At 39.5% G+C, this 144,179-nt stretch overlaps 1 protein-coding gene across 2 annotated transcripts; it reads right to left on the bottom strand.

Annotated features, from left to right (window-relative positions):
- Positions 1-34,478: 34,478 nt before the first annotated feature.
- LOC124799688 (protein PTHB1) lies at positions 34,479-136,151 on the bottom strand. 2 transcript variants are annotated; one of them, XM_047262939.1, is made up of 15 exons: positions 136,081-136,151; positions 130,287-130,423; positions 123,330-123,398; positions 107,620-107,908; positions 96,847-96,935; positions 96,205-96,469; positions 95,576-95,823; positions 88,937-89,067; positions 84,091-84,271; positions 67,625-67,858; positions 52,357-52,599; positions 51,972-52,270; positions 39,143-39,451; positions 38,536-38,923; positions 34,479-34,998 (listed from the first exon to the last, which is right to left on the bottom strand). In XM_047262939.1, the coding sequence occupies exons 4-15, from the start codon at positions 107,883-107,885 to the stop codon at positions 34,841-34,843; spliced, it is 2,811 nt and encodes a 936-aa protein (XP_047118895.1). In that variant the 5' UTR covers positions 107,886-107,908; positions 123,330-123,398; positions 130,287-130,423; positions 136,081-136,151; the 3' UTR covers positions 34,479-34,840. The 2 variants fall into 2 exon arrangements, with proteins under 2 accessions (XP_047118895.1, XP_047118896.1); XM_047262940.1 differs by lacking the exon at positions 123,330-123,398.
- Positions 136,152-144,179: the final 8,028 nt, after the last annotated feature.

Raw genomic sequence — 144,179 nt, 5'->3', positions numbered from 1 at the left:
TCAGTTGAGAAAAATAGTATGCGAGACATGATTGCTAGATTTTTGTATGTGTCTGTCGGCAGTACTAGACATTTCGCCACCTGAAGGTAAAGCACTTCTGTCTTAAAGTCATTGCTGTTTTTAGATATTTATACATTTAATTGGTATGGGATCAATCATAGATAACAGCAAGCTTTCAAAGAATTATTTCAAATAAATATATGTCCAAGAAAATAGTGCCTCACTCGGAGAGAAGAATCTGGAATGGGAATAGGTCCAGGAACCACATACATATGATACCAGAAATATACTGAGTGTTTGTGTAACAAAATTATTGATGGTATATGTAAGGCACATGCAATGACTGCAAGTGCACCAGACAAGAGAAAAAGTTTCAATGATGATAACACTATTATCTCATTAATACATGTGTATTGTGAACTTATTTAATGAAAACAAACATAGAGTAACAACCTTTTTTTGTTGACATCCAAAAATAATAATGCTGTTTTGCGAACATTATCATGAGTAACATTTTCAAATATAGGGAGATATCTGTCATGTTCCCACAGACATGTAATGACTGCATGAACACCAGACGTGAAAAGAGTTTCGATGATAGTAACACTACTGTCTCATTAACACGTGTATTGTGAACTTACTGTTTCTTTTACATGCCTCACTCTCCAGACATGTCCATTCATACATACTCTGAGTGCTATCACCATTCCACTGAAAATAAATTATTTCATTTTCAGAAGAGCACTGACAGCAAATTTCTGCATACATAGACTTACATGACTGGCTCTGTCACATTTACTGAGTGGGGTGGCATTGTGGTAAGACACTGAATTCATATTTGGAAGAATTGAGATCAAATCCCCATCTGACGCTCCAGATGTAGCTTTCAAATGATTTCTCTGAATCACTGAAACGGAATAGTGGGATGGTTCCTTTGGAAGACTTCGGCTGTTTCCTTTCCATCACTGACCTGTGCTCTAACTCTAATGCCCTTGTCATCAACATGATAGTAAACCCAAATCTTCCTTCTTTCTGTTACATTTTAGGTGTTCGACTACATTTTATTATAATTTTTACACACTGCATTGTACTGCAAATCTGTACAGCTCATCATCTGTCTTTGTGAGGTAAAAATGGATAATTTGGTACATGATATTCACAGAAATGAAATCTACTTGATATTACCTGCAAAGACTTAACGAGTAATGTGCAACAAAAGTATTACACTCATCTGAGTGGGGAAATTGCTTTGTAATACAAAAAATATTTATTGTATTGAGACATTTATTTTGTAAATAATTAAATAAGTGTGTTAATATAAAATGAGGCTGTTAATATAAAATGAGGCTGTATAATTGCATTTACGCCAGTCCTGTCCTCTCCTGTGTGTGTTGTGGAATCTATGTTTTTGCAAGCTGATGTTTTGTCATCCTTTGTTCAGGCATATGTTGGCTGTCACCTTTCTTCTTCTTTTAGCTTAGTTGGTTTGCAGCAGAGTGCCATTTCTGTCTTCTGTCTGCCTTCCTTTTCATTTCCACATACATGTTACATCCAACATCATTCATGATCTATGGCATGTATGATATCCTTGATCAACCCCACCAATTCGTTCCTTCAGTAGCTCCTGCTGCTATTGTTCCAGTGATGTTGTCGTGTCTTAGGGGGTGCCTTACAAGTTTGTCTATTCTTTTTTGGATGTGCCTTCACAGAAATCTGGTTTCCTGTACTCTTCTAAGCACCTCTCCATTTGTTACTTGTCTTTCCAGCTGATCTTCATAATCCTTCTATAGCACCGCATCTCCAGGCCTCTAGCTGTCTTCTCTCTTCTCTTCCCATTGTCCAAGTTTCACATCCGAATAGGAGCACACTCCTAACAAAAGCTTTCATGGTACATTTCCTTATTTTCAGATTGATGTTCTTACTGGAGATAAGTTTCTCCTCAGATGAAACGCAATTTTGGCCTGTTGTATTCTGCTTACAATTTCTTTCCAGCTTCTAACATCCCTTGTGATTTGGCTCCTTTCTTCCAATTCTCATTCTCAGAGGTTCATATTCTGCTTCTGTACTGCATACCATCACTTACATCTTTTTCTTGTTTGTTCTCATTCCATACTGATTGCATAGAATCCTTTCATTTGTTCTGAGGAATTCCTCTAGATACTCTTTTACTCTGTGACTATAGCAATATCAACTGCATAATGTAGCATGTCTGTTTTCTGCCCATTAATTTTGATCCCCACCTCAGTTGTTTCTCAAACTTGGTCTATAGCTTCCTGGATGTTAAGAGTTGAATATAAGAGGAGAAAGAGTGCATCCTTGTCTTACCCCTGTGGTAATATTTGCTTCTTGTTTCAAGTGACAGTTCCTAATCACTGCCACCTCATTCTCATAGAAACTGAATATCACACGAATGTCTTTGTATTTCATTCCACATTTCCTCAGCACTCTGAACATCTCTTGCCAGATAACGTTATCAAACACCTTTTCAAGACCTACAAAGGCAATTTAAGTTGGTATATTTTTCTGTAATTACTTTCTGATAAGAAGTCTCAGTGCCAGAATTGCTTCTCCTGTTCCCAATCCCCTTCTGAAACCAAACTGATCTTCACTTAGTGTATCCTCCACCTTCTTCTTTTCAGTTCTTTTCAGAAATATTTTTATGAGAATTTTTGATGCATGTGATATTAGGCTTAAAGTTCAGTACTGTTCACATTTTTTAGCTGCTGCCTTCTTTGTTAAAGGCAACGGCCTTGCCGCTGTGGATACACCGGTTCCCGTGAGATCACCAAAGTTAAGCACTGTCGGGCGTGGCCGGCACTTGGATGGGTGACCATCCAGCCGCCATGCGCTATTGCCATTTTTCGGGGTGCACTCAGCCTCATGATGCCAATTGAGGAGCTACTCGACCAAATAGTAGCGGCTCCGGTCAAAGAAAACCATCATAACGACCAGGAGAGCGGTGTGCTTACCACACGCCCCTCCTATCCGCATCCTCACCTGAGGATGACACAGCGGTCGGATGGTCCCGGTGGGCCTCTTGTGGCCTGAAGACAGAGTGCTAGTGTGCTTCTTTGTTAAAGGAACAATGATGCATTTCTGGAAGTCTGTCAGTATCTCTCCTGTGTTATAGATGGACCTAATAAGTTTAAGCAGCATTATTTTCATGCTGTCACCAGCATTTTTACTAGTTATGCTGGGATGTCATCAATACCTCTTGCTTTGTTGACCCGTAGTTCTTTTAGAGCCTTGTCAAATTCTTCTTGCAGAATGTCATCTCCCTTGTGATCTTCATCTATTTGCTCTTCTCTTCCTATTACTTCTTCTGAAAAAGGTGCTCCAGCATACAACTCCTCACTGTATATTTTACACCTCTTCACCATGTCTTTACCACACAGCATTTTCCCCTCTTTATTTTCTATTGTGCCTGAGAGTGTTGTTTTGCGTTTGTTTAAAAATTTATGTGTTGTTCTGTAGGCTAAATCAGTTCTTCCATGTTGCATATTTTCTTCCACTTCCCTGCACATTTCCTCAAGAAAATTTTCTTTTGCTTGCCTAGCTTCTCTACTGTCTACATTCCTTAGTCTTCTGTATTCAGCTTTTCCTTGTTCATCAGTTGCATTTTTGTATAATCTCCTGTTTTCTGTAAGCTCAATAACATCTGCTGTAATCCATTTCCTCTTGTTTTTGGGTTTAGCTTTTCCAACTATCTTTCCTGCTGCTTTGTATACACCAGATTTAATTTGATCCCAGGCTTCATTTACTTCACCATGCTGAAAATTCGTAGCTAGGTTGTCTGTTTCATGAGCATAGTGCTTTGCCAGTCCCCCAGTTTTCAGTTTTTTTTAGTTCCCATTGAAGTTTTACTGTCTTCTTTCTCAGAAATTTGAATCTTAGTGAACTTTTCATCAGGACCAGGTCATGGTCACTGCCTATGTCTGCAGATGGATAGCTCTAGCAATCGTTTACCTGGTTCCTAAAACATGCTTTCACTAGAATATAGTCAATCTGCTGTCTCTTCAGGACTCCAGGAGCCTTCCATGTGTATCTTCTTCATTTGTGATATTGAAAAAGTGCGTTTGCAACAACTAACTGGTGCCTTGAGCAGAACTCAATTAGTTGATCTCCTCTTTCATTTCTTCTTCCAAGTCCATATTTGCCAACAATTCTGTCCTCCAGTTCTTCGCCCACAATCGCATTCCAGTCCCCCATGATCATCAGGTTTTCATCTTCTTTAACATTTCTCATTGCATTACACATTTCTTCATATATTTCATCAATGACTGCATCTTCTTCTTTGGAAGTTAGCGTGTACACTTGTATTATCACAGTCTCCTTTGGTTTAGTTTCAAGTTTAACTAGTATTATTTGAGAGCTATATTGCACATATCCCTTGACACGTAAGCCATAATTTTTCCTCAAAATTATTCCAACTCCTCCCATTCCTGGTCCATCTCGGTCAGTTCTGATGTGAATGACTCTGTAGTCTTCAGACCAGAAATCACCTGGTTGGGGCCATCTCATCTCCGATATGCCTTGGATATCAATTTCCAGTCATTCTATTTCAAGTTTTAGGTTTCCTAGTTTGCTATACTGAAGCAGTGTTCTCACATTCCAACTTGCTATATTAAAATTTGGATCCTTTTCCTTCACCTTGTCTGCATCTTTTGCAGATAATTGTCACTTGGTAAGTATAATTTTTTAAGCTAACAAGAAAAAAAAACCATTTAAGTATTATTATTCTGTGTATTGTGTGTTCAGAGGGGGCATGGGGGGGGGGGGGGGATTTGAAGGAAGAGCAAATACTCAAAAGTTAATACAATTATCTGTGTGCCTATATATGACTCACTGTTCATGCGCAGATGAACGTGCGATGTTGCAATACATTTCAAGTGGAATATAAGCACATAATGAGATGAAAGCTGAGCATCAACGTTTGAATCTCAGCTGGAACAGGGTATTCATCCATCCATCCATCCATCCATCTGTCATGCATTGTGTTCTGTTGATGTCATCAAGAAGGACATTTAGGATATAGGAAGGAGCCAAGGAGAAAAGGTACATTACCAAAGGCAAGCAACTCATATAAACTTTATCCATTTAATGTATTAACGATAAACTGTAACTATATTGCCCAGTGATATTTGTCCTTACAGGAGGTACCCAAAAAACAAAATAAATAAATAACACTTCAATGGGATGAGCTTGTGTAGTATGCACCTCTGCCGCTAGGCATTTACAGCGCAACTCATTGCCAGTTCAGTGTTGCCTTTGTTGTCGACCTGGCTTGTTCTGTACATCTGCAGTGACTATTTTTGCTAGCGCTGTTTTGTTCCTGTTTTGTTTTTTGTGATGGCAAGTTTAAGTGGACAGTACTCAGAAAAAATACTGCTGAAACTGTTTTAATGTTGAAAACAGCTTACCAAGATGACACCACGGGAAAAATTCAAGTGTACGAGAGGTTTGCTCAATTTAAAAATGGCGATATGTCGATTGATGACAATCCTTGTTCTGGATGTCCATCAACTGCACGAACCAGTGGAAATATTGAAAAAACTTGAGAGCTTGTGCTCACAGACCGTCAACAGACAATTGATCGACGATCAGAGAAGTTGTAAGAAGATTGCGCAATGGTGTTTGTCAAAAAAGACCTGATTTGTGGCAGACAGGAGACTGGTTCTTCCACCACGACACTACACCTGCACACACAGCTATCTCTGTTAGACATTAAAAAATGGCATGGTCCCTCTGCCCCACGCATCTTACTTGCCCGACCTGTCTCTGTGCGACTTTTTCTTATTTCCACACATGATAAGAGGCATGAAAGGTCACTGATTTGAAAACACTGAAGAAGTAAAGAAAAAAATGAGGGAAGAACTGTCAGCAGTTTCTAAAGATGACTACAAAAAATGTTTCGAACAGTGGAAGCACCAGCGGGACAAATGTATGAGTTGTAATGGAGAGTATTTTGAAGGGGTAAGTTTGTTTTTTAAACCGTTTGAAAATATATAGTTTTTAAAAAATAATTCTATTTTTTGGGGGGGTACCCCCTCATACACCACTTAAATTTACCCTAGCAAATACAAAGGAGAACCACTACTCTGAAAACTGTTGCTGGCTCTTCAGTTATATTAAATAGCAGCTATTTATCTTTAATTGGTAGCTAAATATTTGGTATTTTTAAAAATAATCATATTAATAAGAGAGGCCTATTTACAATACCGGTACACTACTACAAGTCACGGAGCTTTACAGTGAACACTGCCACTTGCCATTTAGCTGATAGGAATTTTCAAGCTTTGAATCTAGGTAATCAGATAATTTATAGTTGGACTGGTGGAAATATTGATCCTATCGATACTGCTCATCAAAAATGCTTGTCAAAATGGTGACTTAAAGCTCCCAATGAAATCCAATATACATAAAATGCATACCATAATAAAAATTATAGTTATTCTCATGACATCACATTTATTGGGCTTTGCCAAATCACAGCCAAACTTCAGAACAACATTTCCGAAATGTATTTGGTGAGGAAAGTCTGCATGATGAAACAAGTAATAACGGTATGAGGGTTGCCCAATTTGCTTCTGTGAACAAGCCAAAAGCAGTAACTATTTGTTTCCCAAGAAAAAGTAAATGCAAAGGGGCATGAAAGATATCAGAACAAATGAAGCAAACCAAGTGAACCATACATGGGTATCAAACAGGTGGGCATCTGATATGGAAAATGTGCATACTTTCCAAGCAGCTAGTTCCAATTCTGACCATTATGTAGTATCAGTCAAAATGAAGCATTAACATGCTATGGCTGTCAGAGGAAGTACTGTAGTACCAGAGTAAAGAAATGGAATATAGAACAACTGAAAGACGTATCTACTGTTCAAGAGCATCAAAAAGATTGAGGCAGAAGTACATACAAAAGATGATCTAGACCATATAGGCAAAGAATGGAACTCTGTTGAAAATGCCATTTTGTCAACAGCATGTGAAATACGGGGGGAAACAAGGAGACCTATAAATGAAGAATGATATGATGAAGGATGTAGATGGCACTGGAACAGGAAAAGGAAGCAAATCTGAAGTGGTTACTGTGAAACACAAGATCAGCAAGCACTATATAATGAAAAGAGAAGAGAAGCAGTAAGAGTATGTAGGAGGAAAAGAAGGGAAGTCATAAGGAGAAAGATAGGGGAGACAGAAGAGCCCTGTGGAAGGAGTGAGAGCAGAAAGGCGTGAGACAAGGATATACTCTCTCTGCTGTTATACTCAGTACTTATATCCAGGAAGCTATGGACCAAGTTCAGGAGATTGAGTTGAGGATCAAAATTAATTGACAGAAGATAGACATACTGCATTATGCAGATGATATTGCTGTTGTCTTGGAGAGAAAAGAAGATCCAGAGAAGGTTCTCAAGATGCAGAGTGACTGCCAAACACAGCAGATGCATTTGCAAAATGTGTTAACCATCATACTGCTGCCTTAGGGCTCTCCCTTGGGGGTTACCATATCATATTTGGCAAAATTGTTGTGTTTCATGATCATCCCAGAGCAAAGTTGTCATGCGTAAGCCTGAAAGATTTACATTTTGTGAATGTAGCATTGCCACTTGCCAGTATACTGACAAATGTGGAGGCTGCAGGTGGGAATTATGAAGTTGAGGTGGTCAATTTGGAGTCACTGTTTCACACCCTTTTCTTTCCTTGCCTCCATGGGGAATCCTCCCTACACCTCGCAAGGTATAGGGTATTTGCAGGCAAGTGCATCTGCTGAGGCTTTAGGTACTGGCTCTGATGTGAATACCTACCATATAGAGGTGAGAACCAAGCATCACCCAGTGCACTCGGATGGCACTGCAAAACTTGTGACAGATAATATGGATTTGTCATGTTTATCATGGGAATCCACAAGCGAAGTCCATTTCAGAACTCGCAAGAGTGCACACAACTTGAATAGGGTGACAAAGACAATGGAAAACTCTGACAAGGAGGGTAGGCATCAGTACAAGAGGAAGCAGACAGTTTGAAGGATGGAGGTAGACTCATGATTGATGAGAGTGTGAAGGATATATATTGTGGCGTAACAAGCTAGTTACGCCACACTGAGAAGGGAGCCGAAAGGCACATGTACACACACGCCGACTGGCGTCAAGTCTGGAACAGGATACGTTATGACTGCTATAAAGAAAATACGTAGCTTTGGAATATACTTATCTTTTAATCACTCCTTGTGATACATCTCTCTTGACTATACAAATGAGACTCGTAAGATACATGCACTGTTACAATTGGCGCCTTGCTAGGTCGTAGCCATGGACTTAGCAGAAGGCTATTCTAACTGTCTCTCGGCAAATGAGAGGAAGGCTTCGTCCGTATTGTCGCTAGCAATGTCGTCCGTACAACTGGGGCGAGTGCTCGTCTGTATCTCGAGACCTGCCTTGTGGTGGCGCTCGGTCTGCGATCACACAGTGGCGACACGCGGGTCCGACATGTACTAAATGGACCGCGGCCGATTTAAGCTACCACCTAGCAAGTGTGGTGTCTGGCGGTGACACCACAATATACAGGAAAAAAAAAAAAAACAGGATAGTAAGGGGAACATAGTAGTCAACATGCCAAATACAAACTCATTTTCTGCCCTGGAAAATGTGGAAGCAGGTGGAGAAGGAGAGATGCAGGTAGTGAGATGAAAAAAGTAGTGAGTATTGATTATAATATGAGGGTCGTTTGAAAAGTTCTCGGAATCACCATGAGAAGTCAGCATTAGCACAACGGGTTGTTCACGTGATATTCATTGGACTGTTGCCTGTAAACACATGCCACATCAATGCTCTTGGAAGAGGGCTGTGGCAGTGAGGTGGCTCTGTTGTTGTTCCTGCGTAGTGATTTTTGAAGATGGAAAAAAAATCGAGATTCGGGTACTTTGTAAAGAAAGGTATGAAAGCAAAGGACATTCATGCCAATTTTTAGAATACACTGGGGGACTCTGCTCCTTCATATTAAACTGTTGCCAAGAGGAGAAATGAATTTAAATTTGGTCAGGGGAGCTTAGATGATGATCCACACAGTGGTCGGCCAAGATGTGCCACTACTCCAGAAATCATTGCAAAAGTTCACAAAATGGTCATGGAGGATTGCTGATTGAAAGTGCGTGAAATTGCTCATGCTTGCCAGATGTCATCTGAAAGGGTATATCACATTTTAACTGAAGAACAAGAAATTAAAAAATTATCTTCAAGATGGGTGCCACTACTCCTAATGCACGCCTACACACATTAAACGAACTAAGGTATGAATTGTTGCCACTCTTCCCAAAACTGAAAATTTTTCTTGGTGGATAAAGATTCCCTTCAAACAAAGAATTGATAGCCGGACCTGGAGGAAACTCATTTTTGAGATGGGGTCAAGGCACTGGAACATCGTTGGACCAACTGCATTAATCTACAAGGAAACAACACTGAAAAATAAGAAAAGTTTCAGTGATACAAGTACTTTTTTTTCTATTCCATTCTGAGAACTTTTCAAACCACCCTCGTAGTCTACCTGACCTGGGGGATCACTGTTCTAGTCAAAGAATTGCAGGGATTTTGAAATGGTGGCTTACAGCAGTCTACCATCCTGGAACAATGAAGTTTCAGGAGGAGACAATAGAAGACTGCGACAAAGGCAAAGAGGAGCTTAAAATGCAGGAGACCAAGTTCTACTTATACACAGTGGAACCAAAGCAGGCATTACAATTGGTTATAAAGGATCTACCAATCAACATGGATCCCAGCAGAATATAGGCTTCACTAGTGTTGGAAGGGTTTGAGGTCACAAATGTGCACCAATTCTCCAAACCAACTCTGCAAGAGGAAAAGGGAGACTGGCATAGATAAGAACCAAACTTTCATCCTGTGCCCTTAGACAATGATGAATTGAAGAGAGTTTTCAGTGTCAGGTTTATTTTAGCTTCTGGGTCAGGATAGGAAAATAAAACAAGTCTTAGGATCTTGGATGGTGCCACTGCTGTCCACGTTTGAATCACACCAGCCAGAATTGTACTTTGAAACCAAAGTGTATAAAGTGCACAGATCCACATTTGACTAAGCTATGCAAGAAGAAAAAGATGACAGTTTCTATTTGTGCAAACTGTGAAGGCAAATATCTGGCAAATTACAGAGGCTGCCAAGCATACCGAAGATTGGTACATTACCAGAGGCAACAGGAAACAGCCTCCATTCCTAATGCTGCATCTGACCAGCAAACTGCAGAAAGGTACAGTTTCTGCTCATTGCAGCCAGGGCAATTCTCAGCACTTCTGCCCAGACAGAATCCATGGGCCTCCCCTTCATGCTACAACTATGGCACCCCCTCCAGCAGCACCAAAGATGGGCTCACTCCCACCACTGATACCCCCACCTTCCTGTGCTACCACTCCTGATGGCAGCACAGCCAGTGTCATTCCTGAACCCATAGCGACAACAACGCAGCAGCCTCCAAGCACAGGAAGCAAACTCACAAGCCTGATGTGGGAATTTAAAGAAATTAGAGAAGTATTTGCTGGGTTTAATCTCAGCAAGGTAGTCAAGAAACTTAAAGAAACATGGTGACTGGGGCTGCCATAGTGCAGAAACGAAGGTGGGAGGAGATTGAGGTGGTTTGTCAAAAGTGGTCCCTCACTAAGAGTAATCACTCCTGAGGAACCTACTTGTGTCCCCTTCTATGCACTGTACAGATCAGATATCTTCCTTTCTAAGGAGCTGCAGTGACGGAGTGCAATCACATCCACTATGAGCTGGACTTAGACCACAGCTGAGTTGTCCTGCAATATGCCAATGTCCAAAAAAGAGACATTTAAGAAATCACTCATGCAGGAGAAGCATAAAAACATACCCTTGTTTGACCATCATGACCATCACACAGACTCTCGCATGGAGGACATAGTAAAAAGCATCCCTGGCTTGAGAAATAACTGAAAACATTGAAAGCAAATAAGACACCAGGTCCTGGTTTTATAAATAGTACTCTGCAACATTGAGCCCTTACTTAGCTTGCATTTATCGAAGTCTCTCAACCACTACAAAGTTCCAAGCGACTGGAAAAAGCACAGGTGAGTCCTGTATATGAGAAGGGTAAAATAACGGACCTGCAAAATTACAGACCAATATCCTTGACATTGATTTGCTGCAGAGTTCTTGAACATATTCTCAGTTTGAGCATAATAAATTTCCTTGAGAGGGAATAGCTTCTGTCCACAGATCAGCACAGTTTTAGAAAGCATTGCTTGTGCGATACTCAGCTTGGCCTACACTCAATATGGGTGGAGGGCAACAGGAGAATTCCATATTCCTAGATTTCCATAAAGCATTTGGCATGGTGCCACACTGTGAACTGTTAATGAAGGTACAGGCATATGGAATAGGTTCACAGATACACTATGTGATCAAAAGTATTCGGACACCCACAAAAATATACGTTTTTCATATAAAGTGCATTTTGCTGCCACCTACTGGCAGGTACTTTATATCAGTGGCATCAGTATTCATTAGACATTGTGAGTGAGCAGGATGGGGCACTCTGCAGAACTCACGGACTTTGAACGTGGTCAGGTGATTGGGTGTCACTTGTGTCATACACCTGTATGCGAGATTTTCACACTCCTAAACATTCCTAGGTCCATTGTTTCCAATGTGATAGTGAAGTGGAAATGTGAAGGGATACATACAGCACAAAAGTGTACAGGCTGACCATGTCTGTTGACTGACAGAGACCGCCGACAGTTGAAGAGAGTCGTTGTGTGTAGTAGGCAGACATCTATCCAGACCATCACACAGAAATTCCAAACTGCATCAGGATTCACTGCAAGTACTATGACAGTTAGACAGGAGGTGAGAAAACTTGGATTTCATGGTCGAGCAGCTGCTCATAAGCCACACATCACACTGGTAAATGCCAAACGACACCTCGTTTGGTGTAAGGAGCATAGACATTGAACAGTTGAACAATGGAAAAATGTTATGTGGTGTGATGAATCATGGTACACAATGTGGCGATCTGATGGCAGGGTGTGGGTATGGTGAATGCTTGGTGAACGTCATCTGCCAGCATGCGTAGTGCCAACAGTAAAATTCGGAGGCGATGGTGTTATGGTGTGGTTGTGTTTCATGGAGGGGGCTTGCACCCCTTGTTGTTTTGTATGGCACTATCACAGCACAGGTCTACATTGATGTTTTAAGCACCTTCTTGCTTCCCACTGTTGAAGAGCACTTTAGGGATGGTGGGGGCATCTTTCAACACGATTGAGCACCAGCTCATAATGCACAACAATAAAATCCCTGTAATGGACTGGCCTGCACAGAGTCCTGACCTAAATCACATAGAATATCTTTGGGATTTTTTGGAATGCTGACTTCATGCCAAGCCTCATTGACTGACATCGATACCTCTCCTCAGTGTAGCACTCCGTGAAGAATGAGCTGCCATTCCCCAAGAAACCTTCCAGCACCTGAGTTAATGTATGCCTGTGAGAGTGGAAGCTGTCATCAAGGCTAGATATGGGCCAACACCATATTGAATTCCAGCATTACTGATAGAGGGCGCCACAAACTTTTAAGTGATTTTCAGCCAGGTGTCCAGATACTTTTGATCACATAGTGTCTGTGAATAGCTTGAAGACTTTTTAAGAAACATAATCCTGGATGGTGAGTGTTCATCAGAGACAAGGGTATCATCAGGAGTGCCCCAGGGAAGTGTGATAGGACAACTGGTATTTTCTGTCTATGTATAAATGAGCTGGTGTACAGGGTAAACAGCAGCCTGTGGCTGTTTTCTGGTTATGCTGTGGTGTACAGGAAGGTGTCATTGGTGAGTGACTGTAGGAGGATACAAGATGACATAGAGAAAATTTATAGTTGGTGTGATAAATGGCAGCTAGGTCTAAATGTAGAAAATGTAAAGTAATGCAGATGACTAGGAAAAAACAAACACATAATATTCGAATACAACATTTGTAGTGTGCTGCTTGACACAGTCACATAGTCACATCGATGAAAAATCTGGGAGCAATGTTGCAAAGCAATATGAAATGGAATAAGCATGTAAGGATTGTTTTAGGGAACATGAATGATTGACTGGCTTATTAGGGAATTTTAGGATACTGTGGTTCATCTCTAAAGACAACCACAAATAGGATGCTAGCATAATTCATTGTTGAGTACTGTGCATGTATTTAGGATCGCACCAGGTTGGATTAAAGGAAGACACTGAAGCAGTTCAGAGACAGGCTGCTAGATTTATTATTGGTAGGTTCAAACAACAAACAAATTACAGCAATGCATTGGGAACTCAAATGGGGATCACTGGAGGGAAGGCAACATTCTTTTCGATGAGCACTATTGATAAAATTTAGAGAACCGACATTTGAGGCTGACTGCAGAATAATTCTACTGACATCAATGTACATTTTATGTAAGGACAAAGAAGATAAGATTAGAAAGATTATGGTTCATATGGAGGTGTATACACAAATGTTTTTCGCTCTGTTCATGTAGAACGGGAAACAAAGTAATTAGTCATAGCACAGGATAACCATCACTACACACTGTATGGTGGCTGGCAGAGTATGTGTGTAGATGTAGACTGGATGATGGCAAGAATGGCTACATTACTAACTGGGAGCAACACAATACCCTGGTAGGACACCACCTGGAGGTCATAACACAAATGTGAGACAAAAGAGAGGTAGACTCAGCAGTTAAGTACTTTACAAACATCCTTCAGAACTTGCTTGAGAGATAAGCCCAGGGCAACCAACAAACCTAGTGGAAAGGGACCCACCCCCTGATATCTGGGATGTGATAGCAGCAAAGCTGTGCATGAGAAAGGACTACCAGTGTTACCATTACCCCACCGATCATTGCGTGCTTAGACAATTGGAAGGTCAGGTAAAGCAAAAGCTACAGAGCACAGAGGCCTCTAGTGGGAAGAGAGCTTCATAAATGCAGAACAAGTCACAAACCAAGTATGGAGGATTATGAAACTGCCAAAGGCTACTCCCATGCCCTCCTGAGGAGAAAATGGACTAGTGTACAAAGGAGAGGAGAAAGCAGAAGTAATGGCGATACCACTAGAGTCACAGTCAAAGATGAAGAGAGTGACAGGCAGGACAGAATAACAGTCAGGTGAGTGGTTCAGTTGAGAGAGAATAGGCCGGAAACAGAGTTCACAGCTGTTTCTGAGTGCTTTGTGTGATCATACATCAGACAATTAGGATACAACAAATCCTCCAGTCCTGACAAGGCTTGTGTCCCAAACCTGAAGCATCTATCCCCTCCTGCAATCACCTACCTTACCATAATCTATAACCTGTGATTTTTCTTAACCTTCTTCCTACCTGCATGGAAAACTACTCAGATTATAACCATACCCAAACCTAACAAAAAACCCATCCTTTCCCAAAGCTACAGAACCATTCCAATCTTTTCCTGTCTTGGTAAATTATTGGATTGTCTTATCCTCAGAGCCCCTGTTCAGTTCCTTAAAGACAGTAACATCACCACCTCTGAGCAGTTTGGCTTCTATGCAGAATGTAGCACTACCCACCAATCTCTGCATCTGGTGGAAACACATAAGCAGAGCAAGAGATAGGAAACACAGCACAGGAACAGTCTTTCTCACCATCAAGAAAGTGTTTGATAAAGTCTGGCATGATGGCTTAATTTACAAACTATCCCAGTTAGACATTCCTAGACACATGATCAGCATGACTGCCTCATTCCTGGCAGGGAGGCAGTATTACATCAGGTATGGCAAACATATTAGCACAGTGAGGAAGGCTGTGTTTGGGGTCCTGCAGAGCTCAGTTCTGGGCCCCATATCCTATATTGTACATGCTCTGCACCAACAATGTGCCATAATTGGCAGGTGGAGAAATTGCGCAGTATATAAGAGCAGAATCATGTAAATTTAATTGCAGGAAAACTGCAGCAACACCCAGATGAGATCACCAACTGATGTAATGTCTGGAAGATCAAAATAAATGCAAATAAAATAACCCTAACAGAGTGTCAGATTTCTATGGGCGGCAGAAACATAACGTGGAGAAACTCGGCAACCTATCTCACCCTTTTTCTGGAAAGGTAGCTCACCTTTGCTAAACACATTAATGGGGCCAGAAATAGAGGTTCTGCTGCTTTCAGTCACTTGTATCTACTTCTCAAGAACCGAGGGCTAACAATTACGATGATCTATGGCTTTACAGGTGCATCATCCTTCCAACGATTCTCTATAGATCAGAGGTGTGGCCCATGGCAGCTGATTCTTACCTCAAGAAGCTGCAGTCACTGCACACTAGAATCCTCTGTACCTTAGGTGACGCTGACCAGTTCATGAGAAATGCTCATATTTGGGACTACTTTGGGTGAATTGTGAATCTGTTACTACATTAAAAAGAAGTTAGAATCTCTCTATGAGAAGGCTTCCACTTTGACCAACCATCTCATTTAGCAGTTTGGTACTGACACTTCAGATAAGAGATCCTTTTCCAAACTTGACAAACAATTTAGGCAATAACATTATACAGACAACAATCATAAATACAAAATGTAATCCAGATTTATAACAATCACCATTTTCTATTATTATTTAATATATTCTAGAAGTTAGACAGGGACAGCCCTGTGGCACTTCAGCTCTCCCAGCAGCTAAAGTAGTAAGGTAAAGATATAAAGATGACACGAGTGAATAATGCGTTTCAATGCTAAGCAAGTGGGTTGTAAATGTTGGGCCTTCTATGCTGATTTAGACTTTCACTAATTGGCTGTCTGTTGACACAAATACCAGAATCCTTTCCTTTGTCCATCACTGTCTATTAGCACAATGCTTATCACAATTCTATTATAGTGAGATTTTAAACGTACAAAAAATGTGAATAGTAGGAAAAGCATATAAAGGGAGAAAGGTAGGGATAAGAGAAAATAAGTATGAAAAGGATTTGATTGCACATAAATGAATTAATGAACACAAAGATAATTGGAACATTTTGCAGAAGAAGCTGAGTAGCACAGTCACCGTAGTGTATTGGTTATGAGACTAGACTGGTGCATGGAGGATCGTGAGTTCAAAACTCACCTGAACTTAAAAATGTTAATTTCTGTATTCGGTTTGAGTACATTCTAGAAGTATCCACAAATGGCAAGACTCATTGTATTGCAATGTTCTGTAGCTGTATATATACCGTATGTGTTCTGGCTAGAGGCTCTTGTATGTGCAAGTGCTGAATAAATCTTTGTTAAGTGAAGTTACTGTTTGTCATTCATCTACTTACACCCTCTTCTACATGACATTATTCCAGTGGAGCCACTATGTATTGGAATTTGTGATACTGCACATTATTGATGACACAGTGGCTCCCATCAGGCCATGACAGAGCCACTGTTTTAGGCCATGACAGAGCCACTGTTTACGTGGCGAGAAATCTGAGTCTGAGCCATATTCAACAGATCGCAATTTATCAGAGACAGAAGAAGAAGAAGAGAACATTACAATGACAGCAAGTGTGTGCCACCACATAAGACATCCTTCCGGGTTCTCTGGTGATGATGGCCAAGATCCAAACAAGTGGATGAAAGTATATGAGTGTGTAGCCAAATTTAACAAATGGGATGACACTGTGTGTTTGGCTAACGTATCTTTCTACTTGGAGGGCACTGCCAAGCACCGGTATGAGAACAACGAGGAGAAGATCACAAGCTGGAAAGTATTCTAGGCAGAACTGCACAAGTATTTCAGCAACACACAACGATAAGGGCACAGCGTCCAGAAGTAACTACAGCATCCTACATTCAAGACATCTTGGAGCTGTATAAAATAGTGGATCCTAGAATGAAGGAAGAAGATAAGGTTGGACATCTCATGAAGGGTGTTTCTGAGGACATATATGAAGCCCTACTCATTAAGGAGGTTTCGACAGCAGATGACTTCATAAAATGGTGCCGGTATATCGAGACAATGCTTGAAAAAAGAATTACACTCAAGAAGTTTGAACAGCTTACAAATGTCGTATTGATGTCTGTGATGGAGGAAGAAACTGGTTTTACAAGTGTTCTTTGTCAGGTAGTGAGAGAGGAGGCACTTGGATTGCACGGCGAGCACCAGTGATTCCTAAACACATGTGCTTAGAATGTTCTACAGAAATTTTGTGACACACCTGATGCTGGACATTTAGGATTTGTTAAGACATATGATAGGACCCGCAAGAGATTTTTCTGGCCAGGTTTATTTAGGAGTGTCTGTAACTACGTGTCGCACTGTCGAGAGTGCCAGAGGAGAAAGGCAGTTCCTCAGAAACCACCTGGCTGACTCATACCAATTCCACTACCCTAAACACCTTTCCAGCGTGTTGGTATTGACCTCCTCAGATGATTTCCAATGTGTGCTAGTGGAAATAGGTGGATTATTGTTTGCAATGATTATCTGACATGCTATGCCATTACAAAAGCCGTCAAAACATCCGAAGCATTCAAGGTAGCCATATTCATCGTAGAAGACATCATATTAAAACACAGTGCCCCAAGGTCATTAATTACGGATCAAGGGAAAGTTTTCAATCAAATTTTGTGACAGAGATAAACCATCAGTGCAACATTACTCATCACATGACAACTGCCTACCACCCTCAAACTAACGGGCTTACTGAACGCCTTAATAAGACCTTGGCCGACATGCTATCAATGTTCATCAATGGTGAGCAGAGCAACTGGGATGAGGTGCTACCTTTTGTGACATTTGCCTACAACATCGCCAAACAAGACACCACAGGATTTACGCTGTTTTTCCTGGTACATGGGTGTGAGGTGTTGACGACAATGGACACTGTGTTTCTGTTACATCCTGATGACACAGACAATGACTACTTTGGCCAGGTGTTAACCAGAGCTGAGGAAGCTCAGCAGTTAGCTTGACTCCTCAAGCTGCAGGCTCAAGAAAACAACCGCCGAAGGTATGACGCGAGTCAGCGCCCTGTTGTCTACCAGTCTGGTGACCTCGTCTGGACCTACACTTCTGTTCAGAAGGTTGGTTTCTCTGAGAAGCTCCTTGGGTGCTTCTTTGGACCTTATAAGTTTGTAAGACAGTTGTCCAATGTTACTTATGAAGCTGAAGATTTCGACCCCCGACACAAGACAACGAAAGATCAGAGATTGGTCCATGTCCTTTGAATGAACTCCTAAAAGGATCCTGCAACCCGGGTTAAATTCAAAGCTCCAGCAACAGGCAACAAGTGGAAAGGTGACGAAGACTGTAGCGGCAAGGGAAGTTCTAAGAAGATCACTGCCAGGGCGAATGTCAGTCATCGGGAGTCAGAGTATGCAGGACTGATGACTCGTTCCTGGACTAGGAGGATGTAACACCAAGACACTGTTCTCTTAACGAGGGCGCAATGTTGCAGGAGAAGCTGAGTAGCACAATCGCTGTAGTGTAGTGATTATGAAACTAGACTGTTGCATGGAGGGTTGTGAGCTCAAAACTCACCTGAATTGAAAAATTTTAATTTCTATATTTGGTTCAAGTACATGCTACACGGTGAGTCATAAATAAGGAAAAATATGTCATACAAATTGTCACACACTGAGCTACAAATATAAATTCGTTCTCCGCATGTTCCTATGTCAATAAATGACAATGCAATTGAATGGTAAAAATCCGGGAAAATGAAGTGGACTTTTGGGTGCTAATGTGTGCCGACATTGGCCAAGGTGACAGATCAGCAATAGGGCACAACATGCAAGTGTCCATCCCCCTTCCCCCATGAACCATGGACCTTGCCGTTGGTGGGGAGGCTTGCGTGCCTCAGCGATACAGATAGCCATACCACAGGTGCAACCACAATGGAGGGGTATCTGTTGAGAGGCCAGACAAATGTGTAGTTCCTGAAGAGGGGCAGCAACCTTTTCAGTAGTTGCAGGGGCAACAGTCTGGATGATTGACTGATCTGGCCTTGTAACAATAACCAAAACGGCCTTGCTGTGCTGGTACTGTGAACGGCTGAAAGCAAGGGGAAACTACAGCCGTAATTTTTCCCGAGGGCATGCAGCTTTACTGATGGTTAATGACGATGGTGCCCTCTTGGGTAAAATATTCCAGAGGTAAAATAGTCCCCCATTTGGGTCTCCTGGTGGGGACCACTCAGGAGGACGTTGTTATCAGGGGAAAGAAAACTGGCGTTCTACGGATCGGAGCATGGAATGTCAGATGTCTTAATCGGGCAGGTACGTTAGAAAATTTAAAAAGGGAAATGGATGGGTTAAAATTGGATATAGTGGGAATTAGTGAAGATCGGTGGCAGGAAGAACAAGACTTCTGGTCAGGTGAATATAGGGTTATAAATACAAAATCAAATATGGGTAATGCAGGAGTAGCTTTAACAATGAGTAGGAAAATAGGAATGCAGGTAAGCTACTACAAACAGCATAGTGAACGCATTACTGTGGCCAAGATAGACATGAAGCCCACACCTACCACAGTAGTACAAGTATATATGCCAACTAGCTCTGCATATGACGAAGAGATTGATGAACTGTATGATGAGATAAAAGAAATTATTCAGATAGTGAAGGGAGACAAAAATTTAATAGTCATGGGTGGCTGGAACTTGCTGGTAGGAAAAGGGAGAGAAGGAAACATAGTAGGTGAATATGGATTGGGGGGAAGAAATGAAAGAGGAAGCTGTCTGGTAGAATTTTGCACAGAGCATAACTTAATCATAGCTAACACTTGGTTCAAGAATCATGAAAGAAGGTTGTATACATGGAAGAACCCTGGAGATACTAGAAGGTATCAGATAGATTATATAATGATAAGGCAGAGATTCAGGAACCAGGTTTTAAATTGTAAGACATTTCCAGGGGAAGATGTGGACTCTGACCACAATCTATTGGTTATGAACCGTAGATTAAAACTGAAGAAACTGCAAAAAGGTGGGAATTTGAGGAAATGGGACCTAGATAAACTGAAGGAACCAGAGGTTGTAGAGAGGTTCAGGGAGAGCATTAGGGAACGATTGACAAGAATGGGGGAAAGAAATACAGTAGAAGAAGAATGGGTAGCTTTGACAGATGAAATAGTGAAGGTAGCACAGAATCAAGTAGGTAAAAAGACAAGGGCTAATAGAAATCCTTGGGTAACAGAAGAGATGTTGAATTTAGTTGATGAAAGGAGAAAATACAAAACTGCAGTAAATGAAGCAGGCAAAAAGGAATACAAACGTCTCAAAAATGAGATCGACAGAAAGTGCAAAATTGCTAAGCAGGGATGGCTACAGGACAGATGTAAGGATGTAGAGGCGCATATCACTAGGGGTAAGATAGATACTGCCTACAGGAAAATTAAAGAGACCTTTGGAGAAAAGAGAACCACTTGCATGAATATAAAGAGCTCAGATAGAAACCCAGTTCTGAGCAAAGAAGGGAAAGCAGAAAGGTGGAAGGAGTATATAGAGGGTCTGTACAAGGGTGATGTTCTTGACGATAATATTATAGAAATGGAAGAGAATGTAGATGAAGATGAAATAAAAGATATGATACTGTGTGAAGAGTTTGACAGAGCACTGAAAGACCTAAGTTGAAACAAGGCCCCAGGAGTAGACAACATTCATTAGAACTACTGACAGCCTTGGGAGAGCCAGGCCTAACAAAACTCTACCATCTAGTGAGCAAGATGTATGAGACAGGCGAAATACTCTCAGACTTCAAGAAGAATATAATAATTCCAGTCCCAAAGAAAGCAGGTGTTGACAGATGCAAAAATTACCGAACTATCAGTTTAATAAGCCACGGCTGCAAAATACTAACGCAAATTCTTTACAGACGAATGGAAAAACTGGTAGAAGCTGACCTCGGGGAAGATCAGTTTTGATTCCGTAGAAATGTTGGAACATGTGAGGCAATACTGACCCTACGACTTATCTTAGAAAATAGATTAAGAAAAGGCAAACCTATGTTTCTAGCATTTGTAGACTTAGAGAAAGCTTTTGACAATGTTGACTGGAATACCCTCTTTCAAATACTGAAGATGTCAGGGGTAAAATACAGGGAGCGAAAGGCTGTTTACAATTTGTACAGAAACCAGATGGCAGTTATAAGAGTCGAGGGACATGAAAGGGAAGCAGTGGTTGGGAAGAGAGTGAGACAGGGTTGTAGCCTATCCCCGATGTTATTCAATCTGTATAATGAGGAAGCAGTAAAGGAAACAATAGAAAAATTTGGAGTAGGTATTAAAATACATGGAGAAGAAATAAAAACTTTGAGGTTCACCGACGACACTGTAATTGTGTCAGAGACAGCAAAGGACCTTGGAGAGCAGCTGATTGGAATGGACAGTGTCTTGAAAGGAGGATATAAGATGAACATCAACAAAAGCAAAATGAGGATGATGGAATGTGGTCAAATGACATCGGGTGATGCTGCGGGAATTAGAATAGGAAATGAGACGCTTAAAGTAGTAAATGAGTTTTGCTATTTGGGGAGCAAAGTAACAGATGCTGGTCGAAGTAGAGAGGATATAAAATGTAGACTGTCAATGGCAAAGAAAGCGTTTCTGAAGAAGAGAAATTTGTTAACATCGAGTATAGATTTAAGTGTCAGGAAGTTGTTTCTGAAAGTATTTGTATGGAGTGCAGCCATGTATGGAAGTGAAACATGGATGATAAATAGTTTGGACAAGAAGAGAATAGAAGATTTCAAAATGTGGTGCTATAGAAGAATGCTGAAGATTAGATGGGTAGAACACATAACTAATGAGGAGGTATTGAATAGAATTGGGGAGAAGAGAAATTTGGGGCACAACTTGCAAGAAGAAGGGATCGGTTGGTAGGGCATATTATGAGGCATCAAGGGATCACCAGTTTAGTATTGGAGGGCAGCGTGAAGGGTAAAAATCATAGAGGGAGACCAAGAGATCAATACACTAAACAGATTCAGAACGATGTAGGTTGCAATAGGTAATGGGAGATGAAGAAGCTTGCACAGGATAGAGTGGGATGGAGAGCTGCATCAAACCACTCTCAGGACTGAAGACCACAACAACAACAATGCAAGTGTTGTAGATAGTCTAGCTGCTCACGAGAAGGTGAGGCATGCGGCGTCTAACGACGGTCTGCATGACACTGCGAGCAATGACAGCGCCCACATCTATCTCATACCGATTACGCTGGCCAGTGTTATGTATCGTGGCTAGTTAGCATAGGGAAAGGAACATGAGGAGGGGCTGCACTACTGTACATGTTTATTTTATAATTTGATCTTTGTGTCCCAGACTTAGTTTTAAGAAATGAGTACATAGATGCAGAATACAAAATACAACTACACAGGTATGTGGCAGTTAATACAAACGAATACAACATAGCTGTACAAGTCAAAACTAACACAGAAACACATGACCAGAAGCTGCAGTGGCAGTTTATAAGTACTCTTCGAAATGACGCCCATGATGTGTGTGGCAAAGTTGAACTCTTCGCAGGAAGGATTGCTGAACATGATCCAACATGTCTATATCTCTTTGCATAATATCACAGATATGTTGTAATCTGCATTGAAGGGTGTTGACATCAACAATCTCTCCTTCATAAATCACAGATTTTAGATGGCCCCACAAAAAGAAATCCAGTGAATTCAGGTCTGGCAATCTTACTGGCCATGCTACAGGGCCTCCACGACTGATCCATTTTGAAGGGAGGGCATTGTCCAGGTCGCATCACACTGTGTCACTGAAGTGAGCAGGGGCGCCATCATGCATGTACCACATGTTCATAGAGAGGCCAAACTAACGTCTTCCAACAATTCCGGTAATGTAGCATCCAGGAAATGCAGGTACCGCTCTCCTGTAAGCCTTTGCGGTAGCACATGTGGCCCTATGAGATGGTGATCTATAATACCACACCAGATATTGACACCACATCGTTGTTGGTACCCTCATATCACTGTGCTGTGGGAGTTTTCTCCTGCCCACTTGTGCCAATTATGTGAATTCACTATACCCTCCTTCGTGAAATAGGCTTCGTTGGTGAATAGTATTGTTTGTGAAAAATGCTGGTTGTGGGTCTGACGCTGTAGGATAAAGTTGAAGAAGTCCAGCCTCCTCTGGTAGTCTTCTGGCAACAATGCTGGTACCTTCTGCATGTGAAAGGGATGGTAATGGTTTCTATGGAGTACTCGCATAACAGTAGATTGTGACATTCTGACCACAGTGGTGAGAGAACTGGTGCTTGTTGTTTGGTCCTCCACAACAGTTTATAACACTTTTTCTTTGTCATCCACACTGTATGTCAACGGTCGACCATGACCACTAAATCCTGGAGGCACTACACATGCACCATACTCCCCCAAGCACCTGTCGACAGAGTAAAACGTTTTTGCGGATGTTAAGGCACCGGCTGGGAAACCTCTCGTGATACAGTTGCCTTGCAACATCAGCTCTTCCATCTGCAAGCCTGTAGGTGAGGTGGATGTCAGCATACTCCTCGTTTGTGAAACTTGCCATGGTTCTGTAGTAACACTGTGACATGGCCGTTACCAGCTGTCAACACAGCGAGTATCAGGCAGCATGAGCAGCGCAGATGTGTTGTAAAAACTTCATACATGCCGCGGTTTTACTTCCGCCATTGACCACTCTTCCCACTTACAGGACACACATTCCCTAACATGGGACTGTACACTCCTTTACCACCGGCAACATGAGATTCACAAGTTCTGATACAATTTCACATACATTATGATGGAATTTGTTCTATCTTGTATCTTTCAAACACTGGCAGATACACATCAGCTCATTGGTGTGTCATGTGTTGTATCTATGGGTGAATGGCATGTTGTGATTGTGAGGCTCGTTGGTATCTCATCCAATGGTTAACAGGTGTTTTTGTTTTATGTACACAGTACACCGAGGAGAACAAAATTAACAATGGTGTGTCACGTGTTACGCATAGCACCGAGCGGTCTTCAACATATTTTTCCTCATTTATGACTCACCCTGGAGAAGTATCAAAAAATGGCAAGACTCATTGTACTGGAATGTTGTGTAGTTGTATATATACCGTATGTGTTCTGGCCGGAGGCAGTTCACTCCGCACTCTTGTATGTGCAAGTGCTGAATAAAACTTTGTTATGTGAAGTTAGTGTTCGTCATTCATCTACTTACACCTTCTTCTACATGACAATTTCATTGACAGAGTTGTCCATACTGATGACGATAACTGTTATAAATGACAACCATTCACTTCACCGCTTGTATCAAATTTCACATGTGACTCATCATGCTCCAAAAGCTCACAAACAAGTTGGTAGCTAGTATTTTGGCAAGCCTATCCTGTTCTGAATAAAATTGGGATTTGGACACAAATGACTTGACATACACCTCCAGTAAGAAAAGGAAAAAAAGTGAGTTGTAACAATTATGCTGATCACTGGATGTGTCTGCCTTACCAATCAAGTAATTACAAAAAGTCTTGTCCAGGTAATGGAGGGCTTGAGCAGTGATGGATTACATGTCCACATTGTCCCAGGGGCAGCAAATCATGAAAGCATACCAACACTCTTAATGTAGAGCAACATAATACAATGTTCTTATTTCTGATTATATTTAGACTAGCAAACAAATAAAAAATGAGGATGAGCACTGGCTCCTGTGTAGATGAGTAGTGGGAGTAGGACTGTTGAATATATTTAAAAATATCAGGAATCCAATACATCAATATTTAAAAAAATATCATTGTCAGCTGTCAGTATATTGAAAAAAAATTATCAATATATTGATGGAAGAAATATCAACGTACCAGCCTATAAAAATACCAGCTGCACATTGTAAACATACTGCCAGTTTTAGAGTTGTATATTTAAATAGTGATTTATTATTAGATATTCTATGCATCAACAAGCTATCAACCTGCTTATCTCCCTCTGACCAAGAACTGAAAGGAAGACGATGCACTTCACACTTCGTGATAATCACTTTGCCAGCAATGGTAACTGCATGTAAGTGCCACAATAGAAAGTGTCCAGTGGGTCCGTTGTTTGATTTTGTCAGATATCGGACTTGTCTGGAACATTTCATGTTGACTTCCTTGTTTCTTTCCTTTTTGCAAACACCAGCAACCTAGTAGATTGCATGGTGAACTTAAACATTGCAGTTTCTGTTGGTAATGTCAAGCACCGACTACACCAGCATTTTCCCTCACATGTCTCCGCTTACCGCAAAGATAAATCTTGTCATTTAGATTTTCGTTCATCAGTTTCAGCAACTTTTTTGAAGGATGCCGATGATAAGAAATAGCACACTACTTGCATTAAAAATTGTTTTTTAATGCAAATGGTGTGCTATTTCTTCACATCATATATCTTGTTATTCCATTCACACCGCCATGTACTCCCCTCCAATAATCCTCAATTTTGCTTGATACACCATACAATTATACCTTCAGCAATAAGTGTAGAAATGCTACTGAGCAAAAGCTTTTTCCATATCAGTAAATACTGTAGCTACCTGACTGTCTTGATCCATGGCTTTCAGGATGCCACTAAGAAACATGAGGGTTTGGTTTCACATGGTCAATGTTTTTGGAAATCACACTGGCTGGCATGGAGGTGGTCATTCTGTTCAAGATACCTCATTAAGTTTGCACTCAGAATATGTTTTAAGATTCTACAACTAGATGTCAAGGATATCTTGTGGATCACTTCTGCTACTCTTCTTGCAGATGGGTGTGATCTATGCTTTCTTCCAACTACATGGCACAGTTTTTTGCTCAAGAGATCTACAACAGATTGTTGTTAAAAAAAGGGAGGGACCCTCCATCGTATACGGTCATTGTAAAGAAACTTCTAAAGAAACAGAGATTACTGCATAATAGGTGTAAAACAAAACTGAGAGCTATAGATAGAGAGATGCTGAATGAAATGTGTTTCACTGTTAAGAGAGCTGTGTGTGATGCCTTCAGTTACTAACATAGCAATCAAATGATACTTCACAAAACCTAAAGAAATTCTGGTCATATGTAAAGGCTGTTAGTGGCACCAAAGTTAGTGTCCAGTCCCTAGCGAATGAGACAAGAACTGAAATTGAGAGTAGAAAAGCAAAAGGTGAAATGCTGAACTTCATTTACACATGTTCCTTTACACAGGAGAACCCAGGAGAGCTTCCCCAGTTTTAACCCTCATGTCACTGAAAAGATAAATGAAGTAAATATTAGTGTCAGTGGTGTTGAGAAACAGCTGAAATCTTTAAAATTAAACAAAGCTCCAGGGCCTGATGGAATCCCTGTCAGATTCTGTCTTGAATTTGCAGCTGAGTTAGTCCCTCTTCTAATCATAATCTATTGTAGAGCCCTCAAACAAAAAACCATGCCCAGTTCTCGGAAAAAAAGCACTGTTCACATCTGTCTACAAGAAGAGTAGTAGATGTGATCTGCGAAACTACCTTCCAATATCACTGGCATCTTAGAACATGTTCTGAGCTCAAACATAATGAGGTATCTTGAACAGAATGAGCTCCTCAATGCCAATCATCAAGGATTCCAAAAACATTGATCATGTGAAACCCAGCTCGTGCTTTCCTCACAAGACATACTGAAAGCTTTGGATCAAGACAGTCAGATAAATGCAGTATTTCTTGATTTCTAAAAAGCATTTGACTCAGTACCACACCTATACTTATTGTCAAAAGTACAATCATATCAAGTGAAATTTGTGACTGGACTGAGGACTTTTTGGTAGGGAGGACACAGCATGTTACTTGGGTGGAGACTACTTGCCAGATGTAGAAGTAACTTCAGGTATGCCCCAGAGAAGTGTGTTGGGACCCTTGCTATTCATGTTGTATATTAATAACCTTGCAGACAACATTACCATTAATCTCAGACTTTTTGCAGATGAAGTACTATCTGAAAGAAACTGCATAAAATTCATTCAGATCTTCATAAGACTTCAAAGTGGTGCGAAGATTGGCAACTTGCTGTAAATGTTCAGAAGTGTAAAACTGTGCACTTCAAAAAATGAAAAAAATGTGTAATCCTAAGACTATGATATCAGTGAATCACTGTTGGAATCAGCCTACTCGTACGAATACCCGGGTGTAGTACTTTGTAGGGTTATGAATGGGAATGATCACATAGGCTCAGTCATGGGTATAGCAGGTGGTAGACTTTGTTTTACTGACAGAATGCTGGGGAAGTGCAATTAGTCTACAAAGAAGATTGCTTACAAATCACTCGAGTGAAAATTTCTAGAATATTGCTCAAGTGTGTTGGACCTGTACCAAATAGGACTAACAGGGGACACTGAATGTATACAGAGAAGTGCGGCACAAATGGTCACAGATTTGATCCACAGGAGAGTGTCAAAGAGATACTGAATGAAATGAACTGGAAGACTCTTGAGATAGACATAAGCCATCTCAAGAAAGTCTATTAACAAAGTTTCCAGAACTGGCTGTAAATATAACTCTAGGAATGTACTACAATCCCCTATGTATTACTCACATAGGGATTGTGAAGATAAGATAAGAACAATTACTGCATACTGAAGGCATTCAAACAATTATTCTTCCCACACTCCATATGTGAATGGAACAGGAAGAAACTCTTATAACTGGTACATACCCTCTGCCATGCACCTCACAGTGGTTTGCAGAGTATAGATGTAGATGTAGATGCAGATTTCATTTGTTTCTCTTCATCACTGACACTAATATCTATATTACTAATCTTTACATGAGTGCAAGAATTAAATTGGCACAATACCTTTGGATTTTCCTTTGTAAAAGAACTTTTGAAAATGGAGTTCAGTATTTATGCTTTTGCTTTGCAGCTCCTAGTTTCAGTTCCTTACTTGTCCTTAAGTATCTGGACACTAACTTCAGAACTCCTAACAACCTTTACATGTGACCAGAATTTCTTTGGCTTTTGTGAGAGATCTGTTGATAATATTCTACTATGGTAATCATTGAAGGTTCCATGCATCGCACTCTTGACACCCAAATTTATTTCATTCAGCACCTCTCTATCCACAGCCTATATGCTTTGTTTTATGCCTTTCATGTACTAGTCTCTGTTTCTTTGGAAGTTGCTTTACAGTGACTGTACACCATGGAGGGTCCCTCCCATCATGAACAGTTCTACAGGGTACATATCCATCCAGTGCATTGTTAACTATTCTTTTAAACGCGAGCCACAGTTCTTCCACATGATCCTCTCCAGAGATGAATGTTTCTAATTCTTTCTTGAGCTGTGGGACTAATCTCTTTTTATCTCGTTTTCTGTACATATAAATCCTTCTACTTGTTTTAGTTGCTCTTTGCACTTTGCTAATCATCATTGCCAAAACTGTGTCATGATCGCTGACACTAGTTTCAATGTGGACATCCTCAAAGAGGTCATGTTTCTTTGTTGCCATTATACCAATATATTTTTATCATAAGTGGGCTTCTGAACAACCTGCTCTGAGAGAAGACATTTAGTAATGTTTCGTAGGGTGTCTTGTTGCACCCTATACTTACAAAACTGTAATTTTCCCAGTTGATTGTTGTATGATTAAAGTTTCCTCCAATGGTGACAGTAATATAAGTAAAATTGTTTACTAGCAAACTGAGGTTTTCTTTAAAGGTTTTGGTTACGTCTAGAGATGAGTTTGGTGGTCAATAGAAGGACCCAATTATAAGTTTATGTCCATCCTTGAAAATTAGTCTTGCCCAAACAATCTCCCATGCAGCTTCAATTTCCATCTCTGTGAATTGAGTGTCTTGTCTACTGTGACAAATGCAACACACCTTCTTGCCATTTGCCTATCCTTTTCATACACACTTAAATTTTGTCTAAAAATCTCACTAGTATTGATTTTGTGTTCTAAGTAGGTCTCTGTGCCTTGTATTATGTAAGCTCCATTGCTTTTCAGGAGTGCTTCGAACTCGGGCATATCATTGCCAATGCTTTAGCAGTTAATCACAAGGATTTTAATACTTTCAGCTATAAAGGGTATTTCTTTGGGTCTTACACTAACATTTCCAGATCTCCTACAGCGATCGTTACCTGGACTGGATGAGAGTTGCCTAATCTAAAAAAAAAAAAAAAAAAAAAAAACCTTGTGTGCACTCATCACTCAGCCACCTGTGTAGCAGCCTCTGATGTATAGTGCACACCTGATCCACTTGGGGGTACCCTACAGTTCTCAACATTATGTCATAAGTCTAGGTAGTTGCAGCCTAACTTGTCACAGAAAGGCTCTGGTTGAATCCTTCTACCTGACTCAGAACCAGGGGCCCACAATGCATTCTGTGGGCAGTGCTGCAAATTGTGAGTTTCACTGAAACTCCTTCAGCAAGGCTGGTCTTCTCAAATTGTACCTGCCAGTCACTGAAATGATCTAAGTAAGACCTAGAGCCCAGATGACAGGCATGATTTGTTCCAACATGCACCACAATCTGCAGAGTGCACCTAGCGTTTCTTCATCCCTTGCTGACGTTTAACTGAAAGGTACCAGTATTCACTCCACATCTGAACTGCTGACAATTAACAGACCTCTATCCTTTGGATTTACTTCCTCTGGACACCTGTCACAGTAGGTACCAGAGGCCAGTAATGAACTACTGTGAGGTATAAACACAAATCTGAGGAACTCAAGCACGAGAATGTAGAGAAAACAGGCAGAAAGGAGAATAGAATAATGAGATGGGGTGAAACATGTTGAAAAATGTTAAGAGAGGAAAGATGAGGGCAAGGGAGTGGAACATTGGCTTAAACCAGAACAAATACAATACTATGTACCAGAAGGTTATAAATATGGAAACAGTTTTTGCAGATCTCAGTACCGTAATGGTGGTACTGTTAGCTATGTTTCAAATGAAATAGAGTTTAGAGAACTAGATCTTGGTTGGGCATGTGTAGAGAAACACTTTGAAATTACCGGGATCATATGTGATATAATGAAACTTATCATAGTATGTATCTACCATTCCCCTGACTCAGATGATAAAACTTTTTTAGATAATTTAGACAGTGTACTCTGCTACATAACGAAATGGAAACAGTATGTAACTGTAATTGGGGGAGACTTTAATTCAAGCTTTGATGTAACATGTAACAAACCCAGTGTAAATAAGTTACTGAATATGCTGAGGCAGCACAACTTCCATCATGTAAATTCAGAACCAACAAGACTACAAGTGTGCTTGGATAATGCTTTTGTCAACTGTGCTCGTGATATGTACTCCACCAAGGTAAAGGAGTTTGTTTTCTCAGACCACTCCATGTTACCAGTAAAGTTAAGACATTTTATAAAAGGAGATGAGAGCAAGGCTGGACAAAAGTTAACAAAATCTAATACCTTAATATTAACAAAATACAATCTCATAAAACTAACACACCAGTTGAGCATAACAAACTGGGACAAATTATTTCAAAACTGTGATTCCAGTGCCCAAACAGTTTATGAAACATTCCACAATTACTTAACAGGTATTTTAAAAGCCCATCTTGTTCAAAAGAAATACCATAAAACAAGAAAAGGTAAATTTTGGTACACCAAAGAACTGGAGAATCTAAAAAATAAGCTACTGCTGTTGAAGCGCCTTGCCAAAGTAAACAATTCTAATGAAATTAAGGATCTTGAAAAAATCACTAAGAAACTGTATAAGAAAGAGTTGCAATTAGCGAAACTAAGATACAACACAAATTACATAAAAAATAGTAAAAACCAATGCAAAACAGCCTGGTCAGTAATTAATACTGTTAAAGGCGAAGTCAGAAACTTCGACAAGACAGTCCCAATACCAGCAGATACATTCAATAAATATTTTGTAAGCTGTGCTGATGATATCAAAAAGCTGATCAGTAAACCCAATGTAACATAAATAGATTATCTGAAGAGAGCAAACCTAAATCATAATAGGGCCAGATCATCATTGAAACACTTCAGAGAGGTATGCCAACATGAAGTTCTTAAAATAGTCAAAGAAATGAAAAATTCATACAGTACAGATATTTTTAATATGTCAAACAATCTATTGAAAGAAATCATACATTACATTGCAGCACCATTAACGTATTCTATAAACCTGTGTCTCATAGAAGGGTTTTTTCCTGATCCTCTCAAACTATCCAAGGTAACTCCAGTCTTTAAGAAGGGTGTCAAATCAGATCCTGCAAACTACAGACCAATTTCACTAATTCCAGTACTAGGAAAAGTCTTTGAAGGCATAATATATAAGCAGATGTATGAGTACCTAGAACTAAATGGTATGTTAAGTGCATCACAGTTTGGTTACAGAAAAGGAAGGTCAGCTATACATGCCATAGAGCTCTTAGTCAGAGACATTCTAGCAGCATTTGAGGACCATGCGCACGCACAGGTAACCTTATGTGATCTGAGCAAAGCTTTTGACTGTGTTGACCACTCACTTCTGCTTTCTAAACTTGAGTACTATGGAATATGTGATAAAAGTTTAAAACTCATCAAATCATACCTCAATAAAAGGAACCAGGTGGTGAGTTCAGGAAGTCATCTGTCAAACATACTCGAGGTTCAACATGGAGTGCCACAGGGATCTAAATTGGGACCACTTCTTTTCCTTGTACACATAAATGACTTACCAGGAAATATAGATGTAAAGACATATATGTATGCAGATGACACAACTTTTCTATCTGTAAACCATGTACTTGATAACCTTGTAAGTGATATGAAATTGGCAAAAGAAAATGCAACATCATGGTTTAATGCCAATGGTCTGCTATTAAATGAGGAAAAGACCCAGAATATGTGGTTCAGTCTATCAAAGTCTACAAAAATAGAAAAACAAAAGGCAAAGTTTTTAGGTATTGTACTTGACAACAGTCTAACATGGAACTCTCATGTTGATCACATAGTGGTTAGGTTGTCAAGAGTTATATATTTGTTGAAGAGACTGATGTGTTGTGTGACATTTGAGTACGTAAGGACAGCGTACTTTGCCTTTTTTCAATCTGTTTTAAGGTATGGGTTAATACTCTGGGGAAACAGCAGAAAAATAAATGAAATTATGGTGATCCAGAAGAAAGCAATCAGAGTAATGGCTAAGGTAGATAATAGAACACATTGTAAACCATTGTTCACTAAATATAGAATTTTAACAGTAATTAATTTATATATTCTTGACAGTGTTAACTACATACTTGCTGAACTACCTAATTTAAGTGTAACAAATGAAAGACATGGCTACTATACAAGAACGTGTACTTCTCTGCTGTTGCCACAAAATAGATTAGCCAAAACTAACAATAGTCATAAGTATATGGCAATTAAAATATATAACAAATTGTCTAAAAATGGGTCAATCAAGCCTGACAAATTATTTAAAGACAATGTTCATAACTTCTTGTTAACCAATCCATTCTATTCATTAGAAGAATTTTTAGAAATGCCTAATATCAACTTAAATGTGTAAAAAATTTTTTTTTGTAAAATTAATAAGTTAAGTGAACTGACGAAGTCTATTGCATGTAACAATGCTGAATGACTAATAAAGAATCTGAATCTGAATCTGAATCTGAATCTGAATCTGAAGAGAGCAAGGGAGACAGAAGAGAGCAAGGGAATGGGAAGGAGATGGCCAAAAGTGGAAATGACATGGCTTGTGAGAACAGAAGATGTGCTGAAGGGACAGTTTCCACTTGCACAGTTCAGAGGAGCTGCTCTAGGATAGGAAGATCCAAACAGCATGGATGTCAAGCAGCTTTCGAAGTATTTGATAAATGGTTGTGCAAAATTTTCAGCAGGTGTGTGATAAATTGTGGTTAGCCAAAACTTGGTATTGGCAAGTTTGTGGACAGATGTTTGGTTATCATACCCACATAGAAAACTGGACATTAATTTCAATACAAATTTTAGATGACATGGCAGCTTTTACACATGGTCTTACCTTTGATTGGGTAGGAAATTCCTGTGACAATTGCAATAGTAGGTGTTAAATTGGTTATGGGACAAGCCCAGCACTTAAGTTGTCCACAGGAGAATGACATTAGTGGTTTAGGATTGGGAACAAGAGTGGCACTGGGATGGACCAAGAAGTTGTGTAGTTTGGGTGGGCAACAGAACACCACTTTGGAAAATGAGGGTAGGAATTTTGAGTAGGATGTCCACCACAAACATTAAGACCTTAGATACCAAACTGCTTTAGCACTTTTTATTTAGGGACAATACATTGAAGAACTTTTGGTTGTAAATATAGGCTTGCAGAGCCACAAGAGTAGTAATAATAATAATTTCATGTTGTCTTTCAATTGGATGCCACTTCAGCAACCTGCGTGTCACCAACCTACCCCATTATCCCTATTGGGGAAAGGGGGAATACAGTTTAAAGTGAAATTCAAACTATGCGTCATTCCTGTCAACTCTTCACATGGTTCAGAAGTGAAGGCTAAAAAGTAAAGGCAGACTGAAAAAAACCATGGACGAAATGGCCTTCAGCCCCATGACCTTTTGGTTTCCAGGCATGTGCTACACCATTTGGGCAATTATGCCTGATAAAAAAGGAATTAAATACATTCAAATAGCTTGTGGTAGGGTCAACAGAAATATGAGGAAAAAAATTAAAATACTAAGAAAAATTAAAATCTTGAGATATATTATATTACAGAAGAATAGACCAAGGAGGAACTTCAGGTGCAGGATTAATTGTAAACAAGAAAAGTAAAATATTGAAGAAATATGACAAAACTGTAAGGGCTGTTTTAAAAGTAAACAGAAGATATTCCATGGAAGACATTCAAGTCTATTTTGATGGTGATGTATAAGATCTCCACAAAGATTAAGAGTGATAAATGAATGTACTTTCTACCACAAAATAGCTTAAAGCACTTAAAAACAAAGGTAAAATTAAATAATGACTTTCCATTGTGTAACTGTATGTATTATAGCAGATATTATAAACATCATACATCAGTAGAATTTGCCCCAACATGGAAACATTGTTCCAGAAGAGAACAAATAGCAGATGGGCATGGCAAGACCTAAATAGAACTAAAAATTAAACTGACTATATATTTTTTTTTTAAAGAACAAAGAACTTAAGCAGGACCTGATGGCCCTAAAATATTTTCAAAATTTTAAGTAATCATAGACCAATAAAGTGAGGAGTAAAAATGAATACAAAGCTGTAAATAACTGGATCAGGTAAGAAAACAGAAACATATATTATGATAAGTTATAAAGAATAGGGAGGTATACTAGATTAAATTAGACAAGTTCAACATCTTAAAATTATATATAGATAGTGGGAAAAAGAGTAATGGAAATATGGAGATGGGCACAAGGGAGAACTAGGACATAATTCAACTTATAGAAGAGAATATCACCAAATGTTTATTAGGTCTTGTTGTATAAATTAAACTACTGTATTACAGTACAAGTTCTTTATTGTGTAAACTGATGGTTTCATACCTAATTCACCAACATTATCTGAAATTATTTGTTGAAAAGTCCTGGTGACGTATTCATATTTTCCTTCATTAATAAGGATGAACATATAAATCTCAGAAAATATAACCACAATATGCTGAAAAACTGTAGTAAACAATGAATAATAATTTTCTTGGTAGTTATGTTATGACCTTTACAGGAACATTTTGTAGTTTGTGTAATACAAATTTTGTACAGATACATATTGAATAAATTTATGACAGTGCATTCTAATAATGAATGTGCAAAAACTCATCAAATGTACAACACAGACATAATGAGTTCTGCTAATAAAAGCCCTCATATATGCATGTTTTCCCATTTTTGTCAAGCTTGATGCCATTTAGATTCTAAGTAAAGATGTTCAGTCATTTGTTGTCAATATATGGTTACCAGATATCATCATCTTCTTCAGGAGATTCTGCTGTGTGTGTTACTTTTATATTCTCTAGAGGTTCAGGTGGAAATTCGGGTGGCTTGTCTTTCTCCAGAGAAGACACCTGAAGAGTGGCAGGTTTCTTGAAGTCAGTCTTATACTGACTTCCATCTGGAAGGAACAAAAGTATGGGTGTTCAGTCTCAGAATATTATAATTGTTATTTTTTTCTACAGACCAGTTCATTTTTAAATAATAAAAATTTCACAGTCAAAGATGGAGCATTATTTGTTTCTTCCACCCCAAAAATATAATTACTTGGTATAATTAACACTTTAAAAATTAATCACTCAAAATCCAGTATGGAATAATATATATTAATTGTGATCCTCTCTGCTGGAGTATTACTACACAGTATGGGATTCTTATCAGATAGGACTGACAGAGAACATTGAAAAAGCTAGAAGAAGGGCAGCTCATTTTGTATTACCACAAAATAAGGGAGACAGTGTTCTTTTATTTAAGTGAGTTGAGTTGACAATCGTTAAATCAACAGTGTTTTTGGTTGTGGCAAAATCTTTTTATGAAAGCTCAATTACCTACTGTCTCCTCCAAATGCCAAAATATTTTCTTGCTACCTCTTACATAGCATAATAAAATAAGAGAAATCAGAGGTTACACGGAAAAATATGGGTTTTCATTTTCCCTATGTGCTAATCAAGAGTAGAATGGTCAAGAAATAGTTCAAATGTTCTTTGAACCACTCCCCCCAAATCAAAAACAAAAGTAGTTCTCTGAACCCCCCACCAAACATTTAAGTGTGAATTGCAGAGCGATCATGTAGATGTAAGACTCATGCATGATTGGGATTGCTTTCACTGCAGTTTGCCTTCTCTGGCAGTTTTGCAGCTCAAAATTGATGATACATGTACCATGGAATTAGTGTGAGAAATCCAAGGTTGTATGACTAAAAACACTATCAATACAAAGCTGCTAATGCCATGAATAGTGGGAGCATAGATGCTGCAGGATTGCCGAAACTACAATGAAGTTGGAATACTTTATTTATTATGATAATTTCATAACAATTTATTAATATGACAATATTAAGAAGCAGCACAGTTTGTTTTCATTTCTGTTGGTCTGTTCTGGTTATTTTTTTTGTTTGCCGTGGTACTGATCCAAAACTGCTACTAAAGTACTCAGTAAAATCTTCTATTAAGTAAAGCTTTCAGTGTTTCCAAAGGCATTGCTAACCACAAATGATGTCACATTTTCTGTTAGTAGTTTTTCTGAATCTCTGAATATTGAAAATACATTTTTTTCCCTTCAAGGAAGGCATCTCACAGCATATTATGAATGCAGCAGGCACTGATTATTAAACATTCTGTCACTTATGAGTTAATCAACTCTGAAGCAAAAAATATTTGCAAAACTTAACTTTGGGGCACAAAGTAGACCCTCCATGATTGTGAGAGCCTATAATTTAAAATGGATTTTTAGTTCTTTGCGCAAGTCTCATTACCGACTATGGTTTCATCACATGAGTTGACGGTGTGTGTGTGTGTGTGTGTGTGTGTGTGTGTGTGTGTGTGTGTGTGTGTCCTCACCAGACTGAAAATGCAGGGAAATACTGATCACTAGCAGCTGACACTGCTTGTGAATCAGTTCCATGTTATGGAATTTATGACAATGTGGTATGGCACAGCTGACAAATGTGATTACAAATTATATTGAATTATGAAGTGTATTGTTTCATTTGCAATGAACTGATAAACCAAACAGAACTATAAAAGCATCATTTTTTGATTTTTGGTGCTATCTTGAAAGATTAATGATAAGTATACATCAATAACATGTATGTTGAATTTTTAACATAATATTTGACCAAATAATGTCTGACTGTCTTCAGATTTAATGTGCAATCCCTATTGAAACTCATACTAAATTTTTACAAATCCACTTTTTTATAAAACTGTTCAGCTTCTATATAATACTGTCATCAATAGGAAAGGACACAATTTTGTAGGCAAATGGACCTAACTATATGATCAGCTACATTGATTGATGTTTCTATTTCTTTTCTCAGTAGTCTATATTTATTCATTAATCCAAATGCACATCCAAAAAGTTTTCTTGCTCTTAGATGTAATTTTACACACTTCTCCCATTGTCCAAACATCTGTGATGGAAGGGTTTCCTCGAGGTCTCTAACATGGAGCTTTATCTCCCAAAATGTCTGTTATCTATCCTTGAAATATTATAGGTGAAGTGGTAAGAGTTCCCTGTTAGTAAGTTTTCTTTACAATGCCTCCAAATTTGTAATTGGCATTGGGCATCAGTAATAGGTTTCAATACAATCATATAATTTTAGAACATGCTGCTAGAGGTTTTTTAAAAAAACAACAACAACAACAACAACAACAACAACAACAACAACCACATCTCCACGGATTTCAGTGACAATTTCAAACAATTGGCACTGTCAAATGAATTGAATCAAGTGGTTCCTATATAGATGCTAAGACTGTCTACTCTGCAAGTGCATGGTAGAACATATATATCATTTGATTTATTACTTAAACATTAAATCATCAACAGCTTTTCTAGTTTTGTAGTTTTGTTAGTCCAAAGACTTTCACTTACTGCAGGTGCACTGCAACACACACACACACACACAAAGAGGAAGCAACCAGAAAGACATGGTCAAATGTCAATGTAACTTTGTACAAATACACGCCATCAGCATGTATGTAAATCATCAGAGTTACAATTCTCTGTAACATTTAGAATGGATGCCATAATGCATTAGTTTAATAAAATGGAACACCTACAGCCATCCTTACAATGTTATTTGTTATATGGCTACCAGTTTTGGTGCTTCAGTGGACCATCTTGAGGCATTAACTGAAACTGACGGGGTTAACTCCAGTCGTATACATGTTTCATCAGTGGCCAACATCGGCGAACTGATTTTTGCAGGCTACCTGGAACAATGATGTTTTGTCTCCAACCATCAAGACCCAACAATGTCTTTCCTTCTCCTGACCTCAGGTTCTGGGTGACCTTTCTGAATTGTACCTCTTTTCCTGAACCTCACCAGTCCTTTTCCTTCACCCCTCTTCTTTCCCTTCAACCTTTCTGCCAGAAGGAGCCAGTGACTTTGAAAGCTAATGAACTTTAATACCTTTTACATGTGTGCTCTCCTGCCACTGCTTGGTGAGTAGATTTTTTTATCTATCCAATTACATTATATATTCAAAAATTGATTAGTTTTGTTGATTTAAGTATATATCCTGTTTGGTAAGTATATATATATATATATATATATATATATATATATATATTAAAAAAGATGCTGTGACTTACCAAACAGGAAAGCGCTGGTAGATAGACACAATAAAAAACACACAAACAAACACACAAATATCAAGCTTTCACAACCCACGGTTGCTTCATCAGGAAAGAGGGAAGGAGAGGGAAAGATGAAAGGATGTGGGTTTTAAGGGAGAGGGTAAGGAGTCATTCCAATCCCGGGAGTGGAAAGACTAACCTTAGGGGGGGGGGGGGGGGGGGGGGGGAAAGGACAGGTATACACTCGCGCGCGCGCCCACACACACACACACACACACACACACACACACACACACACATCCATCCGCAGCTGCCACCTCCTTAAAAAAAGATTGTTCCTAAGATCAAAGCATACCTGGAATGGCTGGCAGTTGTAATTTGGCTCGTCTTGTTGTCAGGAGGCCAGCAGGTGTCCCTGGTACTAAATTAGATTGCTTCTTCTCTGCAAGTTGAGAACCTCTTGGTATTGTTCCTTCATCATCTTCATTTATTTCAGTAGCCTCTGGTATAGGGCTAATTCCCACATGGAGAGTGTTTGATTCAACATTATGTTCTTTCTTCCCTGGAAGTTGACTACCTCTACAGGTTCTCTCAAAAGCCATTGAAATATGTTTTTTAACCCTTGCTATATCCTGCAATGCATCTAGAGAAATTGGTGCTGATCGCTGTTGGTCTTTCACAGATTTTGCCAGTGATGTTCGAAGTAAGTATGACACTGCTGCATCAGTTATTTCATCCCAGCCCTATAAAAAATGAAGAAGGTAACTCTTGACTGATTATTCTGAATGGGAGTTAGCATACAAATTTATATCCCAGCCATGTCAGTGATTGGAGGATCCATCAGTATAACACAAACAATTAATTATTTGCTACACAGTACACTATTGGACATAATCTTTTAAAAATGGCCATTCCAGCATTTACAACAAAGGAACAAAAGTAAAACATGTATACATACATACCTGATCATCTGAATCATTTACTGAACAGCTGAGTGCTGATTCAAGATCGGCTACATTGTTCTGTGAAGAAGGATTTTGTAACTTCAGCAGGAAAAGTAGTAGTCGTACACAACAACTAACTTGAATACTCAAATACTTCATCTTTTTTTGGTTTTCTTCCAGAAGGTCAGTAGATATTAAAATTTTTGTATATGTGTCTTTCAGAAGATTTTCCAAGTTATTCATTGGTGTCAGAATTTTATCTTTAAACTTAGTAAGAAGTCTTCGTTGAACAATTCTAAACTGAGCAGCTTTTCGTGCAAGATCTTCCTGTAATGCATAATTTTTACTATAAAGAAGGAAAGTGTCAGGAAAAAACACCACTCCTATTAAATGTAGCTATTTTACTTATTTGAATGAATAATTTTGAAAGAAACATTCACACTGGAGAGGCTACAAGCGTATGTAATAGCAGCTAATGAGAAACACAGAGTTCAAATGCAGTAAAATAATTAAAAGAAATGTAGGTCAAGCATTCTACTTTCAGTTTATACCCTGTATGTAGCTGTCAGAATAAAATACAGCCTTTATTACAATCATTTCTGTTGTAAACTCACTCTGATGTCACAGCATCACTTTAGTTTGCCATGGTAATAACAATAGTATATTTTACCTATTTGTGAACCTTATAACATATTACATTTTGTGTATTCTGTCCCTGCCGGTTGTGTGAACTAGAATCATCACCACCATCTACATTTATATGCTACAAGCCATATTATGGTGTGTGGTTGAGGCTATGTCGTGTACATTCCACTATCATTCTCCCATTTCCTCTTCTATTTAGAATTGATGAAAGGTGAGAATATTTGTCAATAAGCCTCTCCACCCCCCCATGAACCATGGACCTTGCCGTTGGTGGGGAGGCTTGCGTGCCTCAGCGATACAGATGGCCGTACCGTAGGTGCAACCACAACGGAGGGGTATCTGTTGAGAGGCCAGACAAACATGTGGTTCCTGAAGAGGGGCAGCAGCCTTTTCAGTAGTTGCAGGGGCAACAGTCTGGATGATTGACTGATCTGGCCTTGTAACATTAACCAAAACGGCCTTGCTGTGCTGGTACTGCGAACGGCTGAAAGCAAGGGGAAACTACAGCCGTAATTTTTCCCGAGGACATGCAGCTTTACTGTATAATTAAATGATGATGGCGTCCTCTTGGGTAAAATATTCCGGAGGTAAAATAGTCCCCCATTTGGATCTCCGGGCGGGGACTACTCAAGAGGACGTCGTTATCAGGAGAAAGAAAACTGGCGTTCTACGGATCGGAGCGTGGAATGTCAGATCCCTTAATCGGGCAGGTAGGTTAGAAAATTTAAAAAGGGAAATGGATAAGTTAAAGTTAGATATAGTGGGAATTAGTGAAGTTCAGTGGCAGGAGGAACAAGACTTTTGGTCAGGTGATTACAGGGTTATAAATACAAAATCAAATACGGGTAATGCAGGAGTAGGTTTAATAATGAATAAAAAAATAGGAGTGCGGGTTAGCTACTACAAACAGCATTGTGAACGCATTATTGTGGCCAAGATAGACACAAAGCCCATGCCTACTACAGTAGTACAAGTTTATATGCCAACTAGCTCTGCAGATGATGAAGAAATAGATGAAATGTATGACGAGATAAAAGAAATTATTCAGGTAGTGAAGGAAGACGAAAATTTAATAGTCATGGGTGACTGGAATTCGTCAGTAGGAAAAGGGAGAGAAGGAAACATAGTAGGTGAATATGGGTTTGGGGGAAGAAATGAAAGAGGAAGCCGCCTTGTAGAATTTTGCACAGAGCATAACTTAATCATAGCTAACACTTGGTTCAAGAATCATAAAAGAAGGTTGTATACCTGGAAGAATCCTGGAGATACTAAAAGGTATCAGATAGATTATATAATGGTAAGACAGAGATTTAGGAACCAGGTTTTAAATTGTAAGACATTTCCAGGGGCAGATGTGGATTCTGACCACAATCTATTGGTTATGAACTGCAGATTGAAACTGAAGAAACTGCAAAAAGGTGGGAATCTAAGGAGATGGGACCTGAATAAACTGAAAGAACCAGAGGTTGTAGAGAGTTTCAGGGAGAGCATAAGGGAACAATTGACAGTAATGGGGGAAAGAAATACAGTAGAAGAAGAATGGGTAGCTCTGAGAGATGAAGTAGTGAAGGCAGCAGACGATCAAGTAGGTAAAAAGGCGAGGGCTAGTAGAAATCCTTGGGTAACAGAAGAAATATTGAATTTAATTGATGAAAGGAGAAAATATAAAAATGCAGTAAATGAAGCAGGCAAAAAGGAATACAAACGTCTCAAAAATGAGATCGACAGGAAGTGCAAAATGGCTAAGCAGGGATGGTTAGAGGACAAATGTAAGGATGTAGAGGCTTGTCTCACTAGGGGTAAGATAGATACTGCCTACAGGAAAATTAAAGAGACCTTTGGAGAGAGGAGAACGACTTGTATGAATATCAAGAGCTCAGATGGCAACCCAGTTCTAAGCAAAGATGGGAAGGCAGAAAGGTGGAAGGAGTATATAGAGGGTTTATACAAGAGCGATGTGTTTAAGGACAATATTATGGAAATGGAAGAGCATGTAGATGAAGACGAAATGGGAGATAAGATACTGTGTGAAGAGTTTGACAGAGCACTGAAAGACCTGAGTCGAAACAAGGCCCCGGGAGTAGACAACATTCCATTAGAACTACTGATGGCCTTGGGAGAGCCAGTCATGACAGAACTCTACCATCTGGTGAGCAAGATGTATGAGACAGGTGAAATACCCTCAGACTTCAACAAGAATATAATAATTCCAATCCCAAAGAAAGCAGGTGTTGACAGATGTGAAAATTACCAAACTATCAGTTTAATAAGTCACAGCTGCAAAATACTAACGCAAATTCTTTACAGACGAATGGAAAAACTGATAGAAGCAGACCTCGGGGAAGATCAGTTTGGATTCCGTAGAAATGTTGGAACACGTGAGGCAATACTAACCTTACGACTTATCTTAGAAGAAAGATTAAGAAAAGGCAAACCTACGTTTCTAGCATTTGTAGACTTAGAGAAAGCTTTTCACAATGTTAACTGGAATACTCTCTTTCAAATTCTGAAGGTGGCAGGTATAAAATACAGGGAGCGAAAGGCTATTTACAATTTGTACAGAAATCAGATGGCAGTTATAAGAGTCGAGGGGCATGAAAGGGAAGCAGTGGTTTGGAAAGGAGTGAGACAAGGTTGTAGCCTCTCCCCGATGTTATTCAATCTGTATATTGAGCAAGCAGTAAAGGAAACAAAAGAAAAATTCGGAGTAGGTATTAAAATTCATGGAGAAGAAGTAAAAACTTTGAGGTTCGCCGATGACATTGAAATTCTGTCAGAGACAGCAAAGGACTTGGAAGAGCAGTTGAACGGAATGGATAGTGTCTTGAAAGGAGGATATAAGATGAACATCAACAAAAGCAAAATGAGGATAATGGAATGTAGTCAAATTAAATCGGGTGATGCTGAGGGAATTAGATTAGGAAATGAGACACTGAAAGTAGTAAAGGAGTTTTGCTATTTGGGGAGTAAAATCACTGATGATGGTCGAAGTAGAGAGGATATAAAATGTAGACTGGCAATGGCAAGGAAATCGTTTCTGAAGAAGAGAAATTTGTTAACATTGAGTATAGATTTAAGTGTCAGGAAGTCGTTTCTGAAAGTATTTGTATGGAGTGTAGCCATGTATGGAAGTGAAACATGGACGATAACTAGTTTGGACAAGAAGAGAATAGAAGCTTTCAAAATGTGGTGCTACAGAAGAATGCTGAAGATAAGGTGGGTAGATCACGTAACTAATGAGGAGGTATTGAATAGGATTGGGGAGAAGAGAAGTTTGTGGCACAACTTGACTAGAAGAAGGGATCGATTGGTAGGACATGTTCTGAGGCATCAAGGGATCACCAATTTAGCATTGGAGGGCAGCGTGGAGGGTAAAAATTGTGGTGTCACAGCCAGACACCACACTTGCTAGGTGGTAGCTTAAATCGACCGCGGTCCATTTAGTACATGTTGGACCCGCGTGTCGCCACTGCGTGATCGCAGACCTAGCGCCACCACAAGGCAGGTCTCGAGATACGGACGAGCACTCACCCCAGTTGTACGGACGACATTGCTAGCGACTATACGGACGAAGCCTTTTCTCTCATTTGCCAAGAGACAGTTAGAATAGCCTTCTGCTAAGTCCATGGCTACGACCTAGCAAGGCACCATTAGCCTTACATAGTTTGATAGTTATCGTATGAAATGTCTCATCAAGAACATTGTAAACCAACAAAGAATAAAAGTTAAGTATTCGAGGAGCTGCATACTTTTCTTATTAGAATCAATACTTATCCTGTTCCAGACTTCACGCCAGTCGGCGTGTGTGTACGCGTGCCTTTCTTTCGGCTACCCGTCACTGTGGACTGGCTGCCTTGTCCGTCCACATCATTGGCGACGAAGCAAACGTGTTCTTTCTAATTGCTTACATTTACTTGCGTCATGGCTTCGCCAGATGTACTGTCCGAATTTTATCGCTTGCAGAATCAGCAGACGCAGGCGTTATTGGATGCCCTTGGACAGCTCGTCCAGGGTCAACGTGCCATTCAAACCGATGCGGCAGCCGCCGCTTCATCGCTGCCGCCGCCACAACATGCAGTTGCACCGCAGACTATTGTTTCCGACAATGGCCCACAATTCATGTCCGCCGAATTTCAGTCATTCTGCCAGGCCAATGGTATTCAACATCTGACATCCGCGCCGTTTTTGCCTCAGTCATACGGTGCCGCTGAATGATTGGTCCGGACTTTCAAGTCACAGATGTTGAAGTTGAAAGAGTCGCATTCTCGGGAGGATGCGTTGTTGCTCTTTTTGTCTTCGTATCGCTCTCAGCCCCGAGATGGTCGCTCGCCGGCTGAGTTGCTCCACGGTCGTCCTCATCGAACCTTGATGTCTTTGCTGCATCCGCCACATCAGGTTCCTATGCAGCGGCAGACTTCTGCTTTTGCTCCAGGCGACGTTGTATTCTTTCGCAATTATCGAGGTTTACGGCGTTGGCTCGCAGGGCGCATTCTTCGCTGCCTCAGCCGCGCGATGTATTTGGTTTTGGGGGCCTCTGGTGAGGTACGTCGGCATCTCAATCAGCTGCGCCTCTGTCGTCGCACGGGTTCTGCCGCTCCCCGTCTGCTTTCAGCGACGGTGCCGTCCAGTCAGCGCCCTGGGGATCCATCTACTGGCTAGCCTCATCCCCAGGTGTTACCGACAATGCCTTCCAATTTGCCCCATGGTGACGCGCCTGTTCTCCAGCCGGCGCCGCCCGCAGTGGACGCTTCGCTGCAGCCGCCAAGCGCCTCCCTGGGTCCTGCGCCGCCGATCGCTTCCCGTGACCAGCTGTCCTCCGCCATGGAACTCTTGCCCGCTCTGGACCACATGACGTCATCGCGCGTCGGGTACCCCGATGCAATGGAGGTTGACCCTTCGGCCCCTCCTGTCTCTTTACGGGCGCATACACCGCATGTTGCCGTGCACCCTGGACTAGGTTTTCAGGCGTTTCCTCGCTCCCCTCGGACCGAATGGCCGGGTGCAGGTGGCACGGCCTCGCCTGTTGTTAAGCTCCCCACCTCATCGCATACGTCAACATGGGGTCCTCCCCACGGCGGACGGAAGCCTTATAACACGACCGTTCGCCGATTTGCGGGGGAGGAATGTGGTGTCACAGCCAGACACCACACTTGCTAGGTGGTAGCTTAAATCGGCCGCGGTCCATTTAGTACATGTCGGACCCGCGTGTCGCCACTGCGTGATCGCACACCTAGCGCCACCACAAGGCAGGTCTCGAGATACGGACGAGCACTCGCCCCAGTTGTACGGACGACATTGCTAGCGACTATACGGACGAAGCCTTTTCTCTCATTTGCCAAGAAACAGTTAGAATAGCCTTCTGCTAAGTCCATGGCTACGACCTAGCAAGGCACCATTAGCCTTACATAGTTTGATAGTTATCGTATGAAATGTCTCATCAAGAACGTTGTAAACCAACAAAGAATAAAAGTTAAGTATTCGAGGAGCTGCATACTTTTCTTATTAGAATCAATACTTAGCCTGTTCCAGACTTCACGCCAGTCGGCGTGTGTGTACGCGTGCCTTTCTTTCGGCTACCCGTCACTGTGGACTGGCTGCCTTGTCCGTCCACATCAAAACTCGTAGAGGGAGACCGAGAGATGAATACACTAAACAGATTCAGAAGGATGTAGGTTGCAGTAGGTACTGGGAGATGAAGAAGCTTGCACAGGATAGAGTAGCATGGCGAGCTGCATCAAACCAGTCTCAGGACTAAAGACCACAACAACAACAACAACAAGCCTCTTCAAGAGTTCAAACTTCTCTGATTTTACAGATGTGTTCATTTTTCAAGAGGTATATGGAAGGACGTTATGAGCTGCTTGTCTCTTCTTGGAAAGTGTGCTTTTAAACTGTCAAGAATAAATCTCTGAGTGATGAACACTGCTTATCTTGTAATATGTCACCTAGAACTGGATGAGCATTGCCATGAATATGATATTGAGTTGCCTAAAATATACTTTCCAAGTTTATGATTCCCAGACTGATGTTTGCTAATTTAGGATACAAAGCAAAATATGGATAAAAATATTAGAATAGAAGCTTTTGAGATGTGTTGCTACAGAAAAATACTGAAAACTAGACAGGTAGATCAAACAACTAATCAGGAAGTACTGAACTTAAATGGAGAAGAAAAAATTGTGGCATAAGGTGATTAAAAGAAGAGATTAGGAGGTAGAACACTTCCTGAGGCATCAAGAAATATGGCAATGGAAAAAAACTGTGGGGGTAAAAAAGATAGAGGGAGACTAAGGCATGAGAATGGTAAGCAGGTTAAAGAATATGGGTTCCATTAATTATGCAAATATGATGAGACTTGCACAGGATAGACTAGTGTGGAGATCTATATCAAACCAGTCTTCACACTGAAGATGACAATGATGACATCAACAACAAGGTTGAGTCTAGATCTGGCATACTTCCTGTCTCATAAGTTAATACTTAATACAACCCAATATCCAAGTTTTTGCACCTAAAATCGTGAACAGTGTGAAACAAAATGTAACTGTGATTGTATGTAACCAGTTGAAATTGTGTACTGGATTAGGATTCAGATCTATTCCACGAGCTGAATGCTAGCAACCACTATGCCATTCAAGTTCACATCACAAACTGACTCAATGCTTTAGTTGTCATCACAAGTTCCTCCCCAGATTACAGCAGAAAAGTGGAAACAGGTCTGAAAAGTTGAAGCTTTCAGTTGGTCTGTCAAGTGTGCTTGGATAGCATATTGGTTGACAGAACACGGCCCATGAAAGATGGGGCCTGAGTTTGAATACCAGTCTGGCATACAGTTTTAGCTTGTCATGTACAATAATCACAGCAAATACTCCACTTAGAATAAAAGAATTGCTTCTCAAACTGTAGCTATATTGGAATTCCACAAACACAATGTGACATTATGAAACAATAGCCTAAAACAGGTTTATTTGGACACATATACTCTTAACTAAGTGCCAAACAAATACTCCAAATTTCACAGAACGTCCCAGTGGTTAAAACTATAGCATCATCAGTAAATATCTGAACCTCCACGTTAGAGAATATTGCTTCATTTACTGCCATAAAGATACAGGTTATATGCTGTGGTATTGATGGTAGTCCAAAATTCATTGTTGTTTCTTGAGAATATGAAGGTGTTCATACAATGTCCACATGAATGCTACCAATCATTGTGCTGCAGTGATTAAGGCACTGGGTTCACATTCAGGAAGATTGGGATTCAAATCCCCATCCAGCCAATCAAGTTTAGGTTTCACGTGGTTTCTCTAAATTTTATTTCCCCAGTCTGAGATTGTGAACGTGTCTACTGACCACATCAATAGTAGGATGTCAAACTTTACTCTTACTTCCTTTTTCCACATAAATTACGTGTGGGGACAGCCAATGTAATCAGAATGAGCAAAGAAATCTCTGAGGATCTTGTAATCTCCATCTGTGCTCTCTGAGCCATTATCAGATGTGAAGCCAGGATACTTTTTATTATGGTAACTACACTCCTGGAAATTGAAATAAGAACACCGTGAATTCATTGTCCCAGGAAGGGGAAACTTTATTGACACATTCCTGGGGTCAGATACATCACATGATCACACTGACAGAACCACAGGCACATAGACACAGGCAACAGAGCATGCACAATGTCGGCACTAGTACAGTGTATATCCACCTTTCGCAGCAATGCAGGCTGCTATTCTCTCATGGAGACGATCGTAGAGATGCTGGATGTAGTCCTGTGGAACGGCTTGCCATGCCATTTCCACCTGGCGCCTCAGTTGGACAAGCGTTCGTGCTGGACGTGCAGACCGCGTGAGACGACGCTTCATCCAGTCCCAAACATGCTCAATGGGGGACAGATCCGGAGATCTTGCTGGCCAGGGTAGTTGACTTACACCTTCTAGAGCACGTTGGGTGGCACGGGATACATGCGGACGTGCATTGTCCTGTTGGAACAGCAAGTTCCCTTGCCGGTCTAGGAATGGTAGAACGATGGGTTCGATGACGGTTTGGATGTACCGTGCACTATTCAGTGTCCCCTCGACGATCACCAGTGGTGTACGGCCAGTGTAGGAGATCGCTCCCCACACCATGATGCCGGGTGTTGGCCCTGTGTGCCTCGGTCGTATGCAGTCCTGATTGTGGCGCTCACCTGCACGGCGCCAAACACGCATACGACCATCATTGGCACCAAGGCAGAAGCGACTCTCATCGCTGAAGACGACACATCTCCATTCGTCTCTCCATTCACGCCTGTCGCGACGCCACTGGAGGCGGGCTGCACGATGTTGGGGCGTGAGCGGAAGACGGCCTAACGGTGTGCGGGACCGTAGCCCAGCTTCATGGAGACGGTTGCGAATGGTCCTCGCCGATACCCCAGGAGCAACAGTGTCCCTAATTTGCTGGGAAGTGGCGGTGCGGTCCCCTACGGCACTGCGTAGGATCCTACGGTCTTGGCGTGCATCCGTGCGTCGCTGCAGTCCGGTCCCAGGTCGACGGGCACGTGCACCTTCCACCGACCACTGGCGACAACATCGATGTACTGTGGAGACCTCACGCCCCACGTGTTGAGCAATTCGGCGGTACGTCCACCCGGCCTCCCGCATGCCCACTATACGCCCTCGCTCAAAGTCCGTCAACTGCACATACGGTTCACGTCCACGCTGTCGCGGCATGCTACCAGTGTTAAAGACTGCGATGGAGCTCCGTATGCCACGGCAAACTGGCTGACACTGACGGCGGCGGTGCACAAATGCTGCGCAGCTAGCGCCATTCGACGGCCAACACCGCGGTTCCTGGTGTGTCCGCTGTGCCGTGCGTGTGATCATTGCTTGTACAGCCCTCTCGCAGTGTCCGGAGCAAGTATGGTGGGTCTGACACACCGGTGTCAATGTGTTCTTTTTTCCATTTCCAGGAGTGTATTAAAGTACTTTCCATTCCATTTTATTCAAGAATGGAGCATGAAATGTCTGCCTGTGTGCAAGGCATTATTACTTTTATCTTCACAATGTCTATGAGACATACACAGAGGACTCAAGAATACTTATAATTTCTGCCCAGAAATTTTCTAAGTAACTCATTAGATATCCACACAGTGCCTGTCTTCACATGTGTCTCACCACTTTATTTTTAGAACCCTGGGCTGTAATGAGCTCCAGGTAACTGGCCACCCTAATCCTTATCTCATCTGAGCTTGTGCTACATTATTAACAACCTCATCATTGAAGAAACAGTAAGTCCTAATCTTCCCTTTTCTCAAAAATGTTGTCCCTTATTAATTTCAAATATTTCAATGGCACTGAGGTTTTACCTCAGTGAGGGGCAAGGGAGGGCAGCCATCAGCCATCCCCCATTCCTCATTCCTCACCCCACATCTGCAAAATGGATAATGACTGTTAGGAAGCACACCCAGAACTATTTATCATGAACTCTCAAACCTGTTTCATCATTCACCATCAAATGTAACATTAGTTAACCTTCTTTCTCTGCCTGCCCCATATATCTGCATTTATCTGTTTAGGTCACTTTTGTATCATGCCATAGAAATGACTTTCAATGTATCCAGCAGCTTCATTGTTTTAATTTTTATCTGCATTGTATATTTTGTGCCATTGTGAAACTATGTCATCATCATCATAATCCTCTCATTTATGTACTTCACACTTTTCTCAAAAGATGTTGAAATATTTACCTCTGTACTCTCAAATGTCTGGTACAGACCACAAGCATCCATTTTTCCCTAAATCATTTTCTTTACTCCTCAATTTTCTAAAATAGAGAAATAATTGTGACTGAAGCTGATGACAATGAAGAACCATGACACTTATAGTGTGCACAGATTTAGTACAGTAAGTGCTTGTGAAGGGTTGAAAGTGCAGTGCCATTGTGGATGAAGATGGAATTAAAGGAATGGATATTGTGATATAAAAAAGTTTCCTTCTCTCAAAATGGCCAATAGAATCAAGTGACTGTTAGAGAATCATCAACATTATCCTGTGTATTACTTCATAGGGCTCTGTGAAAACACCTGAAATATAATCAGGGACTTTGTGTCACAGTATGGTAATCAGGATCTACATAGTGCCATATCTTAGGATCTGCATGGTGCCACTTCCTTTCTAATCAGATTTTAGCATGAAAATTTCTCCTACCATCAATAATAAGAGTAGTTATCTCATGGATAAGCAAGGCCACAATCTAGTGGATCTGACTGTAGAGTTGGAGCTCATATCCTTACAATTAATTAAAATGAAATTTGTCTTCTATTGTAAATAAAAGTGTATTTATAACTAAATATCTTATAAGCAATCATTCTTCCCATTCTCCATATGTGAATGGAATTGGAAAAAGCCCTAAGAACTAGTACAGTTGGAAGTAACCCCTGCCATGCAATTCTCTATGGTTTCCAGACTGTGGGTGTAGATGTAAATAACTTGGTGATACTACTATATAAATACAAAAATGAGGACCAATATGTGGGTTTCTCTCACTCTAAGGTCTGAGTGGCCTGCAATTCCTCTATGACCTTTAGCTCTTTCCTTCCAAACAAAGAAACTAATAGTGCCAAAATCCAAGCTAGTTTCGTGTACTTTTATATGCATATATTGCCAGTAATAGAAAGTCACTTAATGAAAATAGGTGAAGCAAAAAACAAAGCTCCACATTTTGGCCAGATGGGCCAATAGGTACCAACTAACTACCAATCATCCTCTACCAATGGTGTCATTTGGATGTGGCACAGAGGGGCATGGGATCAGCACAATGCACTCCCAGGCATCAGCCTTCTAGACCTTGGAGCCATTACTTCTCATTCAAGTAACTCCTGAAATGGCATCACAAAGCTGAGTGCACCCCATTCCAGCCCTATCACCAAGAAAAAATCCACGGCAATACCAGAAGTTGAACCTGGGTCTTCCACATAGCAGCCAAACATGCTGACCACTGAGCTACAGAATATAAGTACCAGTTAGCAATGCCATCTCATAATTTTATGATTTTCTCAAGTGAATTTTTCCTTTTGATATAATTAACTATGTCCCTTTATGTACTGTAAGTGATACTTTGTAACACTGCTTACGAAATGCATGTATGATTTGCTGACAGTATAAGTAACTGACATAGAAGCCTTTTATCTTTAATTACAAGATGCTACCTGAAGGTTAAATAAAATCATATCATATGAGATTTTTATTTTCCACAGTCACCTTCAAAGTAGTCCCTTTAGGAGCTCAGACACCAATCCCAGTGCTTCCGCCATGAACAGAATGCATCCTGAAAATCTTTTTTACTCAGAGTGTTCAGCATCACTTGCAATTCCACTTCGACCTCCTCTATCGTGCCAAATTTTAATCCCTTCAACTTCATTTCTGACTATGGAAACAGAAAGAAATAGCACAGAACCAAGACAGGGGAATAAAATGGATGAGGAAGAACTACCGTGTTGTTTTTTTACCAAAAAACTGCTGCATGATGAAAGTTGTATGTGGCCTCGCATTGTCATGATGAAGGATCCAATCATTCATGCACCATTTCTCTGGATGTTTCCTTCTCACATCCTCCCTTGGCCATCATAGGACAGCACCAGATATTGTGGATGATCCACCTATGATCTTTCACAGTCATATTCTGAACAGCACTGACATTTTCTGGTATGATGCCAGTAGATGGTCTTCCTGAACATTCATTATCAACAACAGATATTCAGCCATTTTTAAAATGTTTAAACCAGTCATATATTTGGCCCTGGCCCAAACTGTCATTACTAACATTTTGTTTGTTTCTCAGAATGTGTTACAGAGTTTAAAATAGAACTTGATACAGCAAGGTTGTTTTCTCAAGTCAGTCATTGCAAAATCGCAAACAGAAACAAACGTCACAGTGAAAAACTGTCCCCCAACAATAAACACATCCACTTAGATCAAAGCTGCTAGGCATACTGACACATGAAACATGTATTACAATGCTCTTAGTGGCATTTGATTGTAGTATGATTTATAAGAGCGAGTCATACAAATTTCGGGAACAATTGGATAGGACTCATATTCTGATTTTCTCTAGACATTATTTATTGGTAACAAATATACAATATAACTTATTCTTATTGAAAGTATAAAAATAGTAATAGTAAATTAAAAATGAGCACAACATTTTCCTAAGAAATACTTGCCTCTAATTTAAATGATTCCTTTCTACATCTGAACCGAGCTTCTATGGCCTCGAACAGCTCCTGCAGAGGTAATGATGAAGTGTAGCCACATGAGAACTGCTTGTTTTTAGCAAAATGCTTATTAAGTCTGTGCACCAATTGGTATACAAAAAGGCACAGAGATGAAAATGTATTGCACTGAAGATGATATTGTTGCGAAGATTTTACAGTAGAGATTGTGACTATATTTTTTTCCAAAAAACATGGTGCAAATCCAACACTAGAAACAGTTTCAGGTCCTGAATCTTCAAATGAAAATTCTGAAATTAGAAATGTAAACCTCCTTGAGTTATCTTTGAATTGCTTGTAACTTTATAAGACAAACAAGATAATTTCTCAGTCTTACCTGGGAAAAGTACCAGTGGTTCAACAATAGGCAGATTTGAATTAATTGCTATTTTGAATTCAGCATTTTTTTCTGGGGCACATGGCTTTGCTACAAGCTTTAGTGGAAGTTGTGCAAAATGTTGCAAGATGCGTGGAATGCTCCTGCTGTTTGTAACATATGAAGTAACAACTCTCATCTCCAGAGAAGGGACATCACCCGGCTGAGATAAATATATATATGTTGTCCAATGAAATTCTCCACCTGAAACAAAAATAATCTTGTGTGAGGCCTAAGTGCATATGACTGTAATAATCTGTCAGAGAAAAAGTGACATAAAGGATGTTCTTGAAATATAGTGTCCCATGGTTACAGTAATATGAGGCTCTGTTATTTGGCCACAAGAAACAGTCATGTCCAATTTCACAAGCAGAGAGCATATAACAAAAAAGTGTTTCTCAGAAATGGTGATTATAATTATGAAGGTATCCTTAAATAATTCAGCATTCTTAGATTTTTCCCATTTTGTGTTTATATGCTGTGCATGGCTTTCAAGAAACTGAAGCAGTAGCCAATTATGATTGCAACTTTTCAATGGAAAGAGAGTTTCACTTAAACAAATATTAATAATGCTGACAAGGATAAAAGAAGAAAGACTTTAAGCTCAACAAGTGTATGAATTCACAGGCAAAAGACATCAGCTATTTTAAGCTTTAAATGGTCCCTATACCAAAGCTAAATATTTTACAAGTGAAAATTTTCACCAGTACCGGTAGTATCAATATGAAATGCCACAGATTTCCTCAGCAGACCATAACCGTGTGTAATATACACGTCTATTATTTGTTCTTTCAGTCTTTAAATAACCAGTATTGCTTTTTACAGAAGAATGCAGCATTATATGAAGACAGTTTACTACTCATCAAAAGAAAAGTTGCTGTGCTGTTACTCTATAACTACTACTGATCTGAATATCTTTTGTAATTGAACAACTCCAATTATCATTGTGGAAAAGGCATGACAGCAGACTGCAGTGAAAGAAATATTAGTAATTCATTTGTCATGAATTTCTCCACTTGACAGCATGTCAAGCCTGTATAAATGCATTACAAATGCACTGCAGTGTCACACATGAATATTGGGTGAAGTGAAACAGGACAATATAAAATGTACCTACTTAGAGTAGAATGAAAGTTACCTGTCCTTTTTTCCCAGTACCCATCTTACCTTTTCCTCACATTGTTGTCTTTTGTTTTCACTTCAAGCTAGTTGATATGAGCTACAATTTCCCATATTACTGTTTCCATGTTGCTGGTTCCTACTATCATGTTTACATCTACATCTAAATAATGTATTTTATGGACTACAAGATGCACTTTTTTCTTCAAAAAAATTTTTCTCCAAAATTCAGATGCATCTTATACTCAAAATCAATGAAAAATATCCAGTGTTTGATTTTAAATTCCCACCAGTCTTAAAAAGATCCATATATTCAATGTCATGGGAAACCTATTCTATCTGGCAACATTGGATTCATTCAGCAGCAGCAGTGCACCAATGTGACAAACATGAGTAGCAGGGATTAAGAAGCTTTATTGAGGAAGAGTTCTCTTCTTGTGCTAGATCAGTTCAGTAGCCATTTGAAAAATTCTGTGAAAGAAACTGAGACAGGAAAATACAGAGCTTGCTGTTATTCCAGGAGGACTTACTCCACAATTGCAACCTCACTATGTCTCAATAAATATACCATTTAAAGTGCATGTGAGAGAGAAACGAAACAAATGGATGATGGATGAAACCTAACATGAATTCATGCCGAAGGGAGCTTTAAAATGACCAACGATCAAATAAGTGTGTCAAGGGTAAAAGAGTCATGGTCTAGAGTGAGAGAAAACATTACTGTTAAATCTTTCAAGAAGTGCGGCATAAGTAATGCTCTTGATGGCAGTGAAGACCACCTTATATATGAAGAGCACAACAATGATGACAAAGAGGAAGAAGAAAGTGTAGATGATGATTTTCAGGGATTTTAAATGACAGTTCAGTTTTATAAGCTGACAACTTTTTTTCAGGCTTTGCAGTCTAATAATAAAAATGGTAAAAATGTTATTTTTTAAAAAAATTGCTTAAAAATTAAAGTCCATCTTATAGTCCACTTGCAAATAGAGCAAGGGAAAAATGACTATCTATATGCCTCCATACGAGCCCTAATATCTCATATCGAAATTTATGTTGGCAGCAGCAGAATTTTTCTGCAGTCAGCTTCGAATGTTGATTCTCTAAATATTCTCAATAGTGTTCCTCAAAAAGAATGTCACTTTTGCTGTGTCTTGCTACTAGTGCACCAAGTATAGTGTCACTGCATATGTTTATTTGAATCAGCTGCCAACTGTATCAGAGCAAGCTGGCTGCTGGAGGCCACCTATGGGAGGCATGCACACAGCGCAGTCTCTGCCACACCATCTGCAGGCAACTCACACATATATCTGTGCAGAGCAGTGCTGACAGATATCTCTATGTTGATCTAGTTTGTACCATGCACATCAGTTGGTCTGTGTCTTGTGGAGTCTCAAGAGTCTTTACCATTATTGTGCAGATGTTATTAATAAAGCCCTATTTGTGTGACTTGGATCAGTTTTGTGTATTACTTGGTTTCTACACAACTGGTGATGGTTTTGGAACAGTTTCTGCAATTGCAGTCTTCAAGTGCAATTTCATCAAGTTTACCCAGTATGAACACATTGCTACCTTATTGAACAGCTTACTTTGGCTGTGACCACTTTGTTGGCTTCTATTAACAGACAGGATACTGTTCCACTGGTCCATCCACCCACTTTTCCTCTGTATGATGATTCAGCCAGAGAATTGGAAAACTTACAAAATAAATAAATAAATCACACAGCATTTTTTGGCTTTTGGTGTGACTCGAGTTTTTGCAAAGCCTTCTTTCTCTCATAGATTCCACGTATGGTGCAGCAATTATTGTGTCACCTTGCCCCTTTACAAGAACTGGCAGTTCTTACTTTTGATCACATGTGCAGCGTATTGTCCAGCTATTATTGCAAACGAATGCATGTCATAGCAGCGCAAGATGAATTCTATTGGCGCTGCAAGAAACCAAACCAGCCATACAGGGCCTGGGCAGTTGAACTTCACAGTCTAAGCTGTAAGAGTCAATTTGTTACTGATGCCCATAATGACTCTTATGCAGACTCTATGGTGCATTACAAAATTATCTGTTTAGCTTCAGACAAGAAAGTGCGCTAGAAGGCTTTACTCTGTGAAAAACCCATGTTGGCAGAAGTTTTGCAAATAGCACAATCCTTTGAAGTTACTCTGCAGTGAATGACCAAATTGAAGCATGGGGTGATGTGGCAGTAGTGTCACAAGGACAACACTAGGACAACAGACAGCTTGCATGTGGAAGTGGCTGTGGTAGCAGTAAGCATGCAGGCCCAGTGCCAAACTGACCAAGACTGAACCAAACAGCTGCGACTGCCACAGCACCAGCATCAATGTTCCCTTTTCCGTCTTGTCCTTTTTGTTTTTTCCAGCATGAATGTTAGGTGTTCCCTAAGCACTGTGCTACTTGTAATGCTTGCCAGAAGAAAGACCACATTCCCTTCATGTGTTGTTCACCAAAGGTTGCTCAGGATATGGAAATGGATGCAAACTGTGCAACTCCAATGCTTGTGACTTCTCCCAAAAGTTGTTCATCGAGTTAAGTGTTTTTTGCCAAGTGGTCCGGCTACAGGTCGAGACAGGTGCTGCAGTGATGCTATTGAATTCACAAACCTAATTGAGTTAAGGTTCACTGCCATTGACACTGACTGCACAAAAGCTGGTCATTTACAACAAGCAGAACATTGTACTGTTGGAACAATTTATGGCATCTGCCTCTTACAAGTCATTGGCTCATTTTTGGTTGTTGCTGAGACCGGAATTGAGAGCTTGTTTGGGATTGACGCATTTCAGGCATTTTGATCTACTATCACTGATCCAGTTCACCTTCTTTCTGATCAGGTACTATATTGGATAGGCTTCAATCTCTAGAGGGGTTCAACCTGTTATGGCTAGTGAATGGTCATCTCTGTTGGTCATAGTTTGGAAGCCATTTGGGGAAACTTTGCCTATGTGATGACTTCAATACTACTGTCAATGTGCTGTTCATCATGGACACGTATCCTCTCTGATGCTAGGAGCAACTGTTGGCAAAGACATCAGGTGGCCAGTACTTTTCTAAACCTGATTTGTCTAAAGTTCCTGTGAATGAAGAGTCTTAGGGAGTTCTAGTTTTGAATACTCCTTTTGGTCTCTACCATTTGCACCTTCCTTTTGGTGTGACTAGCGCCCCTGCTATTTTCCAACTATTTTTAGAGAAAGTGACTATGCCTGTCCTGAATTGCATTAATTATCTGGATGATATTTTTGTCATGGGCTCCTCCATGGTCAATCATTTGAAAAATTTGTGCACTTTGTTTTCTGTTAACAGTCCACAGGCTTACAGTGTAACCTCATGAATCTCAGTTTTTTCAACCTTCTATTGTTTATTTGGGATTAAAGGTCTCGCGTGCTGAGGTTTGCCCTCCACCAGACCACATCTCCGCTGTTACATCTATGCCTCACCCCTTGTCCACAAAGGAACTTGAGGCCTCCCTAGGGAAGATAGCCTACAGCAATAAATTCCTACCAGAGGCACCCACAGTGGTGCATTCATTGCATGCCTTGTTATGCAAGAATGTACCTTTTTGCTGGTGCCTGGCTTGTAAATATGCTTTTCAAAAGTTGAAATCCAAACTCCTCTCAGTCTCTTGTTTAGCTTCATTCTGTCCATACCGGCACATAGTTTTAGCAACTGACACCTCACAGGATTGCCTCAGCACAGTCCTAGAGCACCAATATGCTGATGGCTCTAAATGACCTGTTGCTTTCGCCTCTAAATATCTCACTGTGGCCCAGCAGCATTACTCTCAGTTGGAAAAAGAGGCTCTCGAGAAATTTCATGTTTTATGTATGGGTTCAAGTTTCAGCTCATTACTGACCATAAACTTTTGGTTTCCTTGTTTAACCCGCACATTTCCTCGCCTGACAAGACAGTACACTACCTAAACTGTTGGGTGCTGCATTTATGTTGCTACAATTATAAATCCATTTTCGATCTATGTGTAAACATGCCAGTGTTCCTGTGGGTCCTGACCCTGACTTTGATCATGAAGTATTTCTTTGCTTCCATATTAATACTGAAGCACAGGCCATAGTCGAGGGTTTTCCAACTAAGAGCTCACGTGTAACAACTGCCTTTGTTGCTGACCTGTTTCTCCACCTGGTGGTTCAGATTGTTGAACAGGGCTGGCCAGATAAACCACCAGGTAAGCTTTGGACTCACTGCATGACTATTTTGCCTTATGGTATTGCCTCACCATTTTTGATGTGTATTGTTGTTGTCCATGGAAGACCACTCTCCCAGAGTAGCCATTCCCACTGTGTTATGATGAGAGGTTCTATGCCTTCTTCACCAGGGGCACTAGGAAGTTTTGCACACTAAAATGTTGTCTAGGAGACACATTTTTTGCCCGGGATTGATGGCGAAGTTGTCTGTTTTGTTGCAGCTTGTGAGCAATGTGCCCAACAGCATGCAGCTCCCAGGGGATCCCTGGCCCGCTGCCCACCAGCCATGTGAAAGCATGCATGTAGACTTTGTGGGTTCCTTCTTGAATTTCTATTGGCTCTTGGTTGTAGATACATTTTCCCAGTTCCCTTACATCCTGTGGTGTGTGCCGACATCAGTGGAGATCACAATATGTACATGCTTGAGGGTTTTTGCTATTGAGGGGTTGCCTTGTAGCTTAGTTTCCAATAATGGACCCCAGTTAGTTTCTAACATTTTCCAACTCTTTAGTTCCAGTCAGGGCATTCATCAGTTATGGCTCCACCATTCCACCCTCAATCAGATGGGGAGGCAGAATGACTAGTGTGCACATTCAAGTCCCAAATTAAAATTCTGTTGTTGATTCTTCATCAAACAATGCCCTTCCCTATTTTCTGAGCTGCTATCATTTCATGCCTATGGGGCAGTGGAGACTGAATTGCTTCACAGCTGACAGCTGTGTACACACCTCCACCTTCTGTGGTCTGCATCACACCTGCCACAGTTGGGTTCATCTGGCCACTTTATGCTGGGATTGCCGGTGTGAACATGTGGATTTGGTCACCAGCCCAAGTGGATACCAGCTGCTGTTGTCCTCCACTGGGGATGCCATCTTTGTGATGTCTGTATGGCCAATGGGCTGGTCAGTTGTACCCCCACTCACTGCTGGAAGCTACCAGTTCCTGATTGCGGCCGCTGTCACCACAGCCCATTCCGCCACCCTCTGCCTCGAACCCATCATTGCCTGCTGTGGAGGTGCGCCTGTCCCATTGGCTGCCTCCTCCACATGTGGTGCCCTGGGGTTCCAACTTCCCGGTGACAGGCTCCAGTCCTCCTTCAGCCTCAGATCCATTGCCCCAGCCTGCTGTTCTGGTTGGGCCACCTGCACCAGCTCCCTCACCCATCATCACCAGTGGGTCCAGCACTGTGTCCTTTGCACTGGGACCTGCCTGCTGATCACAACACAGAGATGGCAATGGCGCGCTCCTCTCCAATGCTGTTGTCCAGCATCATGTGGGCCCACCACCCTCAGGCAGTCCTGCATTTCTGCGCATTCCGGCCCTGTGCTCTGGTGGCTGCCCAGCACTTGTCCTTCTCCTCCATCAGCACTGGCTGCTGCTGCTTTGGAGCCAAAGTATGTGTTCTCTCATTGTGCCACTGGCATCTCCTGTCACCTGGGCACCCACTTTTCACAAGAGAAAGATGTGCTGTGTCCTGATACTAATGCATGTGAGTGTGCTGTGTGTGGTGTCGATGCGTATGTGTTTGAATTGGCCACTAACTGCATCAGTGAGGGCCTGCAGCCAGAGCCTGCCTGTGGGAGGCGCCCATGCGGTGCAATCTCTGTTGCACCATCTGCAGGTGACTCGCATATATGTAGGCACAAAATAGCACTGACTGATTTCTCTGTGCTATTCTAGTTTTTATCATGCACATTTGTTGTTCTGTATCTTGTGGAGTCCTGGGAGGCTTTTTCGTTACTGTGCACAGGTTATGAATAATGATCTATTTGTGCGACTTGGATCGGTTTTGTGTATTACTTGATTACTACACTCTTCCGTCCAGTGATCCCCAGTTGAGTTCCCAAAGCATCTCTGTAACACTTTCATGTCTTTTGAACCTACCAGTAACAAATCTATTACTGCAGAGGAAATCTCATGAAATCCTTAGATTCTAGTGTTCACTCTACCAATTAGCTTTATAGCTTCCTATAGGCACGGAGAATAGTTGTCAGCTATTGCAAGAAACTCCTGCACAGGAAAAGGGGGAGCCACAAGAAAATCTTTCAACTTACGATTTAAAAATTTGGGGTTTAGCAACCATTTTTTCAGTTCTGCTGGAAGCATATTGAAAATGAAACCATTTTGAATAGTGCACACCTTTCTGAACAGTACTTGACGGAGTGTTAGCTAAGTGCAAATTGTTTGTGGTCTAATGTTCACTGAATGATTGCTGCAGTTTCTTCTGAATGAGTCAATACTATCAATAGCTATTTCCATAGTGAACTGTATGTACAGGCTTGGCAAAGTTAAAATTCCAAAACGTCTGAACAATGGCCTACACAAAGTTCATGAGCTCACAAGCAGGTCTGCCTGACCAACCTTTATTGAGCTAAGAATATTCTTGATGAGTTCATACAGCTTTCCCAAAACTATGATACCAAACATGATAATACAGTGACAGTAAGCAAACTGAATAAGTCTTAGCATTTCATTGTCAGAAACAACTGAGTTCATTCTTATGGTGAAGTTAGCAGCATTCAGTTTTCGCACAAGATCTTGAATGTGATATTCCCAAGAAACGTTGTGCTGGATGAACACACAATCCTGAGAATGCAGCTCAGCAAGTACACTGGGGGGAGAGGTTGAGTTGCTTGGGATGTGTAGAGGGAGAAAAGAGTCAGGAAATTGGAGGGAGAGTTGGGAAGTGTGGCCAATGGCTCATAGGAACACAGCAGGTATGTGGAATAAGAGTGGGGAAGGGGAGAGAGCAGATGCATGGAAGGAAGGGAGAGAGAGCAGATACATGAAATAGGAATGTGACAGATGAGTATGGGAGCGGGTGATTTTTGCGGCGAATGATGACAGTAATATGGAGGAGTAGATCAGGAGGGGGTGCAGGATGAAGGAAGGGGAGACTGGAAACTTATGGGTAGAGGGTGAAGTAGGTTAGTAAAGATTGAGGCCAGGAGGATTGCGGGAACGAAGGATGTGCTGTAAGGAAACTCCCATCTTGGTAGTTCAGAAAAGCTGGTTCTGCAGGGAAGGATCCATTTGGTATGGGTTATGAATCATCGATTCAACTCGATCATGTTGTGTTCAGCAGTGTGTTCCATCACTGGATGTCCAGCTCTGCTCATGGCCACAGTTTGGACATGGCCATTCATTCTGGTGGACAGCTGGTTGGCAGTCACAGCAACATAAAATGCTGTGCAGAAATTGCAGCAGAACTGGCATATGATATGGTTGCTTTCATCAGCGTCCTCGCATTTGATGGGATAGGATAAACCTGTTACAGAATGTGCTGGGAGAAGAAATCAGGCATGGCTTACAACTGGGTCATCCACAGGGACATGACTACTGTGGCAAGGGGTTGGGAGGGAGAGTGGCATAGGGATGGTACAGGATGCTGTGTGCAGCGGAATAACACTTTATGAGGTGTGGGAAGGATTGTGTGTAGGATGTCCCTGATTCCCAGATATGATGATAGACCTGGTGAAGAACAGGGTTCAGTTGCTGCAGTCTGGGATGATATTGGTTGATGAGAGGGGTGATCTTTGCAGCTGCTTCTTGGGACTGATGGGAGTATTACAGGTGTTTAAGGAATGTCTAGGCTAGGAGCAATTTTTCAGAGTGGCAAAGATGACTCTGTCAAAATGCAGGTACTGCTGATGGTTAGTGGGCTTGATGCAGACAATAGTATGGATGGAATCATCAGAGAAGTGGAGGTTAGTTCCATGAAAGTGGTACATTGGACTGAGGAGGAGCATGTGAAGACAATGGGAGAGAAGGTTTTGAGGCTGTGGAGGAATGAGGATAGGATTTCTTAGTCCTGGGTCCAGATCACGAAGATATCACCAATGAACCTGAACCAGACAAGAGGTTTGGAGTTTTGGGACACTAGGAAGGATTCCTCTAGATGGCGCACAGAAAGACTGGCATATGAGGATCTCATGAAGGTTCCCATGGATGTGTCATGTATTTATTTATATATCTTCCTCTCAAATGAAAAGTAGTTATGTGTGAGGATGTAACTGGTTAGATGTACAAGAAACGAGGCAGACAGTTTTGAGTCAAAAGGATTTTGGAAAAGATAGTATTTGATAGCAGCAAGGCCATGGGCATGGGGAATCTACATCTACATCTACATGGTTACTCTGCAATTCACACTTGCATACTACTTCTCTACCATTCCACTCGCGAATGGTGCATGGGAAAAGGAACACCTAAATCTTTCCGTTCAAGCTCTGATTTCTCTTATTTTATTATGATGATCATTTCTCACTACATGGGCAGGTGTCAACAAAATATTTTTGCATTCGGAAGAGAAAGTTGGTGATTGAAATTTCGTAAATACATCTTGCGCAAAGAAAACCGTCTTTGTTTCAGTGACTGCCACCCCAACTCGCTTATCATATCAGTGACACTTTCACCCCTATTGTGCAATAACACAAAATGAGCTTTCCTTCTTTGCACTTTTTCAATGTTCTCCATCAATCCTACCTGGTAAGGGTTCCACAGCGTGCTGCAATATTCCAGCAGAGGATGAACAAGTGAAATGTAGGCTGTCTCTTTAGCGGGTTTGTTGCTTCTTCTAAGTGTTCTGCCAACAAAGCACAGTGTTTGTTTTGGCTTCCCCACAATATTATCTATGTGGTCTTTCCAATTTAAGTTGCCCATAATTGTAATTCCCAGGTATTTAGTCGAATTGGCAGCCCTTAGATTTGTGCGATTTATCGTATACCCAACATTTATTGGATTTCTTTTAGTACCCATGTGGATGACCTCACACTTTTCTTTGTTTAGTGCCAATTGCCACTTTACGCACCATAATTGTGTATAAGAAGGCCCCATCAACAGTGGTGAGTGAGAATCCAAGCGGTATTGGGGTGATGATGGTCAAGACTTTGTGAAGAGAGCAGTCTGTTTCTTTAACATTAGAGGCTAGGCTACAAGCAATTGGTTGGACGTATTGGTCAAAGACAGGAGAGATTCTTTCAGAAGGAGCACAATAACCAGCTGCAATGAAGCATCCAGGATTGTTGTGTTGATGGATCTTGTATTTAGAAGATGGGTGTGCTAGGAGTCATTGAAGTCTTAGGGAGATGGATTCAGGAGGAACATTCTGGGATGGGTCTAAGGATTTGAGTAGAGACTGGTGGTTATGTTTGACTTCTGGGATGGGATCATATGAAAGAGCTTTTGGGTGGAGGAGACATACAGTTGGCAGATGATTTCTGTCAGGTAGTCACTGCAATTCATCACAACACTGATGGAATCTTTGTCTGCAGGGACTGTCTGGAGGCTGCAGATGGCTGCTCTTTCTTCTATTGAGAGGTTTGTGTGCTTGGGGTGCTTAAGTGGGAGAGGGGGGAAGGTCACTGTTGGATGGTGGTATGAATTAGATTCAGTGTTGGAATTAATTTGGCTTTGGTTGGAGGGATTGGCAGCAAATAAGTGTTTCCACTGTAGTGATCATGAGGAGAGTAGGTTTTTGACAACTCCAGCATGGTTGAACCTTTGTGTAGAGCTGAAGGCGAGGTTTTTAGATAGGACTGGAACTTCTGTAGATTGAGGTTTTTGATGGATAGGTTGACAACTGTGTTTTGGGTTTCTTTAGATTCTGTGTTTTGCGGAATGTTTTGAGAAGGAGTTTTGGAAGACATAGAGCAAAGCACAGTCTGGTTGTTATGAAGGGTTGATGAGGAGTGCAATGGGGATAGAATGGTATTCTGAAATGGGAGCAGGATGTCAATAAATTTCATAAATTTTTGATGTACATTTGTCATTACCTAATTCCACTGTGGTGGAAAGTCCTATGATGTCAGGTTCACCATGGATGTGGAAGAAAATAGATAAATAAGAATGCTGATCACCCACTGGGACAGACACACACAGACCTGTACCTAAACCACAATAGTTGCCAACATCCTTTACAGCACACATCTGTGCTCACCACCCTGGTACACAGAGCATGAGTCATATGCTACAAGGAAAGCCTGAACAAAATCTTTCACAAAAACAACTATTCAGAGACATGAATAAGACATGCTCTCCAGTCAAGCAAGAAGAAGGAAGAAAAAAAATCCAGAAGAAGAAACAGAGCACCTGGTATTCCTTTCATATGCAGAGCTGCCCACAGTTAAGATTGCCATGATAATGGAGAAGCACAAGATAACAAACATTTTCCTCTCAACAGTTAAAATTAGGAATAAGCTTGGGCTTGGGTCAGTCAAAGACCAACTAGGGCTACAGGGGCAGCATCAGTTGGAAGTGACACAAGCAAAAAACTGGCCAGATGCAGCAATGCATCACACAGCAAGGTTCAGAATATGTGAGAAGCGTTCGCCTTGTGAAAACCAATAAGTCTGTGGAGGCAGAGCACAGAACCAAGAAACAACACTTGTTTGTTTTCTAACACTGAAAGGTGCCACTGGATTCTGGGATTCAGTCATCAAAGAGGCAGTGGAAATAAATAGTTCATTACATCTATCTTAGTACATGTTTCAAGTTGGTGTTTGACATAAAATATCATCTAAAATCATACTGAATGTGTTCTCTGAAAATTATTTTGAAAAATTGGTTCAAGAACTAGCTCAAAGTGTAAATCGTTGTGAAAACATACTTGACCTCTTAGCAAGAAATAATCCCAAGCAAATGGAGAGCACCATGACAGATACAGGGATTAGTAACCACAATGTCTTTGTAGCAGGAATGAATATTGTAACATTCAAATCCACCAAAAATTAACACAAAATATATCTGTTTAAAAAAGCAGATAAATATTCACTTGACATTCTTCTGAGTGACAGTCTCCACTCCTTCCAAACTAACTATGTAAGTGTGGACAAGATGCAGCATAAATTCAAAGTCACTGCACAGACAGAAATTGAGAGATATACACCAAATAAATTAACGAGAAATGGTGCTGATCCCTCAAGGTACACAAAACAGTTCAGAACACTATTGCAGAAGCAATGAAGAAAGCATGAAAATTCAAAATAACACAAAATCTCCAAGATTGGCAATGTTTTAAAGTAGCTCAACCTTCAGTGCTGCCCTTAGTGTGTGATGCTTTTAATAGTTTCCACAATGTCCCAAAATTTGATAGAAAATCCAAACAGATCCTGGTCATACGTGGAGCACGCCAGCAGCAAGACACAAAAAATACCTTCACTGTGTGATAGCAGTGGTAATATTGCTGATGACAGTGCCATTAAAGTGGAATTACTAAATACGGTTTTCTGAAATTCCTTCACTAAAGAAGATGAAGTAATTGTTCCAGAAAGTGAATCAAGAACAGCTGCCAACATCAGTAACATAGAAGTAGATGTCATTGGTGTAGCAAAGCAGCTTCAATCACTTATCCTCTTATTCAGATTGTATACCAATTAGGTCCTTTTCAGAGTATGCTGATACAACAGCTCCATACTTAGCAATAGTATACAACTGCTCATTCAATGAAAGATTTAATATCAATGAGTGCTACAAACAGGGGATCTCAAATTGATTCCATATTTCTAGATTTACAGAAGGCTTTTGACACTGTTCCTCACATGTGACTTCTAAGCAGGTTGTGTGCCTATGGAACGTCATCTCAGTTGTGCAACTGGATTTGTGATTTCCTGTCAGAAAAGTTGCAGTTCATAGAAATTAACAGAAAGTTATAGTAAAATAGAATCAGGCATTCCCGAAGGTTGTGCTAAAGGCACTAATCTACATAAATGATTTAGGAGATGATCTGAGCAACACTCTTGGATTGTTTGCAAATGATGCTACCATTTACTGTCTCACAAAGACATCAGAAGTTCAAAACCTATTGCAAAATAATATAAATAAAATATCGGTATGGAGCAAAAAGTGGCAATTTCTTCTAAATAATGAAAAGTGTGAGCTCATTCACACTGAGTACTAAAAGGAATCCACTAAATTTCAGTACCACGATAACTTAAGCAAATCTTAAGTTGGCAATTCAACTCAATACTTAGGGATTACAATTATGAATAATTTAAACTGGACTGATCACATTGATAATAATGTGGGGAAGGTGAACTAAAGACAGTGTTTCATTGGCAGAACACTTAGAAGATGAAACAGATCTACTAAAGAGGCTGACCACACCATGACTGTCCATCCTCTTCTGGAGTATTGCTGCACAGTCCTCCAGCAGATAACAAAGGACATTGAAAAAGTTCAAAGATGGGCAGCTCATTTTGAACTATCACAGAACAGGGGTGAGATTGTCATGGATATGAAACACAATTTAGGGAGGCAATCATTAAAACACTGTGGTACGATCTTCTCACAAAATTTCAATCACCACCTTTCTCCTCCAAATGTGAAAATATTTAGTTTGCACTCACTTAGAAAAATATTCACAATAATAAAATAAGAAAAATCAGAGTTCACACAGAAAGATTTAAGTGTGCATTTTTCCCATGTTCTATTTGAGAGCGGAATGGTAGAGAAGTTGCTTTTTCCACATGTTATTTGAGAGTGGAACAGTAGAGAAATAGCTTGAAGGTGTTTCAATGAACCATCTTCCAGGCACTTAACATGGAATTGCAATGTAGTCACGTAGATGTAACTGGTACAGTGATTTCCAACTGAGCTCCGCATAGGATGTGGCATTAGCAAAACTATGACAGAAACATTCTGATGTAAAAGCAACAGAGGCAGCAAGCAGAACACACTGGCAGCACCAATTCTCGATACCTGGAATCCCCTCCACACATGACTGAGTACAGAACTAATATATGGAGTTCCTTTACTTGTAATGTTAATGCAATATTTTTTGCATGGTTTTGTGATATCTTTGTCATCAATAAGTTTCTAGCATGTCCTTGACATCATGTGATTTCAGCGCATAACGTTTCCTATCAGTAGGTTTTGGAGGTTAACAGAAGGATAAGGAGTTGTAATATGAACATGGCGTAGACATTCAGAAATGAATATTTTCATGAAGTTTGTGTTACTATTGCCATTTATTGCATAATTTTGTGTTAATGAGTGGTGAATAATAAATAAATTGATCTGAAATTTAAATCTGGCCTTGATTATTCATTGTTGTGATGAGTGCAGTGTGAACAACAAGCAGTGGAATAATATTTGATAGGGAGTAAGCTAGCTACTATATTAACCAGTTAGTTTACATTTGGTGACATGACCAAACTGTTAGGTTTAATAAAGGAGCACAAGAAACATAAGAGATAAGGCCCAATTATTCAATCAGTGAAATGTGAACACTAATGCAATTGAGTGACATCATGAGTGTAGCCAATATGCTACAGCCAGCAGCTCCGAGTGCTTAGTGCACTTGTGTCATGTATGGCGAGTTTTCACAAATGTTAGTGTATATTTACCATGATTCACATTTTCTCCAAAGAATATTGTCACAATCAAAACAATGCCACAGTGAAAATAGCAACAGGTATGTCACTGATGATAACTGTATGTAATGAGCCCATGTAACCATCAACATTTCCTATAGGTCAAATCTGGAAGATACATTTCCATTTGCAACCTTTTGTCGAAAATGAAAGCAAAGATAAAGTAAAATGAAACAGTGAACTGAAAGTCAACTGTAAGACGTCCACCTGGTTGCCAGATGAGAAAAAGCAGTTTGCTTGGATGCAATGAATTAGAAGTTACCTGTAAGTACCATTCCAATTCATAAAAAAGTTAAGGAACTGTTTTAAAATCTATAACCTAGATGTGAAACCATAACCTATGTGTAAAAATCGACAAATCATGTAATATTTCAGGACACCCACTTAAGATGCCTTGTACAAAAGGTGAAACGCATCTGGGTGCATAAATAAAAATAAAAATTTCAATATGCAGCATGCAAAAAAGGCATTTTCTTTGAAACAACTGCAATTTAAACAATTATTTATCATATATATATTTTAATTATACTCACACAGGCTGTTGACAGTGTGTGAAACTTGGGAGGCCTCCAGTGGTGGTTGTACTATGACTGCAACTTGCACCTTATTAAGAGGCACATGTGGACGTAAATGGACAGAAATCTGGCATGCAGGAGGATCAATCCCTGCTCCCAACATATGTTCATGTGAAGTTGTTTCTAGTCGGGAATTCATGTTCACTTCAACACAAACTTCACGCTCTGCTGCGCCACTTGCTAGTGTGATTGCTGTAAGATATTTATGAGTTACACACACTTATATAATAAAAGAAACAGACTATTTACAAATAAATCAATATGCCAAAGTCACTGTGGATCCTTAGTAGTTGATACTAAATAGGATGGATTGGGATGTGTTCAGTTTATATAATGCATACTCAATGTGTTGCTTAATATATAGAAAGAAAAAGAAGAAGAAGAGTTAAATAAGCCTAAGTAGTTGTGACAATGACCAGTGGCAATACCCCCTCGCTACCCCCCCCCCTCCTCCCTCTCTCTCTCTCTCTCTCTCTCTCTCTCTCTCTCTCTCTCTCTCTCTCTCTCTCTCCCCCCCCCCCCCTCTCTCTCTTCTCTCTCTCTCATATCAGCACACACTCTGCTGCAGAGAGAAAATCTCATTCCGGAAACATCCCCCAGGCTGTGGCTAAGCCATGTCTCCCGCAATATCCTTCCTTTCAGGAGTGCTAGGTCTGCAAGGTCGCAGGAGAGCTTTGTAAAGTTTGGAAGGTAGGAGATGAGGTACTGGCAGAAGTAAAGCTGTGAGGACAGGGCGTGAGTCGTGCTTGGGTAGCTCAGTTGGTAGAGCACTTGCCCGCAAATGACAAAGGTCCCGAGTTCGAGTCTCGGTTCCGCACACAGTTTTAATCTGCCAGGAAGTTTCATATCAGCGCACACTCTGCTGCAGAGTGAAAATCTCATTCTGAAGACAGGACTTGTGTAAAATGATATGTATCTTTAAATGTAATCTTCACTTACCCAAAAAGGGCATCATTTATGATGAAGATGCATAATTTTTGTTAAAAGTATACCTTGTGGATCTTTTGTGACATTGTAAAATTCACTGTATGTAAATGTTTTGTATGGAGATTTTCATATGACCAGTTCATATAAGTAGAAATTTGAAAAACATATGTACTGTAGTTTTGATAAGATTTCTTATGTAATAATTTTTTGTGTGTAGATTTTTAACCCACTGTCTGGGATCACTTGTGGTCATTGAATTGCCCATTTAGCTATTTGCACTATCTATCTTGTCAAGCTGGAATATTTTTACTTTCCCCTCTTGTTTTGCCATCTGTCTCCTTAAATCATTTTTTCACTTTTGAAGTAAGCTCACAAGTGCACAAGTCGGCACTCCGAAGTTTTTCTATCTGCTGCGACCACGCGCAAACCACATACCGCTGCGCTGTACTGTCCGCGTCCAACAGCCACTACCATGTCCTGTGCCGTACCGTTCAGAACTGCCGCCCTGTGCAGAACTCCGGAAAAGTTGCCTTTAACATAAGTGACTATAATCTGCATTTTCATAAAAGAGAAAGTTTGACCCTCAGTTTTAAAGAATATAACACTAGATCTAATTTTGTGCTTAGTTTTATGTCTGTAATAGATTTTCTAATTTATTTTGACTATTCCTAGTTAATACTTTCATTATAGGGTGAAAACAGTAATTGTTTTGTAACTTAAATTCTATTGTTGACTTATAAACAAATATACACTCCTGGAAACTGAAATAAGAACACCGTGAATTCATTGTCCCAGGAAGGGGAAACTTTATTGACACATTCCTGGGGTCAGATACATCACATGATCACACTGACAGAACCACAGGCAAATAGACACAGGCAACAGAGCATGCACAATGTCGGCACTAGTACAGTGTATATCCACCTTTCGCAGCAATGCAGGCTGCTATTCTCCCATGGAGACGATCGTAGAGATGCTGGATGTAGTCCTGTGGAACGGCTTGCCATGCCATTTCCACCTGGCGCCTCAGTTGGACCAGCGTTCGTGCTGGACGTGCAGACCGCGTGAGACGACGCTTCATCCAGTCCCAAACATGCTCAATGGGGGACAGATCCGGAGATCTTGCTGGCCAGGGTAGTTGACTTACACCTTCTAGAGCACGTTGGGTGGCACGGGATACATGCGGACGTGCATTGTCCTGTTGGAACAGCAAGTTCCCTTGCCAGTCTAGGAATGGTAGAACGATGGGTTCGATGACAGTTTGGATGTACCGTGCACTATTCAGTGTCCCCTCGACGATCACCAGTGGTGTACAGCCAGTGTAGGAGATCGCTCCCCATACCATGATGCCGGGTGTTGGCCCTGTGTGCCTCGGTCGTATGCAGTCCTGATTGTGGCGCTCACCTGCACGGCGCCAAACACGCATACGACCATCATTGGCCCCAAGGCAGAAGCGACTCTCATCGCTGAAGACGACACGTCTCCATTCGTCCCTCCATTCACGCCTGTCGCGACACCACTGGAGGCGGGCTGCACGATGTTGGGGCGTGAGTGGAAGACGGCCTAACGGTGTGCGGGACCGTAGCCCAGCTTCATGGAGATGGTTGCGAATGGTCCTCGCCAATACCCCAGGAGCAACAGTGTCCCTAATTTGCTGGGAAGTGGCGGTGCGGTCCCCTACGGCACTGCGTAGGATCCTACGGTCTTGGCGTGCATCCGTGCGTCGCTGCGGTCCGGTCCCAGGTCGACGGGCACGTGCACCTTCCGCCGACCACTGGCGACAACATCGATGTACTGTGGAGACCTCACGCCCCACGTGTTGTGCAATTCGGCGGTACGTCCACCCGGCCTCCCGCATGCCCACTATACGCCCTCGCTCAAAGTCCGTCAACTGCACATACGGGTCATGGCCACGCTGTCGCGACATGCTACCAGTGTTAAAGACTGCGATGGAGCTCCGTATGCCATGGCAAACTGGCTGACACTGACGGCGGCGGTGCACAAATGCTGCGCAGCTAGCGCCATTCAACGGCCAACACCGCGGTTCCTGGTGTGTCCGCTGTGCCGTGCGTGTGATCATTGCTTGTACAGCCCTCTCACAGTGTCCGGAGCAAGTATGGTGGGTCTGACACACCGGTGTCAATGTGTTCTTTTTTCCATTTCCAGGAGTGTAAATTCTGTACTAATTATAAACATTTGGAAGATGAAATGCTAGTATTCTTAAAGTATCTATTTGGCTCTAGTCGAAAATCTGTTAGCAAAGCCAGCCCTTAATTAATTCCCAAGTAATTTTTAGTTTTGTTAAAAGTATTGTTTGTGTAAGTATATATGTTAATTTCATTATTTAAACAAATAATTCAGCCTAACTCTTGTAATAGAAGAAACTGTTAAAAAGAACCAATTTTTCAATGTATTCAATTAATTGAATGATGTAATTTCTGTAAATTTAACTTTGAAGAATGTGTAGTTTCAGCACCTGTTATTGTGAGGTTATATAAGGGCCAGATTTTCAGTCCTGAGACTGTCACTCCACAGCTGAGTTTCAGATGAGAAACCTGTGTTGGTTAGAACCACAAAAATGCTTCAACTTAACTGGGAAATAATTGTAAAACAATTAGGCTGTGTGCTAAAACAATGACAGTGTCTGTTCAATATGTACTGCAATATCTTGCAAGAATTGTGAACTGGGGAGGGGTTAGATTTTTACTTCTCATAGATGTACAACAGTAAACTATTGAAGCAGTATGTGGATGTTTGCCTGCAACCTATTAATGAGGCATATTGAAGGTTAAACTAGTGCGCTGGCCATATAACTGAGTATTATTGGGGGGGGGGGGGGGGGGGGGGGGGGTGGACAATGACAGTAAAATATTGTGAAACAAAAATGTTCACCTATCGGCTACATCATTTAAAGCAGTCAGTGTTTCTTCTTGCCGCCACCCCGAACTCCCTGGTATTAAGTAGTGTACCTGAACTGTCTGCATCTAGTGTAAGCCATGAAATAGTTCGAAAGTCTTCAAATGTCTGTGAGTCTTGTAACTGAGGCGGAATGTGAGGACCAGCCCAGTATTCACTTAGCGGGATGTGGAAAACTGCCTAAAAACCACATCCAGGCTGGCCAGCATACTGGCCCTCGTCATTAATCTGCTGGGTAGATTAGATCCATGGTTGGCGTGCCTACCTGAGTGCAGGAAGCAATGCATTAGTGCTTTTGGCTTTCCTGGCGGGTGTTTCTACTTTTTGCACTAATGAGCAAAAAAGCAAGTAAGGAGTTCCACAAGGATCAGTTCTGGGACCTGTCTTATTCCTACTGTATTTAAATGACCTGGCTCATAAAATGTGTGACGGAACCACAGTACTCTTTGCAGATGGCACTAATATTCTAAATAATTCACTCAGTGTGGAAAATCTGCAGGAACTGTAACACTGTTTATGCGTAGCTTAGCACAGTGGTTCAGGACGAATGCATTCATTGCAAGTTCTGAAAAAAACTATGGCAGTTACCTTTCACACCATGCAAAACCTCCATCTTTCAAACCATGTTTTCACCATTGAAGGAAAAAAATGTCTCAAATGAGGTTCATACAAAAAAATTTAGGCATATATATTCAGAAGGATTTGAGGTGGGAGATGCACCTTAACAATTTAAATAAAAAACTGAATACACTTAACATCTGCAGTTAGGATTCTAACTCAAAATACAAGCTGTTCATTGGTGGTAAAAGTACCATGGTAGTACACCATTGCTACTGATGTACAGAATATCTTTTGGGGGGAATTCCACAACATGTTAAAAAAAGAAAACATCTTCAAACATAATTATGATACACATGCATGTGAAATTAGGTGGAAGCTGAACCTAGAACTAAACACAGTTAATTCATAATGTGCAAAAGAGGATTGTATCATACTCGAGTTATATTATACTGTCACATAGAATAAGGTGTAATTAAATGAATGAAAAACACTAACTCCACTTAACGAAGGTTTACTCAGCACTTACACACACAAGAGCGCAGAACAAACTGCCTCCCGCCAGAACACATACAGTATATATACAGCTACAGAACATTCCAGTACAATGATTCTTGACATTTGTGGATACTTCTAGAATGTACTCAAACTGAATATAGAAATTAAAATTGTACAGTCCAAGTGAATTTTGAACTCAGGACCCTATATGCAACAGTTTAGTTTCATAACCACTACACTATAGTGCTATTCAGCTTCTTCTACGACATTGCTCCCTCCTTAAGAGAACAGTGTCTTGGTGTTACATCCTCCTAGTCCAGGAACGAGTCATCGGTCCTGCATACTCCGACTTCTGATGACTGATTCTCGCCCTGGTGGTAATCTTCTTAGAACTTCTTTTGCCGCTATGCTCTTCATCACCTTTCTGCTTGTCGCCTGTCACTGGAGCTACGAATTTACTCTGGGTTACAGGATCCTTATAGGGCTTCATTTGAAGGACATGGACCGTATCTCTGATCTTTCGTTGTCTTGTGTCAGGGTCGAAATCTTCGACTTCATAAGTAACATCAGACAACTGTTTTACAACCTTATAAGGTCCAAGTCTCAGAGAGACCAACCTTCCAAACAGGAGTGAAGATCCAAACAAGATCACCAGGGTGGTGGCTCGCATAGTACCTTCAGCGATCATTTTCTTGAGCCTGCAGCGTGCAGAGCCGAGCTAACTGCCAAGCTTCCTCATCTCTGGTTACCACATGGCCAATGTAGTTGTTGTCCATGTCATCAGGCTGTAACGGAAACACAGTGTCCATCAGCGTAGTCACCTCACAGCCAGGCACCAGGAAAATGGCGTAAATCCTGTGGTGTCTTGTTCGGTGGTGTTGTAGGCAAACATCACGAAAGGAGCACTTCATCCCAGCTGCTCTGCTCAACATTGATGAACATTTATAGCATGTCAGCCAAGGTCTTATTAGGGCATTCAGTAAATCCATTAGTTTGCAGATGGTTGGCAGTCGTCATGTGATGAGTAATGTTGCACCAACGGTTTATCTCTATCACAGGATTCAATTGAACAACTTTCCCTTGATCAGTAATTAATGACCTTGGGGCACCGTGTTTTAATACAATGTCTCCTATGATGAATTTGGCTACCCAGGATGCTTCAGCTGTTTTCACAGCTTTTGCAATGGCATAGCGTGTCAGATAATCAGTGCAAACAATAATCCATCTATTGTCGCTAGCAGACATTGGAAATCGTCCAAGGAGGTCAATCCCAACACACTGGAAAGGCATTTCAGCTGATGGAATTGGTATGAGTCAGCCAGGTGGTTTCTGAGGAACTGCCTTTCTCCTCTGGCACTCTCAACAGTGCGGCACATAGTGACAGACACTCCTAAATAAACCTGACCAGAAAAATCTCTTGAAGATTCTATCGTGTCTTAATAAATCCTAAATGTCTGGTCTTAGGTGTGTCATGGGATTTCTGTAGAACATCTAAGCGCATGTCTTTAGGAATCAATGGCAGACACCTCTTTCCAAACGGATCAAAGTTTTTCTTGCAAAGTAATCCATTAACTACCTTAAATTTTCCTTTCACATCCTCTGACTGATTTAAGGCAAGCATAATTTGAGATGTCTTGGCGTCCTCCTTCTGCTCAGCAGAGAGATCCTGGAGTGTAGCGAGACAGTCACTGTCTTCATCAAAGTCTTGATGGACTTGCACAGGGTTTCTTGAGAGACAGTCGGCATCTTGGTGTTTTCTTCCACTTTTGTACACTATGGTAATGGCATACTCTTGAAGACGTAGTGCCCACCTGGTGAGTCATCCTGTTGGATGCTTAAGACCTGTCAATCAACAAAGTGAATGATGGTCCGTAGCAACTGTGAATGGCCTTCCATAGAGATACTGTCAAAATTTGCACATGGCCCAGATCACAGCAAGACATTCTCTTTCTGTAGTTGAGTAGTTTCTCTCGGCTTTTGTAAGCATCCAAGAAGCATAGGCTATAACCCTCTCTTTTCCATCTGAAATCTGCATCAGAACAGCACCAATCCCATACCTGCTTGCATCTGTGTGTATTTCTGTAGATGCTCTCTCATCATACAGACCAAGTACGTTGTCAGAGGTTTTCGCAGCAAATCAAAAGAATCTTGTTGAGCACCACCACAGATACATTTAGCATCATCTTTTAACAACTCTTGGAGTGGCCTAGCTTTGATACAAAAGTTTTTGATAAAACGATGGTAATAAGAACATAATCCAAGGGAGCTTCTCACATCTATAATACTTTTAGGAATAGGAAATTCCGTTATAGATCTCACATTTTGTGGGTCTGGCCACACACCTTCATTTGACACAAGGTGTCCAAGTATTTTGATTTCTTTTGCTCCAAAGAGACACTTTCTTGCATTAAGTTTCAGTCTGCCTTGTTGGAGACACTTAAGAATGGCCCTCAGTTTTTTTTATGTGTTCATCAAGTGTCTCTGAGAACACTATAATGTCATCTAAATAACAAAGACACATCGTCCACTTCAGGTGACTTAGAAGATTATCCATCATCCATTCAAAAGGTGCAGATGTATTACACAAACCAAACGGCATTACCTTAAACTCATACAGGCCCTACAGGGCGATGAATGCAGTTTTCTTATGATCAGTCTCATATACTTCGATTTTCCAGTATCCTGAGTATGTGTCCATGGCTGAGAAAAACTTAGCTCCCTTCAGGCAATCTAGTACGTTATAAATTTGTGGAAGAGGGTAAACACCCTTCTTAGTTATCTTATTGAGATTCCTGTAATCAACACAAAAGTTCCAGCTGCCATCCTTCTTCCTGACGAGGACCACTGGTGATGACCATGGGCTCTGCGAAAGCAGAATGATGTCATTCTTCATCAGTTTCTCTACCTTGTCGCGAATTATTCGACATTCCATTGCTTGATACACAGTATGCTCTATGGCTTATTGGTTGATGGTCTCCAGTGCTAATCTGGTGCTTCACCATTGATTTGTCTAATTTGCTCTTCACCTGCAGATTGAAGCATTCAGAAAACTTGTGAAGAATTGCAAGTACTTCTTCTGTTGTTCCTTAGTGAGATCTGGTGATAGTCAAGCTAGAAGATCTTGTCTCACACTGGTAGCACTAATTTCGCCCACAGACTCAGCATGGTAGGTTTCTATGATGCTCAGCTGTTCTTCAATTAACGGCTCAGTGTTTGCTATGCACATGCGCCTTGGAAAGATCTGCGGTTCTCAGCGACAGTTAACCATCCACAATTCACCGGATCCATTCTTAAATAAGACAACAGAGGCTGAGATGATCAAGTTATTCTTCAGTGGTGTGCTTCTCTTACATTCCACTGCAAGATCCATGGGTTGATGCATGGCTTGACACATGACAGTTACCTTTCTAGCACTGACTGCAGTAATGATCACTTCACGCAGCACACATAGTCTCCACGCACTCAGATGCAATACGGTTTTCTGCAATTGGCAACAGTACTTCTCTGAAATGACTGAATATGATGCTCCAGAGTCCACAAGAGCTAGGGCTGGCTGGCCATCCATGAGGATATCAATGTAGTTTCCTATCATTTTTGTAGTGATCGACGGGGGAGGATTTTTCTCTTCGGAGGCCTCACCTCCCTATAGTTTTCCAGGTTGCGACGGCTAGGTGATGAGCTGGAACTTCTAACTGGTGATGGAGACCTTGATCAGTGTGTTGGGGGGCATCCTCTCCAGCGGCTAGCTTGCAGCGATGGTGACCTATGTTGTCCTGCACCCACATCTTCTTGTTCATCTTCATCGTCCTGGTGTTGGTGTCGGCTAAGATCGGTCTGCTGTCTTCTGGCATGCCTTTCTTGACAAAAGCACACCACATGTCCCAGTTGTCGACAGTGGAAACATACTGGTTGGTTATTCTGGGTCCTCCAGACGTCAGTCTTCCTTGGTGCCCAAACAGGTTCCTCAGGCAGCATTGTAGGAACGTAACTCTGCCTGGTTCTCGACTTTTTCACCATTTTAAAGGGAAATGAAGGACGAGAGATTGGGTTCAATGTCTGTTTCACTTCCTTCCTTATGAGCTCTTGAAGTGTCTCGATTTTTTGCTCGCCATACAATCCAAGTGCCTTCTGAACTTCCTCTCTCCCTAGATGACGAAGAACACTTGTGAAATCAGTTGCTTCCTCCATCACATACATCGATACAATGTTTGGAAGACATTCAAACTTCTTGCAGGTAGTTCTTTTTTGATGCATTGCCTCAATATATTGGCACCACTTTATGAAGTCATCTGCTGCCAAAACCTCCTTCAGGAGTAGTGCTTGATACATCTCCTCAGCAACACCCTTCATGAGATGTGCAACCTTATCTTCCTCCTTCATTCTAGGATCCACTATTTTACACAGTTCCAAGACGTCTTGAATGTAGGATGCTGTAGTTTCTCCTGGAAGCTGTGCCCTGCATTTTAATTTATCTTCAGCCTTGCACTTCTGTCATCGTGTGTCGCTGAAACACTTGTGTAGTTCCTGTGGTGTCACTGCCAGACACCACACTTGCTAGGTGGTAGCCTTTAAATAGGCCGCGGTCCGGTAGTATACGTCGGACCCGCGTGTCGCCACTATCAGTGATTGCAGACCGAGTGCCGCCACACGACAGGTCTAGAGAGACGTCGTAGCACTCACCCCAGTTGTACAGCCGACTTTGCTAGTGATGGTTCACTGACAAATTATGCTCTCATTTGCCGAGACGATAGTTAGCATAGCCTTCAGCTACGTCATTTGCTATGACCTAGCAAGGTGCCATTATCATTTGCTATTTATCTTGTGATGCATGTACCGTCAGACCGATGTTCACCAATTATGGATTAAAGTTAAGTATTCCCACAGCTACGTACTTTATTTGCTAGTCTCAATTACTTTACCTGTTCCAGGCCTCACGCCAGCCTGCGTGAGCTTAAACGCGTGCCTTTCGGCTTCCTCCTAGTGGCTTGGCTGTCTTGCCAAGTCACAACAGTTTGGCGATGAGGATGGAATTTTGCGTTCGTAAAAATACAGACTGATTTACTTGTGTAATGGCTTCGCCACCATCTCCAAATGTACTGTCCGAATTTTATCGCTTGCAGAATCAGCAGACGCATGCCTTATTGGATGCCCTTGGACAGCTCGTCCAGGGTCAACGCGCACTGCAAAACGATGCGGCAGCTGCCGCTCCACCGCTACCGCAGCCACAACACGCAGTTGCGCCACCTTTTCGTCCTTTTGATGCTGCACTGGAAAGCTGGACGGAGTGGTCACGCCAATTTGGATTCCATCTCGCCGCCTACAGAATTCAAGGTAACGAGCAGCAGCCTTTCTTATTATCGTGCATCGGCGTGTCCACGTACCATGTGATAGTCAAATTATTTCCCCGACGCGACGTAGCAACTCTGTCCTACGGCGAAATTTTGTTTGCATTAGATGCATATTTCAAAGAATCAGTCAATGTAGTTGCCAAATGGTATACGTTCTTTCGTACAAAACGTACGGCCAGTCAGACTAAAAGGGAGTGGGTTGCAACCTTGCAAGGCCTTACTAGGGATTGTGCTTTTGAGTGTGAATGCGGACTTCCTTATTCAGATACTATGGTCCGTGATGCAATTGCACAGAATGTTTCTGATGTTTGTATAAGAGAACAGATTTTGAAACTAGTCAATCCCTCCCTACAACAAGTGATGGACATATTGGATCGGCAAGACACACTTGACTTTGCTCAGGAATCATTTGCAACTTCGCCACCCATGTGTCAGATTAACCGGCCCACCGGGTGCGCTGCGCAGAACAGTAAACAGCCCTCGCGCCCATCCGCACAGCGGCCGCCTGGCTCTCCGCCTCGTGTGCCGCGCAAGCAAGCAAATGCAGTGCTAAAATCATGCCTGCAGTGTGCTACTAGACATTTGCGTGAGAATTGCCCATCATGCCAGGCTATTTGCTTTTTCTGTAATAAAAAAGGACATGTTCAAAGTGTTTGCCAGAAAAAGCTCAGAACGGACACTCTCAACCATTCCAGGCCCATTGCTTCATGCCAGAACCAGAATCGAACCCAGAATGCTCAGGCTCGTGAACCTTCGCCCATGGAAATTCATGTAGTTCATTCCACTCCACCCAGTGCCACTCTCTCCAACAGTGACTGTGTTTGTCCCACAAATAGTGTGCGTCGACATCGCCGGAAATCCCGTCAAGTCGCAAGTGATTCTGTATCAGTGTCAGTTCACGTTGCACGAGACAGTCACTCTTGTCGTCAGCAGGACGATAAACTTTTTGTAGACTTGGACATTAATGGCAACGTGATACCATTCCAGCTCGATACTGGAGCTGCAGTTTCCTTGATCAATCATGACACGTACAGACGGCTGGGCACACCTCCGTTGGGTGCCGTGAATGTTAAGCTAACTACATATTCAGGTCACGGGCTCCCTGTGTTAAGACAGTGCAGCCTTCTTGCAACATACGAAGGACGAACGAAACTTGTGTCATTTTACATCCTTCGTTCTTCTGCTGCAGTGAACTTGTTTGGTTTCGATTTGTTTCAGTTGTTTAACTTGTCAAAGTCACGGATCGAGGATCCGTTGGTTCGCCGATTTTTTGCTCACAAGGAGAGACTTTTTGTACGACGTGGTGTTTTGCTGTTGCGTTCTGATAATGATCAGTCCAGGGTCATGGTCCCATGTTTGTTACAGTCCTCTGTCTTACGGCTTCTCCACCAAGGACATTGGGGTATAGTGAGAACGAAACAACTTGATCGTCAGCACTGTACTTGGTTCGGAATTGATGCTGCGATTACGCATATGTGCTCTTCTTGCATGGCGTGTGCCGAACAACAATCTGCACCACCACGGAAATTCTTTGCATGGCCGAAAGCCACTTCCCCTTGGCAACGCTTACACATCGATTTTGCTGGTCCATTCTGGAATGCTAGATGGTTGGTTCTGGTCGATTCATTCAGTAATTTTCCTTTTGTTGTCCGGATGTCTTCCATGACGTCATCTGCCACCATCCAAGCGTTATCCACTATCTTTTGCATTGAAGGTCTTCCACAGACTATTGTTTCCGACAATGGCCCACAATTCATGTCCACCGAATTTCAGTCATTCTGCACGGCCAATGGTATTCACTAACTGACATCCGCGCCGTTTTCGCCACACTCGAACGGTGCTGCTGAACGATTGGTCTGGACTTTCAAGTCCCAGATGTTGAAGTTGAAAGAGTCGCATTCTCGAGAGGATGCATTATTGCTCTTTTTGTCCTCATATCGCTCTCAGCCCCGAGATGGTCGCTCACCGGCTGAGTTGTTCCACGGTCGTCCTCATCGAACCTTGATGTCTTTGCTACATCCGCCGCATCAGGTTCCTGTGCAACGGCAGACACCTGCTTTTGCTCCAGGCGACATTGTCTACTACCGCAACTATCGAGGTTCACGGCGTTGGCTCGCAGGGCGCATTCTTCGCTGCCTCAGCCGCGCTATGTATTTGGTTTTGGGGGCCTCTGGTGAGGTACGTCGGCATCTCAATCAGCTGCGCCTCTGTCGTCACACAGGATCTGCCACTCCCCGTCTGCTTTCAGCGACAGTGCCGTCCGGTCAGCGCCCTGGGGACCCATCTACTGGCTCGCCTCAGCCCCAGGTGTTACCGATACTGCCTTCCATTTTGCCCCATGGAGACGCACCGCCGCCGCTGCCTGTTCTCCAGCCGGCGACGCCCGCAGTGGATGCTTCGCTGCAGCCGCCGGGCGCCTCCCTGGGTCACGTGCCGCCGATTGCTTCCCGTGACCAGCTGTCCTCCGACATGGAATTCTTGTCCGCTCCGGACCACATGGCGTCTTCGCCTGTCGGGTGCCCCGACCCGATGGAGGTCGACTCTTCGGCCCCTCCTGTCTCTTTACGGGTGCATACACTGCATGTTGGCGTGCACCCTGGCCTAGGTTTTCAGGCGTTTCCTAGCTCCCCTCGGACCGAATGGCAGGGTGCGGGTGGCACAGCCTCACCTGTTATTAGGCTCCCCACCTCGTCGCATACGTCAACATGAGGTCCTCCCCATGGCGGGCGGAAGCCTTATAACACACCCGTACGCCAATTTGCGAGGGAGGAATATGTTGGTCACTGCCAGACACCACACTTGCTAGGTGGTAGCCTTTAAATCGGCCGTGGTCTGGTAGTATACGTCGGACCCGCGTGTCGCCACTATCAGTGACTGCAGACCGAGCGCCGCCACACGGCAGGTCTAGAGAGAAGTCGTAGCACTTGCCCCAGTTGTACAGCCGACTTTGCTAGTGATGGTTCACTGACAAATTACGCTCTCATTTGCCGAGACGATAGTTAACATAGCCTTCAGCTACGTCATTTGCTACGACCTAGCAAGGCGCCATTATCATTTGCTGTTTATCTTGTGATGCATGCACCGTCAGACCGATGTTCACCAATTATGGATTAAAGTTAAGTATTCCCGCAGCTACGTACTTTATTTGCTAGTCTCAATTACTTTACCTGTTCCAGACCTCACGCCAGCCTGCGTGAGCTTAAACGCGTGCCTTTTGGCTTCCTTCAGTGGCTTGGCTGTCTTGCCAAGTGACAACAGTTCCGCCTGGAATACTTCCCAGCTTGTGAACTTCTCCTCGTCGTTCTCATACCATTGCTTGGCAGTACCCTCCAAGTAGAAAAATACATTAGCCAAACACACGGTGTCACCCCATTTGTTAAATTTTGCTGTATGCCCATATACCTTCAGCCACTTGTTTGGATATTGGCCATTGTCACCAGAGAACCCGGAAGGATGCCTCATGTTGTGGCACACAGTTGCTGTCATCGTTATCATCATCTACTTCTTCTGTCTCTGATAGATTGTGATCTGTTGAATATGGCTCCAACTCAGGTTTCTTGCTATCTAAACGGCAGCTCTGTCATGGCCTGATGGGAGCCACTGTGTCATTGATAATGTGCGCTATCACAAGTTCCAATATCCAGCGCCTCCACCAGAATAATGTCACGTAGAAGAAGGTGTAATTAGATGAATGACAAACACTAACTTCACTTAACGAAGGTTTTTCATCACTTGCACATACAAGAGTGCAGAGCAAACTGCCTCTGGCCAGAACACATACAGTACATATACAGCTACGGAACATTAGAACATTCTAGTACAATGATTCTTGACATTTGTGGATACTTCTAGAATGTACTCAAACCAAATATAGAAATTAAAATTGTACAGTCCAGGTGAATTTTGAACTCAGGACCCTCCATGCAACAGTTTCGTATCATAACCACTACACCATGGTGGTACTCAGCTTCTTCTGTGACAATATTACAATACACCTTCTTACTTAAAATGCATACTGACATTAAATATTTTTAAGGTAAAGTTGAAACAGTTCTTGTTTGACCACTGTTTCTACTCTGTCTCTGAATTTCTGAAAGATCATAGTCAGTAAGCCTCATTTACCAAATATTGTTAATTACATATTATGTCACTTCATATTATAATTTACTTTGTGTTGATCATGTAGTCGCACTTAATAACTACCACTGTCATAGGCAGAGGCAATGTAGTATGTCAGTTTATATTATTATGCTCTTTGATTGTGTTGAGCATTAAGTCACAATGACTACAGTAATGGTAAATTAATTATGTTTAGCCTTGCTCTATATCATATGAATAAACAATGCATTAAAAATGATTTTTTGACCAAATAAATACACAGCCGTGAGCAGCTACTGAGTCATACAATGCTGATTCCACAAATTCCTCCACTTTATGAATACAGAATGGACTCAGTGCAAAACTAGTTATGCTTCTGATTTGGCTGAATACAATTATGTCTTCCAGTAATTGTAAAATATGCTTTATGGCAATGTATCCATGGGTTATATACATGAATTATCTCATTTGACCCCCTCAGCTAAACATCACCTGTAGATTATAGTATATATACTAATATGAATGGTATGTTATCTCCATTCATCACAACCTTTAGAAGCTATTTCTAGAGTTCTCCAGCCCTTGTCTTGTGGCAGCTCCATTGTGATACTTGTTAAGCTGTGCATCCTTAACGAGTGGTCTCATTCAGTATTGTACATAGCTGAAGAACAATCTGCAATGACATTCACTTTCTTAAATATTCACCATACTTTTAACATATTGTGAATATTCACTGTTTTGTCTACATAGAGACCCTCTGGTACTTCCATCTCAGATTTGACATTTTATATGCCAATGCCAAATGGGCAATCTGACAATGAATGGACATTCCTTAGTCTGTCTGCTTCAGGATTTTTTCTTATTATGTTCAAAAACTTACCTAAATTGTATTGTTGGCCTATATCATCTGCCAATGTAGGACTATGGCAGATATCCAGAATTTTAATTGGCTTGCATTTTTAAAGTAGAATTCATTTTCATATTTCATATTCTATTTTGTTGTACATATATTTTAGTTTCTTATATCATGTTCATACCCACAATTCTCTATGTTTTTAAAGTCATAAAAATGCTAAACAAATCATACAATACTTACAGACTGAGATTTTCACTCTGCAGCGGAGTGTGCGCTGATATGAAACTTCCTGGCATATTAAAACTGTGTGCCCGACCGAGACTCGAACTCGGGACCTTTGCCTTTTGCGGGCAAGTGCTCTACCATCTGAGCTACCGAGCTCTCCTGCGAGCTTCTGTAAAGTTTGGAAGGTAGGAGACGGATACTGGCAGAAGTAAAGCTGTGAGTACCGGGCGTGAGTCGTGCTTCGGTAGCTCAGATGGTAGAGCACTTGCCCGCGAAAGGCAAAGGTCCCGAGTTCGAGTCTCGGTCAGGCACACAGTTTTAATCTGCCAGGAAGTTTCATACAATACTTGTTTGTGCATACAAGGAACTTAGAAACTAGGCACAGAATGTTTTTTATAAAAGTTGTTTGAATTATTGTCCATACTTGTTGCTTCATTACAATGTATGCTTATTATCATAACTTCCTATGTCAATGTGATACCCACTTTCTAGATGGTAGGTGACAGACCAGACTGCTTTTAGAAAGAACATACTGTGCTCATTACCTCTACGTTTTGAGAATCTTATAGTCTACATATTGAGTCATGTGCTGTTCAGGTTGCTGCTTTATTGTATCTTTTGCAAACAGTAAGATAAATATTCTTGTAATTTCCTGATTAATTAAAACTGTGTCCACTTGTTTACATCCATTATTTCATCCACTAAGTGGTTGTTATTCTTCCATGTTTCAAAACTTTAAATGAATAGTTCCTTTAAAATATTTTTGTCAGTTCATTTACACATTTTGTCTCCTGTACATCATTACTTTTTTGTAGGATGTTTATTTTCAAAAGTAACTCATGTAGTTAGGGTGCATATTTTAAGAGCAGTTAGAGATTATTCACATTAGGAATCTTGTTTAGCTTCATTTAGTCTGTATATGACACAATACAGGTGTGCTATTCAATGTACAAAGCAATAGAACTATGTTGTAAAATGAGGCATAAAGGGATACTTACTACTGTCCTTGCTATAAGAATTAATGATTTTCTGCAGTTCTGCCAGCTCCTTGCCAGCTTCCTGGTAATTAATATCTGTCACTTCCAAAGGTGGTGGAATAAACAGTGATGGCTCTGTTCCAAGATAGCAACAATGAATTAAGCCATCTTCTGATAGGATTGCAAGAACTCCTTTAAGATCCTAGAGATAATAAAAATCTGCAGAATTAAAGAGGAATGTAGCATATTTTGTGTGGCACAACTCAAAAAATAAAGCATTCACACTAACAGAAGGAATGTATCACTAATGAATATGAAGCACTTACTCTTTTACATACTGCAGAGAATTATTTGAATGAACTGAAAAACAGTCCTGGAGAGAATAACAACAATACAGAAATGACATATTGGCAGAAAAAGTCCAAATTCTGCAGTAGACTGCAGTAGATAAACACACAAACACACACACTCACTCTCTCTCTCTCTTCTCTCTCTCTCTCTCTCTCTCTCTCTCTCTCTGAAGAGCCAAAAGAACTGGTACACCAGCCTAATATTGTGTAGGACCCCCATGATCACACAGAAGTGCCACAACACATGGTTCGCACGCTGACACTTGTTGATCGCCCAGCATTGAAATCTGCACAAATTTGTGGAAGGGTTGCACTTCTGTCATGTTGAATGATTCTCTACAGTTATAGTTGGTCCCGTTCTTGCAGGATCTTTTTCTGACCGCAGCAATGTCAGAGATTTGATGTTTTACCATATTCCTGATATTCACAGTGCACTCGTGAAATCATCATATGGGAAAATCCCCACTTCATTGCTACCTCAGAGATGCTGTCTCACATCGCTCATGTGCCAACTATAACACCACATTCAAACTCACTTAAATCTTGATACCTGCCATTGTAGCAGCAGTAACCAATTTAACAACTGCGCTAGACACCTGGTGTCTTATGTATGCATTGCCGACTGCAGCACCATATTCTGGCTCTTTACATATCTCTGTATTTGAATAAGCCTTCTTATACCAGTTTCATTGGTACTTCAGTGTATATGCATTTTTGTAGGAAATTGAAAACATTGGATGGACTCTTATTACACTGATGAGACTTTGTGGAGTGAAAATCATTCCAGAAAGCAGGAACAAAAAATGCCTTATGCCTCAAAAAACCAATATGATTATACCAGAGGAAATGTTCAAGGGCAGAGTGGCTAGAAAAGTGAAATTCAAAGGGTATTTCTGGGAAGAGATTTATAATGTCCCACACTGAAAAAAAGATGGGTGTGTGCAAATTGGTTGCTTATGTTTTATTAGGCAAAAACGTGATACATTTTAAGAACATTGTTAGTCATTATGAAGAAAGGTTCAGGGGAATTCTTAAAAAGTTACCCAATAGATTGGTGACTGCTGTAACTCAGGACCCTTATAACAAAAAATACAGCTGGTATCATGATGTCCATCTATGAAAAGGATGACTTCTGTTACTGAATGTCTTGGTGTTTTCTTCTAGTCTCATGGGACTATATTGATCCACACAAAATGAGTGACTGCACTTCAGATGACAAGAATTCCATTTGGGGAGTGTACTGCACAAAGAAATGAAACTTTTGTGATTGCCTGTGCCACACTGACATTTCAATACAATTGAACTTATTTGGGTCCTGTTTACCTAAGGTAGGTGCCCAACGTAAAGATGGTATGAAACAGACTGCCTGTAGCTAAATGTAAGTGGAATGCTTGAATGCTAGCTACAAGCTCTTCAAAGGCCTAGATATTTAAAACAGAATCTCAAGGCAACACCTAAGAAACAATAACAATCAGTTATTGAAATAAAGTACATCAAAATATACTCAGGTTGGCTTGCAGAGAACGGTGTGGCACTGATGTAAAGTACTGCACCTAACCTAACATTGCATATGATTACTAACTAATCAAACTGGAATACCACATGAACTACAGTTTTAAGAGATTATGTTTAGTCTCTCAATAAATGAACACTTTTACTATCACTTTGAGTAATGTTCGACACTCAGCATAAACTGTTCAATGACTTAAACTGGGTGGAACTGTAGATAACTTGTAGGCAACTGTAGGAATGAAGAACTGCTGGAATTTGGTGATAACTGAGAACAGGTTAACTGCTGAGTGTGTGTGTGTGCAGTGTCTTAAATCATGCACTCCGCATATGAATGTCATTCTGTGAATGATTTAATGGATCCAGAAAAATATTTCTGGGTTTCAGCACTCTTGGTTATAGCAGTGTAACTATTGGCAGGTCAATATCTTGTGCGAAAAATTTACAGTAGTTCGTAATATCAGTGCCATCTAGGAGGAAACTGACTACACTGTATGTGAAGTGCCACAGTTACTGCCTGGTGTCAGGCATGCTCTGAAAATAACGCTGTGTACTGTGGCTGGTAGAGAAACAGCAGGTTCTTATCAAGAACTAGAGAAAAACAAGACATTTATGATATATGATGTTCTCCAGTTGAACTGCTCTGCTCTACAAAGAATTCTCCAAATTTTCTGGAGGAATTCAGTGATTCACAGAGGCAAAATCAAAAACTGATATGCAGAAAGAGCTCACTGTCCTCTCAAGGCTACAGAACAATTGCCAATTCAGGTAGATTGACTACAATAGCAGCGTGACCTCTCACTGCAGCAAAAGCATATAAGGTAGGCTTTTTTTTTCTTTTCCTAATTTATTATCCTGTCCCAGAAAATTGCTTCCAGCTCATTGCTACAAAGCATAGAATGAGGTTTCATTTGTAGCTACACATGCACAACACATTTCATCATTCATTTATTGATAACTACTTGTGTATTGAGTGTACATGAACAGTTTCCCATTTTGAAACTTCCTGACAGATTAAAACTGTGTGCCAAAGCAAGACTCAAATGTGTAACCTTGCCTTTCATGAGAAATACTTTTACCTAGTGAGCTATCCAGGCATGACTCATGACCTGCCCTCGCAGCTTTTGTTTTACCAGCACATTTCTCCTACCTTCCAAACTTCACTTCTAGAAGTGCCAGTCGCAAAAGCTGGGAAGTTTGGAATGTAGGAAAGAGGGTGCTAGTGGAAGTCCAAAGGGGTATCCAAAAAAACTGGAATAACATTGCCATGGGTGGAGATTGGTAATACGTATTTCTGCCGCTAGGCATGTATATTTCCACACATTGCCAGTTCAGTGCTATCTCTGTTGTTGGCCTGGCTTGTTCTGTTCATCTGTAGTGATTGTTTTTGCTAGTGCTGTTGTTTTCTTGTTTCGTTTTCTGTGATGGCAAGATTAAGTGAACAACGCCCAGCTGTGAAATTTTGTTTTCCACTCGGTAAATATGCTGCTGAAACTGTTTTAATGTTAAAAACAGCTTACCAAGATGACACAATGGGACAAACTCAAATGTAAAAGTGGTTTTGCATAATTTAAAAATGGCGACCTACTGATTGAAGACAAATATCATTCTGGATGGCCATCAGCTGCCTGAATCGACGAAAATACTGAAAACATTTTAAAAAAATTTTTTCCGTGCACCCCCACATAAAGCTTCATGCATTGATAGCTCAATTGATAAAAATATGGTCCACAAAATGCAAGGTTCTGAGTTAAAATCACAACCACAGTTACAGTACTAAACAAATTTTTAATCTTTTATGAAGTTTCAAATACAACATACAGTCTGCAGCAGAGTAAAAGATTCACTCTGGAAATTTCTCATTTTACTTATTTGAAACATCAGGTTCTTGACCTATACACATAACACTCACTGAGCATTGCAGTGCTGCATTGGAACAATAAAACGAAGTTGCCACTCTTTGCTGTTGGAAGGGGCATTTATAGCACAGTACAACATTTACGCAAATAATCATTTTTTGAAAATATAATGTAATGGGATGGATAAAAGATCTCCTGACTAAGCAGTGAAAGGAGAAAACATATAAAGATTAAGTTTTCTCTTGCCACCACTTGGTGAGTAGATTTTTTATCTATCCACTTACATTTTATAACAACATTGGCAATATACAGGTACTACAACTGATCTCCACCACAACTTCTTATCAATCACAATCAGTAATACAATTGCTTTACAGATTCATAACTTCCAAATGTGGGGATTATTCATTAGTAATTATATGTGAAATAATAAACAAAAATTCAAGATTTACCCTTCTTTTTAGTTCACTGTGTTAGCTATTATGGTAAACTCAGTCGTATTGTCTTGCATTTGACACTATTGTAGTGAAATGCCTCATCAAAAACAATGAAAATCCATATGCAAATAAAGAATGGTTGTGTCCTTAAGCTATGAAAAGGAAATTGTACAGGTATTTGTAGTCTGGCTCAGTGAGTCTTCAAAGTTAACTCTCACCAAATATGTATGATAAAACACACTGTCTCATTAAAATTTTCATTTATATCACCTCATTTTAAACCAAAATATAATATTCACTTACAGAATATGAGTAAACATTTTCAGTATTCTGGCAAGGTACAACGCACTGACATTCATCACAAGATGTAGCCAGAATAGGAATTCAAAGCCAGGGGTCAATCATTTCTCAATGGATAATAGTTTGAACAAATTACACTTAGAGACAAATTATTTAATATTTTATTTGATACTCTCCATCCTATGTATTTAAAGTAGTGTCACAATAAATAACAATTAACAATAATAATTTCAGTAAATTAAAAAATCTAGAGTTTCAACTGTTTTCCTAAATACAAATTACCTCATAGCTTCAGATATAACCATTTTTTCATAACTGGTAGGTAAGTAAGCATTATATTCTTTGGAATACTTTTATTCTATGGTTTTTACAATGCTTTTATGTAGCATACAGTATCACTTAACTTACGTACCTGCAAATTTATCTTCTTCACAGCAATAGGGCATACAACAAGTTGACAAGACCAGCGAAGAGTGGTTTGCTCATAAATTAACAAAGTATTCATCTCAGTCCCAATAAGAACCATTAGTTTGCCACTGGATTCTAAAAATAAACAGAACAAAATTATGTATCAATTTTATGATGCTGATACTGATTTTAGACTGCTCAATGGCATCGTTATCAGTGCATGTTCACTAGTCTCAATATCATGGTAACATCCCTGTAACAGCCTACACAATAGCAATTCTTTTACATGCTTAGTGAAATATGGTATGATGTTAAAAAGCACTCAGATCAGGAAGCTTTGCATTTAGATGTATTTCACATTATTCTGATCTGCAGACAGAAATTCCAATTTGGTTTGTATATTTTCCTTTTGCATTGTGCAATTATCTTCTTTGTTGATCAGCTGAAGCCAATTAAGTGACTTATTTATCCTACAAGAGTTAAAAATGATAACATTTTTGGATATCTGAATATCTACCAGAGAACTCTTCAAAAAACCATAAATCTACACTTACTTTCCTATATTTTTACTTTTTATTGGCCTTAGTGCTTAGTAAGTACTGATGAATTGAATAAACAGAGTCCCATCACCAAATAATTTCTATGTAGATTTTGGATCATCCAAAGATATTCCTGCAATTTTAAAATCAACTTATTATTAGCTAGGCCTATAAATTGACTGACAGTTGAAAATCTCTCTCAGTAGTATGATAGGCTATAGTGTAAAAAGTAAATAGACTTGCATTCTTAAAGAGGGTTTGTTATGTCCTAGCCAGTAATGCCACCCGAGCCCGCTGCCAAAAGGTTGGCAGCATCAAAGTCCGGACGCCGTCCGCATAAGCAGCGCCAGCGAGACAGCAAATCGCCGCAAGTCTGCGCGCGCCACCGCTGGCTTCTGGCTTCTTAAGCGCTGGAGTCGCGAGCGCTAGGACAGTTCTGTATTCGTCGCTCAGTTGTATACTCGCCACCGAATTGTGTACTTGCTAGTCAGTTGTGTGTTCATCGCAGCAGAGTTGTTGTTTGTTGTCAGCCGACGCTGACCTAGCCGCTCCGACTCGAACTAGACAGATCTCTGTAGACACAGAGTTCACTATTGTGTTTCTGTATCTTCATCAATAAAGATAAGTACCGACTTTTATTTAATCAGAGTGTTTGGGTTTTCATCTTTTTGTTCACTGTTCCAGCGGACCGGTCGGCCCGCTATTAAAAGTGTGGCGGTGACTTCATAAGCCGTTTCTACAGCGAATTGTTTGTCGCTACGAACACCGCCACAAAAGGGTTGACAGCTGTTATATTCAGAAATTAACCATTGTACTCATGTTGATGTTAAGTGTACAGTAGCAAACCAATTGCAACTGCATAATATAATTAGAAAAACTTTTTTCAGTGCAGTGATGTTTTGCTGATTGTCTAACATGTTGATTCTTTTCTTTTTTTCCTCTTTTTGTAGAAACAGAGTATTATTAATGATATTTAATGGTTAATACAGCTTCAGAAGTTACTTAGACTGGCTATTTTTATTGATGTGTTCTTTGAATCTTATCACAATCCCAAATGCTGTCAATCATGGTAAAATCTCCAGAACACAACACAAAGATGAAGGAATGTTGAAATTTGTCCTCCTGCTTAACTATCTAGATCTAAATAAGATAGTGTGTGCTGGTTTAGAAAAGTATACATACAGTGAAACAGTAATTTTTACAACAAGAAACTGTAATATGAATAATGGGAGATGTTGACCATTGAGAACCATGTATGATTATTATTGATCATGGAAGTCAGCAATGACAGTGGATTAAACACTAAGATTCAATGCGTCTCTGCTGATTGAAACTCAAGACTCTCCCTTCTCTCATCTTTGGCCACTGTGTGTGTTACACTTTCAATTTACTTGCCCCTATTTCCAGTCTCTGTTTTAACTCAACAAAGCAGTACTATTTACAATATAAAAGCTACGCTCCAGTATCTAAACTAATGTGCTTGTTAGCCCTGGTACAGTTGTTCCTATGGAACCATCAGCATCAACTGTTTGTTAGCCATTGCTAGAAAAAGACTGCCTTCAGACTTCTACATGAACTACTGCCTTCATCTATGCTCATCTACATTTCCTGATGTCCTCTTATCTAAGTAGACATGTTCATAACTATAAAAGCAGAAACAGAAATGACTGGCACAGAGCAGTACTGAGTAAGGTTCTGTTAAAAATATTGAGGGGGAAACATCATAATCTGGAAACTATAACAAGGCCAAAGGAGAAGAGAAAATATTAGGTAAATGGAAATGTTACAGCAATACTACATAGACAATAGAAAATACTTTCAGTGCATTGCTGGAGAAAATAGAAACAATGTCAAAATTGTTTGCAACAAATGAATTAATTTCGAAATGTTGTTCTAACATTTTTTTAAACATTGGTGACTATATCAATAACTAATTTTGATAAAAAAAACTTGTCCAGTGCAGTGACTTTTGTTATCAAGTATCTTAGGGAGCTTAACACATAGTTGGTAATGTACCAATCAGATAGTAGATATATTTTTTAATTTAGTAGAATATGCTAGTATTTCAGATCAAACATTAGTATTAAAATGAAGATCAAAGAAGATGGAAGATGAGGAGTCATCTTTCCATCAATAATGAGACTGCCAGAAAAAGAGCACATGCTCGAATAGAACAAAGTTAGGAAAAAATATTGGCCGCATCGTTTCCAAAGGAACCATCCAGGCATTTGCCATAACTGATATAGGAAAACAGGACACCTAAATCTGGATAGTGAGACAGGGACTGGAACATTGCTTCTCCTGAATATCAGTTCAGCACCTAAACCACTGCATCATCTTGTTCTGTAAAAATGAAATTCAAATTTTGTTTAAGAAAAAGAACTATATTGATACTGTCTGAAAATAATATTATCTTACTGAGAGTAAATTTATGATTGAATCCATGAAACATTAACATTAAGTGGAATATATTCTTCATTGTTCTAGCTCAGTAATATAATAATATAATTCACCAACAAAGATGCTCTCTTTATAAATAAATTCTAAAAACATAAAACAATTACATTTACATTAAAGGACAGTAAAAATATGAAAAAAATTGTGCATAAGCTGCAGCTGATGCAGGAAACTGGCCTTATCCTTTCCGAAGAAAGCATTGCACCATCTGTCTTAAACAATTTCAGGAAAGTGATGAAAATGTAAATACAGATATTCAGATGTGGATCTGAACCTATGCTCTCAAAATATGAGTGCAGATATAGTGTCACAAAACTGTGGATGCTGACACCCAAACTTCTACCACTTAATGCAATCACAGATAGTTTCAAATTTTGCTATGTTTTGTAATTCAGTACATTATAATGAAGTTAACAAAATTTGTATTTTAATACGCAACAATTTTTATTGTCATAAGAATTGATCCTGGGATGTATTTTTTATTTTCATGGGGACAAGTGAGTGTGTAGCTGACTGCAGTTCATCCACTGTGGCACATATACTGGCCATTATTACTCCTGCTCCACGAACCAAAGATCATACAATGCTGCACTTCAAAATGGCATGCAACTTCTGCTCTTTGTTTCTTAAAAATAACCTATGTCAATTTCTAATTCAATGAGAAATGTTTGAAGAAAAGAAAATGATTACATGTTAATTAGCTCTGATAAGTAGAATGTAATATTGATGAAAGAATGTATTCCTTTACCAGAAAAAATAACATACACTGCATTTCATTTCACAGTGACAAAAATATAATATTTACTGCATTTGTGCTTTTTCATAAAAACAGTCACTGAATCTGCAACTCAAGAAAAGAATAAGGAAAGAAAAAGGAAACATTACGATATGGAAACTATAACAAGACCAAAGGAAAAGAGAAATTATTGGGTAAATGGAAATGTTACAGCAATATTTAGTGTGGAATGGAACAGCTAAACGAAACATTAATGTATCTGTATCCCAGATAAAACAGTCTAAGGCCTGATTGTATAGGTATATGGGGGATACAGTCAATACAGCACAGGAAATCTATGTAGCATATGAACAAATTTTAAAAACCTGAGAAGAACATTAAGGGGTGTCATGTTATGCCAAAGAGTTAAGCTATGAATCATTTGTAAAGACAAAGATAATATTAAAGGGACTGTTGGGTCTTCAAGAGGTAGAATTTTTTTGGTCCTCTTCCTTGAAGTATAAGAGTTAGTTGCCTTTTTATAACAATGGACACTTTCCTGCAATTTGAAAAGGCAGGCAGACAGATAGACAGACAGACAGAGAAACACTACACAATGACTTAACCATTGTGCCATCTTGCTCAGTAGTATTGGAGAAAGCACATTTAACTTTATTTATGATATATGATCAAAAGTTCGGGAACATTCATAGTTTCACGCCAATGGTGCGTTGGATCGATATGCAAATGGCATCCCTGCACACACATGTGTTTAATGTGTAACTGCTGGTAGTTTCGTTGTTGTATGTCTGTTAGTTATCGTTCAGTGCTGTATTGAGTAGAATGTTGTGCTGTAGAGTTTGCGAATTTCAAGATGGCACAGTTAGAGGAGCAATGCGCTCGCATTAAATTTTGCATGAAACTCGAGAAAACTTTTACAGAGACACGCCAAATGATTCAGGAAGCCTGCAGTGATGAGTGCTTAAGCTTTACTTAGTGTTAAAAATGGTGCACACAGTTTAAAAATGGCTGGACGGAAGTTAAAGATGACCCTCATTCAGGAAACCCTTTGACATCTTCTGGTGATGCTCATGTCAGGAACTTCAACAAAACTGTGCATGCCAATTGAAGGATAACTGTCCAAGAGATTGCAGAAGAATGTTACTTTTCAGTTGGATCATGTCATGAAACCCTGACATAGCATCTTCGAATGCAACATGTTGGCACCAAGTTTGTCCCATGGCTCATGACTCAAGACCAAAAAGACTTCCACCTTACAATCTTTGAAAAGCTTTTGGACTGCACAAATGAGAATGATGTGCTCATTAAGATAATCATAACTGGCAATGAGATGTGGGTCTACAGTTATGTTGTTGACATCAAGGTTCACCCTTCACAATGCATCAAGAAAGGTTCTCCAAGACCAAAAACAGCTCATCAGGTCAGTCAAATGTCGAAGCCATGCTGATAGTTTCCTTTGACTTTGAAGAATTAGTTCATCATGAATTAGTGCCGCAGAGACAAATTGTAGATCATGGTACAACCGGTACGTGTTGTGATGCCTGCAAGAAAATGTGAGAAAGAAACAGCCTGAAATGTGGTGAGACAATTAATTGCTCTTGCATCACAATAATGCACCCATACATTCATGCCTGTTGGTGCATGACTATTGCATAAAAAATGAAATCACTGTGCTGCCTCATCCTCCTTACTCTCCAGACCTGGCCCCTGTGGACTTTTCTTTATTTCCAAAGAAGAAAACCCTGGTGAAAGGATGATGATTCGCAAACACAGATGACATAAAAGAAAATTCACAGATGATGCTTCACATGATCCAGCAAGAGGCATACCAAAATTGTTTCCGAAGTGGAAATGGCATTGGGAGCTCTGTATTGATTGTGGAGGTTAGTATTTCAAAGGAGACCATACACAATAACTGAAAGGTAAGTGTAGAAAAACTTTGTGGACAAAATTATAGAATTTTTTGAAAAGACCTTGTACAATATTTCTTACATATCCCTGAAGTGTGTGCCTCACAACTGCAAACATTATATAGTAGCAAACCAGATTAAATTGTGGTGGTGAGTTTTGCATTGAAAATGATCAACATTTGATCTACTATAAATTGTCAGTTTTCCTAACAACAATTGTTACATAGAAATATGTACAATGCAAAATCAAATCATTTCTTCAACAAGTGACTTTTGGGTACAACCAATTTTTGAAATCGGTGCGGAAGTATACTATAATTTTTGGCATTAACTCTGTTAAAATTCGAAAACATCATCTCAAAATTAACCACAGTCAAATTTTCTATATTTCCATGATGATTTAGATAATAAGTTACTTTACTGTCAAATCACTACAATATTGGATATACAAGCTAAATGAGTGCATGGAGAAAAATGCATGTAGGATAGATTTTTCTGTCTCTTGAAGCCTGTGGCTGATTACTGCCTTGTTTAAAAGTGTGATAATGTCTTTATTTTAAAGCATAATAACTGTGTGGTATGTTTTGGACACATTTAAATGCAATAATATCACTTACTGTACATTTGTAAATTAATAAAGCAGGGGTCACTTCCTCAATTTCCAGATGAAGAGTGGTTCAAAATTTATACCACAGTCCCCATGAAGTTCGAAATTACACTTCTCAGTTGGCATCAAGTACATTGGTTTACAAAAGCAGTATTTCTCTTCTATAGTATGCAGTTTATAGTCATTGAAAAGGAAATTAATATGAAAATACTGTTAAAAATTCCATGGCACAATAAATTTTGCTGATGCTCAAGGGTATTGTGACACATGGTGTCACAAAAACTCTATGATATTTTGAGGAGGCGAAGCATTGACAAACTATTGCAGAATTTTAATAATGCCATTGAACTCAATGATCAAGCGCTTCAGCGATGCAAAAATACTTCTTACTTACCAGCTATATATGGATAAAAGCAGGATGGTCTGTATTCTAATCTCTTCATAAACTTTAATATACCATTTTGCTGTACACAGAAGAAGTTTCTTTCACCCAGCACTACTATGTCATCATGAGAGGTCCACGAAACTATTTCAATATCAATAACTGCTTCTCCAAGATTGTAAGACCACTCTGCAACCAATTTTCTCCCTTCTTGGACATCTTGGTCTTTGATTCTACTTCTTTCAGCAAGTTGCTGGTAACTAAGTAAGAGAAAAGGAAACATTGTTTGTTTATGTAGTTGTATCTCATGATTTGCTTTGGTGGTGGGGGGGACTCATAGTTTAATGATATTATGGCCACTTCTTAGGTTCTGTTCTCATTTTATATATGAGTCAGCCAGGGTGGCAACAAGAACAGATAGATTTAATTCCACCGAAGTAGGGGAATCTGTGGAAAATGGCGTGTCCAGAGTTGGAGCTATAATACCACAATGAAATAATTTCATAGACATATGAGAAACATAATTGTAACATCAACAGAGCTTAAGTGGAGAGGGGGGGGAGAGAGAGAGAGAGAGAGAGAGAGAGAGAGAGAACTCAAATAAATGCTACTTCAAGATTAAAGTTGAATTAATAACATACCTGTAACATTCAATATGAAGATGTGAAGAGACTGTAACAAATGCGTCTAATTGTACTAAATATACGACTGGCCCTGGCAATAAGAAATTCGGTAGAAACTGTATGAAAGATAAAGTTTCTTGTTCAAAAAAGCATAAAGCTCCATCAAGAGACTGTACACAAATAAAATCACGGCTTCTTGCACCACCAAATGGACCAATGACCATATTAAATGCTGATCGCCGCAGCTGATGTTCATATGCCAATGCCAAACTTCTTTGATCGCCTGGAAAAAAGCCAAAATTAGACATGTAAAAGAATGTCTCCCTAGCTGTTATTTTCTGAACAGTTCTTACTTTAATATAAAATGCTGCAACAAAAATATTCATTGCAATGGTGTGAGCAGATTGTAAAAGAATACAAACATCCGATACCACACAAAAGTGTGTCAACTATAAAAGATAATAGAATGCATAACCAAATAGTCTATTGTTCAGGTGTTGAGTGGTCGACAGAAAGATGAACAATTGTGAAAATGTTGCTAAGCTTCTGGACCCCACCGAGTTGCATATATGGAGTGCTTACTTTTACTGCTTCCTTTATTTAATATTACCCAAATTATTAATATAAGATGTCATTAACTGACCATTGAAAAATACATACCATGCTCTGCAGCCCCGTGTCTTGTTACGAGACTATAGACAGCAACACTCTGAGGATGCAAAATACCTATCTGCAGATTCTGCGAACCCCTGTGTTAACAGACACAGAATACAAAGTTAAGAAACAAGTAATTATATAATTTAAAAGCCATTTCATTTACTTAGAAGGAGCAAAAAGATGAAGGATGTGCATTCTAAAGGGAAATTATAAAATGTGGCAGCATGGCAAAGACATCAGTGTACTGTATGAGGTTACCAAGAAGTCTGTGCTGAAAAATTACTTTTTTTTCTTTTCTTGAGTGTGAAAAAATTCATACTTACTAATTACTTTCCCTAATAATTAACATAATCTGCTAAATAGTTATGATACATCGAACCTCTTTAGTGTGGTCTGTTTATTTGCATTAGTGCTGGGGTAAAACTGTTTTATTATGAACTGGTGTTCAAGCAGCTGAAAAAAATGCTATCTCATGATTTATTAGAATTTATTATCACACTTTAATCACTCACCTGTCATTACTCAACAGACTGTGGCACTCTTACAATACAGGAATACATACAATTAGGAACAGACATTAAATAAACAAGAAATGCATTAATAACACACTTAAAACTTGTCTGTAACTAAATAATAAAAAAGGCATTTGATGTTCTAGTTCATTTAAAGTGGTAGCTAATCATATTAAAAAATTTAAATACTTATAATTTAACACCACAAAATTTAGCTACTTGCTTGGTCCCCTTTCTCTTTCCAGACCTACAGTTATTCCACAAAATATTGTTTCTTGATCTAGTCACATCAGGTGAAATACAGCAGAGATCAATCTCTTGCGGTTTTGATAGCATATCAGTTATCTCCTCTCAAATAAATGTGACATCATGTCTCCCATATCCTGTCAAATATAAATTTCAAGGCAGCAAAGGAGGTTCCTCTCTTTTAAAAGGATGAAGGGAGTGATGTTAATAACTACAGAGCCATACTAATCTTGTCAAGCATATCCAAGGTTCTTGAAAAATCAGTATATGACTGTGTTATTAAGTTCCTAGAAACCAACTGTTTATTGACCCTTCATCAATTTGGCATTTGAAATGGAAGATCAATAAATGGGATCCTATATTCATTTCCAAATAAAGTTTACAGTGAACTCAATGACAGAAGCATACAACAGGAGTATTCCTCGATCTCACAAAACCTTTCAGTATGGTCAGTCATGAATTACTTCTGGAGAAACTGCTACAGTACAGAATAAGTGGAAAATCCAATGATTGGTTTTGCTCCAGTCTCACAGAGCACATATCAAAAACAGCTGGAAGCATACATTGGAGCAAGGAACAAGTCATATGGTCAAGCATTCCTAATGGCTCCACACTTGGTCTACTTATGTTTGTTATGTTTATCAATTATTTGTCCTAAAGCATTCAGAAAGATCTACCAGTAATATTTACTGATGACATCAAATAGTGCATTCAAATCACTGTGCTAATGAGCTCCATAACTTGATTTCAAATACAAACCGTTGTTGTTGTTGTTGTTGTTGTGGTCTTCAGTCCTCAGACTGGTTTGATGCAGCTCTCCATGCTACTCTATCCTGTGCAAGCTTCGACATCTCCCAGTACGTACTGCAGCCTACATCCTTCTGAATCTGCTTAGTGTATTCATCTCTTGGTCTCCCTCTACGATTTTTACCCTCCACTCTGCCCTCCAATACTAAATTGGTGATCCCTTGATGCCTCAGAACATGTCCTACCAACCGATCCCTTCTTCTAGTCAAGTTGTGCCACAAACTCCTCTTCTCCCCAAATCTATTCAATACCTCCTCATTAGTTATGTGATCTACCCATCTAATCTTCAGCATTCTTCTGTAGCACCACATTTCGAAAGCTTCTATTCTCTTCTTGTCCAAACTATTTATGGTCCAACTATAAGTTGGTAAATCGATTAAACACAAACAAACTGTTGCTGAATAAAGACAAAACTATGTATATAAATTTTGGCCCCCCACATATAAATTCATCAAGGACAGACAACTTTAGATGGTGAAAATGTGTCTATAAATCAAGAGGTAACTACTAAATTCCTCAAAGTGTAAATAGATGACACTCTAAAGCAGGACATAAATAAAAATAGTTAATAAATAGACTAAGCAGTTTGTGCTATGCATTACCATCGTAATTGCAGTCTGTGACAACAGAACACTGAAATATGCATACTTTGTTCACTAGTAAAGTCAGTATTCATCTATTGTAATACTTTTGGGGCATCTCACACAGGGAGAGATTTATCATGCATACGAGAATGGTTAAGATGATAAGACATGTTCTTCTCTCCTCTACCATTAAACATCTATTTCTGCAGCTGAACTTCCTGCCCACATGCTTTATATTTGCATTCACCAAACAGTGTGTCACAAAACAGTGTGTTTTATTCATGAAAATTTACATATTTTTATAAAAGTTTGACCGACTCATGCCCAAGGTCGAAACATTTTTTGGAACTATCAATATTAACTCTCTCTTGACACCAGGAAAACTCTATAAATTAGGAGACACACTAAAAGAACAAAATATCAAAATTTTAGCCCTGCAAGAAACAAGGTTGCCTGATGAGAATACCACGGATTTTGGAAACTACCGATTGTTTAAAAGTAAAACAGACAAAAGAATTCTTAAAAACACTCCGCATCTGGGTGTTGCGTTCGCAACTTCGCAAGACATTCTTGGCTCCGTAATCGAAGTAAATCCAGTAAACAACAGACTAATGACAATTTCCATGAAATGTGCAAATAAAATGTACTGTTTAATTAACGCACACATGCCTATCAACCAGGAGAATAAAACAAATCCAGAAAAAGTAAATAAGTCATGGGAAGTGTTAGAGAATACAGTCTCCAAAATTCCTCAAAATTATGTAAAGATTTTAATGGGTGATTTTAATGCACAGTTAGGGAAAGAGAGAAAATGTAGAAAAACGGTCGGTGAATTCCCTGCACATAAATGGACCAATCAAAATGGAAAGAGGCTGGTAGAATTTTGCAGAAATTTCAATCTCAAAATTATGTCAAGTCATTTTAAGAAAAAACCTTCAAAACAAAAGACATGGCGATCACCTAACAAGGACATAGGTGAATTCCAAATTGACCATATTGCAATCTCGTATCCATGTCACAAAGAAATTTTAAATGTTCAAGTTCGTAAAGGCGCCAATATTGACTCAGACCATTACTTAACCCATGTGAAACTAAAGCTAAAACCCCAAAATTTCAACAAAAGGACACCATTAATCCCCAAATTTGACACCAGTAAAATCCAACCATCTTTATTAGCAGACGAATTTGACAAAACAAGTGCACAAAATTGGGAACAACTCAAACACAAGATTATCAAAACAGCTCAAGATCAAATTCCTTTACGAAAACACAAGAAACATGCTTGGTGGAATGAAAACTGTGATCATGCAATCAAAGCCAGACAAGAGACATTTAAAGCATGGAATAGCAACAAGACAGAAGACACATATGATACATTCCTGACAACTAGAAAAGACACTTCAAAACTAATTAGACAAACAAAAAGACAATATGAGAATAGTCAACTCTTAGAAATTGAAGAAGATTTTCAGAAATACAATACCAGAAATTTTTATAAAACTTTTAAAACCAAAATAAAGGGGTACCAACCCCAGAATCTTTGCTTCAAGAAGGAAAATGGACAGTTGGCTCTTAACAACCAAGAAAATTGCAAAGAACTTTCTAAATATTTTAAGAATCTTCTAAATTGCCCCGAGCCCACAGAAAGATTTCCACCAAAAATTCCCCAACAATGCAATCCAGTTTCACTTGCACCAAATGAAGAGGAAATCATTAAAGAAATTCATAGGTTGAAAAACAACAAAGCATCTGGTGAAGATGGAATTGTTGCAGAACTTTTAAAGGCAGCTGGTCCAAAAACCATTAAAGAAATTACTTCAATCATGCAAAACATTTGGCAAACTGAAAAAATTCCTGATGAATGGAAAACCGCCTTGATTCACCCACTTCATAAGAAGGGAGACAAAACTGATGTTAATAATTACAGAGGAATTTCTCTTCTTCCAGTCACATACAAAATCCTCTCTCAATGTCTTCTGAACCGAGCACAACAACAACTTGAATGGAAAATTGGCGAATATCAAGCAGGTTTCAGGCCAAATAGATCTTGCCCAGAACAGATTTTAGTCCTCAAACTAATTCTCAGACATCAAAAAATTTACAATAAAAAACTAGTTTGTACCTTTGTAGATTTTAGAAAGGCTTATGACTCAGTGGATCGTGAATCTCTTTTCCAAATTGTGAAAGAACAAGGCCTGGATCCTAAAACCACGGCAATTATCAGAGACACGCTAACTGGTACAAAATCAAAAGTAAAGTTCAGAGGAGAAATTTCAGAATCCTTTGAAATAAAAACAGGCGTGAGGCAAGGTGATGGACTCTCTCCGTTGCTATTTAACTGCGTTCTAGAAAAAGTAATACAAGAGTGGCGCGAACGAAAATTGGAGTTCAAAATTGACCAACCAGTGAAATTAGGACGAACAAATATTCGAATAGACTGTTTGGCCTTTGCAGACGACTTGGTTATTCTAACGCAGGACATCCAAATTGCTCAGAAACAAATAGAAATTCTTAAAGAAACAGCAGAAAGAGTAGGTCTCCAAATCTCATTTGAAAAAACACAGTATATGACTAGCAACAAACTGGCACCCAAACTTTTGGAAACTAAGTATGGAAAAATCAAAAGAGTTTCGCAATTCAAATATTTAGGTGAAACAATCTCAGAGACTGGTCTAGAAAAAATTGGAAATGAAATTCGTTGTCAAAAGATGGAGACAGCTTTTAGACTTACAAAAGACATCTACAACAAAAAATGTCTCTCGAGGTACACTAAATTGAGACATTACAACACGGTCATAAAACCAGAGTGCCTTTATGGGGCTGAAACGCTAATTTTAAACAGAAAAAAGGACATTCAAGAAATCCAAAAAAGAGAAAGAAAAGTAATCAGAAAAATTCTAGGTCCAAAATATACTGAAGAAGGAACATACAGGCTAAGAGCAAATAGTGAAATTCAACAATACACCAGCATATATTCGGATATGAAAAAACGCAGATTAAAATTTTATGGGCATATTAAAAGAATGGATGCTACCAGACTAACTAAACAAGTAGTGGAATTCTATGAAAATCGAAGTAAAGCTAAATTTGAGACAATAAAATGGATTGCTGCTATAAAAGAGGACATGAAAGAGGCAGATATAAAACAAGATGAAATTCAAGACAGAAAATTATTTAGGCAAAAAATTCATGACTGGGTAGTTGGTCAAGCTGAAAAACCAAAGAAAACTGGAACCACATGGTCTGATGAAAGGAAAAGAGCTCATTCCGAGAGAATGAAAACAATTTGGGCAGAGAGAAAGTCTAAAAGAAAATAACTGGATGCCCCGTGATTGTACTTCGCGTGGTCCAGTAGGGCCCAAACGTGAATAATAATAATAATAAAAAAATAAAGACATCCACCATTATCAGGCCCTTCATTTCAATGATGTATCTATAATTTGTCAGTGGCTGTGTAAAGATCAAAGCAGCATAAGGAAGATGTGGGTTCCACTGTACAACAAGCCACCTGAAAGTTTAATGTCAAATAGAAAAGGATTCAAGGCGAAACTAAAACTAAGAATTGTTGCTAAACAGAATTTATGAATGACAATCTAAAGTAGCCATGCCAAAGATCTCTGTATATAAAAGGCAATGTCCTGACTGTACGAAGGGATTTTTTGAAATTCCAACCCTAAGAGGGTGAAATAGGGGATGAAATTTTTGTTTTTTGTTTTTTGTTTTTTTTTTAAAAAAAAAAAATAACATCGCTTTTAAGGCAATTTTGAAGCTACACCTACCAAAACTGGTATACAGTTTCTCAGTCAGAAATAAAGAAATACAGGTTTTAGCATTTTTGGAAATTTAACCCTGTGGGGGTGAAATAGTTGGTGAAAGCTTTTTTTGAAAATACATCATTATTAAAAAACTATTACAGTGTTTTTAAAGTTACATCAATGAACAATGAAATTTGACTTCTAGGTTACAAATAAAAAAAATGTATGTTTTTGGAAGTGGAGCTCCTATGGGGCTGATAGAGGATGAAAGTTTTTATAGGAATATTTCATTGTGAAAGCATTTTTGAAGCTGTGTCTATGAAAATTGGTGTTTAGCTTCTCGGTTAGAGATGAAAAAATACGTGTTTCACTGTTTTTGGAAATTCAACCCCTAAGGGGCAGAAATAGAATCAGGAGGTTTTATACAGTGGCACCAAGATTTTTAATGCCCTCCCACCACACATTAAAGAACTGGTTGGAAACATGCCAAAGTTTAAAGAAAATCTGAAGCAGTTCCTTTTAGATGAATCTTGTTACAGTATTGATGAATTTCTTACCAAAAATGCATTGAATCTCTTGTTTGTGCTTAAACCTTACTGTGTGACATCTACAATTGATTAATCATACTCTGTAACTACAGTGTAACTTAATACAATACCCAAATTTCCGTATGACTGTATATGACGCCTGTATAACTTAAGAACAATACCCAAATTTATGTACGACTGTATATTCTTTCCGATGTCCTGTATCTTAACTAATATGTAAGGGTATATGCTGAACTTCAGAGTTTCTTTAATCTAATGATAAGATCAATGTATCTGTGCACAAAACAATAATCTGTAAAGACCTTGACTCATTCTATATCCAGGGATATGTTCCTATATGGATCTATGGAACACGAAATAAATAAATAAATAAATCATTGAGTCGCCATCACCCAGTCCAAACTGTTCAAGGACAGAAATTTGAAGTTTGGAGAGGAATCTTATACTGTATGCATTGTTTAAGAAAGGATCGTCCAAAATTTCACTCCTAAGGAGTTGAAATAGAGGACGAAAGCCTTTTCGAAAGTATGTCATTATTAAGGGAATTTTGGAGCTAGAACTATGAAAACTGATATTTGGCGTCTCAATCAGAAAATACAAAGTATATGTTTGAGCATTTTTGGAAATTCAAGCACTAAGGGGATAAACTGAGGGTGAAAGTTGTTTTGAAAATAAGTAATTACTAAAGAACTCCTTAAGGATTTTTAAGGCTACATCTATGATGATTGGTCTTTGACTCCTCAATTAGAATTTTTAAAAAAAATACATGTTTCAGTGCTTCTGGAAATTCAACCCCTAATGAAGTGCAACAATGGATAAAAAAGCTTAAGGACATATTTCGTTACATTAAAAATATATATATGAAAATTGGTATTTCACTTCTTGGTTGGATATAAAGAATTTATTTGTTAGGGGATGAAAGTTCCTATGAAAATATGTGACACAAATGCAAAAGGCACGAATAACAAAAACTTTGGACTCCAGCAACCAGAATCGCTTTTTGATCAAAAGTACGTTCAGAAAAGACCATGCTTAATTAGTGTGCAAAGCTTAGAAGGAATTGCAATTTGTGACCAACATAAAAATTTGATTAAAAAAAAAAAAAAAAAAAAAAAATCTGTGCAGGCCATACAGTCTATGCAAGTGAAGTAGCAGGTACTAAAATAGATTTCTTATATACCACAAGGTTTTCGCTGATTTATTTCACTCTACAGATGTAACTGTTGTTTTCAATATTTTGAGTTAATTATAATATTTATACAAGTCATAATTGTGACTTGCCCTTATTTTTGCGTAACAACACATGACAGTACAGGGTGTCCCACTCAAACCTCCCTGATTTCAAGGACCCAGGGAGAGAAAAACCACTGTAGATACGACAATGAAAAATGCATCACATTGTAGAGCATCTGAAAGAATTTACATTCCCCAGTCAGAAGTGCCAAGAATCATCGCCAGAGTGCAGCATGGTCACCTGAAGTGAAAATGGTGACTCCACAGCAGTGCACGCAAGCAGTAGTGTGGTATTCAGAAACAAAATTGCCGATTACTGGGCAATGAAATTATTGTCGTCTATATGACTGTGATCCACCTAATGTGAAAACAAGGAATGGTATAGGAAGTTTCTGGCAACAAGAGGTGTTCTGGAACATTCTGGTGGTGCATGTTATGGAGTTTCAGAAGAGACAGTGGAGGACATCAGACAAATGATTCTCAGAAGCCCACGTTAGTCCATTCTTCAAGCATCTAGGCAACTTGATGTACCTCCATCAACATTGCATTGTGTACTTCACCAGCATCTTCATATGTGTGCTTACAAATTGCAAATTCTGCAACATCTGACACCAAACGACAAACCACGCCGACAACAATTTGCTGCGGATATGCTGCAGCGTATTGATACACTCCTGGAAATGGAAAAAAGAACACATTGACACCGGTGTGTCAGACCCACCATACTTGCTCCGGACACTGCGAGAGGGCTGTACAAGCAATGATCACACGCACGGAACAGCGGACACACCAGGAACCGCGGTGTTGGCCGTCGAATGGCGCTAGCTGCGCAGCATTTGTGCACCGCCGCCGTCAGTGTCAGCCAGTTTGCCGTGGCATACGGAGCTCCATCGCAGTCTTTAACACTGGTAGCATGCCGCGACAGCGTGGACATGAACCGTATGTGCAGTTGACGGACTTTGAGCGAGGGCGTATAGTGGGCATGCGGAAGGCCGGGTGGACGTAATGCCGAATTGCTCAACACGTGGGGCGTGAGGTCTCCACAGTACATCGATGTTGTCGCCAGTGGTCGGCGGAAGGTGCACGTGCCCGTCGACCTGGGACCGGACCGCAGCGACGCACGGATGCACGCCAAGACCGTAGGATCCTACGCAGTGCCGTAGGGGACCGCACCGCCACTTCCCAGCAAATTAGGGACACTGTTGCTCCTGGGGTATCGGCGAGGACCATTTGCAACCGTCTCCATGAAGCTGGGCTACGGTCCCGCACACCGTTAGGCCGTCTTCCGCTCACGCCCCAACATCGTGCAGCCCGCCTCCAGTGGTGTCGCGACAGGCGTGAATGGAGGGACGAATGGAGACGTGTCATCTTCAGCGATGAGAGTCGCTTCTGCTTTGGTGCCAATGATGGTCGTATGCGTGTTTGGCGCCGTGCAGGTGAGCGCCACATTCAGGACTGCATACGACCGAGGCACACAGGGCCAACACCCGGCGTCATGGTGTGGGGAGCGATCTCCTACACTGGCCGTACATCACTGGTGATCGTCGATGGGACACTGAATAGTGCACGGTACATCCAAACCGTCATCGAACCCATTGTTCTACCATTCCTAGACCGGCAAGGGAATTTGCTGTTCCAACAGGACAATGCACGTCCGCATGTATCCCGTGCCACCCAACGTGCTCTAGAAGGTGTAAGTCAACTACCCTGGCCAGCAAGATCTCCGGATGTGTCCCCCATTGAGCATGTTTGGGACTGGATGAAGCGTCGTCTCACGCGGTCTGCACGTCCAGCACGAACGCTGGTCCAACTGAGGCGCCAGGTGGAAATGGCATGGCAAGCCGTTCCACAGGACTACATCCAGCATCTCTACGATCGTCTCCATGGGAGAATAGCAGCCTGCATTGCTGCGAAAGGTGGATATACACTGTACTAGTGCCGACATTGTGCATGCTCTGTTGCCTGTGTCTATGTGCCTGTGGTTCTGTCAGTGTGATCATGTGATGTATCTGACCCCAGGAATGTGTCAATAAAGTTTCCCCTTCCTGGGACAATGAATTCACGGTGTTCTTATTTCAATTTCCAGGAGTGTATGATGCCGGCTTCCTGGAAAAATGTTTATTCTCAGATGAGGCACCCTTTCATCTATCAGGAAGGGTTAATAGGCATAATGTTCAGATTTGGGGTTCGAAAAATCCGCACATTGTCATTGGACATGTTCGTGATATCCCTAAACTAAATGTCTGGTGTGGGCTAATGCACAACAGGATTGTTGGACAGTTCTTCTTTGTGGAACAAACAGTGAATGAGTCACTGTATCTGGACGTGTTGGAGCAGTTTGTGTACCCTCAGATACAAGACTTGCAACCCGACATCATTTTTCAACAAGATGGAGCTCTTCCGCATTTGTCAATGGCTGTTTGCAAGTTCCTGGATAGGAAATTTCCCAATCATTGGATCAGATGCAGAGGACCCATTGCCTGGCCACCACGTTCACCTGACACTATGCCACTTGATTTCTTCATGTGGGGATTCGTGAAGGACCGCAAGCACGCGACCAAATTGGACGATATTCCTATGTTCTGACATTGTATCACTAATGTGATTGGAACAATAACAGAAGAAATGTTACAAATAACTTGTCAAGAAATTGAATATACACTCAATTCTTTATGCTAAAATTGGTTCACATGTAGAGGTGTATTGATGATAAATAAATAAATTCTATGAGATGCTCTACAATGTGGTGCATTTTTCATTGTCATACCTACTGTGGTTTTTTTCCCTGGGTCTTTGAAATCAGGGAGGTTTGAGTGGGACACCCTTTAGTACTGAGATCAACAAAAATCATATTAGATCAAAACATTCCATTCTGCAACATCAGTGTCAAAGAACTTGACAAAATAAAGTCTTAAAGTACCCTAAATTAATGTCCTGAGCTTTTCCAGTTCAAAAATTGTGCTCAAGAAAGAACCATATTAAACATTTTGAGAAAAACAACAATAACTACAAATTAGTCAGAGCCTGCAGAGTAAGTTACCGTTTTATTGTTTTGAAATAACATACTGTAAATTATAACACAAATACTTACGAAACAAGTTTTCCTACACACACTTGCAAAATTGGATGTGCAAGGTGTGTTTCAATGAGGAGATCACAAGGTTTGTATCCAATGAATTTTCCATCTTCTGATTTTGCTGTGGAAGGCTGGAATATGTAGAGAAAACCATTGTGACTGCCAACAATTACATTCTCTGATGCTCCTTCAATACTGGCAATTGTAATACTTGTCTGATCAAATGTTTCATCAGCACCACATTGTGTTGACCACAGTTCCCTTGCTTTGAACAGAGACATTATTATATTTTTCTTCAGTTGTCCTGAAATGTCAATATATGGGAGTATGAATATGTGAATTACAGATCATATCTACAAGCATAAATATACCTATAGCTGCACGTATATGTCTGTCGCATATCCTATGTCTCCCCCTCTCACCCCCCTCCACCCCCCCCCCCTCCCTCCTCCTCTTCCTTGTCCCCCAAGACACATACCTTACACATTGTATACTGTAACTCTCGCATGGTGGGTGCCACAGGAATTTGCTGATGGCAGGATATTATGGGTTCAATAGTTATAATATTTGTTAAGTGTGGTACAATGTACATGAGTGTCTCCCCCTAAAATTGAATATAATAGAGGGAAACATTCCACATGGGAAAAATATATCTAAAAACATAGATGATGTGACTTACCGAACGAAAGCGCTGGCAGGTCGATAGACACACAAACAAACACAAACATACACACGAAATTCAAGCTTTCACAACAAACTGTTGCCTCATCAGGAAAGAGGGAAGGAGAGGGAAAGACGAAAGGATGTGACTTACCGAACGAAAGCGCTGGCAGGTCGATAGAAACACAAACAGACACATACATACACACAAAATTCAAGCTTTTGCAACAAACTGTTGCCTCATCAGAAAAGAGGGAACGGGAAAGACGAAAGGAAGTGGGTTTTAAGGGAGAGGGTAAGGAGTCATTCCAATCCTGGGAGCGGAAAGACTTACCTTAGGGGAAAAAAAAGGATATATATATATATATATAAAAAAAACAAAGATGAGGTGACTTACCGAACAAAAGCGCTGGCAGGTCGATAGACACACAAACAAACACAAACATACACACAAAATTCAAGCTTTCGCAACAAACTGTTGCCTCATCAGGAAAGAGGGAAGGAGAGGGGAAGACGAAAGGAAGTGGGTTTTAAGGGAGAGGGTAAGGAGTCATTCCAATCCCGGGAGCGGAAAGACTTACCTTAGCGGGAAAAAAGGACAGGTATACACTCGCACACACGCACATATCCATCCACACATACAGACACAAGCAGACATATTTGGCCTTTAAATATGTCTGCTTGTGTCTGTATGTGTGGATGGATATGTGCGTGTGTGCGAGTGTATACCTGTCCTTTTTTCCCCCTAAGGTAAGTCTTTCCGCTCCCGGGATTGGAATGACTCCTTACCCTCTCCCTTAAAACCCATATCCTTTTGTCTTTCCTTCTCCTTCCCTCTTTCCTGACGAGGCAACCATTGGTTGCGAAAGCTAGAATTTTGTGTGTATGTTTGTGTTTGTTTGTGTGTCTATCGACCTGCCAGCGCTTTTGTTTGGTAAGTTTCATCATCTTTCTTATATATATATATATATATATATATATATATATATATATATATATATATATATATATAAAAAAAAAAACAAAGATGAGGTGACTTACCGAACGAAAGCGCTGGCAGGTCGATAGACACACAAACAAACACAAACATACACACAAAATTCAAGCTTTCGCAACAAACTGTTGCCTCATCAGGAAAGAGGGAAGGAGAGGGGAAGACGAAAGGAAGTGGGTTTTAAGGGAGAGGGTAAGGAGTCATTCCAGACATCTTTGTTTTTTTATATAAAATTCCCACGTGGAATGTTTCCTTCTATTATATATATATATATATATATATATATATATATATATATATATATATATATATATATATATATATTTTTTTTTTTTTCCACCCCATAATTCTACCATAGAAATGGAGAAACGATAACTTTCAACAAAAACACGACACACAAACACTATGGTACATCTGTGAGACATCCAGAGGTCCAAAAATAAGAAATAAATTGCAGCAACAATACCAGATTTATGGTAAATGTAGCTTGCCATCCAATAGGAAGGTACACGGAAGATTCTACTTTGCTTCACAGCGGTGTGTGAAATATCAGAAAACAAAAAACTGTAGCAGTATGAGAGACCACCCTTGCTAGTTAAGGGTTAAGGAACCAGGGTAGGAGCTGTGGATATTTACTGTGTCCTCCAGAGTAAATTCCTGTTGAGCGGTACTTCAAATAATGTTACTGACAGAAGCAGCACTCTGTGTTTAACAGACTCATGAAATAAGATGATGTTGGCAAAGGCAGAAGTGGCTGCACTTGGCAAAGGCAATATGTGGCATAAGCATGGAACTTTCTGAGGAATGTTCTGAATACCACAAGATGTTCCATGAACATCTCCTGATGTGCCAAGGATTTTATGGAAAAGGCATGACTGGTATCAAGCAGAGTATTAATCTAAGAGTTAGTTGCGGTTCAGAGTTTTGTGCTAAGAATCATGATGTAAGGAGTTATTACAGAAGAAGCAGTGGAGACTATGAAAGTCAGGAGATAACAATTAAAAAGATAAGGGATAGTAGACATGATGCAAAGTAATCATATGAGAGGATACAGAACCTATGAGTTTGCCTAGGTAAGCCCATAGCTGTATTGCCCATCTAAGTCTTGCCTGTGCATTTAGTGAATCTAGGTAGCAGTTAGTTCTATTCTTAACATAGTCTCAAACATGGGTTGACTAAATGTGTAACTAGTGTGCTTGTATTCACTCTTCAATAAGTTTTTCACTTAGTCATCAACTGACCAAGTGAACCCACAGATAATTGTAATTTGTTGTATTACATCTTCTAATATTAAACTTAGTTGTTCTCTAGAAGCACCTGCAGAATCTCCTCTAGGTTTCCAGCTGAATTCCTATCAGCTCAAAATTCTAGCTACAGTTTTGGACACTTTAGTTTCTGCTAAACAATCCCACCTCTGTTTGCTGATGTCTTGAAGCTGCTTGCAGGATGCAATCAGAGGTAAGTGTTATGTTGCTTGGTTAGCATAGCACAGTGACACAATGCCATGCCCTAAAGAATGTTTTTGGCAGCAACATGTCAGGCATAATCACTGGTTAGCTGTAGAATTTTAGAAAAATGTTATTTCTTTGTGTAGCTAATGTTACACTAAGAACATTAGATGTCTGTTTATAATGGCACTGTCTGGGAAACAGTAGGGTAGTTTCCAAATCTGATTTAGTCATTTTCTGTGATGTTCAGCAGAAAATATTTCTGCTGCAAAAAGATACCATATGCTTCTTGTTAGAAAATATTAAATTTTTATTGTTGGGACAGTTACGTTTTGTTGCTAGGATACAAACACTATCCGTAGTTTGTTGTTACTAAAGTCCTGTAGAAGAGTTGCAGCATTAAAATCTGTTTCTTCTTTTCATCTTCATCTCCTCTTATCCTCACGCCAGATGAGTGCCTAACATTAGGGGGACTGAGTGACTTGTTTCTTCTGCCAAAACCTATCCCTTTCTCCTCCTCCATTAAAGAACTAACAGTTATAAAAGATAGAACTACATTTTCTTTACTTTTTTACTGCTCCATCGGGAGGTACTCACTAGGTGCAGGTAATTTTACAAAAACCATTTTTCAGTTTGTTAAGATTTGGATTTTTAAGAGAATAACTGGAATGATTGCTGTATCTTTCTGAATTCCCATGTGACCCATTGTAGACTGTCTACCATTTTGAGGTAAGACATCACCAACTGTTGGTACTCTTTCCTACTTTGTTTACTGTGGTTTTGACATTCATGCTTGAGATCCATTGTTTCATCTTCTGAGAAGTGATTGTTGTCTAGGAATCAGGTCCATTACATTTATCATTTTCCATGGATCCCTTGGAGAGGAGTCTCTGGGATGTGGAAAGAGTAATTTTTTTTTTTTTAATTCATTCTGAAACTGATCTTTATTGCTTACAAGACTTTTGATATGCTTTGGTAAGTTATTGAATATATGAGTACCCATGTATTTGACTCCTTTTTGTACTAATGTTAAGCTTTTATAGTCCTTATACAGATTGTTTTTGGTTCTGGTATTATAATCGTGTTTTACACTTTGTACTGAGAAGTAGTAGTTAGAATACGAAGTTTCTTAAAGAGGTCTCTGCATGATAATCTAGGACTGACACCAGATATAATTCTAATGACTCATTTCTGAATTTTAAAAATGTTCTCTTCGTGGGAGGAGTTTCCCCAAAAGATGATTCCATAATTCATTAGTGAACGGAAGTAGGCCAAATAAACTAACTTCTTCATTTTTAAATCACCTATTTCTGCTATCATGCATACCGCAAATGTAGCTTAACTAAGGCATTTCATTAAGTCTAGAGTGTGGGTTTTACAATTTAGACTGTGGTCAATTTGTAGCCCTAAAAATTTGACACTGTCTACAGCTTTAATTTCATTGTTTGAATACATTATACTTATAGGGTCAGGTATTTTTTGTGAGATACTAAACTGTATGTACAGGGTCTTGTCAAAATTCAGTGACAATCCATTTGCTGTGAACCAACCATATTTCATTAGCTGATTGCTCAGTGAGATCATGGGTACTGTTTTTTATACCAACACTTGTATCATCTGCAAATAAGACAAAATTTGCATTTTGTGACAGTGCATATGGAAGGTCATTAATATATAATAGAAACAGCAAGGGACCTAAAATAGAGCCCTGGGGCACCCCTTGTCTGATGGTTTCATATTTTGAACGACTATTGTTATTGTGGTGTCACCGCCAGACACCACACTTGCTAGGTGGTAGCCTTTAAATCGGCCGTGGTCCATTAGTATACGTCGGACCCGCGTGTCGCCACTGTCAGTGATAGCAGACCGAGCGCCACCACACGGCAGGTCTAGAGAGACGTACTAGCACTCGCCCCAGTTGTACAGCCGACGTTCATAGCAATGGTTCACTGACAACTACGCTCTCATTTGCCGAGACGATAGTTAGCATAGTCTTCAGCTACATTTGCTATGACCTAGCAAGGCGCCATAGCTTTAATAATTAATAGTGTGAAGCATGTATCATCAAGAGCGATCTTCTACAAATGTGGATTAAAGTTAAGTATTACAAGATTTTCGTACTTTATTGCAATTCTCAAGACATTGTCCTGTTCCAGACCTCACGCCAATCTGCGTGAGCTTAACGCGTGCCTTTCGGCTACTTCCGAGTGGCGTGGCTGTCTTGCTACGCCACTACAGTTATGTGGTGAGCTTGATACAGACATACATTGTTTTCTATTAAAAAGATAGGATGAGAACAATGAGCCTGCTACTCCTGTTATCCCATAATATTTTAACTTTTGTATAAGGATATCACGCATAACACAATCAAAAGCTTTAGCCAGGTCACAGAATATTCCAAGTGGTAAAAACTTTCGATTTATTGATCAGTTGACAATCCTTTCCGAAATCCAAACTGATTGCGAATGAGAACATTTTTCTGTACTAAGTGTTTATAAAGTCTATTGTACGTAACCCTTGCAAACACTTTTGAAAATATTACCAGTTATGAAATGGGATGGAAGTTTTCCACTGATGATTTGTCTCATTTTTTGTGTAATGGTTTGACAATAGCATATTTAAGCCTATCTGGAAAAGTACCACTGTGGAGGGATTCATTACATAAGTAACTCAGCATGTCACAAAGTTCTGAGGAGCAACATTTAATAATGGTAGTGCTGATTTCATCATAACCACAGGAACATTTGTTTTTAAGAGTGCTAATAATATTATAAATCTCTTTCGGTGAGGTAGGATATAGTTGAATTTTGTCAAACTTCTGCGGAAATGCATTTTTTAAATATTTTAAGTGGTCTTCTGAGGAACTATGCAAACCTAAGTTGTCTGCTACTGAAAGAAAAAAGTTGTTCAAAGTGTCTGTAGTTTTGGAGGGGTCTCTAATCAACTCATTATTTACATTTAACATAATTTCCTCATTTGCCTGATTAGTTTTTCCTGTTTCACTTTTCACTGTGTTCCATATAGTTTTTGTCTTGTTATTAGAGGCATTTATTTTTTTTCTTGAAAATAAATACATTTTGAGGTTCTGATTACTTTGTTTAGAATTTTACAATATAATTTGTAATGTGATTTAGCTCTCTAGTCATCGTTTTCCCTTGACATTAAGTACAGTCTTCTTTTTGTTTTGCAAGATACTTTTATTCCATTTGTAATCTAAGGTTTTGAAACATTTAATCTATTTGCTTTGATTACTTTTCTTAGGGCAGCAGTTTTCAATGTGACCTATGACCGCATTAGAGAAACAGTTATATTTTTCATTTATCCCAGGTGAATTGTATGCATCTTTCCAGTCTGTATTCCTCAAACAGGTTTTTATACATTCAATTCCTCTTTCATTTATTATTCATATAGTTTCCCACTTCCTGTTATTAGTCGAATCAGACCCCACTATATTAAATGTAAACAACTGGGCATCACGATCTGGAAGGCCATTAAATATTGGATTTATACTATGATTTGCTAGTGTGGTATTTATCTATGAAAATGTTATCAATAGCAGTGCTGCTGGTAACCATAACCCTGGTTGGGAACTGTACTACGGGGATGAGTTTATAAGAAGTGGTAAGAGACTCTAGTATGGATTTTGAGTAACTATCCTCCAGAAAATTTAAATTAAAATCTCCACTTAGTATGAGTTCATTATTTTTAGAAGTTAAGAAATTTATTACTGCATCAAGCTGTTCAGTGAATAGCTGGAAATTACCAGTTGGAGCCCTGTATATTGTGACTATAATTATTTTTCTTTTGTGTGTTTCTGCTTGTGTGGCACATGCTTCAAAATGCTGATCACTACAGTATTTAAGGATGTCAGTGTTTTTATAATTGTGACCCTTTCTACTGTAAATGGCAACTCCTCCTTTCTCCATCTCTTTTATACAATACTTTGAAGCTAAGGTATACCCTTCCATATTAATCATTTCAATTTTACTACCTAAATGATGTATAGAAATACAAATAATATCAACAGGATTTGTAGACTGTACTCATCTAAACAGATCTGAAATTCATTAATTTTGTTTTTTAAACCTCTGATATTTTGATGTAGTAAATTTACTGTTACATTTTTTTGCCTTCACAAGTATTATCCTTAACATTTTCAGATACATTTTGTTTCAATATTGAATGTGTAGATAATGAGCTTAACCTAAAAAAGAACTACTTCCATGAGATGCAGTGTCCCCCCATAAAGAAATTGCTATCAACCTAGTCAGTATATCCTTCCCTATTCTATTGGGATGCAGGCCATGAGAAGTAAAGTCCCACCTACCAATAGTTTCAACAGGAACCAAACCAATCCCTGACCTAGCACCAGCCCGAAGCAGTCGATCCAACTCCATATTGACCCTCTTCTCAGAGCTGTTCAACTGGGGTCGATTGTACCTCTTGAAAACAGGCAGAAACTCAACATTAGTATGGTTCGTTGCTGATGCAATTTTTACCAGGTCACTCTCAATACTGTAGCCCTGGTCCCTATCAATACTGTTCCCTGCTCCCATCGCTAACACAACATGACCCTCCTTGGTGAAACCTTTACACAAAGATCCTATACCCTCTATCACATGGCTGAGAGATGCACTAGGCTTGAAAAAGTTTGCGAGCTGGTTGCTGTCACCTAACTTTCCCTGCAGAAGTTGGCCCACACCTCTTTCATGACTGCTGACTAACAGCAGAATTTTCTTCCTACTTTTTCTGAAGCAACATATTTCCTAACTGAATTCTGCTGTGCATCAGCCACACCTACAGCTACATGATATGTGTCCATAGGACACTGTGCAGATAAAAAAACTCTCAAGTTCCTCACTACAATGGATGGAAGATTTATTACAGAGAAACAATAATAAGTGTTTTATTTTGTATAAAATATTATAAAGGATAGTAATTGTAGTGCAAGAAAATTAAAAGACAAGTATGCCACACATATTTTACTGCTTTATGCTCCGCTGGGCTGCCACTAGTAGAAACAGAACTATGCAAACAAGATTTCATGCACACAGTTTACCACAATGAATCACATGCTAATTGGGGACAGAAAAAAATCTTTAACATAATGCACACCGTGAGACAGTTAATGCTGAAGGAAATTAAAGAAGTAGAAATATCAAGAACTATCAAAGAGAGGGAGAGAGAGAGAGAGAGAGAGAGAGAGAGAGAGAGAGAGAGAGAGAGAGAGAGACCCTTCACTGGATTGGATTTTTTACAGGGCAAACTTTTATATATATGTTACATATTTTCTGACTACATTGTACTGTACTGGCACTGTAACCCTACCCACCAACCCCCTTTCAAGTTACCTTTGTAGTCAGTTAATGAGTCAAGGGACAATTCCTGAAAGGCTGAAGTATGCACTTATAAAAAAGGAGATAACAACTGAGCACTATCTCCCATCTTACTTTGTACTCAAAAATATTTGCAAAAGTAGTTTACAACTGAATACTGAACTATCTGTCTGGGAATAACCTTTTAATAATAGCTCAATATGGTTTGCCTAAAGGCATCTCTGTTGAAAAAGCAATCAATGGTAACATGAACTCAGTTTTTCTTGTATCCCACCCTAATGGTGGCTCAGACTCTTGACATTTCTATGGCTACACAATATACTGTGCCCAGTACTAGGCCGTGCTCAAAAGACACAGCAGCCACTGCTAGGAAGTGTTCTGAAGACACAATGGCCCACACTAGGAGGTGCCTGCAACATGCACAGTGGTGACTTAAATTATGGTGCACAGGCAGTATTTAGAGACCAGCATCAGTCATGCCATTTCACTTAAAATTGTTCAGCAGCTTGTGACATTGAAAAAATCAGTTTTCACCAAACCATTGTCAAATACCTCAGCTCTACTAGAATTAAACAAGAAAAGGAATCATGTTTGCATTCTCTGTGAGAATATTAAAGACTTTGGTCATGTAAATCATAAGATACTACTAGAGAAATTAAAACAGTATGGAATACAAGGTATTCTAGTATCTTAATAGTATGAAACAAAGTGTCACATTTGCAAATAAAATGACAGGAATATGGGTATATTCTGAGTGAGTAAACACTAAATATGGTGCCCCACAATATTTGGTACTTACCATGCTCCTTTTGTTTACCTACATAAATGGTTTACCTGGTACATTAGACACAGTCAAGAGAATAATAGAATATGCTTAAACTGGTTCACAGTTAACAGTGTAACCCTTAATGTTACAAAAGCTCATATTACATAATTCCAAAGAAATAAAAATGGCTGGTAGGTACCAAAGCTAGAAACCAATTTGCATGTACTGGATGAGCTACCATGTGTGACATTCATAGATATACAGATGAAAAACTGTGGTGGCACCAGCATTTGGATATGTTAACCATAAACTCAGATCTGCCTGCTTTGCTCTTACAAATCTTTCTTACTATGTTGACCTGCAAACACGAGTGCTAGACTTCCAACCAATACTGTACTATGACATAATCGCCTGGACCAATGCAGCTAAGGTCAGAAAGTATTCCACAGAAGTGTGCAATAATATTACTGTGTAAAACTGAATAACTAACTTCTTGCAGAAGCCTCCTGAGGGACCTCAGGATTCTTACGTTTACATGTCAGTACATATATTCCCTAACTGTATTTCTGTTTAATAATGAGGGTGAATTTAGGATGAGCTCCAAAATTTAAAACCACAATACTAAAAGTAAAAATAATTTCCATCAACTACACCAAACTATCTAGGTTTCAGACTGTAGTTTTATACTTTATGCGAATGGCTGTAACAGGTTAGTAAAATACATCAGACAGCAAACTGAAATCACTATATTTTCAAAAACAAAGCAAAAGAGCACCCAGTTAGCCACTACTCCTACAATTTATCTAATTGCCTGAATTTTGGAATGTAAATTCTGCATAACTCTAAGGTTCATAATAATAAAACACTGACTTTGCCAGTATACAGATGGCTTCTAGTGGTCTCTCTGAATTAATATGTTGTTTGAAGTAATGGATTAAAACAATATCTCTTGGAATGAGAGGATACTCAGTGAATGGTGAATGGACTGGCCTGCTCATTCCCCCACCTTAAATGTAGGGGATGTGTTCGGGAGACATACTGCATCATGTCTGCATGCACCACCAATCATACAGCAGCTGTCAATTGCATTGGTGGATGAACAGAACTATGAACCAGCATTCTGGCCAGCTTGGAAACATGCTGCAGATTCTGCATTGCTATATGTGGTGATACACATTCTATGATGTCCCACCTTTTGTAATTTCCAGCGGACCATTATGAATTGTGACAAAATTCAGTGTAATTATTGTCTTTAAATAAAAGTGCCATTTCTATTCATCTCACTGTATATTTTCTTCATTTAGTTTCTGTACTATACTGTAGCAGTTCTTTCTATGTAAAGATCACACTACATCGAGCTATGTTACTTGGCAGTGAAATATCATGTGAAGTTACTTTCATCCTTAAAGTTTTGCCAACCAATCTATACTCTGTGCCAAAACAGCGATAAGAGTGAGGATGACAGGTACAAGTGTGTCCAGAGCTGTTAAACACAAACAATAAAGTGAACATTATTCCTCAGGTTTTGAGCCGTCCATTCTTCTTCAGAGCACATTCTTTCAAACAATATTTTTCTTTCACTACCTAAACCCAACTGAAAAGATTTTTTTTTTACTGTTATTATTTGCTGCTGTCAACAGGCAAAAGTTTTACTATGACATCAGTATGTAACTTATTAAAGACAATGTGATTTAAAAAGCAGTTCCCAATGAGAACTGTGTTATGCCACTTTAATTTTGGTGGGAATTTTACAGTGGGGAATACTTCAAACATGCACCAAAATAACCCTAGTCCATGGAGCATGATGAGCAGCCTATTGTCTGACAAATAGATCGCATTTAAGTTCTCACAGACAATGACCCTCCACATATTTCTAAGTGATCTTGTCACTACAATCTCTTACAGTTTGGTACAACTTGGCATAAAATTCTTATACAGAGTAAGGGATACTGGCTCTTGATACCAAACATAATGTGACATATAATCAAAGATCTGTCCCATGTCTTAAATAGTGTACCCACAATCCTATCTATTGACTAGTTATGCAATAATACTAACTTGCACTGCTCAAGCTGTATCAGATTAATTTTTGCTACCTGCAGTATTCTGATAAACATAATAATTCTGCAAGTATGTAATTTGAAATCCTGTTTCTTGTATTGGCAGTAAAGTATTTAAGAGGATTCCTATATTCTGACGAATTTTACTGAATAAGTGCACTATAAAATCCATGATTCTGTCCAAATTACAGCAATATACAAAACTAGTACTTCTCTCAATTGTACCTAGAGTTTTTCTGCAGCTTACTCTGTCAAAAACATTTAGCCTAAGAGAGATAGAATGAAAACAGCAAAAATTACTGGATTAAATGTACAATGTTTTATTTTTCTTGAATGCCTTCAGCAATTAGCTAAGTAAAAAGTCATTTGTTAGAAGAATTCAGATGGGGACCATGCCACATATAATGCAACTGACACGGGGTGACACCTCATTCACATTGCTTCGAACAAAAGCTTCTTGTAACAATAAACACATGACAACATTTACTCGAGTGGAACAACAATTCTCAAATATGTACCTATTATATTCAGTTATGTGATTAACCCTTTAACTGCTCTGGACGTGTTAATGCGCGCGCCTTTGTACCTGTCCCTGTGTGCTCTGAACGTTCAGAGCACACAGGGACAGGTACAAAGGTGCGCGCATTAACATGTCCAGAGCAGTTAAAGGGTTAAAGTTTAGATCCACATTTTTACCAGTAACAATAAAAAAATCATTAGTTCACTTTACCATTGTGGAAAATAAGATGTGCTTCAGGCAATATCATGAACAAACACTTCTTCCTAAGATTTTCTTCTTAAACATGAATTGCACCTCATCCAACTTTCTCTGATACTGTATCTTACCTCTCTGTCACCTGGCATTGCATACATTATTATCTATATTTGCACTAACACACCTTGAGAAAATAATGAATTGATTCAGTTTATGTTAGTACATTATAAAGTATATTGTATACACACCAGTGCTATAATTTCCAATAGATTTAATCAGCATTAGTGGAAAATTCAGAACTGGAAGAGGAGTCAGGCAATGGATCCCATATCTCAAAAACTATTCTCTGTGGCCCTAGAGGAATTACCGGATCCACAAAAACTGTGGAAAACAAAGAATAACTCAACTGTCTCTGGATGATGACATTTTAATTTTTTAGTCAAGTGAAGATAAATTTCAACAACTAATGGAAGTAGTTACTAAATCAATTGTGTCTGCTATTAGAATAAAATGAATTTGGAGGGCACAGGGCCAGCTAAATGGAGAGCAGGTGAACCAATAAAGTTCTTTGCTGCATTTCAAAGTTGACAATCTACAGGAAGGTGGATAAATGTCACTAAAATATGCAGGAGCACCACAAGTGCATATCACAAGTTCATAACATCCAGGGAAATTAGGAAGTGGCCTATGTTCTGCAGTAGACATGAAAAATGATGATTACCTCAATGATTATGATTATATCTCCTCTCTTTCTTTTTCATCTGCATTACCTGCTTGCCTGCTGTAAAATACTTATACAGTCATGCAGTTCTTATGATCATCAGACATTTAATCTTTCATTTGATATCCATATTGTTTGAATCAGGCTTATTTATCGAGTTCTCTTTCCTTAATTAAAGCAAGGCTTTTCTTCTCCCACAAATGGCTTTGCCTAGTTACGATGACCAAAATCTCTGACTTCACTTCTAACAACTCCCTTCCAATTTCATAGTGTGTATACAACCATTTCAGTTGCCTATACTTTTCACGGTTTTGAAATAACTGTGGTGTCACCGCCAGACACCACACTTGCTAGGTGGTAGCTTTAAATCAGTTAGTACATGTCGGACCCGCGTGTCGCCACTGTCAGTGATCGCAGACCGAGCGCCACCACACGGCAGGTCTATAGAGACGTACTGGCACTCGCCCCAGTTGTACAGCCGACGTTGCTAGGAAAGGTTCACTGAGAATTACGCTCTCATTTGCCGAGACGATAGATAGCATAGCCTTCAGCTAAGTCAATTGCTGCGACCTAGCAAGGCGCCATTTATCCTTTGCTATGTATCTAATGAAGCATGTACAGTAACAAGACCAATGTCACCAATTGTGGATTAAAGTTAGGTATTCCAGCAGCTACGTACTTTTCTTTATAGCATTCATTACGTATCCTGTTTCAGACCTCACGCCAGCCTGCGTGAGTTTAAGCGCGTGCCTCTCGGTTACCCGTCACTGTGGACTGGCTGTCTTGTCAGTCCACAACAATAACAAATATTTATTTTCTGTCTAGACATGTTCCAACTGCTTACAAAATAATAATCCACATTTTTTACAAGAAGATGTGCACACTGTACAACTGAAAGAGAATAGTACAAGTGGGGAAAAAATTAAATTTCATAATTAAACAGATTATGTCATTTATTACAGTAAATGAGTCTGAACATGAATACAAAATAATACCACAATGTTCGCCGTAAACAAGAAAGAAGAAATAAATAATTTAGGATTACAAGTAAGTTCCACTTGTTTTTAAATCTTGAAGTGCTGGTGCACTATACAATTACTGCTCTTTCTTTATAAGATTTTGCATGATAAAAATTTTTAGTGTGTGTCTATTCTTCAGATGAGTTACAACAAAGTCATACTGAGACTTCGTGACATCTTCCACAAGAAAATCTTTGACGTTTACATTCTCTAAATGATATGTTCTATTATAGAGGAACAGAGCTGAGAGGAAATCCAGGCATAGACTTTATTGTACGTAAGAAAATTAAAACCAATATTATATATATTGCACTAAAACCAGACACAAAGCTGGACAGAAACAAACTTAACAGTAGAATACCAGAAACAATTAAACAATACATTCAGCATCTTAGGAAATGAAGATCATAGAGGTATCAACAAAAGGAGCAATTATTTAACAAAGATACTTAGGCAGATGCCAAAAGATGCTTCATGCAAAAACAAAGGAAAATCTCAAATTTAAAAACAAACATCAAAAATGAAAAAAACAACATTTTGCAAAAAATAAAAAAAATAAATAAATGGCTTTTCCACGGAAGTGATAAAATCTGGATAAAAAATAGCACAAAAAGCACTTTCAGAATTATTTACAGAATTAATATAAGTTGCCATGTTTCAATCTGTGTGAGTTCGTAAAAACTGTGTGATCTATCAAAGAGTGTCACTCCCTATTTATCATCTCTGCCAAAAGTGCCACTCATCAAAACATAGCGCTATTTCAATAAATTCACTTGGCTTGAAACGTAAAAGCTATATATTACCTCAGTTTGCCATGAAAATGAGATCATATTTATAGAATGTCTGCATCAGGAAGACAATTCCCAAAAAGTGGGATAATGCAAAAGTTGTTGTGAGTCACATGAAATATGAGTAAGCAGGCAAACAGATCTATTAGCCTTCTGTCTGTATATACAAGACATCTATTAAATCATTACGAGCTGAACAGGAAAAACATTGGATTTACTCAAACAAAGGACTAAGCTGAATTTAGAAGTAGATACAGTACAAGGAACTATTTGCAGGTTTTAAATGAAATGATAGAATGAAGCAATGACCCGCACGGATAGCTAGAATGCTGTTTCCAGTGTTCAGGGAGGCATGTTGGTCCTGTCCAACAGATTTAATGATAAGGGCTGCTGTACTAGACAGTGTAGATATGGTTTTTAGACAGTTTCCCACATTAGACTAGGTGAACACCAGGCTAGTACTCACGTCATGCCTCAGTTACATGATTTGCAAACATTTAGAAAAGATGTTCACACACTTTTCCATGGCATAACACTAGGTACAGACAGATATGGTACACAAATTTCGTCCATATGGGGGGAGGGGGGCATGGCAATCTGGTCACCCTCTACCACTTATGTTACCAAATCCTGAGTTAACATGGCAACCACTTCAAATAGGGTAAGGCCAGGAAAACTAAAGAAAGTTACACTGGAGTATGATTGTAAGCTGCAAGCTCAGTTCAAAATTTTTTCATTAGATGCTATGTCCTGTACTGACACCATGCTGAAGCTGTAATATGTGTTTTATTACATGAGTCTTCAAGACTTTAATATGTGGTACCTACTATACACCGTAATTGTAATCTATCCAATGTGACTTATGCCTATGTTTTATAATATGGTCTTCATGTCTGATTTTATGTCTTATACTTTTTAAGCTCTGAAAATGGTCACATAGTGACTAAAATTAACTTTCTGTAATTTTATATGACCAATGGTACCACTTCTCTTGTTTACAATGAACAAGTATATCACTCTGAGAACACAGGTAGATCTTAACTGTAGATAGCGAAACAGACTAGAGATCCAACAATCACAATAGAAATGTATGTGAAAGTGTTCAGAATGATAAACAATAAATTGACTGGAAACTTTCCAGCAAACCTAGAAACAGTAGCATGAATAACTTCGAACACAGTGTAGATTGCAAAGCTTATACACTAACTACAAACTTACGGAGGGCGCAGGGAGTAGCAATGTGTGAAAAAGAGCAGCAACACTTTGTAGAATCATGAACCGTAGGATCTATAAAGGAGAAAAACAAGGAAACAAATTAAGAAACTTTGTAAGCTTACCACTGGGAACCACAAATGAATTGCTAGTTACTAATTCACAAAATATGCCTTTTGCAATTATGTAGAAGGCAGCAGGAACTTTAAACCTGCAGAAATCGCAACATATACTTAAATGCGTGGGAGGAGGTTGCAAAACAATAATCAAAATGGAAGATTCTCTGCCTCAATGACTTTCACACATGGTTAGTGCACAAGCAGCAACACAAACACTGTCGTTTGTCACTATACAGTGAAATGATCACACAAGAAGGGACAAAGGTAGCCCCTACATTACAATTTTATTTTTTAAAAAAAGACGTCGCTGAAAAATATTTTACTGAGCAAATATGATTACAAATGTGTACACCAAATTAGTACTCCAGCTAAGAATGATCTGTGCCTAGAGCAAGACTGAACTTGTGCACTTGGTGATCAGGGTCTACAAACAATAAGGCTTCCAAAAATGGGCTTCAAATGACAATATGACAAATGAAGTGCTGTTAATTAAAATCAGTGCAGAGAACAAACACAAATTTGTGTATATAGCCTAAACTGCACAGACTATCAATAACTAATATGTGTATCTACAGTACAAGCAGTAGTAGTTTTATTTATACACATCCTAGTTTTACGAGGACATTGGACATGTTATGGTATACAATTTAAGAACTAAAAAATACCCTAGTTAGGGAAAACAAGGAAAACCTAAATCAGAATGACCAGACAGAGATTGGAACCTCCACCCTCCCAGATATGAGTGCAGCCTTTTTGAAGCAGTGCTTCCACATTTGGTTTACCCCTAGTGTACAATAGTTTCGCAAAGAAGAATACTGTAATGTAAAAGTTTAGTGCTACACTGTTCACTTATTTCTTATTCTATGTCATTGCACACACTACATGCATTATTTCATAATGTAGCACTACGTACATTGTCAGCTGATCAGGACCACAGTGATGATATTTAGTTTAATAAGCAAAGTACATGTGAGGCAATGATGGAATGTGTGCCATGTTGTGATTGAAAATGAGAGATAAGCAACTATTTGCATATCCAGTGTGAATGAGAAGTAGGGCAGTAATGAAAACCTTGCACTGTATTGTCCTGCATAAAGTCATAACAGTGTATAAGGAACAAAAGGTCTTAGACATGCTAAAAACTTCGAAGAAATTACATTATTGATTGCAAATGTAAATACTCTGTATTACTACATTCCTCTCCATGAACTGTAGACCTTGCTGAAGTGGGTGGCTTGCATGGGTTTGTGATACAGGGGCTACATAAGGTAAATGAACTTAAGACAATATTGTAGAAACAAAAGAAGTAAATTGAGAATGGAGGTATGATACTGTGAGTAGAATTCAATAGTGCACTAATAGATCTAAGTTGAAGCAAGGCACCTGAGGTAGGTGACATTCCTCAGAATTATTGAGGCACTCAGGAAAACATACCATGAAAAAATTATTCCAATTAGTACACAAGGTATACGAGACAGGTGAATACCTCAGACTTCATCAAGAATGTAACAATTCCTATTCGAAGGAAGACAGATGTCAACAGGTGTGAATATAACAGAACTATAACTCTGATAATGTTAACAAAAATTCACTCTTTGATGATGACATTATTTTACCAGAGATGACAATGAACTAGGAAGATCAGTTGAACAGAGGTTATAAGACGAACATCAACAAAAGTAAAATAAGGATAATGCAATTTAGTTAAAGTGAATCAGGAGATGACAAGGTCATTAGATTAGGACATGGAACACTAATAGTAATAGGTGAGTTTTGCTGTTTGGTCAGCAAAAAAAGTGGCGAGGGCCAAAGTAGAGAGGATATAAAATGCAGATTGGCAGAAGCAAGAATAGCATTTTGGAAAACGAGAAGTTGTTAACATTACACATAAATTTAAGTGTTAGGGAGTGTTTTCTCAAGTGTAGCTTTGTATGGAAGTGAAATGTGGATGATTAACAGTACTGACAAGAAGAGAATAGCAGCTTCTTAATTGTAGTGCTATTGACGGATACTGAAAATTTGATGGGAAGACTGGATAACTATGAGGAGGTACTGAACTGAAATAGGGAGAAAAGAACTGTATAGCACAACCTCACTAAAAGAAGGGATACATTGATAGGACACATCCTGAGGCATAAAAAATATCACCAATTTTGTAACGAAGGGATTAATGTGTGGTACTTTGATCCATTTGGATGTAGGTTGTAGAAATTATGCAGAGATGAAGATGCCCTTACAGGACAGACTAGTATGCAGAACTGCTGTAATTATGTCTTCAGACAGAAGCACAACTGGTGTGAGCTGTTGTGCTGGGTGGAATGAGCAAGGGGAGAAAATTGGGAGGGAGTAGGGGAAAAGATTGGGAAATAGAAGCTGAAAGAGGGGAAGGAGAGAGAGCAGTTGTAAGGGATAGGAATATGGCAACAGTGAGCTCATTATGACTGCTGGCGGGGGGAGTTGTGTGCTACACACAATTATTTGGAGGATTGGATTGGGAGGGGGATACAGAACAGCAGAGAGGTGGATACAACTGCAGGATGAATGAATGAATGGCCACCTCCAAACTATACCCAAGAGCAGAATGTACTGCGCAATGGCAACACATGCTGCTGAGCACAACACCTGTGATTTCAATGGCTGCTTCACAACCAATGCCATTTGGATCCTTCATCCTAACAAAGGCTTCTCTGAGTTACATACACGGGAACTGCACTCACAGTTCCCTTGATCCTGCAACCTCTCTGGCCTCAGTCTCCACTAGCCTCTGGCCCTCATTCACCTCCACCCCTGCCCCATGACACTGATTTCATTCGAACTTCTATCACACCTTCTTCACTTTTGCCTCCTTCTTCCTCTTCCCTTCCAACACACACCTTCACTTCACTGTGACCTGTGCAAGCATCTACAGCCAGAATGAGCTCACCAATGCCACATTCCTATCCCTCCCAGCTGTCAGCTACCCTTCTCGAACCCTTCCACTTATTTCCTGCCATATTTCTCCCCCCGTCCACTCCACCCTACACAGCCAAAAACCACAGCTGAGCTGCACTGTCAGCACAATACAGTCAGCCAGGAGAATGTAGCTGTGCTGGTATACTCTGTCAGCTTTGAAGAAGGATTCGTCCAAAACTCAGAAATGACCCTAGTCTCTTTTACAGGCCTGTTGACAACTCGGAGCATCAACTGTACAGTGAGCCCTTACATTTACTCCTTCCATTTTTACATCTGAAGAACTAGTTTCTTTCAGCACCTAGGATTGTATGACCTACATTGTTAGTAGACAGTTCCTGTTTATCAGAATTTTCTTCTCTATCTGCAAATTCCACTTTGATTCTAATGTCTTTTGTAGAAATTTTCATCAATGGATTCCTCTTCAGGTACACATTCACAGTTTCCTATATGGGGACTATGACTGCCTTCCAGTCATGATCAGTAACTTTCTTAATGGTTTCTGGTGTCATTACCTTCAAAGCTGTGGCATGTTTCCTTCTTTAATTGTTTTTTCACCAAGCTCCATATAACATCTATCACCATATCAACTTTATTGAATGTAGACACCAATGGTGTGGAGGCAATCATAAAAAGGCACTTTTTTCCCAGAAATTCATTGAACCGAAACACAGCTTACAGCCAGTTTCATTCCATTAAAACTAACAGGTATGGTTTAATTGTATATTTGGTTAAGTTGGCTGAATCTCATATATGAATTGGATGAGGCTACTTTATTTACCATTTTAGTCTGTCATGTCCTCACTGTGTTCCAGTGATCCTTTTACCAGCTTTAACAGAGGCCACTTACAACCTTTTTCTTTTCATCTCCTCATGGCACATGGAATTAGATTTAGTGTCATATAATCCATTAACCCTCCAGTAAGTATTATGAAGTCATCTGATGTGTTGGCCAACATAAATACATGTGAACACTCACTACCACCATCACTCTGGCAACAACTGATGTAGCAGTGCATGTGGCTCCATAGTTTATCAATATGCATGTCACACCTTTTACCACTATTCCACAATACTGCCATGTTTCCATAAAAGAAGACTTACATTTTTAAAGCAGAGTATTTCAGTTTTCCTGAAGATAGCCAAGTTTCTGGAAGGTTAATCCTTTTTTGTAGTTATTGTGCAACTTAGGCACAGCTGATAACTCTTTCTGGTTTCCATAATACTTCTGAATTTAATATAATAATGCACTTGCCTATGTCATCTATTAGTACAATTTTTGTATCCAGGATTACTTCATTCCATGGAATGTGTGATTGGTAAATGACTACTCTCTGCCTCTCACTGCACATTCATGATCTTGCAAACCATAAAGTAGTGCAGTACCTTCCAGTGGCAAGTTTGGTAATCTTCTGCAAAAGTACCTGCAGACCATTAACCTTTTCACTGTTGCACAGTTTCATGATTGTATGAGTAATTCACTTTGCCTGCTGGAAGAGTACCTTGGCATAAAATCATCATCACTGCTAGCACAGGTTTTACAGTTCACCTGTTGCATGTAGGACTACACATTTCTAACTGTCCTCTTTAAATATTTGTACTGGCAAAATGGCTCATTCTGGGAACACTTAGTTCCTAAATGTGTTGATTTGGCTCCAGACATGTTTCGTGTAGTTTGACTGTAACTGTCTGTAACTTATTTTTGTGGATCTTTGTAAACACTGAAAAGTTCAATGGTCCAAAATGTTTCTAAAACACTGAAGAAATTTACAAATGAATGCCAACAGGGTTCTGGTTATCTATTGGACTTTCACTTATGAGTTTCTGGTAATTTTAGTGAAAAGCAATGATAGTTAGTTGTGTGAATACATATTTTTTAAGATAAGTAATGCACAGGGGCAGTTTGAGAACATTTTTCTACATAAGCAACTTATCATTTGGCACTCCTCACCCCCTACCCCTTTTTTCCCTTACATTTTCACCTGTGTCAATTTTTGCTACTAATTGTGATATGCATTTTATACATATCCTACACTTGGATGACTCTGGTGTTCAGCTTGGTGCCACAAGCGACCACTACTAATTGTGATATGTCCTGTATGGAAATTTTATAGTTGTGGTGCCTCTCATACCCTTCTCAATTTGGCACACCACATAGCAGCTTGTGTCGCTTGGGCCTTAAATTGGCCCTGGCAATGTATTAACCATAAACTAAAAATGGCACACCATAAGCCCGTGAAAATATTCCTTCAAGACCGAAACTTTTCCTTGAAATTTATAAAGACAGGGTGCATGAATATACAGGGTGGTCAGAAAAAGTCTGAAACACTTGTAGGGATGTTGCAGAGCAGGTATGCTGTGTACAAGTTATTTAGCATTGAAATTAGCCAATTGGGAAGACACATGTTCACATTCAAGTGGTCTGCTGAGGGGACAGGGGTTGCTGTGTTGCCCAACGAGGGCTTTGTTTGGTTAGCTGAAACTTTAATTTGAGCACATGATGACGTGATTGGCTAAATTCATGCTAAATAACTTGGAAACGGCACAACATATCAACTTTTTTCTTAACATTTACATCTCAGCACAAAATCTCCCCTGCAACATCCCTACATGTTTCACACATTTTCTGGCCACCCTATATATTCATAAAGTACAATGCTGAGATGATTATTTGGGAAAAATGTACATAAATCACTTCTGTAATGGAGCAACATAACATAACAATCTGAAACAGCACAGTTTGGTCCATGGGGCACCATCATCTGAAAAAATGCTGATGCTTATCACATAACTGAGCACATACTTAGAAACTAATCTACTCAAGAGGGCGACTACATAAAAAAGGTTAATTTTTTTTTTCAATTTTATCATTATGATTATGGCAAGAATAGTGAAGTTTGTCTTATGTCCAGCATGTATCATTATATATTTCAGTAGTGGTAAAATGATAAAATCCAGTTCCAAATATAAGCGAAAATCCACAGACAAAACGTTTACGCAGTCAAGGTTAGATATCCTGCTGCTGAACGTGCTCTGGAATGTAATGCAGGTGGCTCTAAAAGCTGCTTCTGTTGCTCATTCAAGATGAACCCATTCCTTCTTCCATCACATTCCCTCTACTCTGAATGCTATATAAAATAACTGGTACTCCAACACACACTTGTTCCCACAGTTTTCATCATCAGTCTATATTCATTTGCTCTTACTTTGTTACCCCTTCAATTTTTCAGTTTCCAAGCAGAATTCCGTATCTCCTTTGTTCTTTCATACCTGCCCCTTACCCCCCTCCCCCCCCCCCCCCCAAATCCCCCTCCTTTTCAAAGCCCTGCTACCATGATTCCAGGTTTTAGTTCTCATCCTTAATGAATTAATTGCTTGGAACTTATTGTCAGTACTCTGGATTTTCCCTCTTGCCTGTTAGTAGCTATTGTTTCATCAGTCTTCCACATTGCACTTAATATATGTCAATCCTAGGTTTTTGAGTGACACTAGTTTCTTTATACCAACCGCCTATTTTTTGTTTTCTTTACACAACTGTCATCTTATCTTTTCCCATTGAAGGAGAAAATGTCACTAGTGTAAGCTCAAGAGTAACTATCTTTTTCTGTATATTTGCTATCACTGTTCAGCAGTTAGCACAAAGGCATTCATTCATTTCTGACATTTCTTATCCAAGCTTAATTTGTGGTTTGAAATCTCTGGTATTATTTTTTGTGGCAAACCTTATACAACAAACAACTTCAAAATCTGTGTATCTAATTTAGCAAAGAAACAATATGTGTCACTTCATATTCTTTACAGTGCAGTTAACACAAATGTGCAGCCTTTAAAGTGTGCATCTGTGCTGGTGCAAAATGTCTTTCTATAATGATTGTCATTATTCACAGATTTACACCTGTTGTATGTGAACAAAACTGTCACATTATTTTCATTTTTAAAAGTATGATTTTGTCCTCAGGTTTGGCATCTTTTCTTCTCCCAAGAGTCATTTATTTGACTTTCTCAAATCACAGTGAAGGTACAATGCAGCACCTGGAACAAAGACAAAACATCATATAAAATCATAAGGTGAAGAGAAATTTTAGGAGTCTTGTAATGAATGAACAAATTAAACCATGCTCTGTCATGAAGCATACTTGAACCTTCAATGACGTATAAACAACCACATAAAGAAAATACAAGTCAGTCATCAATGTTCATCACGATTACATTCATCATTATCTACTGAGCATCCAGATTGGATCACAGAGGACAGGTTACTTTGCTGAGGACCCAGAGTCACTTCTCGGCTTTTGGCAAGATCGATGTATAGTTTTATTGACATCTTGAGATGTCGGGTACCCTGCTGGATACCAGCATCATTCATGCATGATATTCTGACAACGTGATTCGTTATCTTCACCAGATGGCCACCTGATGAACAATGCTGATATTCGGCAGGGTAACCAACATCTCAAGATGTCAACAAATCACTGGTAACATCTAAAGAATTACATCATAGTTTCATTTATTGAAATAATGTATACACAGCACAATCACCCATTAACATAACTTTGGCAATATTACCATGTCCAGTAACCCATATATGTATCATCAGGACTTAACTTGCAACTACATCTAGAACAAATTCACAATGGTTTATCAACAACACATACACTGTGGGAGCAAGAGAATGACCACACAGTCTCCGAGAGCATTTAAGTCCTGTAGGCAAAGACATACAGAGGTGGGCAAATCTTCTATGTGGTAACAGTGGTGGTATTGTCGAAACATATTGCAACCCAATATTGACTGCCTCAAAATGTCATCATCTATAAGACACTCATGCTGTCCGAGACTGTGTGGTCATTCTCTGGCTCCACCAGTGCATCTGCTGCTGTTGATAAATCTTTGTGTATTCATTCTAGGCACAGTCGTGATGTCCTGACGATACAAGATAAAAAGGGGGAGGGTGAATAATGTTGGGAGAGGAGCACTGAAAATGATATATAGCTAAAAGACGTGGTTTCATTTAATTTTTATTTCATTTGTGCTCTGTGAGACACAAAGTGAACCATATCACATCATAATACACCCACAACAAAAACATTTGATTGACAAAATCTTAATAACATTCAAGAGAAAACAAAAATGTCAGTCATAGCGTATCAGGAAACACTGTCTCAGCATTTGCCTAGAATTATGTGGAAACATGAGAGAAGACCCAAATCAATATGTCTGTACCAGATTTCTTATATGAAAAATTTTTCTTGGGTAAGAGTTCATGTAAGCAAGCTTCAATCCTATTAAAGGAAAGTGACATTTTCAACCTGACCGTCTCAGATTTCTTTCAAATTTGGTGCATTCAGTGATCCATATAAGAGGCAGAAAACTAACAATTTGCAGAGGTGTACAACAATTGTGAAAAAAGTTGAAGGGGTGCAAAGTTTGAAAATTGTGCGAAATTTATATGCATCTGTCTCAGCATAAACTAATTTTGGTACTAATCGAGATACAGCAACAGAAGTTGTATTACTGAAAAGCTATTGAGTAATGCTTTACATTGATATGCAACACGATGAGTTTCTAAGAATTTTCACATTCAAGGTCATTGACCTTAACCTTTGATCTTGAATATCTCAAAACACCCCATCTTTAATTTTTTTGAAAAAAAAAAGTATTGCATTGCTCCAATATGTTAATATAAACATGGTAATGATCAAGGTGGCACATTAAAGGTATCATGCCCAAAAATTTATTTTATCAGCATCAGCACACTATCAAAACACAGAAGATAACAAATAAATATGAAACACAAATTATTAAAAAGAGCAATTCATAAGTAATGAACAAAAGCACGGTTTATATTATTTAGTAGTTTTATGAACCACTTACAGTGTAGCTTGAATGAAAAGGTAATAAAATGTGGTAAAATCTCATCTCACAATTCTCCAATGAAATTGTTAATGTTCACCAGATATGATCCAGGGAGACTGTATGTCCTTCCAGTTGGTGTCACTGGATCCAGTCTTGTGAGTATGTCACATTTTCTGACAAAACAAGTGTTAGTTTTGGCAGAAAACACAAATGATGGAGATGGTCCATGTGGGTGCAAGGAACTGGCCTCTACTTCATCTGTTTCTTCAGAAATTTTCAGCACATATGTAACCCACCAATGACTGTCATATATACAGGCAACAAATCCATGTGCGTCTGTTAACAACATGTAATTCACCATAGCAGTCACTGACTCTTCTCTGTTTACTAAAGAAGCAGAATATGTCTTTGTTTTTCCTATACCTTTATTAATCCATATTACGCAATGAAGCTTATGTGTACTTGGAACTGTCCTTGTATTCTTGAAATGTTACTTCACCTTGGCAACTTCTTCATCATATGGGAAGCTGATGTATAGTGGAAGATACATGGAGGAAAATTTCCTTTGCACCACTGAAACTACTACTGTGACGTCAAAATATCGTTCTCATGAGGTCGTTTGGACTGGCAAGTGTGGCTAATCTCTTTATCGTCCCTACATTCCCATTGCAAGTTTCTTTATTGGGTGCTGTGGCAAAAAAATACCAATGTGCTGAAACATAAAAATATCCCTGACGGTATGACAGATTACTTAATTTTTTTTCTGTTTTTGTATTGGGCAGCACATCCACCCAAAAAGTAATAAATGTGCTCTGGAGTTGGAAAGTGACTTTTTAAGAAATTGATGAAATTGTGCTGGAAAGAATACACACAAACTGTATCATGCTGAAGGCAGACAGATATTTCCACATAAGACACATGGCATACTTCATTAGCGCTTGTGTCTCTGTAGTAAGCAACATATGGGTGAACTGTAATGTGTGAACCTTTCTAATGAAATCCCTGTACTTCATCCTGAATGGTGGAGGAGCAATTCTTTGCAAAATCACAAACAATAAGATATTCAGTTACTCTTAAGTGATTTAAAAAAACTGTGACTGGTGCTAGGTGATAAATAAAGTGTAGAAGGAGCAGTCATAAACTTGATGTAAACACCTCAATGAAATCATCTACTGATTTCGCTAGTCTCTAGAACTACCCTATCTGTTGTTAACCAAGCTTGTATGTAATTTCATCAATGCAGTTTGAGCAAACAGCTCAAAAAGATAATCAGTCTATCTTGTCACCCTTGGACAATAAGGAGATGTGCTTAAGAAACATATTGGAGGTGCAGGATTGCATGTAACAAATGGTACACAATGCATGTACGATGGTAATTTGTGTTCTTCATACTTTGTTAGTTCTTTCAATTTCCATCCTTCAACCGCTAACTCAAATTCTGGTGTGAAGCTCACAAACAAAATGGGTCTCACGGGCACTGGCAAGAATACAGCGCAGTGGTCACAACTCTAAAAATTTTGAGAATCCAATATTTACTTCTGGATATGTATCTATGAAATTTGCATATTTCGTTAAGATTATGCAACACTAGCTGCTTCTGTGTATGTACTCTAGTTCCACTTTCTTTCACAGAGACAGTTTTTTTCTTCCTGACATCACACAGATCGCATTATGATCATAGTAAAAGTCACATACATATTGAACAGTTTTCTCACACAGTGTCTCACCTGACTTTGCATTTGGTGTCACTAGTATACCATGTTCTACTAATAACCATTTTACTCTCTGATCTGTCTAATCTGAAGTAGAAAATTCTTTCATGGTTTTCCTTACACTCTAGCTCTTTGGAAGTAGTACCAAAATTTGTATTTTGTCACACACACAGTCTGACTTGTGAAACTTGTCTTTCAGCTGAGCTATGATTTCTCTTTCTCCATTTCTTGCATACTCCTTTTTTCCTTGTTGTACTGTATAAGTATGCTCCAACACTCAGGCAACTTTTTCAGTATTTGCTTTGGGTGCTTTATTTCACTGTGAAGCCGCCTCCTCTTCACAAGAGATTCACTTAAGACTGAAGGATAGTATTTAAAGAGTCAAGTGCCAGATCTGATACTATTTCATCTCCACTTAAATTTTCTACGGAAGTACCTAGCACAGCTAAGGCAACACCTGCAGGGATTGGTGGGTTTTGTGATACCTGCTTTCTACATTTGCTGCAAATTTTTCCACCTAGCAATACATTTGGACATTTTTTTTACTATCTACTCCCAAACATTCCTCAAATTCTTCTGTATTCTTGTGTCACTTTCTCCTTTACATGGATTGTAAAAATACTATTTAGACTTGATTTTTTTTCTTTTTTTACAAACTGCTACTAAATACTACAGCAACTGTACACTGCAGATTGCATACATCCATGAAACAAGCTAATGATGTTTGGCTGACAAAAAGTCTCTGTGACTAGCTGTTCACTGCAAGAAATGTTCACCAACTGGACAGAATATTGGGAAGAAGGGGAGGAGAATGGGACAGATGCATGGCTGCTTACTATATTTTGTTGGTGTAGTGACATAGATGAAATAAATTTTGGGCATGAGGACATTAGGGTGCCATGTTGATATTTACCATGTTCGTGGTAACATTTTGGAGCAATACAACTTTTCGTTTTTCAAAAAAATTGAAGAAGGGGCATTTCACATATTCAAGATCAAGGTTAAGGTCAATGACCTTGTATGTCAAAACAGTTTGAAACCCACCATGTTGCATATTAATATAAGGTTTTACTCATTTTCTTTTCAATTATACAAGTTTCATTGGTGTATCTTGATCAGAACCATGTTTACAATCGTTTTCACTGAACCAGGCAAGTGTAATTTCACACAAATTCCAAACTTTGCGGACCTGGAACTTTCTTCACAATTGTCATATAACTCTGCAAATTGGCAGTTTTCTATTTCTTATTTGGATCACTAAAAGCACCAAATTTGAAAGAAATCTGATCTGGTCAGGTTGAGGACTTTGTTGAATTTACCTTAACGTACTCCTGTGAGATTACTGTTGTCTGCTTTTCAATTTGTGAGGATTACGTAAGGTAATACAAGCTGGGTCCCTCTTCGCCTGGGTTTCGCGCAAGTTGCCACCTTGTCTGAGCAAATTCTCTTTCCTTCCAAATGGCAGAACTCTTAAACAAATCGCTATTTATACATGGACTAGAATGCACGTGCCAGGACAAATGCCACACAGTCACACCACAGAAAATAATTTACAACAGAAATAATAATTTATAGTTAAAGGATGCCAGAGAGAGTGTTCAGGATACTAACAGCAAAACAAGAAATGGCATGGCAACATATTGTAATAATTACATGACCGAGAGGGTGTAATCAAATTATTATCTACCACATCTGGAGACAGAAAGAGCCTTGTTGTCAATGTATTTATAATCTTTGGAACCATGAACGATTTGGTCCTGAAACCACTTCCAATTATTACTAGGCTATGCTATTTGCCCAAAACTAAAGATAGTTTTATAATCCACTTTCTAGTAAATGGATTCCGTTGTGTGACAGTAGCATATTGACTACGTCCCGTACAATCCAATTAGTACAAGGCATTCATTGCATGACAATATCTTATATTTTATTTGATATATTCTTCCAAGCAGCCTAAAGTGTGCAACAACTGAAGATCAACGATTATTTACTCTCGTTCTTTTATATCTTATATATCGTTATCTCATAACTCTTTATCTTGTCAGGTGCGGACATTTACTGAAATTTTCAAATTATATTTATTTATGACATTTCCTCAAAATAAAAATTTCATTTTAGTACCTTCAACCTCACATTCAAAACATCTCTCTTTCAATCCTGGCCTGGTATGCGTCACACTGCTGCCAATATAACACAACAGCTTAACATTGCATTGCTGCAGCAAGTTCGAAAACGAAATATGTTTGCTGCACATACATTGCTCCAACAAACTAGTACTTTGCAGTTGGCGTTTCGGTGGAAAACGATTTTTTTATTAATTTCTGGCGATAATTAGAAGTTCAAGGTATCAATACATTCCCGTCTATAAAGGCCCGTCCACACGCAACGATCTGTCTGCGCACATCACATCTGCGCAGACAGATCGTTGCGTGTGGACAGAAGATTTGCACCAACGTGAGGTGTGTGCAAACCTGTAAGTTGGAGTTGGAGGTTTGAGCGAAACCTCTCAAATCTGTAGGTTCAAACCACATCTGCGCAGACGAGTTGGAGCGTGTGGACAGGAGATCACCGCAAATCTGGCGCGAAGCAGCTGTTTGCTCAGTCTAGTGTTTGAATTTGTGCGCACAGGGCATTAAAATGGCTGATAACTCGTCAGTGTTTTCGAGAGTTTGTTAGTGAATTCATTGAAATATGTAGAAACCACCCATGTTTGGGGAAGATTAAAGTAAATAATATAGTGGCCGAGACAAAAAGACAGCACCATACAATGCTCTAATTGAAAAATTGCGGGCAGTGGACGCCTCGGCAAACAGAGAAACAGTAATAAAAAAAAAAATTCGTTGCGAACTGTTTACCGAAAATAGTTATCCAAAGTTCAGAAATCTAGAAGATCTGGTGTAGGAGTAGATCAAGTATACCAGCCAACGTTATAGTATTTTGATCTGCTTGGCTTTCTTAAGGTTCGGCCTGCAAATCTCGCAGTAAATTTACATGAGAAAACTGCTTTCGCTTTAGCAGCCACTGTCTACACCATTTTGACCGCTTTCTCTGTTTCCTGCGGTTGGTCTGAATGTTTTTTGCAACACAAGTTGCGAACACAGACCACAATAGAACTTCCTGCATTTCTATATTTCAGATTAACTGAATTAAATTTTTGACGTTTACGGGGAGCGTAGTCGCCCGCCACTGATTTCTTTTCTACTCCGACAGATGGCGGGCGAGTACTAGATTGGGGTTTGTGTCGTGTGAACACACCACATTTGCAGCGATCTTTTGCATGTACAGACATCTGCGCCAATGTCTGCGCAGACAGATCGTTGCGTGTGGACCGGGCTTAAACCACATCTGTTTGCGCAAACATCAGCACTAGGGGTAGAAGGAAATCGCGTTTGTTAGAAATCACAGTGTTTGAGAACTCTCAGATATCACAATAACAACTTTCCAGAACTTAACTGCGATTTCAGTCACAATCAGCAGTCGCAAGTAGCATTTCAAATCTTTCACATTCAACGCTGTGTGCCATCTGTTGGCCGAATTTCGTACTGCTATCTGGTGTCATGCAACGGAATTAGCTGCGATTTCAGTGATAAGTCGCGGCTAGAAGTCGCAAATAGCAAGTAAAACACGCAGTTAATAGTGCCATCTGTTGGCCAAAGTTCGTACTACGCTCCATCTCTGCGATACGCCATCGAGCCCAAACGCGATTTCAGTGACAAGTCACGGCTGAAAGTCGCAGTAACAACTAAAAAGCGCAGTTAACAGTGCCCTGTTGGCCAAAGTTCGTACTACGTTCTTTCTCTGCGTTCACTATCGAGTCCAACCGCGATTTCTGTAACAAACTGCAACTAGAAGTCGCAAGTAGCAACTAAGAAGCGCAATTAACATTCTTTGCCTAGTGCTATCTGTTGGCCGACGTTTGTACTTCGTTATAAGAACCTCGTGCCTCACGAGATCGATGTACTGTTAATTGTATGCATATTACATGGCAACATGCACATTCAGCACCAATTTTGGTTGGTCAAAAACAGCTGTGACTCTGAATGTATTATATCAATAAGAAGCAACACTGCCTTTTTCTCCTGAAAATATCATTTAGAAGCAATTAACCTAAAAAATGGTTTGATTCTGCTTCCAAAATGACAGTTGTGCTTAATACTCCACATGCCTACAGGACTGCAATGTTAACACAGCAGAACTCAGACATCTGTATAAGTGTAATGAAATGAAAACAATATTATTGAGTCATATGAACGCCTCACTTTTGTTCCGACACAGTTCAACTCTCTGGAGAAAAATTTTACACCTGGTGTTCTACATGCCAACTGCACACACAAAAACTTTTTGCCGACACTACAACCACCTACAGAAGTAAGGTTTTCCTGTATTACCTTCAAGTACTTCACTTTAACTATTCCTGATTTAAATGGAAGATCCGTACTTCCCACTTTCATATCAACAACCTCAAAACGCATACTCTAAACCTTGTGCTATGTTACAGATCAGCGTCACCACAACCAGATTACGGGGAAAAGAGGGGGTCGGGTGGGGGGGGGGGGCATGTCACTTCCCAACAAGTGTTTACCAATAATTAAATGGCGGAAAATTTACTGGTATAGGACGGCTTAGCATGAGGAAAACGAGATTTTCACTATTCTCTCACTGTAGTTAACATTGATCATTCCCTTAAATTCGCATAATAACTTCAATTAAACACAGTTCAATCACTCATTCTGCACACGTATTTCATAATTATGGCACTTTTAATATGCAAAGCCTCTAAGAGTTGTCTTGAGTCTTCACGATTCTCTCTCAAGAGCCTTGATGTAGATAGATACGCACAGCAACCAGTAATCAGAGTCGGAACTGCGTCTGAAAAATGATAAGGATTATTAAGCATTTTTGCTGTTAGTAATTACAAGTAGTGTAACTGGCAGAGTAGTATTGCTAATATTTCCTGTAATGAAAGCCACTCAAGGGGGGATGTTTCACATTTGCAAGGACGATCTCACTTAATTAATTAAGTACATCGAAACACTTAGAAACTAACCTCTCATCTGACAAAGACAAGCTAAAGATACAGAGGCAATTTCTCCAGATATGTTGACAATGATATTTTTAATTATCGCCATACTCAGTGACTGAAATATAGTTTGTGTACCTGTGAACATAACAATACGTTAGAATCCATGTTCTAAACACAAACTATTACGGTACATATGGTTTCTTACATATTAATTACACTATTAATTTTTTCACAATTGTTTCTTTAATACAAAATTAAAGCTAACAGAGGAGCAAATGCAAAACATACTTACTAATGACACTTTTGTTGAGATGCAATTTTCTGTGTGGACAAGTGTAACTTTTTCACACGGTGATAAATCGCAGGAGGCGCAGAAATCGCATGAATCATAGAAATCGCAGAAGTAGCAGGAGGCGCAGAAATCGCAGAAGTCACAGAAATAGCAGTCAAGAATCAAGAATTTTATTCACCATAGATCATTTTACAATGATATTGTCTTCGTCATACAGGATGTACTAGTTCATACAGAATAATAAAATAAACAAGTGTCAGTACATTATAGAATACATTTCAATCAAGGCAGTGTACCAAATTACACCAAGATAGCTTCTAAAAGTTAATGCAATAAGCTATAGTACAATCTAATATGATATGCTATTGTATTGTTTATTGTATACAATATGTAATTACACACGATTAACCACAGCACACAATAATATGTTTAACTACAGACAATTTTTAAATGCTAATATCCTCCTCAGGCATTTTAAGGAATTCTTTAATGTCATAGAATAGATCATCTGACAGACAGCTGTGCTACTTAATTTAAAAAAAAATTGTATCCATAGACTGAACATGAATTGGCAGTTTATTGAACATTTTGAGTGGGTTAACTTTGTGGAAATTTCCTGTTCTTGCTAATCTGTGGTGCAGTATGTCTATATTACCCTTAGCCCTGATATTGTGTTTATGTATTTCCCCTCTGGCAATAAATTCTGAAATATTATTTTTACATATTATGCATAATAATTTTTTTTGTAATTTAAATATGTTCTTGATGTGAGGGCAGTGCCCCCATATAATGAGACCAGATGAAATATGTGACTGGAATAGTCCTAAGTATGTCACCCTAAGGTACTCTAAGCTCACTACCTCCCTTAGTTTCAAGATAAGGTATGCCACCCAAGATATTTTTTCACATACATGATTTACATGTTCCTCCCAATAGAGTTTAGAGCCAGTGTGAATACCTAAGAGTTAATCTACTTATTGCCTACTTCATTTGATGTTCCCATTAAAAGTTGTTGGGCTTTATCAGGATTGCACAGGAGCTTATTGGCTGCACACCAGTAAAGGGCCTTATCAAGTGTTTCTTTTGTTAGTTTATTCAGATCTGAAATGTTATGATGTGTGGTAAGTAGCGTTGTATCATCAGCATTACACACAAGAGAGTAGGCTATGTTTTTAGGTAAACCATTAATAGCTACGATGAAGAAGTAGGGTCCAAGGATAGACCCTTGTGGTACACCTGTGCTGTTTTCCATTACACAATAATCTACATTTCTGAGTGAAATGAATTGTTTTCAGTTACTTAAATAATATTTTATCACAGCTAAAGTGCTCCCTCTCCCCAATAAAACTCTAGTTTCCCCAGTAGTACGTCAACAGGAATGCAATTGAAAGCTTCACATAATACCAGTGATACCATGTTATTGTTTTCAAAAGCTTTTAAGGTTTGGTCAATGATTTCCAGGACGCCCCCTGTTGTATTTTTCCCTCTGCGAAAACCAAACTGATTGCTACATAGGATATTGTGTTTTTCAAAGAAGATGCTTATGTGTGTGTGTGTATCAATGCCTCAAATATCTTTGAGAACATTGGAACAACGGAGACTGGTCTGTAACGTTGGGGCAGAGGGATACAAGACCTGGATTCGTTAACTGCGATTCTTAACTGCGACAAATCTCAGTTAAGAATAACAGATACTGAAAAGTAGCATTCACAGAAAACACTGATATCGGAAAATCGTAGTTGAGGCAATCATTAATCAGCACACACCACTTCTGAGCAGGAAGATTGTTGCGTGTGAACAGGGCACTTGCGCAAGTTTTAGATGTCTGCAAAGCTCGAAGTTGGAGTTCGAGTTTTGAGTGTATGAACCGAAGATCACAATAAATCTGGGGCGTGAAACGTGTTTGAGTCGACTGTTTGATCAGTCCAGTGTGTGTGTGTGTGTGTGTGTGTGTGTGTGTGTGTGTGTGTGTGTGTGTGTGTTAAAATGGCGCACTCACGTCAGGTGTCCTACAGAGTTCACTGCCGAATTTGTTGAAATGTATAGTAGTCACACATGTTGAAGAAAATTAAGAGCACGGAATATAGTGATAGACATAAGAAGACAGCTGTTTATAATTCTTTAAAGAAGAAATTATGAGCGTTCAGCGCTATGGCAAACAGGATATCAGCCAAACAAAGTAAAGAAATCTGTTCGATCTGGCGCCAGGGACAATGAAATATTATTTTGACACCTTCTGCTTTCTGAGTGATTACAATGAAGATGGATCATACGAAACACAGTTTAAGTTTCATCCTGTAAATGATGTGAACTATAACCCGTCTTTTGGACTCTATTCACTCTCTACATGACAAAAAGCATACAATTGACAACTGGTGAAAATTACTGCAGGTACTAACACAGAGCTTTAGACAGTTTTTCTGTTAGGTGCTACTGGCAGAAATCATTTCATCAAACTGAGAAGACACTAGTGTGTGTATAACTGAACCAAAATGATCAGTTCTGCCTGCTTTTCACTTAGGAATATGTTGATCCACAAAAGGGATTGCTAGCATACTTTCACTCAGTACTGTCATATGTCATAATCTTACATGACAATGTAGCATAAAGATGTAGGCTCTATTTCTTATAAAGAAAAGTGCAGCCACAGTAGTGTGTAAAACTGACAATGAAAGTGCAGTGTCATCCAAAGAGTGAACTTGCATCTTGGGACAACAGATCTTGGTGCCAATAGGGTGCACTGGACTGGTCTTGATTTGCAGCTCATAGCATGGGCGCCAGAAGTTTACATTCACCTTCAGGATAAGGAGTTTTTTTTTCATCCTGCACGAAATTCAAAATTGTTTGCTAACAACTGAAGTTTTTAATTTCGTGTACATTGACACAATCTTCACAATGTGTTGAAATGCCTAGGCCACTTATGCAGCAGTTTACAGTAATAAAGGCCTTTACAATAATTCCTGGGAAATATATACCATAACTAAAAACATAGGTCCCAGTAAGTTCATGTTCTCCCCAAACTATGAGTAGTTTCATGAGAAAATTGTTCCAATTCTTTTCATCTTAAATGACTAATTCTATATATTTCTGACTGCATAGGACTATAGAGATGAATCTCATGTTTTTCACAGATGGTTGTGTTAACAGACTGGACAATGAATTTGATATTTAAGTAGCAGAGTTTTACGTACTTCTAACAAGAAGGTCGTATCCAGCTACCACAGTTTGTGAGCAGCTTTGTATTTTTGTGTTACATTTCTTTCAGCAGATTGAATCTACCAGTAACACAAAACTATTTCAATTATTTTTCACAATCATGGAGGTGCTGAAATATTCATTAATGTAGTGTCTGGACTGGATATTAGAAACAGCTTTGCAAGGTTTCTGGTATAATACAGTTAGCTTAATGGCTCTATTATTAGAGCAAGATCTTCACAACACATTGTTTATGTAGCTTTTGTCAGTATTTGAAATATTTGGAAAATTGGGCAAACTGGTTTTATAGTGTGTAATCTTAGTAGCAATGATGTAGGAAATTTTCTTGCTCAAGACATTTCCAATGGAGACATTGCCAGTAAGGTGCAAACTGTGTTGCAGGATTTTCTGAAAGAATACACCGCCATTTTGATTACGTGTTACTCTATGTTTCTTCTACACAATTTAGATTTTGGCTTTTATGCCATTATCAAGTACAATGCTAAAAGCAGGAACATGCAAATTGTAAGCCACAGAGCAAAAAACTGAATTTTTATTTATAGAAAATATTAGATGCAAGCTGGTATAAAATTACGAGATATGCACTTACTCCTTAAAACATGAACATCATTTTGCTTTGTACTTTGCAGGATGACAAATACATAGTTCAACGTATTTGCTTAACATTGATGTAAATGGTAAAAAATATTAGCATCTTGTAGGAATACAGTACAGTGTTGCACCAGCACGTCATGTCTGGTAAAATAACCACATAGGTCCACGTTATTTCTCACCCTTTGATCCCGTTCCCCTCATCTGTCCCACACCATTGTCCCTAATTTCCTATCCTTCCTTTTCCTTCACTCACTCCATTTCTCTTATCCCTTAACTCCCCCTCTCCCCATCATCATTACTATAGAGTTCCAATCCACTGGACTGCTTTTCTTCCTCCACCTCCTATTTCTGCAAACTCCATGTATATCATTGTGTCCATTGTAGTTTCTTTCTGTATTCACCCAAGCTTTCAACTCTTTGCTTATCATTGTATCCACTGTAATTTCTTGACTCCCCTGCCTTCCCAAGTCTTCTCCCTCCCTCTCATCCCCACTCTGATCTACCCAACTTTAACAGTCGATTAAATATTCATTCATGTTTCTTTTGCTGTTTCCATCATCCAAACCTCTCCTTCTACACTCCCCTCTACCATCCCACCAAATACACCTATTTCTAACACTACATTTCCTACTTATCCATTTCTCTAACTCATCTCTAGAGTTGGGCCACTCCTCCCCCTCCAATCCCCTCCCTCTTCCCAACCTTCCAGTCACACTCTTCACCGTCTACTCTTTCTTAAACTTACACTGCAGATGCACATCTGGGATATGTTTTATTAGATTCATCAGACCAATAACAACAAAATAAATGGAAATCGTACTTTACTTTAACCTTGTGAAGTTTTGCAATGGCTTTGTATTAGCAAAGTTACTAAATTTCAGGCAAAATCTTTTATTAGTAGTAACTCCATAACTAAACATTTGCGGACCTATGTTTATATGAACTTTTTTCTTTAGTTTTACTTGTAGAATAACATATTAAAATATTTGCATATCTTTGTGAATCACCCTGTATAACCTACTGTTTCTACCTCCTCTTTCCCCACACCTTCCGTTTTCCCCTCCCCAATTTTTCACTCATTTTCTTATATTTAGC

The sequence above is a fragment of the Schistocerca piceifrons genome, chromosome 1 (assembly GCF_021461385.2).
Source record: "Schistocerca piceifrons isolate TAMUIC-IGC-003096 chromosome 1, iqSchPice1.1, whole genome shotgun sequence".
NCBI lineage: Eukaryota > Metazoa > Arthropoda > Insecta > Orthoptera > Acrididae > Schistocerca > Schistocerca piceifrons.
This window is presented reverse-complemented; position numbering and strand designations above follow the sequence as displayed.

Excerpts from the sequence above, each read along its gene's own strand:
- LOC124799688 (XM_047262939.1), bottom strand. The coding sequence starts at position 107,885 with ATGTCTCTGTTCAAAGCAAGGGAACTGTGGTCAACACAATGTGGTGCT. Across the intron at positions 96,936-107,619 it reads TGTGTAGGAAAACTTGTTTC|GGGTTCGCAGAATCTGCAGA; the intron begins GTAAGTATTTGT and ends CTGTTAACACAG. Across the intron at positions 52,600-67,624 it reads ACACACTGTCAACAGCCTGT|GTGGAGAATTTCATTGGACA; the intron begins GTGAGTATAATT and ends TTTTTGTTTCAG.